The 126,449-nt window shown below is 43.5% G+C and overlaps 4 protein-coding genes across 5 annotated transcripts; 1 reads left to right on the forward strand and 3 right to left on the reverse strand.

Annotated features, from left to right (window-relative positions):
• The first annotated feature begins 10,588 nt into the window (after window positions 1–10,588).
• Col8a2 (collagen type VIII alpha 2 chain) lies at window positions 10,589–14,539 on the forward strand. The gene has a single exon (XM_090335234.1). It carries the CDS (start codon window positions 10,589–10,591, stop codon window positions 12,503–12,505), a length of 1,917 nt encoding a protein of 638 aa, XP_090191360.1. The 3' UTR covers window positions 12,506–14,539.
• A 2,457-nt stretch (window positions 14,540–16,996) lies between these two features.
• On the reverse strand, window positions 16,997–21,184 carry Adprs (ADP-ribosylserine hydrolase). The gene is made up of 6 exons (XM_090335235.1): window positions 20,935–21,184; window positions 19,438–19,534; window positions 18,961–19,168; window positions 18,700–18,884; window positions 18,352–18,452; window positions 16,997–17,827 (listed from the first exon to the last, which is right to left on the reverse strand). Exons 1-6 carry the CDS (start codon window positions 21,182–21,184, stop codon window positions 17,535–17,537), a joined length of 1,134 nt encoding a protein of 377 aa, XP_090191361.1. The 3' UTR covers window positions 16,997–17,534.
• Window positions 21,185–21,524: 340 nt separating this feature from the next.
• Tekt2 (tektin 2) lies at window positions 21,525–26,064 on the reverse strand. Its single transcript, XM_090335236.1, has 10 exons — window positions 25,968–26,064; window positions 25,205–25,395; window positions 24,974–25,099; window positions 24,578–24,783; window positions 23,088–23,231; window positions 22,893–23,007; window positions 22,610–22,717; window positions 22,341–22,484; window positions 22,144–22,223; window positions 21,525–21,989 (listed from the first exon to the last, which is right to left on the reverse strand). Exons 2-10 carry the CDS (start codon window positions 25,358–25,360, stop codon window positions 21,776–21,778), a joined length of 1,293 nt encoding a protein of 430 aa, XP_090191362.1. The 5' UTR covers window positions 25,361–25,395; window positions 25,968–26,064; the 3' UTR covers window positions 21,525–21,775.
• A 10,764-nt stretch (window positions 26,065–36,828) lies between these two features.
• Window positions 36,829–119,520, reverse strand: Ago3 (argonaute RISC catalytic component 3). Of its 2 annotated transcripts, XM_090335237.1 has the most exons (19): window positions 119,381–119,520; window positions 111,301–111,472; window positions 107,328–107,448; window positions 102,280–102,488; window positions 101,262–101,398; window positions 79,999–80,133; window positions 74,195–74,282; window positions 73,931–74,078; window positions 72,266–72,385; window positions 69,364–69,486; window positions 68,359–68,492; window positions 64,993–65,177; window positions 59,806–59,965; window positions 56,038–56,128; window positions 53,971–54,165; window positions 53,555–53,689; window positions 49,917–50,018; window positions 45,788–45,987; window positions 36,829–43,970 (listed from the first exon to the last, which is right to left on the reverse strand). In XM_090335237.1, the coding sequence occupies exons 1-19, from the start codon at window positions 119,397–119,399 to the stop codon at window positions 43,862–43,864; spliced, it is 2,583 nt and encodes an 860-aa protein (XP_090191363.1). In that variant the 5' UTR covers window positions 119,400–119,520; the 3' UTR covers window positions 36,829–43,861. The 2 variants fall into 2 exon arrangements, with proteins under 2 accessions (XP_090191363.1, XP_090191364.1); XM_090335238.1 differs by lacking the exons at window positions 102,280–102,488; window positions 107,328–107,448; window positions 111,301–111,472; window positions 119,381–119,520 and adding an exon at window positions 93,444–93,536 and having other exon boundaries at window positions 101,262–101,334.
• Between the last annotated feature and the right edge of the window lie 6,929 nt (window positions 119,521–126,449).

Genomic DNA, 126,449 nt, shown 5'->3' on the forward strand with positions numbered 1-126,449 from the left:
ATAGATGTGTGCCTCCCCCATCCCAGAGATCTTAGTCACAGTGTGGCTGTTACTTGTCTAATGCCTCCAGCATGATGTGGGATAGAGATGCTTTTGTGCTTAGAGGCCCATCCCAACACATGGAAGGTGTTTCTTCCAACCTAGGGGCCACTGCTAACCAGGGCTGACATAGAGAGGGGACTCCCCTGTATAGATCTGAAGGGGCTTTAACCCAGCATATAGAAGGGACCTCCCCAGTGCTCTGTCCTCCCCGAGGAGGACATGTTCACCTCAGTTCAGGTACTCTAGTACCAAGTGTACATGGAACTGAGGGAGAGGGGGAGTATGATATAGCAAAAAGCTGTGGCCAGTGTGGGAGGCTGAGGGTCAGGCATGGGGCATCCCGGGCCCCTGGTGACTTCTTATTCCTCTCCATCCCCAGGCCTTGCCTCCACTGAGATCTGAAGATAAGCTAGGTTGATATTCAGGCTAGATGCCATCTGTGCTGGCTGCTGTGGAACCTTGCATTCACCTGCTGTAGCAGAAGCCCCTCCCAGGCCTGGGGTGCCCTTGAGGGCAGCCTCTCTTACAGGTGACCTCAGCTCCCTGTGCATTGTAAAACTCCAGCCGAGTCGGAAGCAGCTTTTTCTCATTTGTGAACTATTTTGCCCAGCTCCTTGGCGCAGCAGTGTTTGCTTGGCCCAGCCTGGGGGCAGTGGCCTGGCTGCACTCCCACCGGGCCTGTCCCTGCCCACCCAAGCCCCTCCTGCTGCTGCCGCCCTACCATGCAGGGAAGCTTTGAGGCCCAGGAATTTTGGCAGGCTGGGACAGCAGCAGTGCCGGTGGTGTTCCGTATTCCGGAAAAGGCTGCAAATGCAAACCAGAAGGGGACGGGGAAGGACTGGAGTCTGAAGAAGCTCTGCTTGCCTGGCTTGAGGCTGAGGTAGCTGGATCTGGGGGCCTTCGAAATAGAATCAGCTAAAGGGGCTCAAGGCCTCTGCTGGGGTGAGTGTGGCACTAGCCGAGGTCCAAGACATTGGTAGAGAGTAGTCAGCTACTTCTGGTCTCCTGCCTGAGAGGCCGATCCATGATGGCTGTGCGTGCTGTCTGCTATTCGCTTTCCTGGTTTGTCTGCCCTGCCTGATTGTTCTCACCTCCCTGCATGCTTTAGTGGTTTAGATGTTCCTCTCCAAGCACAGTGGGGACCAGACTCCGAGATGGGAAGAGCCCAGAGGCCTGGAATGTAAGTGCAATCAACTCAAGAATATCTGGGGTGGGCCAGGAGTTTGTACTAGTGGTACAATGCTTGCTTGGCATAAAGTCCTGGGTTCGATTCCTTGTACACAGAAAAAGCTGGAAGTGGTGCTATGGCTCACATTGTAGAGTGCTAGCCTTGAGAAAGTCCAAGGACTGTGCTCAGGCCCTGAGTTCAAGCTTCAGGACTGGCAAAAAAAAAAAAAAAAAAAAAAAGCCCTCTGTGGCTCAGATCTGAGGCGGATTTGAGAAGAGCCACAGAGAAAGGGGCCCTCTGCTAAGTCACCCTGGGGCTGGGCTGAAGATGGGAAGGGGCAGCCAGTATAGTCCTGAAGTCACACTTCCCTGAGCATGTGCTGAATGCCACCCATAGTCAGTGGTGAGGTGGATGGTAGGAGGGTCTGGTGGGCACCCAGAGAAGCTGCTCTGAGGGAAGCAGGGAAGGCTACATGGAGAAGGAGGCTCCAAGGCTGGGCCTTAAGTGAGGAAGGAGAGTGATCAAGGTAGCTAAGGTACCCAGGTACAGGTGGTTCTAAGGAAGCCATGGGAAGTCAGGGTGTCTGGGTTGAGGGCTTATGGCTACTTCACTATCACTTGGACCACAGCGCCACTTCCAGTTTTCTGGTGGTTAATTGGAGCTAAGTCTCGCAGACTTTCCTGCCCAGGCTGGCTTTGGATGGAGATCCTCAGATCTCAGCCTCCTGAGTAGCGAGGGTTCCAGGCATGAGCCACCCTGCCTGGCTCTTAGACATTTTTTGCTCAAGGTTAGTGTTCTGCCACATGAGTCACGGCGCCACGTGTAGCTTCTTTCTGTGTATGTGAGGAATCAAACCAAGGGCAAGTGCTCTACCACTAGACCACGCTTCTGCCCTGAGCTCAGCTTCCTGAGTACCTAGGATTACAGGCTTGAGCCACTAGCTTCCGGCTCCAGGAACCTTTTAATCTGTAGCCCTAATTTTATTTATTTATTTGTTTATTTGTTTGTTTGTTTTTTGCCAGTCCTGTGGTTTTAACTCAGGGCCTAGGCACTGTCCTTGAGGTTTCTCAAGGCTAGGGCTCTACCATTTGAGTTACAGCACCACTTGTGGCGTTTGTTTCTGTGGATGTGGTACCAAGGAATTGAACCCAGGGCTTTGTGCATGCTAGGCAAGCACCCTAACTTTATTTATGTGACAGCTTCAGACCCATAGGGTCACAGTCTGTGGGTGCCCCTCCCCCTTCAGACACTTGTTCTGCCCTCAGCCTGGACTATTCACTGTTCCTGTGGCCTGGTGACCTCTAACGTGTCCTTTAAGACTTGGTCTATTGCTGCTTCCCAAACCAGGGTCCCCTGTGGCCTGGATGCCTCATTTGCCTGGTGAGAGATGTGGGATGTGAATGGAACTAAAGCCTGGTAGGGCAGACATGAAGGACAGAGGCATCCCCACTGGCTGCCCCTGACTTCAAGTTCCAGGTCTCTTTGGCTCAGGGGTGGCCTCACTTGCACAGTGGTGTCAACAGAGACATCAGCTCCCCCAGGTCCCCACCAGACCTCAGGGAGGCAGGACACGGGGCTGTGGTGGCAGGAGCAAGTGTAGACCCTGAGGGCTGTCCTCTGGGTGTTGTCAGGAATGTTAGGGGAGAGATGCTGAGACTCACAGGCAGATGACAACACAGCCATGGCCAAGGGGCACAGATGGCACAGATATGACTGCTGTACTGAGCTGGCTTCCAGTCTCCCCACCCCACACACAGCCCTTAGGCCACTGTGTGTTCCTCCATTGAGGTCTCCGCTTTGCTATGCTCACAACCAGTCTCTGCTCTGCCTGCCCTTCTCCTCCAGGAAGCCACATGAATGGCAGAGTAACGTGGACTTTATCCTGTAAGGCATGGAGCCATGGCAAGAGCTGTGTTTGCTGTGATCCTCAGGCAGGCCCCATCAGCATAGCCCAGGAGCTGGGCATTAACCTTGAGGTCAGGCCTGCCTCACCCCTGGTGAGCTGGGACTGGGACTGGGAACCTGTGTTTCAACCACAGTCCTGAGGATTCTGGTGAAGGCTAAAGTTGAAATTTAGGGCCAAAAGTCTGGCCTAGTGGTAGAGTGCTCGCTTAGCATGCACAAAGCCCTGTGTTGGGTTCCTTGGTACCACATACACAGAAAAAGCCAGAAGTGGGCTGGGAGCTTGGCCTAATGGTAGAGTGCTTGCCTAGCATTTTCGAACACCAGGGTTTGATTCCTTCGTACCACATACATAGAAATAGCGGGAAGTGGTGCTGTGGCTCAAGTGGTAGAGCTCTAGCCTTGAGAAAGCCCAAGGACAGGGCTCAGGCCCTGAGCTCAAGCCCGGGACTGGCAAAAAAAAAAAAGCCACAAGTGGCTCAAGTGGCAGAGCACTAGCCTTGAGCAAAAAGTGGCCAAGGACAGTGCCCACGCAAGCCCCAGGACTGGCAAGAAAGAAAGAGAAAGTTGGATGGGCAAAGTTGAAAAAACAGAAGTGAAGGATGGGGTTGGGGGACTGGGTGAGAGACTGCTATGATAGCCCAAGTGACTATTTGACAATTAAACTGAACCTTTATGGAGTGGCTGGCATGTGTCAGGCATTGGGTCCCTTCCTTCCTTCCTTCCTTCCCTCCTTCCTTCCTTCCTTCCTTCCTTCCTTCCTTCCTTCCTTCCTTCCTTTCTCTTCCTTCCTTCCTTGGTGCTAGAACTGGCTTGAACTCAGGCCTGGATGTGGTCCCTTATCATCCAGACTGGTGTTCTACTCCTTGAGCCATATCTCTATTTTTGGCTTATTGGAGTTTCATAGACTTTCTTGCCTGGGTTGGCTTTGAATCATGATCCTCTCAGATCTCAGCTCCTGTAGATAGATCACAGGTAGGAGCCAGCAGCTGGCTCCCAACTAAGCTGCATTTTGGAGGCATACAGGTCTCTGAAGAGCAGAGGTGGTGGGGAAGCAAGAGAAGTGGAAGAACAGGGGAGCCAGAGTCCACAGGTTTGGATCTGTGATTTGAGTGGTCAGGCGCAGAAACGTCGTGTATAGTTATGCAGGCTGGGTGCCCAACAGGGCCCAGGAAAGCAATGGCTGGAGGTGAGGGCAGCCTTTCCCTAATTGTACCACAGCATTATGTGCTTGAGAGATTCTTTTCTTCCCTGGAAGGAAAGGAAGAAGCACCAAAAGTGATGTTCCGAGTTTTGGCCTGGGCACCTGGGGGTGGGGGAGGTGGAGGTAATAAGAGAGAAAGAAACAAGTTTGGGTGGAGGCAGTGAGGGAAAGCCAGGCAAAAGTGCTTGGCTGCTAGTGCAGCAGAGTGGAAGGCTCGGGGGAGGTCAGAGCTAGAAGAGAGGTGTGAGTCCCTGGTGATGAGCCAGAGCTGCAGAAAGGGAAAGCCGGGGACCATAGAGACTGTCCCAAGAGGACAGTAGCTCCAGTCTGCTGAGTGGGCTGAGAACGGGGCCTGCGTGGACATTCGGAAGAAGAGACTGGAAAGCAGCGCAGGGCAGGCATCCACAGCCCAGTAGGCCCCTGAGAAGCAGGACCTGGGTCTTGAGTAAGGAGTAGGACCCCTATTTCAGGTATTAAGGACAGGACGGGTGGAGAGAAGGGCTGGGAGGTGTGGGGAAGGCTTGGGAGCCCTTCAGAAGTGTGAGCATCTTAGCTGGGAGGAAAAGCTCTTCTGCTCCCATCCCCCTCCATTCCTCCTCCATCCCAGATCCATAACTCAGTCCTAACCTTGAGTAAGTAGGCTCTGTGGTGCCCGGACAATTTCTCCGAGTGGCTAGGGAAAAATCAGGAAATGGACTTCAGGTGGTCATTTCACAGGATATAGGTTTGGGTAGCAAGCCACCTGAGTGTTTTGAGGGCTGGAGGGCAGACGTTACTTTGTAACAGGATGATTTATGATTGGACCGAAGTGAGGACTTCCTGTTCATCAGGAACAAGACAAGGTAGCACACTTGAAGGGCCTGGTGGGCCAGGGGGCACTGAAGCTCAGAGAGGCCAGGTCACTTACCCAAGATCACTCAGCTGGGAAGGAGCTGTGCTGAGGGACCAGGGGCCCTTGGTCCTCAGCGGTTCGCAGGGCTGGCCCTGAGAGGGAGCACCTGAGCCAGGCCATTTAACTGAGTAGGGCCAGAGACAGAGCCCAGGAGAGTGGAGTCAGGCAGAGACCAGGCAGAGACCAGGCAGAGGCAAGGAGTCTGGGGAGTGGGGCTGAGGATCCGCAGAAATGTCTCCACAACAGGAAGCGTCTCATAACATACCTGTGGTTTGGCTGGCCAGCCGAGCGCCTCTCTACCACTCCGCTCAGCCGCCGGCCCGTCTGGGGTGGTGGGGGGCCTGGGGGCCTGGTTTCCCCCCCACCCAAGGGGCTGAGTGCTGCCTTGTTTAGGGTCACCCCAGCTTCACCCTGCCAGTCCATTGGAGCCTGGGTAATGGCCTGGGGTCCAGAGTGTCCTTCTGGTCCTCTTCTGGCCTGGACCTGTGCTGTGATGGGGACAGGATGGGGAGCTGCAGGACCTCTTTGGTGGGGTCTTCTAAGTGTACTCTGCCGGTTGCCCCTGGCATGGGTTCCTCTGTCAAGGGCTGGTGGGTGGGCTGCTCCTTGGCTGTTTCCAGGGTAGAGGTCTTCCTGCTGGGGCCCATCCCGTCTAGGCTGAAGGACCCTGCAGCCCTCCCCGCTCCCAGCCTGTCTCCTTGGCCTTCCCAGGAGGAGGCCAGGCTGCCACAAAATGCTGACTTGGATGAAATGCTGTTTTACGGGGATTTGTTGAAAAACGGGGGAAATCCCTGTTAAGGACTTGCAGCTGTCCAAACACTGCGTCTACCCCGCCGCCGCCATGGCTCAATCCCTGAATCAGCGTCTCCTGGACCTGTCCCTCCTCAGGCAGGCTCCATATCTCTGCAGCCCTGGCTTCCCAAGAGGTCACTAGAGAGGGTGACAGCTTGTCCAAGGTCACACAGCTAGTCACAGCAGAGCTGGCTTAAGCCCCACCCAGGACCGTCCCCCTGCCCCACCCCCACCCCCTGCCCACCTACCAACCCCTGCCTGGGGAACTAAGAACAGAGGAATTGTTCTGCCCTTGGCTCATCTGTTCTCAGTGCTGTCATTCTTAGCTGAAGCTCTTTGGTGAAGGCTGTCTGGATATCCCCACCATTTCCCATTCTAGCCCCAGGAGCCCTCTCATCTGGAGAAGGGACTTCCTAACTGGTGTGACACAGGTTTGTGGGAAGTGTGAGGGAGTTACTGGTATGCTGTTTAAATCTGTTAGTAGTAGATGCAGTGGCTCACACCTATAATTCCAGCTACTCAGGAGGTCCAGATGTGAGGACTGTGGTTCATAGCCAATCCTGGGCAGGAAAGTTTGAGACCTTTATCATCAATAAATTTTTGTTTTCCAGTCCTGGGCTTGAGCTCAGGGCCTGAGCACTGTCCTTGGACTTTCTCAAGGCTAGAGCTCTACCACTTGAGCCTCAGCACCACTTCCGGCTTTTTTCTATGTATGTGGTACTGGGGAATCGAACCCAGGTCTTCATGCAAGCTAGGCAAGCACTTTAAACACTAGGCCAAACCCCCGGCCCCTCATCAATAAATTTTTATCACCAAAAAAATCCAGAAGTGGAGCTGTAACTCTAGTAGCAGAGTACTAGCCTGGAACCAAAGAAGGTCAGGAACAGTGCCCAGGCCCTGAGTTCAAACGCCAGGCCTGGCACGCATGCATGCACGCACGCACGCACGCACACACAATCTGTGGTAAATTGAACTCTGCCAGTATTTTGGAGAATCCAGATGTACCACCTAGGCCCTGTTTCTGGGCATAGAGTTGCGATGGGGACATGGGGACAGTAAGAGCAGAGGAGCCAGGCAAAGGCTTACAGGCATCAGCAGGGGCCGCCCATGGGCTTCCCCAAGGTGCAGGCAAGCATAAGTGAGGATTATGGTCATAGAGCTGGAGAAGCTCCAAGGGACAGAGTGGGCAGAGGCCTGGCATGGAGTCTGTATGGTAGGGCACGGGGCAGGAGCAGGAGGCAGTGGCAGCGCTGTGTAGGTGCTGGGCCTGGGTGGGATGCCCTATGTCACAGGCACAGTCCTGCACCTCCAGGGCCATACACTCCTCCCGCAGCCCCTTGAACAGGCTCAGCACCCTTTCCCCTGCCACCGGCTCTTTCCACTTCCCAGCTTCATGCCCAGACTGGCACACGCCAGCTCTTCCTCAAACCAAGAGCCACAGCGACCCTCCCTCCAAACCCACAGGCGCCCCAAGTTGGAAGAGAGCCTTTCAGCTTGCCCACCCTCCTGGCAGCTTTTGCTCCTTGGTGTGCTCTCTACCCCACCCCACGGCTTCCAGCTTTTGTGCCAGTAGACAGAGGCCTCTGCCCCATTCCTTCCTCTCCTGTAGAACAGGGACCCTGAATAGCATCTTTTCCTGCATGAGGTAGGAATTAAGACACTTTTGTGCATAAGACTTGGAGGCAGGGCCTCATGCCTCCCAGCTGCCATCTTCCACTCTTCACTCAGGAAACATTTGCTCCAGGGTCTGGCTTGAGATCTGGTTCCTGATCTCAGCAAGGGTCTCTGTCTCTGCCTCTGTCTCTCTGGTCTGTCTCTGTCTCTATTTCCCATGTGGTGCTGGAGTTGGGACCCTAGGCCTTGCACATACCAAGGAAGTGCTCCATCCTTGAGCCATGTGCATCCCTAAGCCAGAGTTTCTTCTTGGATAGGGTGGGGTGAGGCAGATGGGCTCTTTGCTTGTGATGATGAAAGTACTGATGAGGTGTGGGAGCTCAGAGCTTGAACTGGGCACAGGGGTACCATGTGTGGTAGGTGTTACTATCAGGCTGAGGTTGCAAAGTGGATTGGGCTTCACAGTCATACCCAGACCTGCATTCATGGCTGCAGTGCCCATGCCAGGAAGAGTTTTGCTCCTTGCCCACTGCCAGGCGCAGGTGCAGAGAGCGCCCTGGGTGAGGTGAAAGGTGTCTGGAGAAAGGGTGTTAAGAGAAGAGGGACTTTCCTTGGATGTGGAAAATGCTACAGTCAGTGCCTCATTCAAATGATGGATGCTGGCTGAATAATGTGCAAATGATAGTGCTTGCACATTATCTGTCATCACAGCTCTGAGAAGCAGGCTGCTGATTTGCCTTTAAAAAATGGCAGTTTGGGGGCCGGGAGTTTGGCCTACTGGTAGAGTGCTTGCCTTGCATGCATGAAGACCCGGGTTCGATGCCTTGGTACCCCACATACATAGCAAAAAGCTGGAAGTGGTGCTGAGGCTCAAGTGGTAGAGCGCTAGCCTTGAGAAAGTCCGAGGACAGTGCTCAACCCCTGAGCTCAAGCCCAGAACTGGCAAAATAAAAAAATAAAAAATAAATGGCAGTGTGGGGCCGGGAATGAGGCTTAGTGGCAGAGTGCTTGTCTGCAGGCATGAAACCCTGGGTTCAATTTCTCAGTACCACATAAACAGGCAAAGCTGGAAGTGGCATCATGGCTCAAGTGGTAGAACAAAAGAAGCTCAGGTATAATGCCCAGGTCCTGAGTTCAAGCCCCAGGACTGGCAAAAAATAATAAAAATAAAAATAGCAGTTTTGGCTGCGGTGGCTCATGCTTGTAATCCTGGCTGGTCAGGAAGCTGAGATCTGAGGATTGAGGTTGGAAGCCAGCCTGGGTAGGAAATTCTGTGAGACTTTCATTTCCATTTAATCACAGAGAAAGCTGGAAGTGGCACTGTAGCTCAAGTGGTAAAAGAAGCCCAGGGACAGTATCCAGGCTCAGAGTTTAAGCCCCAGGTCCAGCAAAAATAAATACAGAAATAATTAAAAAATAAAATAAATGAAAAAAGCTTTATTAAGATATAACTCGCACATCTTACAACTGGTCTATTTAAATGTACAATGCAATTTAAAAATATATTTTATATTCAGAGTTGAGTAAATATCCGCACACTCAGTTTTATAGTTTATCACCCCTAACTGAAATCCTATACCACTTGGCTCAGTGCTCATGCCTGTAATTCCAGCCTCTGGTACGTAGAGATTCTGAGGATCATGGTTTGAAGCCACCCTGGGCAAAAAGTTAGCAGGAATCCCTGCCTCCTATCTCAGCCTATTAATCAGTATGGTGGCATGGACCCGTCACCTCTGTTATGCAGGATCATTGTCTGAGGCCAACCAAGACACAAAACATAGCCTTATCTAAAAAAACCAAAACAGCCTAAAAGCAAAAAGTGCTGGGGGTGTGATCCAAGCAGTAGAGTACCTATCTAGCAAGTGCAAGGGTCCCAGTAAACAGAAGCGGGAATGTCAGTAACAACACCTTATTCAAGGGTAGTGATGACTGAGTTCTGGTCTCTAAAGAGCTCAGAGCCTGGCAGAGGCCTCGCCCCATATGTGCTAGTAGGCAGTATTTTGAAAGCAATTTGTAGCAGGCGACACACTGAGGTTAGGACCGGTGCTCTGAAAGGCACATCTGACTGGACTCCAAAAGGCTGGTCTGGAAGCTCTAGAGGGTTTAAGAAGGGGCTCCCACAGGCCCCTGGGACTTTGGGAATTGCTCATAACTATCGAAATTCTGGTCTTCTTGTGAGCTCGAGGACTGGCTGACCCTCCTCTCTTTCTCCCTGCAGCACGCCCACAGACAGACGCCATGCCGGGGGCTCTAATGCCCTTGTCTTCCATGCTGCTGCTGCTGTTGCTGCTGCTGCTGGGGTGTGGACCACAGGTGTCCTCTGGTGGCGGGGCTGGCGGGGCAGCAGGCTATGCCCCAGTGAAGTACGCGCAACCCATGCAGAAGGGGCCTGTGGGACCACCCTTCCGTGAGGGCAAGGGCCAGTACCTGGGTGAGAGCCCTCCCTTCCCTACAGTGCCTCCAACAGTTCCCGACTCCCCTGACCTCCATCAGACCCTCCCAGGCCCCCACCAGAACTCCTCTCATCTCCGCTTTGCTTCCTGAGGCTGCTCTGGGTCTTCTCAGCCTCAGAGGGCTAGAAGTGGGCTGTGGCTAGCCAGCACAAGTGCTCCTCAGATGGCAGCAGGCAGGAAGAAAAAATGGGGCAGCTGGAGAGCTTCAGCTTCAGCTGGCCCTAAGGCAGACTGATAGTGCCCCCTGGTGGCCATTCCACCCTCAGGTTGTACGGGGACCAGTCCGGTACCGGCTCATGCTCTGCCATCCCTGGCTGAGGTTAACCCTCCACCACGACAGCTGTGACATCTCCCGAGCTCCCCCTTCCATGAGGGCAGAAAGGGACAGCAGGGATGGTTTTCCTGAGCAACTACAGAGACAGCTCCTCCCCAGTGTAGCCCACACTGCTATGGGGATGGGCAGATAGGGGTTCCCACTGTTCAGGCCTTTGATCCTCCCTTCTTCTCTTTGTCTCTCAGAAATGCCTCTACCATTGCTGCCGATGGACCTGAAAGGAGAGCCCGGCCCCCCTGGGAAGCCTGGGCCCCGGGGCCCCCCTGGTCCTCCTGGCTTCCCAGGAAAGCCAGGCACTGGAAAACCCGGGCTCCATGGGCAGCCTGGCCCTGCCGGCCCCCCTGGCTTCTCCCGGATGGGCAAGTCTGGTCCACCAGGGCTCCCAGGCAAGGTCGGACCACCAGGGCAGCCAGGGCTTCGGGGGGAGCCAGGGATAAGAGGAGACCAGGGCCTCCGGGGACCCCCAGGGCCTCCTGGTCTGCCTGGCCCTTCAGGCATGACTGTCCCAGGAAAACCAGGTGCCCAAGGAGTGCCAGGTCCCCCAGGATTCCAGGGAGAGCCAGGACCCCAGGGGGAGCCTGGACCCCCAGGAGATCGAGGCCTTAAAGGAGATAATGGAGTAGGTCAGCCAGGGCTGCCCGGAGCCCCTGGGCAAGGGGGAGCCCCTGGGCTTCCGGGCCTCCCTGGTCCAGCTGGGTTGGGCAAACCAGGCTTAGATGGACTTCCTGGGGCCCCTGGAGATAAGGGTGAGTCTGGGATTCCTGGGGTTCCAGGCCCTAGAGGGGAGCCAGGAGCTGTGGGTCCAAAAGGACCCCCTGGGGTAGATGGTGTGGGGGTGCCAGGGGCAGCAGGGGTGCCAGGATCACAGGGCCCAACCGGGGCCAAAGGGGAGCCAGGGATTCGGGGTCCTCCTGGCCTGATAGGTCCTACTGGTTATGGTATGCCAGGGTTACCAGGTCCCAAGGGGGACAGAGGCCCCACGGGAGTTCCAGGGCTCTTAGGGGACAGGGGTGAGCCAGGAGAAGATGGAGAGCCAGGGGAGCAGGGTCCACAGGGCCTCGGGGGGCCCCCTGGACTTCCTGGGTCTGCAGGGCTCCCTGGTAGACGTGGGCCTGCAGGGCCTAAGGGTGATGCAGGGCCTGGAGGCCCCCCAGGAGTGCCTGGTATTCGGGGTGACCAAGGGCCCAGTGGTCTGGCTGGGAAACCTGGGCTTCCAGGTGAGAGGGGGCTTCCTGGAACCCATGGGCCTCCGGGACCAACTGGGCCCAAAGGTGAGCCAGGGTTCACAGGCCGCCCTGGAGGACCAGGGGTGGCAGGAGCCCTAGGGCAGAAAGGCGACCTGGGGCTCCCTGGGCAGCCTGGCCTGAGGGGCCCCGCAGGAATCCCAGGACTCCAGGGCCCAGCGGGTCCTATTGGGCCCCAGGGTCTTCCAGGCCTGAAGGGTGAGCCAGGCCTGCCAGGGCCCCCTGGAGAGGGGCAAGTGGGGGAACCTGGCACTGCTGGGCCCACAGGCCCCCCTGGAGTCCCAGGTTCCCCAGGACTCACAGGCCCGCCTGGTCCTCCTGGGCCTCCTGGCCCCCCTGGAGCCCCCGGAGCCTTTGATGAGACTGGCATCGCAGGCTTGCATCTGCCCAGTGGCGGGGTAGAGGGTGCTGTGCTGGGCCAGGGGAATAAGCCACAGTTCGGCCTGGGTGAGCTGTCGGCCCACAGCACCCCGGCCTTCACCGCGGTGCTCACCTCCCCCTTCCCCGCTTCCGGCATGCCAGTGAAGTTTGACCGGACTCTCTACAATGGCCACAGCGGCTACAACCCAGCCACTGGCATCTTCACTTGCCCGGTGGGCGGCGTCTACTACTTTGCTTACCATGTACACGTCAAGGGCACCAATGTGTGGGTGGCTCTGTACAAGAACAACGTGCCAGCCACCTACACCTACGACGAATACAAGAAGGGCTACCTGGACCAGGCGTCTGGAGGGGCCGTTCTCCAGCTGCAGCCGAACGACCAAGTCTGGGTGCAGATGCCCTCTGACCAGGCCAATGGCCTCTACTCCACCAAGTACATCCACTCTTCCTTTTCAGGATTCTTGCTGTGCCCCACATAACCCATGGGGGCCCTGCAGTCCTGGCCTCCTCCTCTTTGGTGGTAGAGCAACCTTTTACTTACAAAGACCGCCATTTAAAGAGAACAGCCAAAGGCTGAACAGAGGTGGCCGTGGCCCTGGCTTGAGGAGACTGACTTGCTTCCCATGTGCAGGCCGAGAGCTTTACTGGAAGGGGCTGGCCTGAGTGCTTCTTCCCCAGATGTCAGTGCATTAAGGGGGTTGTACCCCTATTTCTGCCTGGCCTGCAGGCAGGGCCCCAGGCACTCAGTCCCGTCCCTATATACGACCTGGTGCTGCTGGGCCCCGATGAAGCCAGAGGGGGCTGAGCTCCCCATCCATCTCAAGGGAAACAGCCCTTCCTGCTGGGTCCTGGATGGCATCTACTCAAGGAATGGGGATACTTGTTCAATGAATGGGGTACAGGCCCCTGACAGCAGTCTTGGGAGGTTGGGGGCTCCTCTGGCTCCCTACAAAACCCCAAGTATGGCTGTTGGGGAAAGGCGGCAGTGGAAGGGGTGTGGACACCCTGCTACAAATGCATCCCGCAGGGGGTGCTGGGACATCATTGTAGAGCCTGTCCTGGCTGGGACTATTTTATGACCCTCTGCAGGATCCTGGGAAGGCTATGGCCACAGACATGGGGGAAAGTGGTCTGGGAGAGGTAGCGGTGTCAATCTAGGGGCAAGACCATAATGTTCCCTCCATCTCCCTGGTGTCTCCCCATCCCTGTGCTGGCCCCGTTTAGTATGAGGGCAGTGCCCGGGCCCCGAAGGCTTGCCATGCGCTAGAAAGATCTTACTGAAGTATCTGCACAGATCATGGCACAAGGCAGGACTGATGATCAGCAGACACTAATACTCTTCTCTCTTACCTATTGGACTGTCCTGGTTTTCTCCTATCAAATTATTAAGGGATCCCTGCCACCTGCAACCAGTGTCCGTCCTTAAGGCACAGCCTCTTATTTGGCTCTTCTGAACAGGGGACATATGAGCTCAAGGATAAAGGCTGAACAAGAACCACAGGGTGGGTTGTGTCTACCAAAGGGATAATTTGTAGGAGACTCCTCTCCCTCCACCCTCGGCTTCTAATTTCCTGTTGTAAGCAGGTTAGGGTCCAGGAAGCAAAGACCCTGAAAGGCAGCCAGCAGCGGAACTGGGATGTTTCTGCCATCCTCCCCCATCACCGCATTCTGCAGGAGGCTGGCTGGCGAAGGTGATGGAATGGTGATGTTTCTGCCCATGCATAGGTGGCCTTTGCTTGGTGCTCACGGCCTCCTCTAAGCCTGCCCACACCATGTGTGAGCCTGGGTCACTACTAAGTGATCTTGTTGCACTGTTCCAATTCAGGCCCACTTAACTGTCCATGAAGGCAGAGGAAGGCTGACTTCTGACTCCCTAAGCTGTGGTTCCTTAGGTTGTGTGACAACCCCCCTTAATTCCCCCAACATCTCCTTAAAGAGACAGAAGCAATACTAGATCTGCCCGAGTGACTTTTTTGGGGGAAAGCTTTTGGCTGGGGGTTGTGGCATATTTCTTCCTAACACCTAGAGAACCAACTTTTGAACTTAAATCTTCCCTGGATCAAAAACACTGATCTGTTGTGTCAGGGAGCAGTTCTGATGGGTAGAAATCAATCAGCTTGCAGTGGGCTTCCCAAGGAGCAAGTAGGGCATTAGGAGAGGCAAATAAAGAAGGGCTATGGAGCTAGCTCCTGTAGGGTTCCTCAAGCCTTTAGGGAAGGTGGCAGGCATTTCTGAAATGCTTATGGGATTTGAGCTGCAGGTGTCCTAACTAGCTTTGATAAACAATGTCAGTTTTAACTATGAAAACTACGTTACCTGTGCATTTTTAATATTGATTCTTTTTTTTTTTAAGATTAAGGTTTAAGTGTTTTCCACTAGTTATTTCATTTCCAATCTGGTATAGGAATTTCATTCTCTATTTATCCTGTACCCTGTGTCAGTGATTCAGAAAATTACACGAGGGAGCCAAAGACACAACTTTTTGAAAAGAAAAAAATTGACTGTGTTGACATGACCTCAATAAAATCTGTTGTATAGAACAGTGCTGACACTGGCATTATGCAAAAGAAGCAAAGAAGGTCAAGGGATTTCTCTGGGCTCTTGTTACTAAGTGCATTCCTCCCCAGCTCCCCACCCTGGCTTGTCATCATATCAGAAACCTGAGATACTCCCATGTAGCTGAGACCCTGTACACAAGGCAAGTGCCAAGAGGCATTATAAGAAATGAATGGGTAGCTGGGCACCAGTAGCTCACCACTGTAAGCCTAGCTACTCAAGAGAGTGAGGATCATGGTTCAAAGACAGTCCAGGCAGAAAAAGTCAGTGGGACTCATTTATCTTCACTGAACTACCAAAAAGGGCTGGGAATGTGACTTAGTAGTAGAGTGCTTGCCCAGGTGCATGAAACTCTGGGTCTGATTCCTCAGTATCATATACAGAAAAAGCTGGAAGTGGTGCTTTGGCTCAAGTGGTAGATGCTAACCTTGAGCAAAAGAAGCTCAGGGACAGTGTCCAGGCCCTGAGTTCAAGCTCCAGAACTGGAAAAAAAAATCTAGAAGTGGTAGATTGCTAGCCTTGAGCAAAAGAAGCTCAGAGGGCTTGGAGTATAGACTAGTGGTAGAATGCTTGCCTAGCGTGCACAAAGTCCTGGATTCAATTGCTCAGTACTACATACACAGAAAAGTCAGAAATGGTGCTGTGGCTCAAGTGGTAGAGTGCTAGCCTTGGGAAAGCCCAAGGACAGTACCCAGAACCTGAGTTTAAGCCCAAGGACTGGCATCAAAAAGAGAAAAATCCCATGGGGCTGGGAGTCTGGCCTAATGGTAGAGTGCTTGCCTAGCATGCACAAAGACCCGGTTCAATTCCTTGGTACCACATATATGGAAAAAGCTGAAAATGGTGTTGTGGCTGAAGTGGTAGAGGCTCTAGCCTTGAAAAAGCCCAAGGATAGTGCTCAGGCCCTGAGTTCAAGCCCCAGGATGAAAAAACAAACAACAACAACAATAAAATCCCAAACAAACAAAAAACCCAAAAGGGCAAGGGCCGGGAGTCTGGCCTAGTGGTAGAGTGCTCCCTAGCATTCATGAAGACCTGGGTTTAATTCCTCGGTCCCACATACATAGGAAAAGCCAGAAGCGGTGCTGTGGCTCAAGTGGTAGAGCTCTATCCTTAAGAAAGCCCAAGGACAGTGCTCAGGCCCTGATTTCAAGCTCTAGGACTGGCAAGAAACAATAGAAAAAACTAAAGGGCAGTAGCTGGAGCTGGGTGAGACAGACTAAACTTCACCAGAACATTCCTGTAATCTCTCAGGGGTAGTAGAGCATGACAGCTGGCTCAGAATCCCAAGGGCAAAGCTTCAACATCTGATACAAATTATAAAATTGTGAATTTCTGCTCTTGAGGGCAAGGCCAGTGCCAGGCTCACTGCTGAGGATGGGGTTGAGGTGCTGTCGGGTAGAAAAGGTTCATTCACAGCCAGCTGTGCTTGGCAGTTGGCATACTGATGTCCTGACTAGGCAATTATGGAGCAACTTACATGAAACACTGAAGGCCCTGTAGTCCACCCTCACGTTTCCTTCACGAAGCCTGGAGGGTTCTTCTTGTTGCTGTTGGTCGTGGGGCTTGAACTCTGGGCCTGGACACTGTCCCTGAGCTCTTCAACTCAAGACTAGAACTCTACCACTTAAGCCACAGTGCCACTCCCAGTTTTCTGGTGATTAACTGGAGGTAAGTCTCACAGTCTTTCATGCCTGGGCTGGCTTTGAACCTCAATCTTCAGATCTTAGCCTCCTGAGTAGCTAAGATTACAGGCATGAGCCACAGGCACCCGGCTGGAAAGTTATTAGGAGAACACCCCAATTTTTCTTTTTGAGTTAGGGTCTCCCTTCATAGCTACCCTTATACTGGCAGTCCTGCCTCAGTACCCCACCCAATTTAAAACATTCTCATAGCCAGGCACTGGTGGCTCATGCCTTAATCCTAGCTAGGGACAGCACTCAGGCCCAGAGTTCAAACCTCACGACCAACCAACAGCAACAACAACGAAAATCCCCATGGTGTGAGAAAGTATCATCTTTTCAACTCTCCATTCTTCAAAATGGATGCTGTGGAAAATCTCCTGGCAGAGCAAGGATTTCAGTTAGGTATCAGAACACAAGGCAAATAGCATTCAGGCCAGCAGGGCACCTAGGACACCACACCTCTCTCTTGATGTGTGACAGGTGCTTCCACATCTTCCAGAGTCCCCAGGCCTGAGGAAGGTGGGATAATGGGACTTGTTCCTGCCCAGAGCCTGTGGGATGCAGTTGCTGGGGCCTCTACCACATGCTGCCTTTTGTCCTTAAGGCTGGCAGGGGGAATGGAAAGAGTTTTCCTGACAACAAAGTAGCTCTCTCCTTGGGGTCCTAGCACTGAAGAGAATGAAGCCCAAATAGAAGCACTACATTAGCTTGAGAAAGAAAGAGTCAGGATTTACCAAAAAAAAAAAAAAACATTTATTGCTGGGAATTCCACTGGAAGCTGTCAAAACCATCCTTACAGACAAGGGCTACGTATGTACCTAGATAGGCTGGATGCAAATGTCTGTCCCTTGTTCAAACAACCTGCTGCCAGGGACCGTGTCAGTCAAGGACAGGCTGTCTGGCCTGTTGGCTAAAACCCAACAGGGAGAAACGATGCCATAGCAGGCCATTTCTCCCCAGATCCCATGTCCCATACCAAAAAAAAAAAAAAAAAAAGAGGGGGGGCGGGGAATGCCATAAGTATCCTTCCAAATAAAGCCTGCCCTGGTTCCCTTCACTGATGACTCGTGGGGCCAATGGCTCTGCAGAAAGCCAGAACCCCAGCAGAAAGGAGGCACCAGTCCCTCCTTAGTGTTCTAATGACCTTTCCATCCTAACCTTACGAGTGCCCCCAGCCTCTGCTTCAGAAAGTTCATGGCAGGGGAAACAGCTCATGGAACCTCCAGGTTCCTACTGGAACCTGGCAGAAGCTCAACAGCTGTGGCCGTCACAGACTCTTCTGGAAGACTCGGTGCAGGCTCTGGGCCAGGACGTCGGTCTCCTCATAGCCCTCACAGCTCTGCTGCCAGCTCTCTGGCACCTGACCCATCCCGTAGTAAGCACCAGCAATGGCCCCGGCCATGGTAGCGATGGTGTCTGTGTCCCCACCAAGCGAGATGGAATAGATGAGAGTCCTCTGGAGGCTATTGAAGGCGGTGGGGATCTCAGGGTCGGGCTCCATGCAGCGCAGGAAGCAGTAGATAGCGGTAGGCACAGACTCAAAGGCAGCAATGCCATTCCCTGTGGGGAGTTGGACCACAGGAAATGATTTGCCCCCTTTCCCCCTGGGACCAGGCTTCTTGCCATTTGCTAAGAGCCAACCCAAGAACCCAGGCTGTACACCACTCTCCCTAGAGTGACTCTGCCCTCACCAGGTCGGCTGCAGGCTGGAAAAAGGACCCACTCACTCACTTGGCTTCCACTCCTCCGTGGAATAAAGTGAATGAAGTTACTTCCTCTCCCAGGGCTGTGGAGAGGATGAAGGTCATATCTGTGAGGCAATCTGAACATGCCCAGGACACTGAGAAGTGGTAGGTGAACTAACACTGGTTATCACACTGGCTGTAGAAACTGGCAGTCAGCAGCCACTCTGGGCCACTAATCTACAAGGCTGAGGTTCCATGTTCACAACCCTGCCAGAGGCCCTACAAGGCAGGCTCTGGTTGTTTCACAAGCCCCAGGCTAAAATGGGACAGCAAGCACACACTCTAGCTTCCCTTCCTGTCCTACACCCGAGGAACGAGTCACGATTAACGTCCACTCACCTAGTTCAGACACCACTTCTTCTCGGCTCACAGAGTCCTGATCCAGCAGCTCTCCAATCTTCTTCAGGCGGCTAGAGTATGGACGCTCCTCCATTCCCAACCTGGGGTTGGAGAGAAGTTTTAGGAAACTCAGAGCCAGCAGGCTGACAAACAAGTAGGGAAAGAGCTTCATGTTCATGTGAAAGCAAGCAGTAGTAGATCAGGGTCCCACAGGTGCCCTAACAATCCAGCTGACACAAAAAGGAGCCTCTTCCTATCCTCCTTAAGGTCCACAGTGAAAGAAGGCAGGTTTTGCTTTGGACAATGCTAGATGACCCCACTCCTGCCCCGCCTCCAGTCCATACTTACTCTCTAGCAGCCAGGACTGACTGGGCATCCCCTTCTAGCTCTTCCATGTGGCCCAGGAGCTGCTCCAGGAAGCGCCTGCTGGAGGACTCACCCTGCAGAGCCAGGTGCACAGCCAGAGCCTGCAGGATGGCACCGTTGTAACCCAGGGAGGAAGAATGGGTCAGCTGGGCTGAGAGCCGGGCAAACTGGGGAGAGAAGGGAGCTGTTACCAGAATGTCACTGCAGATGAGGCAGGGAATCCTGGGAGCAGTTGACCAATACCTTCTGAACATCTTTGATGCTGCTATAGGCCAGGGGGATGCCTGCCACCCGCATGGCGCCCCCATTGCCGTAGGACCCCTTTCCATTGAACTGGGCCCGAGCAGGCTCATAGACATCATGGCACTTGTGACTCAGGAGTTTCTTGAAGACAGTGATGACTCCAGCTCCATAACCTCTATCAGGGTCGTTCTTGTATTCTTGGGCAAATCTATCAGGGAGAAGGGAGGCAAAATGTGATTTCAAAAGTATTCCTTGGGGCTGGAAGGAATGGATGGGCTGGGTTGGAGGAGGCGGCCTGGGAGACCTAAGGTACCTGTACCAGCAGTGCTGCCATTTTAGCCTGTGAATCTGCATCAGCTGGAGAAAGGGTCCTGCTGAGGGTGAGGGTCCCAGACATGTACAGACATCATCCCTCTGTGCAGCAGCTCAGCGGCTCTGCCCACCGGGCTTGACTCACCCCAGGGCTATCCCCCTCACCTGTGGGCCATGTCCACTTCATCAAAGGCCTCCTTGGCCAGCAGGGACTGCACCAGGGCTCTGGTCATGGCTGTGTCATCTGTGTAGTACAGTGCCTCTGTAGGGAGAGGGCAGGGAGGGAGAGCAGGCTGTGAACCAGAAAGATCGGCTCCAGGTCATCCCTCCAAGGTACCCTGTCTACAGTTACCCCTCAATGTGCATCTACTTGGGCTCTAAGAAGCCTCCATAGTTAAGTCTTAGGATTCCCAGCAAGTTTTCTTTGTGGCCAGTCCTTGGGCTTTCTCTACCACTTGAGCTACAGCACCACTTCTCTTTTCTGTGTATGTGTTGCTGAGGAATTGAACCCAGGGCTTTGTGCATGCTAGGCAATCACTCTACCACTAGGCCACACTCCTGGCCTCTCTAAAACTTCTAACATAGAATAGTCAAATGAACTAGTACTTGGGACAGACAGAGGCATAGCTTTGAGAAGAGAGGGTTACAGAGAATGAAGAGTAAGTCCTTCTCATTCTTTACACAGTTACTTTGTAAAGCCAGCCCTTTCTCCTTCCCCTTTGACTCAAGTGGCCCTTACTTCTATTTCCCAGGAAGAGCAGCTAACAGGCTTCTTATTCAAGCCTGTACTTTCCAGGCTTGCTCCAGAGGAAGTGAGTCTCTCCAGGGTAATGTGAAGGTCATCCTAACCCACTTTCCCACCAGCCTCACTCTTCTATTTTCTCTTCTTTACCCTCAGCCTCAACCTCTTCGAAGCAACAGTATTTTTGAGCATGGATCCAGGCTCTTCCCCAGCAGGGGAGAAGATCTTCTCTCTTCCCACCGCTCCCTGGTGAGCCTCCAGTTGGGAGAGCTCATCTCTGACCTTCCCTGCACGTTCTGCTATATGATCTTTCCATTTCCTCCTCAAACCACCGCCCACACTTTACTAACTCAGACTTTCCCCTACCCGCGTCTCCATCTTGCAATACTTTTCTCAGCTTCGGTTGCTGCCCACTAGCTTCTCTTGGTTTCCTTCCTTCCTCCTACACACAGGTAGGGGTGTGTGTGTTTTGACAACGCGCGCACGCGCGTGTGTTTTGACAACGCCCCTCGCTTTTTACTTTGCCGCGTGCACCCTAAGAATAATGAGCTCAACCCGACCTGCCGCTGTGCGCGCGGAGGCCGGAGCGCCAGGCCTGGGAGAACAGAGGAGGCGGGAGGGGGGGTCAGGCAGGCCGGGTGTGGGGGAGGGGAGGCGGGAGCCCGGCCTGCTGCGTGCCGGAGGCGGAGCGGACGGAAGAACCGGCCAAGTGGGCAAGGGAGTTTCACCGCGGAGGCCTCACGCCAGGCCGGGCTTGCACCGAGAGCCGGGAAAATTGTGGGAGGGCGGCACGGGCCTAGGCTCGCAGGCAGCCGGGCCGCCGCCGTCGGGGCCTAGGCCCGGCGCACCCCCGGACTCGCTCGCTCGCGCCCCGGCGCCTCAGCTCCCTCCGGCGGAGCCGCGGAGCGGGCCCGGCGCACCTGTCCGCGCGCTGCCCGGCGTCCCGGGGTCCGGCTCCAGGCTCTGGACGTGACTCAGGACGGACGTCAGGCTGACGGTGTCGTGAGCCTCGTAGACGGCGCCCACGCAGTCCCCGAGCAGCGCTCCGGCCAGGCAGCCTCGGAAGCGCGAGAGGGAGCGGGCCGCGCCAGCACCTCCACCGCCCGTGGCCGTCATCGCCGCTGCCGCCGCCGCCGCCGCCGCCGCCGCCGCCGCCGCTGCCGCCGCCATCCGCGCACAAGTCAGTCGTCACTTCCGGCGCCTCCGCTCCGACCCCTTCCTCCCACTACCACACACCGCCCCCTGGCGGCCCGGAGCCTCCTCGCCGCTCCCCGGGTCGCAGCGCCGCCCAGCGGCCGGAAGTGGTAGATCCCCACCAGGTGCACTTCCGACTTCCCATCCCCAGTGGTAACGGACGACTGCGCGGCCCTGAATGGCTGTGGAGAGGTGAACGCTGAGCGGACCGTCAGGTCACTCCAGGATACTGTTACCCAGGGAAGTACCTCAGCCCTCCTGGGGCCGCTCCAGCTCTTAGCCCCGCAGGCCAGGACTACCCCAGTGCCAGATCCTCGCTGCGTGATCCCAGCCTCTGGGCATCAGAAGGGCAAGCGAGCCCAACACAGAGGGGGACTTCCCTAAGGGAGCTGACTTTGGAAGGTGGGGTGTGAGAGGATGACATGTGAGACTCGAGAGCCTTCTCCCTCCCTGTGGCGGAGAAAGGCCGAGCGGAGAGCCTCCACGTTTATTAGGCTCGCCCTCCCCTCACCCACCTGCCCATTTCACACCCAACCTTCCTTTGTTCCCTCGGACCCGCCCCCAAAGCTAGATCAGCTTCAGGTGGCCAATTTTGAGTGGACTCAGGATGCGGTTTGTGGTGCGGGTGAAGGTGTCCACCTGGGGCACAAACTTCTCAGCAGGCACAACCAGCTTCCGTCGGATATCCAAGCACTTTTTGTCCAGCAGCATGGAATTGGCCTTGCAGGCAATGGCAGCCTGCAGTCGGGCCAGGTGCTTGTACAGCGTGTCCAGCGCATCCCTAGGGGAAGAGGCAGTAGTAACCTCCCCTCAGCGCAGGAGGACAGAACGGCTGTACTGAGCCCACCAGTTTCTAGTCGAAGGGAACCAACAGGCAGAAAGAGGCCCTATTGGTAAGGCTATGTCCCACCCTCCTATTCACTTCCCAAACCTACTGTGTCTGGGCCAGCTTCTGCTTCATTATGGTGATGGTTGAGTCTAGCTGGCGGACCTCATCAATGAGGCCGTACTGTGGCTGGAGGCAAAAGAGCAGGGTGAGGCTTCCAAGGTCAGTGAGCCCAAGGTGTGCAGCCGGGCTTGCCTGAGAAAACCTGAACAAGAGGACCTATATCCCACTGGGAGACCTTCATACCTCATCCCGGCAGAGCTCCAAATTGGGGCGAAAGGTTCTGGATTCCAGCCGGGTATGGACCAGCTTCAAGCTTAACATTTTTCTGTGCAGATCATCCTCCAGGTGCCGAACATCTTTTTTCATCTCTTCAATCTCCTCCAAGGTCTGCAATGGATAAAGAGACTATTCTCTACCAATTGGACTTACGCTGGGGGGTCCAGTCTAGAGCTTTTGGGCACCTGACACCTCCCCTAAACACATCAGGAAATGGGTCCTAGGGTCAGGCTCACATTGTTCTCTTGCCACTTGAGATCACTGTAAAGTCTCTCCATCTCCTGAAGCCGCTTCCTGAAGGCAAATTCTGTGGCTACTCTCTGGGCTTCGATTTCATTGTTGGTCTGCAGAACAGGAGGAGAGCAGGAAGGGGGAGGGTGTAAGCGCCTGGTTTGGGGGAGAATCTGTTTACTAGGAGGGAGAGGTGCTGCAGGATCAACAGAGAAGCAAAGGCAAATGCTGAATGCACATGCAGGCCATTCACTGGCCATGAAGAGCAGACTGAGGGGCTTCAATCACCTGAACAATAGTTAGGCTGATGGCCTCCCTCAGCTCTGTAGCGGCTCTCATCTCAGCCTCTGCTTGGCTCTTGTTGAACCGACTGGTGTCATCCCACTGCTCGAGTGTTAGGGCGCTGCAGCGGCAAGAAATCATCAGTAGAGTCCTGAGGTGCGGCCCCTGAGAGGTGAAGAGTGTGACAAACACTCCTCCTACCTATTGGAGATGCGTGTGGGATTGACCTTCAGGGAGATGTTTGGGGATGTGAGGTTGAGAGAGAGACAACCTCTGTCAATCTCCAAGGTCTCCATTTTGCCCCGATGATCAGAGTTGAGCTGCTGCCGGACTTCTTGCAGGAGACTGGGGGAAAGAGCAGACTGAATCAGAAGGTCATCTGTCCGGCCTTGCCAGGCCCTGGCCCTGCCTGCTGCGAATGCAGTCCTCATTGTACTATGGGAATTCTGGCTGAGTGCGCAGGAGGGGGGCTGGGAAATTTTCCCAGTACAAGAGAAAGCAGTTCCTGCTGCAGCTGAACTGGAGACCTGTCTGGAGATGGATGAGCTTCCTGGGGGCACAATTATGCTTCTTGAGTGCTTTCACACATCTGTGAGGGTACACGTATATGGTCTCACAAAGGCTCACATGCACACTCATGATGAGCTAGTCAGCGTAGTGGCAAGTGGACTTCTTCAGGTTCCATGCTTCTAATCAAGTTAGGAGGGCTACCTAAAGCAGGGTCCAGATAAGAATTCTGAGACTAGATCCAGTCAGTGACAAAGTGCTAGAGGTTTAGTGGTTTCTGTCAGGGGCACTTGGAGGGACAAAAAGTAATATGGATGTAACAAGACACAACCAAAAGAGGAGAGTTTCAGGAGAAAAATACCTGAGCTCCCCTTCATATGTACATAAAATAATATATAGAGTGAAAGGAACCTCAAAGATAAGGCAACAAAGGACCTCTTCTTAATTTGTCCTATCGTTTTTTAGATGACTCTGTATCCTCTACCTCATACATGGTGCAAACATATCCACATCTGCAGGAAGGAGAGAGGAGGGCACAGAATCAGCAGAAAGCAGGTGAAAAGGTGCAGCAAGGGGGCCCCTCCGATGTACTAGACATCAATGAAAGTGAACTAAGCATCTCAAGGGCAGTAGGGGGTGGGGAGGGAATGGAAGAGAAAGAGAAAACAGCTGAAACTAAGTCACAGGAAAGAAATGTACATATCACTGGATCAGGAAGAAGTAACTCTAATGTTCCAAGAGTTAAACTCTTTTCCTGTGTAAAATGTGAGGTCTTTGTATTTTTTGTTACTCAGACATAAGCTTTGTAAATCAGAATGGTGATCCTTATCATTGTGAATGTAAAATGATTATGTAATTACTCAATCTCAATTAAAAAAAATAAAAAGGGCTAGGAGCATAGCCTAGTGGTAGCCTTGTCACCTAGCATGCATGAAGCCCTGGGTTCGATTCCTCAGTACCACATACTCAGAAAAAGCCAGAAGTAGAGCTGTGGCTCAAGTGGTAGAGCATTAGACTTGAGCAACAAAGTGTCCTAGGCCCTGAGTTCAAGCCCCATGACTGGCAAAAAAAACCAACAACAAAAAAGCAACGCAGGAGCCAGTCCCTTGTTACCCACAAAGCTTTACTGCACATGGGAGACCTCAAGTCTCAAGTGCACATGAGCTGGTCCACCTCAGTCTCACCAGAGCTGCTCGAAGGCACTGTTGACCTTCTGTTGCAAGGACTTCCTGGCGGCCTCTATAATCTCAACCTCTTTAAGGAGCTCGTCTTCCACAGGGTCTGTCACCAAGTCAATGTCTCGACGACTCTCCCGGAGGGTGAGGCACTCAATGGCCACATCCAGAGGCAGGTTTTTGGCCTGCAGGTGTTGATCTGCGGATTCCTTCATCTAGAGAAGAGGACATGGGGCGGGTGGGGCCATGCCCTAGAAGGTGGCTCTCATCCTCACGTTTGCAGAGGGGCTGAGTGAGTCAGAGGACTGTGCCCCCCCCAATCCCTGCAAAGGCCTCCCAGGCCAGGAAGTGGGCAGGATGGTCCATCTTTGCAGCAGTGTCTTGGCATTCAGCCAGGGTTCCTACCTGTATCAGGGTGTCAATCTCAGCATCCAAGTCCATAAGACATTTGTCCAGCATCTCCTTCCATCTGTTGACAGTCTCGATCCTCTCAGTCAGTCTCGTCCTGTTGTCATGTTCATCCCAAACAGTCTGGAAGAAGCAGAGTCAGAGAAAGTGTGTGTGTGTGTGTGTGTGTGTGTGTGTGTGTGTGTCCCTGGCTCCTTGGACCTATGTAACTGCACTCTGGTCCCCAACCTGGTTGTTGGTGTTGCTGCGGAGGACTCTGGCCTCTTGACGGATCTGGTGGCAAGCTTCCCGCTGCTGCTGTGCGTTGGTGCACAGCAGATAGGTGTTGGTGTTCCACTCAGGCAGCTGGAAGCGCTGACTTGGCTTGAGACTCAGCGTAGCCATAGTCTCAAACTCCTAGGCCTGTTCCAAGATACAACCTGCAGAGGGAAAGGTGCAGTAGACTGTTTTCTGGTTCAAAAGCCCCCTTCAGGGGTCAAGAGCCCGGCCCATTGGGCTTCTCCCTGCAGGCACTGGGCTGGATTGAGCTGTATGAGACAGCTTGGTGTGAAGCTGGATTTCCACGGGATGAGTCCGTCCTCCTGAAGGCACAAAGCCCTGGGGCCTGCAGGGCCTTGGAGCAGGTAAAGGAAAGAATGGGGTCCTTTCTTGTTCGTATGTGCATGCACAAGCGTGCCTTCCCACCAAGATTGGTAGAAAAAAAGGAATCAATCTGGCACCCTCTTTCCAATAACCACTCTAGTTGAGCTTGCTTTCTTACACCTCCTCCAGGCTGTGGGCTAGGCCGGGGGGGGGGGGGGGGGGGAGGTTGCAGAGAAGGAGCCCCCTTCCTCTCCAGCACCCAGGGGCTGGCACCAGGCAGCAGGGTGGGGAGGTGGGGAAATGGGGAAAGTGCAGCCCCCCCACCCCGCCCCCGGCCCTGGGCTGGAGGAAGAGCGCGATCAAGTTGGTCAACATTTCTGAGGAGCCTGGGTGCGGGTTCAAACCATACCTGGCACGGAATTAGGAGAAGGGTGGCTCCAGGGTGCGCCTCTCCTGGCCGCCTGCGCACTCCTCCTACTCCCTCTTCTCCCTTCTCCAAGCTTCTGTTGTCTGGCACTCCAGTTGCTGAGCAACCGCCCCGCCCCGCCATGTCACCTGCCCTGCTTTGTCACCTGCGGGTGGGGGGCTTGGCAACCCCTGTGTGAGGACTGGAAAGAGGCGGCCGCTAGCTAGCGGGGGTGGGGTTACCCAGAGGCTCTCAGGACCTCCAGGCCTGCCGCCTCTGGCTCAGACCCTTCCCTTTCTAGGTCTCCTTCCAGCAATGTCTGATACCCCGAACATCATGGCGTGGGACGCACAGATGGCACAGAACACCGTCCCTCCACCCTGTCTTGCCTTACCGTCTTTTCCCCTCCGCTTTGAGGGCATCCTAGGACTCAGGTTGATGGGGAGGGCACATCCCTGGGAGGGAGGGCAGGTATTAGAAACAGTACTCAGCATTGTCATTTCTCAGAGAAGGAAGCTAAGCATCAGTGGCTCACACCTAGCTACCCGGGAGGCTGAGGTAGGAGGACTGCAGCTCAAAGTCAGCCTGCCCGCAGCAAAGTTTCTGAGACTCACCTCCGGTTAACCAACGAGAAGCCTTCTGTGGGGCTGTGGCTCCAGTGGGAGAGCAAAGCAGCTCAGAGACAGCGCCCAGGCCCGAGTTCAGGCCCCAGGCCTGGCGCACACGTGGAAAGAGTGTGCTAGTTGTACAAAATGTTTTCATAGTGGTTATTCCTCTTCCTATAATGTGCTTGGCTACTCTCCCTTACCAATCCTCCCCACTTTGTTTTTTGGCACTGAGGTTTGAACTTGGGGTCTTAATCCTTGTTAGGCTGGCACTCTCACCACCAACCTATGCATCAAGCCCCTTTTCTCCTGGTAATTTTGAGAGAGGGTCTCACTTTCTACATGGACCACGATCCTTCCACTTTTCACTTCCTACAGCTGTAGCACATCTAATAGCCTGCTATAGTATCCAGCTTCTTCAGGTGAGATGAAGGTCTTGAGAACTTCCTTTGCCTTCTGGCCTGGAACTACAATCTCTTAATCTCAACAATGACAGGTTGTGTACCACTGTATCTAGATTTTTTTTAAAGCAAGGTGGTTTTATTTTCATATCTGCAATATAAACATTATTTTGAAGCCAGGTGTGGTGGCTCACGCCTGTAATCCTAGCTACTCAGGAGGCTGAGATCTGAAGATCACGATTCAAAGCTAGCCCAGGCACAAAAGAACCTGCAACTTTTATCTCCAATTAACCACTATAAAATGGGAAGTGGAGCTTGGCTCAAGGGTAGGGTGCTAGCTTTGAGCTGAAGAACTCAGGGACAGCACCCAGGCCAAGTTCAAGCCCCATGACACATCGAAAAAAACAATATATATATATATAAATGTATTTATCGTAACTACCTCCCCTTCCCATCTATTTTCTCCCCCAGTTTCTTTTAAAAATTTATGTATTCCCCCCATTTTTAGGTCTAGATTCTGCATGAGGAAATAAGCCCCATTTACCTTTTTGAGTCTGGCTTATTAATATGTTGATCTCCAGTTCCATCTGTTTTTCTTCAAAGGACCTATTTTCATTCTTCTAAGACTGGACCCATGCTCTTAATTTCTCTCACCTGACAAAATTTCTTTCTTTTTCTTTTTGCCAGTCCTGGGCTTGAATTCAGGGCCTGGGTACTGTCCTTAGGCTTTCTCAAGGCTAGCGCTATACCACTTGAGCCACAGCACCACTTCTGGTTCTGCGTACCAAGGAATCGAACCCTGGTCTTTGTACATGCTAGGGAAGCACTCTATCACTAGGCCATGCTCCCAGGCCCCTCACCTGACAATGTTTCTAAGCCTTTATTTATTTTAGTGGTACTAGGAATTTAGTGGTACTAGATTCATATCTAGGTCCCAGAAGTACTCTACGACTTCAGTGCTTTTGTTTTTGAGATAGGGTCTCTCTCTAACTTTGCTTGGGGTGGCCTTGAACTCTAGATCCTTCTACTTCTGCCTGTCCCCAGAGTATTTGTGCATTATAGCCTTGTGTTGCTACCCTTTGGTCCTAATGTCTTTTAATTAAGAAAAAATTAAATTTAGGGCCTGGTGCTTGCCCAGATTGCTGGCTTACCTGGTACTCTACTCCTTGAGCCACACATCCAGCCTAGCTGTTTGCTGGTTATTTTGGAGGTAGAGTGTCTTGGACTTTTCTGCTCAGCACTCTACTACTTGAACCACAGCTCCACATCTAGGCTTGCCCTGTCTAGGCTGGCTTTGAACTGGCAATCCTCAGACCAGTCTCCCCAGTCTCTCGAATTTACAGGGGTGATCCAGCAGCCCCGGGCTCCATGTCTTTTTTTAAGAAGGGAAAATGAGTGTGTGGGTGGGGGTGAGGTAGAGGGCTTCTTTGAACACAGCACCACTCACATGCCCAAGCACTTCCATGTGGTACCTCACTGAGTGCCAACAGCTCTAGTACATTCTTTCATATTAGTGGTAACAGATTCAGAAGCATCTAGGAATTTGTCCAGTATCACACAGCCAAGGTTTAACCCCAGGACTTTATGACTTTCAAGTCTGATTCTATCAGATGGGTTCCCCTAAGCTAGGTCTGAGGTTATTAATGATGACCACACAGCAAAGTTTGGAGCAAAGCTTTTCTTTTTATTGCAGTTATTAGTGAAAGTTACACTTCAAATTGAAGCTTAAGCAACACTAAAACCATTTTTTTTTTTAAATCAAGGATAACAAAGACAACACAGAACTCTTCCAGTATACGGACTGATGGAGGAGGCGCAGTCCTTTACCAGTTTGTGCCACTTTGGCTCACAAAGAATTGTGACTGCTTTCTTTACCATAAAGTGTTAGAAGTGACTCCATTATTTACAACCCAGCTTCCTCCAGCTTTTTAATCTCATCCATAAGAGTTTTGTAGTCATTTTTAGGGGAAAGACAGTTTCACTGAAAATAGAAAATTTACTACCAAATTGTAGATAGTGAAAACAAGCACTTTGTTTAAAAACTTTATTTGCCTTTTGCTTATTATGATTACTACACAGTATCTGAGTTAAAATAACAGCCAAATCCAAAGCCCAGCTCCCAAGTACACAGTGGCGGAAGTCAGCATTTGGTGCATTAATTACACAGTGATTATCTATCCATGTTATAGACTTGCACTCCTGTTCACCTCCCACCATTTCCAGCCCTTCTTTTTTTTTTTTTTTGCTAGTCCTGGGCTTTGGCTCAGGGCCTGAGCACTGTCCTTGGACTTTCTCAAGGCTAGAGCTCTACCACTTGAGCCTCAGCACCACTTCCGGCTTTTTTGTATGTATGTGGTACCAAGGAATCGAACCCGGGTCTTTGTGCATGCTAGGCAAGCATTTTAACCACTAGGCCAAACTCCCAGCCCCTCCAGCCCTTCTTAATAAAATGCAACATTCACGTTTAGATCACTCCATATCTTAATCTTGTCCCCTTAGAAAAAGTACAGACTCACTCCACTGTCTTAACCAAACATATAAAAGAGATTTATAAACATTTCAAAATTCTGCAGCTTTTAAATCCTACAGTTTTTTGTTTGTTTTTTTGGTCAGGCCTGGGGCTTGAACTCAGGGCCTATGCACTGTCTTTGAGCTTTCTGGCCTTTTCTGTGTATGTGGTACCAAGGAATTGAACCCCGGGCTTTGTGCATGCTCCTGGCTCACCGCTCCCCCCCCCCACTTTTTTTTTTAATGCCAGCCCTGGGGCTTGAATTCAGGCTGCCGTCCCCAAGCTTTTTTGCTCAAGGCTAACACTCTACTACTTGAGCCACAGCTCTACTTCTAGTTTTTTGGTAGTTTCGTGGAGATAAGTCTCACAGACCTTCCTGCCCTGCCTGGCATTGAATAGCATAGATCTCAGCTCCTGAACAGCTAAGATTACAGTCATGAACCACTGGTGCCTAGCTTACAGTAAATTCTTCTTTCTTAGGAAAAGCCAACAGAAGATAAGGCAAGGCCAGGCCTAAGACAGAGCAAGGATGATGAGGAGGAAGGGGAGGGGCTGGAGAGCCCCCATCATTATCCTTGGGAAGTATTTGGCAAGAATAGTGATGGTGGGAAAGGAGGGCAGAGAAAAAGGTTACTGTGAATTTGTTAGGATTTCAGTTTCAAAACATACTGTGATTAGCTCCCCAATAGTTCATATCTGTAATACAAATAGGCACACATGGTCAAGATGATTAAAAAGTAAAATCTAAAAGGCTGTTTGTCCACCTACAGGACATTTTGCAGGCATTTCCCCCCATCCCCACATGTTAGGTATTTATTCTTCAAAGAGGTCTTTTAAAAAAGATTTCTTCATCCATTACTTAGATTAAAAAAAAAAAGCAGCAATTAACTAAAGTGGGAGCAGTTAGCAACATTAGAATGAGTGTGTGTGTGTGTGTGTGTGTGTGTGTGTGTGTGTGTGTGTATTGCATATAAGAACTTCTGCTAGAGTGAGTGGTCAGGTTACAATGAATTGGTTATTTTGCAGATGTTAGTTTCCTGAACACTGCAGAAAGAGCACATTATTTATAAGCTTAGTATGTACAGTATCATTATATTTATACAGTTACACACACACACACACCACTGCTTTCCACAGCCTACAAGTGATTCCACATTCTAGTCCACCACACAAATGGTCTCTATTCATAAAAAAAAAAATAAGTAATACTTTTATGGGCCCACAGCTGTCGAGACAATAATGCCACACTTTATGGCAGAAACTGTTGACCAGACTCCTGGTAGCAATTTTCGCTGCCCTGCCACACCAAGACTTGGTGTTCTTTCCAAGCATGAATCATGCCAACTTTTCACCTTCAGTAATTCTCTGAATGTTGAACATGTTATACCCTGTGTGCCTAACATGCATCCCTTCTAAAGGAATTGCTTATACCTGTGGTGATGCACTCTTTTGAATTCTTTTTCCCACATAAGCCTGGAGAAATGCAAGGCTTTGCCTATGACCCATAGGATAACACTGTAATCACCTGATGTCAGGTGTGAGTGCTCAGAATTCTATTAACTTAAAAGGTTTTAATTATATTTTAACTTTTACAGATGTAGAATGATTGGAATTAAACTTTTTTTTTTTTTTTGCCAGTCCTGGGCTTGAGCTCAGGGCCTGAGTCCTGTCCTTGGACTCTCTACCACTTGAGCCTCAGCACCACTTCCAGCTTTTTTTTTTTTTTCTATGCATGTGGTACCGAGGAATCTAACCCGGGTCTTTGTGCATGCTAGGCAAGCACTCTACCACTAGGCCAAACTCCCAGCCTGGAATTTAACTTTTTGTGCGCTGGTCCTGGGGTGGGGCTTGAACTCCAGACCTGCACACTGTCCTTGAGCTCAAGGCTAGCACTCTAACACTTGAAGCTAGTTCCAGCTTTTCTGATGGTTAACTGGAGATGACAGGCTCACAGACTTTCCTTCCCATGGTGGTTTTGAATAGTGTTCCTCAGATCTCAGCCTCCTGAGTAACTGGGATTACAAGTATGAGCCCCTGGTGCCTGGCTGTGATTGGTATTTTCAAAGTAAAGCCAGAGCAACAGGTTAGAAATAAACCTACTTTCCTTCTTAAAATCAACCTTCTACTCCAAAGAAATGTACCAAAAATCTGCCAAGAAACAAAAGAACTGCTGACACAGGAAAAAAGCATTTTACCAGGCCACATCCACATCTAAGTAGCTGATGGCTGTCACATTAACACAAAATATGGATGCAACTGCTTAGCACCACTCAAAAGAGTTTGGTTTCTGAGAAGTCATGTGTAAGGTCTGCCAAACAGAAACCTGGCAGTTAAAGAGAAGAGGGTTTATTGTGTGAGAAGAGAGAAGACCTACTGCCACCCAAGATGGAGTCGGGTGGAGCAAGAGGGCTTATGAAGAGAAGTGAGAGATTATATAGGGGAGAGGTGTGGCCATAGTGGAAGCGGATGTGATCTCAGAGGTTGGGGACATACCTTACACTGGGGGACCTCCTACTGCCCCCAGGCATGCCAGTTGTCAGGGTTACAAGTGCTGGATGGGGATTTCCAGGGTGCCAGGGGGAGAGAGCCAAGGGAAGAAGCCATTTCTTCCAGGCAGATCTAACATCATGCCTTTCTCAAGGCTTGTTACATACACCAAAACAAAGCAAGCGCACACACACACACACACACACACACACACGCGCGCGCACACACACAAACAGGGCCTATGTGCAGGGAAGAAATAGAACAGGATACACGAAACACCACATACGAAAAGCCCAGGTTTCTCTTAGAACTGGTTTATACAATGATCTACCACAATTTCAGACACCTTAAATGGGACAGCAAACTTTCATACCATATCCTGCTATTTAGAATTTCAGAACAGCTCAAAGCACTTTTGCAAATGTACCTTGTTTCCACAAGTTTAGTGAGGTAGGTGAGGGCAGCAAGATTGTCTATCAGGAGGAGAGACAGGCACACACAAGACACAGAATCAACCACAGGTTGGCAACTACAGTTGAGCCACAAGTACTTGCCTCAGGTTTCAGAGCCCTTCCTGCTTTCAAAGGCATGTTTAAGTTCTTAAATCTTTTTTTAGTTATGAGCCTTTAAATATCATATTTCAAAATACACATCTTCTAGCTCAGGCTTAACTAGAGAATGGGCTGAGAAACTGGCCTAGAACTTTCTGTAGTGCTCAGGTAGGCTTTAAACTTGCCATCTTTCTGCCTCAACTTCCCGAGTGCTGGGATTACAAATGTATACCACTATAGCTGGCTTAATTGTTTTTAATGTAGTAGAATTTTTACACAATAAACTATATGCAAGAAATTATATAACAGAAATCAGAATGTTTAAGAGGAATTAATTCATTTAATATACATTTTATATATGAAGCCATGTGGCAAAATAAATCACCAACTTTTTAAAGTTGAAATCAGAGTATGATTAAACCATAAGCTATGTTCCTTTTCCATAAGAATGTAGGGAATCTGTTGCAGAAAGTTGAAATACTACTTTCAAGATAGTTCCTTCACTTTGCCACAGTCCAGATGCATATGCTGTTCTCATAATCACTTGACAGCTAGTAGAACGTTCTCTGGCTGCAGCATCCACACTTTTCATCTTCCCCCCTGCAGTCCGTGGGACTGAGTCCAGGCTAGTTAGTTTCCATCTTTTTTTCTTATTTAACTGAGTTAGGCAATTTCCATCTAACTGTGAATGATTTTTTTCTTTTTCTCCATACCACACTAGTGATTTTTTCTTTTTTTTGGTCATAGGGCTTGACCCCTGGGCCTAGGCACTGTCACTGAGCTCTTCAGCTCAAGGTTAGTGTTCTACCACTTTGAGCCATAGCACCACTTCCAGTTTTCTGGTGGTTCATTGGAGATAAGAGTCTCATAGACTTTAGTGTCAGGACTGGCATTGAATTGTGATCCTCTGATCATAGCTTCCTGAGTAGCTAGGATGACAGGCGAGAGCCACCAGTGCCTGGCATGATTTTTAAAAAAAATGTCTGTCTCTCTCTTTTTATGGGCCATGGGGCTTGAACTCAGCTGGGTGATGTCCCTGAGCTCTACAGCTCTAGGCTTCCACCCTACCCTTGAGCCAAGCCCCACGATCCCCAGATTTCACTTCCTGAGAAGCTAGGATTACAGCTCAAATGCTTTTCTTTTTTTAGAGAGGAAGGTATTATCTGTACTCTAGGCTATGAAATAAGGAAACTGGAAATTTTTGAGATCTTATTGAGGCAAAGCATTAGAACATTCATTACTGGTTGCTATCCGTGTGTGTGTGTGTGTGTGTGTGTGTGTGTGTGTGTGTGTGTGTGTGTGTGTGTGTGTGTGTGTGTGTGTGTGTGTGTGTGTGTGTGTGTGCGCGCGCGCGCGCCCACGCATATAAGGGCAGTATAAGTGGCTGTCTCTGAGCATTTTTTTGCTTGAGGCTAGCTAGCATTCTACCATTCAAGCCACAGCTCCATTTCTGGCTTTTTGGTAGTTAGTTGGAGATAAGAGTCTCACAGAATTTCCTGCGAGGCTGGGTTGAGCCACAATCCCCAGATCTTGCTATCCTGAAGAGCTAGGATTACAGGTGTGGCCTGCTAGCACCCGGCTATTCCCAGTTTTCTAGAGAAGAAGAGGAAGCTGGCAGAGCTGTGTTGATAGCAGTGGCATGGCTCTAAGAACATATATTTCAAGTTTTATTATTGTAATTCCTAAGCAACTTGCACAGCTTTGCAACAACTCTGAAAATATTACACAACTCAACTTTTCTGTCCAAAGGTCCTAGCATGAAACCATACTCTCATTTTTCCCTCACTGTACATGCTCACATCCCACTCGCCCATTTCTTTTCAAAGACTTCTGTTTTCACAGATATTATAATAAAGATAGGATCCTATATGCAGAAATAACCTTTTCTTCCTTGAAAAAGACTATTAAAGGGCTTTAACTCAAAGATTATTTTTTTGTTTCTCCATCATGAAAATGATTTTTAGCCATAAAATACCAGAATAATGTTTTTTTTTTTTCTCTAGTCTCTGCTGTAGCCTCTTAATACTTTGTGGGCATCTTTGTGGGATGACCTACTACTTGCTGCATGGTTACTTCTAAGTAGGCAGCCACCCATCGGCAATGCTGAAGCCAACCACTAAAATAAGCTCTGCACCAGGTTCCCCAGGAGATTTCAGGCAGAAAAAGAAAACACAGGACTAGAAGTATTGTTAAAATAGTTGGACTACAAGAACTATATGCCTGTTAACCTAGGACACTGCTGAAATGTAATCCATAAAACTTAAGTTATAAGCACAACAAATACTCTAAAAGTAGGACATGCTAGCAGCAATACATATAAAAGCTATCTGAAACTTAGTTCTTAATAGTTAACAAAGTAACTCCTATCATCAGAGTACTAATCTTCAAAAAGTACTTGACGTGCAGGTAAAGAAGTAACTCAGAACAGTATATTATAAGGAAATTTGAGCTAGAAAAAATTTGGAAACAACATGCTGAATCATTTCAACTGTCACATTTTACATATATACCATTTTCCTACAATACTTATCGTGTACTATCTTCCTGGCTCTTGTAACCCCTTTATGATTTTTTTTTTGGCAGTCCTGGTGTTTGAACTCAGGGCCTGGACTTTGTCCTTGAGCACTTTCACTCAAGTGCTCTGCCACTAGAGCCACAGCACCACTTCTGGCTTTTCCTCTGCATGTGGTACCAAGGAATTGAACCTAGAGTTTCCTGCATGCACTAGGCCACTCCCTGCTCCTTGTAGCCTTCTTTTTCTTTTTCTTTGTTTTGGTTGGTCATGGGGCTGGAATGCTGGGCCTGTGTGCCATCCCTGAGCTCTTTAGCTCAAGGCTAGTGCTCTACCACTTGAGCCACAGAACCACTTCCAGTTTTCTGGTGGTTAACTGGAGAAAAGTCATGGACTTTAGTGTTCGGGCTGGGTTTTGAACTGTGATCCTCGTATCTCAGCCCTTCTGGGTAGCTAGCAGCTCCCAGCCCCTTTGAACTTTTTTTTTCTTTTCTTTTTCTTGCCAGTTCTGGGTGTTGATCTCAGAGCCTGAGCACTGTCCTTAGGCTTTCTTCAAGGCTAGTGCTCTACCACTTGAGGCACAGCACCACTTTCAGCCTTTTCTGTGTATGTGGTATCACTAGTTTCATGCATCCTAGGCAAGCACTTTACCAGTAGGCCATGTTCCCACCACCATGCCCCTTTGAACCGTTATCTCTTCACTGATACTCATAGAAAAGTTTAGAGTAGCACATTTTCCTTATAATTCCATATAGGAGGAGAAAATACCCATTTCAAAGTCAGTTATCAATGACATGAATCATTTGCCACTTGTTTCCCTGTTCTATAAAAGGATGCTGTAATCCTAATCCTGAATTCAGGACTAGAAAAAGACTTGCTTGACAACTTGCTCCCCAAACTACAATCCAGTAAAGTAAATCAAATCTGTTAGTATTAGTTGCTACTGAACTGGGGGTGGGGGGAGGAGATGTAATTTAAAATAAGCCTACTTTCCTCCATGTACAGAAAGAAATCTGCCTAAAAACTCTTCAGTATCCACTATATAAACAACATTGAATATTCTAAGTTAGAGAATGGTGTTAATGATTTATTGGTTAAAAAATGCAAACAGCTGAATGGTATATTAACACATAATCTTAATGTTTGCTAACATTACAAAGAAAGAGGAAAAATAGAAATATCCATAAAAATAAAATACCTTAAAAACCCACATCTAAGCAAAATATAAAAGTTGCACATAAACTGCCAATAAATATAAAAATCACAATTGAAAAATCTTAAAAAAACAAATGCATAACTGCTATTAATATATTATAAAAATGAAGTTTTAACGTGCATGAATATTTGCAAATAGACACAAAAGACACCAAACAATCAATATAATATTACTATCATTATTACACAATGCAGCATACAAGGTTTCTGAGGTGTGATGTTATTTGTTGATTTTTACTCTACTTATTTTCTGGAAGAATGCTCATCAAATGATCCTAAGTGATCCTAAGTAATTATTTGCTGTGCATTGTTTCTGAGTACAGGGAAACAACTGCTGAATTTCTTGTCATATGAATGGCCCTCCTATTTTCCTTGCTTTTTACGCATCTCTACTACTGAGTACTATGCCCAGCCGATGTTCTATTTTTGATTAACTGGTCATGTTCTAGAAATGTACTGTTGATGTTTATCACAATTCTCTTATTCTAGGGAGGAAAAAAAATCTTTGAAAGATATTAGCAAATGTTAGTACCTTAACGTTCTACACAAGAAGTATAATCAGTTTGCTTTCTTTCATGAATTGATTCTTTTTTTCTTTTTTGGACTATCCTGGGGCTTGAACTCTTGAACAGCTTGAACACTGTCCCTGAGCTCCTTTGGCTCAAGGCTACCACTCTACCACTTGAACCATAGCACCACTTCCAGCTTTTTTTTTTTCTTTCTGTGATTAAGTGGAGATCAAAGTCTCACGGACTTTCCCGTCCAGGCTTAGAACTGCAGTCCTCAGATCTCAGCCTCCTGAGTAGCTAGGATTACAGGCATGAGCCACCAGTGCCCACCTCTTAAACTGATTTCAGTGACAACACAGCTCTCACTTTGAGTATTTTTTTGGGACCAGTCCTGGGGCTTGAACTCAGGGCACAGGCACTGCTCCTGAACCTCTCTATGCTCAGCCACTAGAGCCACAGTGCCACTTCTGTCCTGGCATTTTCTGTTTATGTGATACTTAGGAATCAAACCCAGTGCTTTATGTATGCTAGGCAAGCATTCTTCTACTAAGCCACAATCCCAACCCCTATGAGCACTAAAAAAAAAAAAAGTTGATTAGAAAAGGTTAGGCTTGGGTCAATCTATTAAAAAAAAAAAGCGGGGGGGAGTAGCTTATACAAATTATGGAAAGGTACTTCAGGCACTTCCTACTATGCTCATTATGTCATTCATAAAGTTATGACTTGTTATTTTGTGTTCATTATAGTTCCTTAAACACAGCTAAGAAAAGGGTTAGAAAATTACTTGAAAATTTGGTGAGCATTCACCACTGAAATAAAAGTTTTCCTTGGTTTCCTTGATCAGCTTCAAGACAACAAGTAACATCATCTGTATGAGTCTGTCATATTCTTGGAGTTCTAAAACAATTCCTGCTGTTTGGAGGGGAGGGGGGCAGCACCATCTTCTGAAAAGGCACTTTCTAAGAACTATCTTGCTTTAAAATATTATTTAAAAATCAAATTCAGAGTCAACTTTGAAAACCTTTGTTTTTACAAAGACCCTAACATTGAATCCCAACACTCAAAGTTAACTATATCACTATTTTTAATTCCAACTAAAATCTTTAACTTCCATAAGAATAAAAGATTCTAAAAAATTGAATCCAGGGCTTCATGCATGTTAGGCAAGCACTCTACCGCTAAGCTACATTTCTGGCCCTAAAGCATTTTTTTTTTTTGATAATAAATTTCAACTTGCAGTAGACAGTATTAACAGGAAAAGCCTTCAGCATTAAATGTATTGACTTATAGTAAAAAAAAACTATAAGCATTTTTTAGATGCAGGAAAATGGTTAAAAAAAATTCTTTCTTCGGAGCCCGGGAGTTGGCCTAGGGGTAGAGTGCCTTCCTAGCATGCATGAAGACCTGGGTTCGTTTCCTCGATACCACATACATAGAAAAAAGCTGGAAGTGGTGCTGAGGCTCAAGTGGTAGAGCTCTAGCCTTGAGAAATCCCAAGGACAGGGCTCAGGCCCTGAGCTCAAGCCCAGGACTGGCAAAAAAAATTAAAAAAAATTTCTTCCTTCTCTTCCTTCTTCCTTGTTACTTGTGTTTGAACACGTGCTTGCTAAGCAGGGACTTTACCATTTTACGAATACCCTGTTTGACTTAATTAATTTCCCTGGGCTGACCTGGACCATGATCCTCTTACGTTCTCTGGGTAGCTGGGATAGGCATTCACCACCAGGGCCAGTTATTAGTTGAGATGGGGGCTTGTTAACTGTTTGCCCAGGTTGGCTCTGGAGTTGTGATACTCCCAATATTTGTCTTCTGAGTAGCTGGGATTACAGGAAGAAGCCACCACATCCAGCTTCTTTCTTAACATGGGTTTCTAGTTCAGGCTGGCTTTGAACTCCAGATGGTCTTGCCTCAGCCTCTCATGTGCTGGGATTATAGACTTTTACCACTATGTTCACTTCTCTTTGTTTCCTGCATTTTTACATATCTATTCTTGGCTTTTTTTTTTTTTTGGTCATTTGTGGGGGCTTGGACCCTGGCCTAAGCTCTTTAGCTCAAGGCTAATGTTCTACCACTTTGAATCATAGTGCCATTTCTGATTTTTGGTGGTTAACTGAGTTGAGTCTCACAGACTTCAGTGCCTAGGCTGGCTTTAACCTGTGATCCTCAGATCTCAGCCTCCTGCCTAGCTAAGATTACAGGTGTGAGCCACTGGGGCCTGCCTTGGCTTATTTTTTGATGCTTAGAATCACAAAAGTGATGGGCAATGGAAAGGAAATAGAAAAAGACATACCCTGAATCAAGGTCATATACCACTCAGGAAGGTTATCAGTTAATACACTATTCTCTAACTATTGGTATGAATGCTTTAGCTATAAACAAAAAAGAATGAAAAGGACTAATACTTCCAATGGATAAACAAGCTGGCATACAAATGATATAACAATACCTTTTTGCAACTTGACTAATTCATAAATGGTAATTAACTACAAGGCACTGGTAAGCAAGACCTTTCTCTGAAACAAAAGAACATCTAAGAGGATGAGTTAAGCAAACATTCAATCAAGCTTAATGATACTGAGTGAAAATTATGTGAGTCAGCAGTTACACTTCGTGGCAAAACATTATCATTGAGGTTTGAAATAGGAAGAATACAAATACTCTAACCGGGTCCAATGCTGCTCCTTAAATTTCATAAAAATCCCTGCCATAGTTAAAGTCATATGGGCCTCTGAAGAGACCCAACTCATTTGTTAAGTCTCTATTCTAGATTTAAGATGTATTGCTGGCATCTCAAGTGCTCACTCTTTCCTTCTACACTATAAATCCTTTGCTAGCCCTTTTTACTCAATAGCAGCTCAACTTTTATTTCTCTAGACAGGCTTTGCATCTGCAAAGGCTCTAAGATTCATTAGACTAGTCCAGGTTGGCTCTGAACTCAAGACTATGTATGTATGTACTTGTGCTTGCTAAGCAGGGACTATGTATATGTCAATGTTTGGCCATTGCAGGCCTACTAGAATCTCACTTGAAAAACTAGATGAATCTTTATCAAATGCCTTCCAAAATACCTAGCATATTCTCACAAGAAACTCTTTTAGACTCTTTTAGGAAGAAAAACAAATAGGTCATAAACAGGAATATTTCCATAAACTAGTTTTTCCCAGAAGCCTGTTAAAAGGTAACTAGTAAGATAATCAAAGTACTGAGGAGGCTGAGGTACACTTTTTTAAATTGGAGAAGACAAAACCTACATACCTAAAACAAAGGACATTTGGAAATTATATTGAAACTAAAATGACAGCACCCTTTGTTACCTTGACATTTCATGTTCTTGTTTATCTCCTTATTGTTTAGTGCAGTAGCTCTCAGATGCTACTTACATAAATATAGCAGCTACAAAATTCTACATGTATGGACCTCAGTGCCAGAAACTGGATAGTGTAGTACAGTCACACACATCAGACACATTCATCAGGAAGAAGATACATTCAGCTCCCAACTCTTCTTCATATGAAAACTCATTTATGCTAGTGCTCAGATTAACATTTTAAAATCGCTCTGTGAGACACACCATAAAAAATAGAAGGGCAGAGTTCAGCCTTCATCATTTAGCTAGTGAGCATGGGCAGGGGGTAGAAAAGACACTGACAGTTTCATGATATTTAAATTAAAACAATAACAACAAAACTTTTCATTAAAAAAAAAATAAAAAAGATTGGGAATTCTACACAGAAGTGCAAAAATGATTAGAACAAATTCTAAGAAGTATTTGCCACTTATTATCTTAAAAGTCCAAGCACAAGGTTCCTTGTAATTAAAGTTGGTATATCAATTAGTACACAAAATAGAAATATACTATGCTTATTCGTCCGATAATTAACCTGAAGCTAGCAATGCTGAATAGTATAGGAGTATTCTAAAAAGAAGCCACTCAAATGGTAAAGCTTTAGAAAAATATTTTTCTGTTAAAAAAGTCTTCCCAAGTAGAATCAGAGTAAGGTCTCTGCTTTACATGTGAGTGATGCAATGACCGAAAATGAAGCAGCAAAGTAAGTTAGAAAAAGGGAAACCGCAGTGGTTCCCCGAGGACGATGTCTAAGATTTTTTTTCTTGTGATATTTGGGGTTGAAATCAGGGCTTTGTACCACGCCCCAGTCTTTTTTGTTTTTTGTTTGTTTTCTAGACAGGGTCTTGTGCTTTTCCTAGGCAAGCCTTTGGCCAGAATCCTCAGAACTCTACACCTTCAATAGCTGGGTTTAAAGACATGCACCAACATGCTGAGTTTGTTTTTGAGACGAGTCTCCCTATATTTTGCTCGGGCTGGCTTCAACCCATGATCCTTCTAACTCAGCTTCTCAAGAAGCTGGAATTACAGGTGGTAACCACAACATCTAGTCTCTCAGTAACTATTTTACCATCTAAAATACATACTACTTTCTTTTTTTGCCTATGTTCCTGACCCAAACCAGTGAAATTTCAATGTAGGAAAAAAACAAACTGAGCCAGAAATGGTGATGTAGACCCAGCTGGGAAGGCTGAGGTAAGAGGAGTGCCTCAGCCTAGCAGTTTAAAGCCAGCCTCTTCACTAGAGTGAGACTGTCTCAAAAACAAACGAACAAACTAACAACCCCCAAACAGTTGACGCAGTCTTTTTTTTTTTTTTTTTTAGGAGATAGGAGAATATGAAAGAAAAAAAAGTATGTACTATACAAATATTATCCTTTGTAAAGTGCTTTGAGAACAGTGTTGTAAATTACATTTCTGATGCTTCAAAGTAACATGAAATACAGTACTTTCTTAGTTTTCTGACAGAGGAACAAAAGATTTTATGCCTGTTGGAGGACATGGGCTCAGATTTTAGGCTCAACATACAGTACGTTGGCAATAATAGTGAATTATAGGTAAGAGAGAAATGAAAGATCTAAGTCTTGTAGTTTTCATGTGCAGATGGAATTCTGAGAGGATAACAATGCCCTTTGGAAACAGTCTTAGTGTCTCTACTCCAAACCAGTGCTTAAAACAACAACAAAACCTCAGAAAACTTGACATGCAATTTTCTTGAGTTTCAAAGTGCAATGGCTCACCTGAATCCAATGGTACTGAGAAACCTGTTTTTGACAGCTTTATAGTACTTTTTAATATCTTGAAGTTGTTAACCAAAATTATGAGTTAACCAACTTAAAAGATCAAAGTCCTAGCTTCCTTTATCACTATCACTTTAATTTTAAAAAGAAAGCTAACACTGGTAATAAGTGAGCACAAAAACAAAACAAAACACCCCCTTAAAAGTACCACCCTGTATTTTTCTAATTCATGATTCCTTTTAGTAAATGAAAATAATCAGTACGGTTTGTCAATAAACATGATCTACTTTCACATAATTTGAAAATCTTTTAAACCTGAAGCTGTTTACTGTAATTTCTTAATTGAAATTTAACTTGTGACCTTCAAGGTCAGACTCATTTAGTCAGTTTTACTTTTTTTTTTTTAAAGACATGCATTAAAACTAAAAATTAAGAAATGTTCCTTTTACAATTAAGGCTGTATTACTTTGCCCCCCCCCCCCCTTTTTGGTCAGTCATGGGGCTTGAACTCTGGACCTGGGTGTTTGTCTCTAAGCTCTTCAGCTCAAGGCTACTGTCCTACCCCCTGAGCCACAGCACCACTTCTGTTTTTCTGGTGGTTAATTGGAGATGAGTCTTACAGACTTTAGTGCCAGGCTGGCTTTGAACCATGATCCTCAGATCTCAGCTTCCTGAGTAGCTAGGACTACAGGCATGAGCCACCTGGCTGGCTTACTTTGCCCTTTTAAAGTGACGGAGGTGGAGGTTCTGTCTACTACCTGCTAGGATATCAGACAAACCCAGTTTTCTTATAAGACTGCAGATGTAGCCAATACAGTTTTATATTTTTTAAAGCACTATTCTAACAAATATAAAAGAAAAGTTATACTTCAAAACGCATACATATATGTTTATATATACACACATATATAAAAATATATATATGAAAGTCACATTAAGATATGAGAGGCAGCAAGTAAACTAGCAAAAATAAAAGTTAGTACTCCTGTCCCCCCAAAAATCTCTTTCTCCACAAAATTTTGAAGTCCTCACCTTTATAGAGTTCTAATCTTTTAAAATGTCTACCCTTTATTAAAAAAAAAAAAAAAAAGCTTTAAGGGATTTCCCTATCTGAGTTACAACTTATGAAAAGGTTTTATATTTATAGCAGCTTTAACAAATTCATTGAAGAAAATAATAATTTAGGTTGCTACTGTTTCTGTACACATTGCACACATGGAAAATGTAAGCTGAGAGCAGGAAAGAAGACACACTCACATAAGAAACAGTGTCGAGGGCAGAGGACCAAAACTGTTGGAGACAGGAGACAGGTGTGCAGTCTCAAAGCACTAGTCTACTTTGCTGTGTGTCACATTCAAACAAACCATGTGTATAAACACTTGAATGTCACGATAGCATGAGGGAAAAAATGTAGATGACAAAGGCAACAGAGATAGAGAGACCCAAGTAGGTAGGAAAGGAAGAATAAAAGGTAAATGAAGTTCCCCCACTGGAATGAATCATAAAATATATACACAGACATACATGGAGGTCGTGAGTCTAGTTCCAGATACGTATGCATAGGAAGTGTGCATGTATATGTACACATTTAAAAATACAGACTCCTATTATATGAATGTACTTTTTGCACACACAATTACCAACAATTATTCTGACTTATCATGTGTGTTTTTAAACTACTCTTTCCTTTTTTTCTTTCTTTTGCAAAGACAGTTGTGCTGCCAAGCAACTTGAGGTAAAGGCATTAAAAGGGTTAGACTATCAGAAGTGATAACAAGACAATTACAGTCGCAATACTTCCTATGGGACACTGCACAAGAAAGCAGCTGGCTGGTTTCATATTGCATAATAAGTGCTGCATTCCTCAATGAAGTAAACAATCTTCCTTGGATCAACAGATCAGACCTTCTTCAATGTGGGCCACTGTATGGCTAGAGGCATCCCTACTGAACCAACCTCACTGGAAATGAAGGCTGTACGCTGATTCATCTTTCAGTGCTTCCTCCCAGACACACTTGGACTAGTTAAGCAAAGTACATTGTGCGTAAGGTATCTTGGTGAATCTGTACAGCCTTGGCAAGAGCTTGCGGATCTCGCCCATTGCTCTGTCCTGAAACGTGGCTTCCTTCAGCACTGTAAGAGAAATAGCGATGAACCTAAACTTACTCTGATATACAAATCTTGAATACTTCTGTATTGAAGAATTAAAAAAAAAATATTAGAAAGTACAAACTAGTATAATGAAGTATGTATCCATCACAAGCTTCAATAACTAACTCAAGATGGGGCACTGGTGGCTCACACCTGTAATCCTAGATATTCAGGAGTCTCTTGTCTCCAATTGCCCAGCAAAAAGAACTGGAGGAAGTATGTCACCTATTAGAGAAAAAGCTGAGCAAGAGCATGGGTCTTAAGTTCAAGTCTCAGGCACAGAAAAAACCTTTCAGACTTCAATACTCTTAATCTTCCTTTTCACCTTTTTTTTTTTTTTTGCCAGTCCTGGGTTGAGCTCAGGGCCTGAGCATTGTCTTTAGACTTTCTCAAGGCTAGAGTTCTACCACTTGAGTCTCACTTTCTGGCTTTTTTCTAAGTATGTGGTACTGAGGAATCGAACCAGGGTCTTCGTGCATGCTAGGAAAGCACTCTACCACTAGGCCAAACTCCCAGCCCCCTTGTTTTGTTTTTTTTGTGTGCCAGTCCTGGTGCTTGGGCTCAGGGCCTGAGTATTGTCCTTGGGCTTTCTCAAGGCTAGCACTCTACATTTGAGCCACAGCACCACTTCTGGTTTTTTCTATGTATGTGGTACAGAGGAATTGAACCGTCTCTTCATGCATGCTAGGCAAGCGCTCTACCACTAGGCCAAACTCCTGAGCTGCCCCCTCCATCCCCCACTTCCTCCTGCCCCCACCTTTCTTTCTTTCTTTTTTGTATCAGAATTGGGGCTTGAAGTAAGGCCTGGGGGGAGCACTATCCCTGAGCTTTTCTGTGCAAGGCTAGCCCTCTATCACTTGAACCCCACTCCCCCACTTCTGGATTTTTTTTTTTTGTTGTTGTTGTTGATTGTAGTGCTTGAACTATGGGCCTGGGTACTGTCCCTGAGCTCTTCAGCTCAAGGCTACCACTCTCCCATATTGAGCCACAGCGCCACTTTTGGTTTTCTGGTTTAATTAAGTCTCATGGACTTTTTGTGTGTATATGGGTCATGGGGCTTGAAATCTGGGCCTGGGTGCTGTTCCTGAGCTCTTTAGCTCAAAGCTACTTTCCATTTTCTAGTGATTAACTGGAGATAAGAGTCTCATGGACTTTAGTGCCCAGGCTGGCTTTGAACCTGATCTTCAGATCTCAACATCCTGAGTAGCTAAGATTACAGGCATGAGCCATTGCACTGGCTCTCATGGACTTTTGTGTGGACTTTCCTGCCCAGCTTTGAACCATGATCCTCAGATCTCAGCCTCCTGAGTAGGATTACAGGCATGAGCCACCAACCCAGCTCACTTATGGATTTTTAGATTTTTTAACTGGAGATTATAGTGTCTTGATCTTTTCTGTCAGATCTCAGCTGCCCAAGTAACTAGGATTATAGGTGTGAGCCACCAGCACCTGGCTTCAGGTCTTTAGTTTATTTCCTAGATTCATCATATAAAGGAAAACATGGTAGTATTTGTCTGAGTGTGGCTTACTTTACTTATAATGATGATTCCCAGTTCCATCTATTTTTCTGTAAATGATTATTATTTTGTTTTTGTTTTTTTAATGGCCAAATAAAATTTCATTGCTACCAAGCATATTTGAATAAAATACCATAACTTTGGCAGTCAGCTCTAATATTACTATACAATGCATTGAGTCCTCCAATAGTTTAATGTGGAGGTGCTTAAGGAAACTTCCTGAGAAAATCAGACCACATTTGGAGTTGGCTGAAAATCTGTATTATTATGGTTTTCTATTACCTGTCATGTTCTTTGTCCACAAGATGGTATCTGGCTCTGAAGGCCACCAGGTGAGCATAATATGCTGGTGCAGGTATGGAAACAGATCGTGTACAGCGAACATAGGTGTGACAGAGCTGGTAAGTGAGCAGCTGAAGTTCATCTGCAGTAAAGCAGTTATCATCCCATAAAACATGGTAGTGGGAAGGACGGCTGGTACCCTGCGGAGAAATGAAATATCTGTTGTTGTCTAAACTCTTAAGTAAAACAGGTTTCCACATGAATTAGAAAATAGTTTAATAATAACTTTAAATTTTAGTTAATCCTGGTATATACCACAAAAGGAGTAAAAGCAGATAAACCGAACATTACAATAACCAAGAGGAGGATGCATCCTAAGTACCTATTAATGGATAGATGAAATGTGGATGGAAGACACAATGGAATACTACTCAACCTTGAAGGCATTATGTTAAATGGAATAAACCAATTATAAAAGGGCAAATATTTTATGGGACTCCTTTTTTCCTGTGACAGACCTGGGGCTTGAACTCAGAGTTTGGGCACTGTCCCTGATCTAAAAGCTCAAGATTAGTGCTATACTAGTTGAACCATAGCTTCACTTCTGGTTTGTTTTTTTTCTTGGTGATTAATTGGAAATAAGAGTCTCATGTACTTTTCTACAGCAGGCTGGCTTTGAACCACAATCATCAGATCTAAGCCTCCTGAGTAGCTAGGATTACAGGCATGAGTATGGCACCCACTTTTTTTTTTTTTTTTGGTGGGTCATGAGGCTTGAACTCGGCCTGGGCACTGTCCCTGAGCTCTTCAGCCTCAAGGCTACCACCCTACCCTTGAGCCAAGCCCTGCTTCCTGTTTTCTAGAGGTTAATAGAAGGGTCTCTTTTTGTGTCCAGGCTGGCTTTGAACCTTGATCTTCATACCTCAGCCTCCCTAGTAGCTAGGATTACAAGCATGAGTCACTACCACCATGCCTGGCTTATGGTACCCTTTTACAGTAGCAGAAAGTAACATGGTGTCTGCCAGGGGCTAGGGGGTAGGAGGGAGCAGGGAGGTGGTAGGCTTAACAATGTTAAAATGATAAATTCCAGGTTTGGTGGTACACATCTGTAAATTTCAGCAGATGGGAGGCAGAGGCAGGGGAGTCTGAGTTGGAAGCTGACCTATGGTACATGCAATGAACTCAAGGTCTGAGATATACAGAAAGACTTTATCTTAAAAACCCAAGAGCTGGGCTGGGAGTTTGGCCTAGTGGTAGAGTGCTTTCCTAGCATATGTGAAGACCCAGGTTTGCTTCCTTGGAACCACATACATAGAAAAAGCTGGAAGTGGTACTGTGGTTCAAGTAGAGTTCTAGCCTTGAGAAAGCCCAAGGACAGTGCTCAGACCCTGAGCTGAAGCCCAGGACTGGCAAAAAATAAAATAAATTCCCCAAGAGCTGGACAGTTGCAATTTTCCTTCCAAGCCTGCCTAGATGGCCAACTGAAATTTGACCTAGTTTCTCTTGACGGAACCAAGCTGAGTAGCAGAAGCCATCCAGCGCCCTGTGGGCAAGAAGCTAAAGCTGGAGCACTTGACGTTCATGATGTCTAGTTGCAAAGGATTTTTTTTTTTTTTTTTGGCTAGTCCTGGGCTTGAGCTCAGGGCCTAAGCACTGACCTTGGACTTTCTCAAGGCTAGAGCTCTACCACTTGAGCCTCAACACCACTTCCAGATTTTTTCTGTGTATGTGGTACTGAGGAACCGAACCCAGATCTTTGTGCATGCTAGGTAAGCACTACCACTAGGCCAAAGTCCCGGCCCCAAATTTTCTTTTTTTCTTGGTTGTGGGACTTGAACTCTGGGCCTGGGCATTGTCCCTGAACTCTTCAGCTCAAGGCCACAGCCCTACCCCTTGAGCCACAGCACCACTCCAGTTTTCTGGTGGTTAATTGGAGATAAGTCTCATGGACTTTTTAATGGCTGGGATGGCTTTGAATCGTGATCCTCAGATCTTGGCCTCCTGAGTAGCTAAGATTACAGATGTGAGCCACTGCACCCAGCTACAAAGGAATTTTTCCTACACGGAACCAGATAACCTTTTCCAATGTGTAGGGAGCAGCAGTAAATGAAGGCCTCAGGTATAAGCTCTCCCTGGTGTTCTCCAATGGCTACCCTTATGATGTTCCCACAGTGAAGCTCCTCACACTTTGCTACTACTCCTATGCGAACAATACCCAGGTACCCTTAAGGACAATTGGTCAGCCCAACCCCACAGAAGACCTCTCTATTTTCTGCTTAGAGCCCGCCAGAGCAATCCTTTGAAGATCACGCTGTTTGAGCTCTGGAAAAACCCCTATAGCAGCTGAGGCACTGGAGGTTCATAACTATAACTTCCATCATTTGAGAAGGAGGGGAACAAGTTCCAGGACAGTACAAGCAGAAATGTCTGCAATACTTCATCTCAATGGAAAGAAACTGGGCATGGTAGTATTCATCTGTCATCCCAACTAAAACAGAGGTTTAGGTATGTGCTTGCACAGGCAGCATAACCAGCTCAAAAAAGGGTTAGAGCATGGGTCATAGGTAGATGCCATCCTAGCAAGAGCAAAACCCCAGTATCATACAAACATAGATGTCATGGGTAAATGAGCATGGCAATATTTTAAGCTGTGAGTCTAAAAGAGGTCAGTGCATATATGATATACAAGCTGCAAGACACAGGGACCCAGGAGGGTTTATCTTTTTGAAATTTCTATTTTAATAAGTGACAAGTAATCTAAAATAGTTTGGGGCTATACCTGTATGGCTGTCCTGGGAACATGGGTTTGTTCTCTGCTGCTGCTGCTGGAACTATTATTGGAGGCATGGCTCAAGTAGTAGAGTCCCTGACTAGCAAGCATGAGTCCCTGAGCTAAAGCCCAGATCCCCCAAATAAAAATAAATTTAAAATTCAATTTCCTAACAATAGGTAGTAATTGGCTACTTTATATTTTTCAAAAAAAAAAAAAAAGTTTTGACAAGGGCTGAGAGTTTGGCCTAGTGGTTAAAGTGCTTGCCTAGCATGCATGAAGACCCAGGTTCGATTCCTTGGTACCACATACATAGAAAAAAGCCAGAAGTGGTGCTGTGGATCAAGTGGTAGAGCTCTAGCCTTGAGAAAGTCCAAGGACAGTGCTCAGGCCCTGAGCTCAAGCCCTGGGATTAGCAGCAAAAACAAAACAAAACGTTTTGGCCAGGCACTGCTGTCTCACACTTGTAATCCTACTCAGGAGCCTGAGATGAGAACCATGGTTTGAAGCCAGCCCAGGCAGGAAAGTGTGTCTGTGAGAGACTTTTTTTATTTTTTGTCAGTCCTAGGGTTTGAACTCAGAGACTGGGAACTGTCCTTTGGCTTTCTCAAGGCTAGAGTTCTATCACTTGAGCTACAGCACTACTTTTGGCTTTTTCTGTGTATGTGGTACTAAGGAATCAAACGCAGGGCTTCGTGCATGCTAGGCAAGCACTCTAACATGACCACACCCCCAGCACTGTGAGATTTTTTTTTTTTTTTTTTTTTTTTTTTTGGCCAGTCCTGGGCTTGAGCTCAGGGCCTGAGCACTGTCCTTGGACTTTCTCAAGGCTAGAGCTCTACCACTTGAGCCTCAGCACCACTTCCGGCTTTTTTCTATGTATGTGGTAGCGAGGAATTGAACCTGGTCTTCATGCATGCTAGGCAAGCACTCTACCACTAGGCCAAACTCCCGGCCTCCCCTGTGAGATTCTTATCTCCAAAAAATTATCAAAAAAGCTGAAAGTGGAGCTATGGCTCAAGGAGAAGGGTGCTAGCCTTGAGCAAACAAAGCTCAGTGACAGTGCTTAGGGCCCGAGTTCAAATCCCAGGAACAGCATAAAACAAAAACAAAACCAAAAAACTTCTGGGTTAACTGAAGAGCCTATTTTAGGGAAATTTAGTCTCTGGACCTAATTGTAGTCCAGTATTTTCATAAAATGAAAAGGGAAAAGTAAGTGTAAGGAAGAAATTTATTAAAAGTTTCATATAGAAATAATTTGGGAGGCAGAAAAGAGTATTTCTTGGCCATTGAGTAAGATTTTAAGTATATGTCCTATAAAAATTTAATTAAAACATTTCAACTACAGTATAGACTTACCTGTATTCCCGCATGGCTACAGAGGTAAAAATCAAACTCATATGGGTGTGTAATGTCTGTGTCAACTGTTGTTCCAGCTGGGATATTGCCACTTCTTCCAACCTAGATTTTTTTTTTTGGTCAAAGTTTAAACAAACAAGACAAAGATAAATAACGCATCTCAAGGCACATTAAAATGTATAAAAGCTAGGTGCTGGTGGCTCACATGTATAAGCCTAGCTACTCAGGAGGCTGATTGTTATTAGAAGCCAGCCTGGGGAGGGAGTCTGTGATACACTCATTGCCAATTACCCACCAGAAAATAGGAAGTGGTACTATGGCTTAAAGTGGCAGAGGGTTAGCCTTGAGCAAAAAAGCTCAGAGACAACAGCCCTGAGTTCAAGCCCTACATCTGACATACATAAATACATACATACATACATACATACATACATACATACATACATACATACATAAAATACAGGCTGATTCTATGTTTCATTACTTTCAGCTTGAACTAATTGTTGCTTAAGCAGTCATTGAAAGCAGACTCTAGGGTTGGGTGCTAGTGGCTCATGCTTGTAATCCTAGCTATTCAGGAGGCTGGAATTTGAGGATCGCAGTTCAAAGATAGCCTGGTAGGAAAATCTGGGACTCCTTATCTCTTAATTAACCACACACACCCATAAGTGAAGGTTTGCCTCAAGTGGTTATGTGCTAGCTTTGAGCACAAACACTCAGGTACAGTGCCCAGGCTCTGAGTTCAAGCCCTAGGATTAGCATGAGAAAGAGAGAAAAGAGAGAGGAGAGAGAGGAGAGAAACGAGAGAGAGGAGAGAAACGAGAGAGAGGAGAGAGGAGAGAAAGAGAGAGAGAGAGAGAGAGATAGAGAGATAGAGAGATAGAGAGAGAGCGAGGAGAGAGGAAAGAGAGAATAAATTCCATACAGATCCTGGCTTCCTTTTTTTTTTTTTTTGCCAGTCCTGGGCTTGAGTTCAGGGCCTGAGCACTGTCCTTGGACTTTCTCAAGGCTAGAGCTCTACCACTTGAGCCTCAGCACCACTTCTGACTTTTTTTCTATGTATGTGGTACCAAGGAATCGAACCCAGGTCTTCATGCATGCTAGGCAAGCACTTTAACCACTAGGCTAAACTCCCGGCCCCCTGGCTTCCTTTTTTGTTTGTTTGTTTTTGAGACAAAGTTGCTGTATAGCACAGGCTGATCCTCCTCAATTCCTGAACTATAGGAGTGAAGTAGAGTGTCAGCCCTTAGTTCCTATTCTTCAATGTTACTGAAAGCAAATGCTAAAAAGTAACACAGAGTTACACCAGTACTTTTTCTTTCTTTTAAGTACTTGGATTGAACTCAGGGTTTTCTACTTTCTGGTCAGGCATTCTATTATAGCTCTGAAGGGGCCTTCACAGCCTCCTCCTATAGTTTTGAGGTAGGATGTTGATTTATGCCCCAACTTATCTGGGCTAATTCTCCATGTTGCGGGGCATGACAGACCCACACCACTGTGTCCAATCATAATGTTGCTTCTGCAGTAGAGATAAATAACACGTGCATGGCACCATAACCAGCCACTGGTTGAGACAGACTCTTGTGAACTTCTTTCCCAGGCCGGCCTTGAATTGTGTCTCCCAAGTAGCTAGGACTACAGGTTTGTGCCCACTGCATTCAGCTACAATGGAGGAGGAGCTTCAGAAGGAGGCTGAGGATTAGAGTATCATGGTTTGATGCCAGCCAGGGAAGATATATCTGTGAGACCCTTTATCTCCAATTACCCAGCAAAATGCCAAGTTGGAGATATGTATAATGTCACTTCCCCCTCCCTCCAAAGATCAGTAACTCTTTTTTTTTTTTTGCCAGTCCTGGGCTTGGGCTCAGGGCCTGAGCACTGTCCTTGGACTTTCTCAAGGCTAGAGCTCTACCACTTGAGCCTCAGCACCACTTCCAGCTTTTTTCTATGTATGTGGTACCGAGGAATCGAACCCGAGTCTTCATGCATGCTAGGCAAGCACTTTAACCACTAGGCCAAACTCCCGGTCCAGATCAGTAACTCTTAAAACTATTATTACCAATTACTAATACAAAACATATAAAAAGTTATAATCTATTTGGCAGCAGGATGCCTGATTTCATACCATAGTTTCTACTTATATGATTAGGGCATAATGCTTCTCTTTCATTTCCTAGACTGTAATCATTTCCTATCTATTAGTAGTAGTACTGGAGCAAGGGTGAAAAAAGTAAGCAAATGATGAATGCCCTTATTAAATTTCAGATATCCATAATCATTTGATCTAATTTAGGTTTCCTAGGTTTAGAAATGTATCTACTATTTTGGAGTCAAAAGTTGTTAGTGGGGGGCCAGGAGTTTGGCCTAGTGGTAGAGTGCTTGCCTAGCATGCACAAAGACCCGGGTTCGATTCCTCGGTACCACATATATAGAAAAAGCTGGAAGTGGTGCTGAGGCTCAAGTGGTAGAGCTCTAGCCTTGAGAAAGTCCAAGGACAGTGCTCAGGCCCTGAGCTCAAGCCCAGGACTGGCAAAAAAAAAAAAAAATTCACGAAGACCAAGGTTCGATTCCTCGGTACCACATACATAGAAAAAAAGCCAGAAATGGTGCTGTGGCTCAAGTGGCAGAGCCCTAGCCTTGAGGAAGCTCAAGGACAGTGCTCAGGCCCTGAGTTCAAGCCGCGGGACTGGCAAAAAACAAAAACAAAAGTTGCTAATGGGAAGCTGGATGTGGTGGCTCATGCCTGTAATCCTAGGAACTCAGGAGGCAGAGATCTGAGGATCAAAGTTCAAAGCCAGCCCAGGCACAAAAGGACCTGAGACTCTTAGCTTCAATTAACCTCTAGAAAATGGGAAGTGAGGCTTGGTTCAAAGGTGGGATGGTAGGTAGCCTTGAACTCAGGGACAGAGCCCAGGCCGAGTCCAAGCCACATGACCCCCACACATACACACAAAAAAAGTTGTTAATGGGACCGGGAATTTGGCCAACTGGTAGAATGCCTAGTATGCATGAAAACCTGGGTTCAATTCCTCAGTACCACATACATAGAAAAGCCTCAAGTGGGGCTGGGAGTTTGGTCTCATGGTAGAGTGCTTGCCTAGTATGCACAAAGACCTGGGTTTGATTCCTTGGTACCACATACATAGAAAAAAGCTGGAAGTGACTGCTGAGGCTCAAGTGGTAGAGCTCTAGCCTTGAGAAAGTCCAAGGACAGTGGCTCAGACCCTGAGCTCAAGCCCAAGACTGGCAAAAAACAAGACAAAAACCCCAGAGTTCGATTCCTTAGTACCACATACATAGAAAAAAGCCAGAAGTGGTGCTGAAGCTCAAGTGGTAGAGCTCTAGCCTTGAGAAAGTCTAAGGACAGTGGTCAAGGCTCTCAGCTCAAGACCAGGACTGGCAAAAAAAAAAAAAAAAGAAAGAAAGAGAGAAAGAAAGAAAAGCCGCCAAGTGGTGCTATGGTTCAAGTGGTAGAGTGCTAGCCCTTCAGGACATGTGAAACCACCTTCAATGTTTAATCACTTTTTTCTTGACAGTTCTGGAGTTTGGATGGTGGCAAAGGACACCTGTTCAGTGTTCTATGAACTACATTGGATAAGTGTGGAGCACAGTAGGGTTACAACAGATTATGAGCTTACCCTTTCTGTCCTATCAGCACAAAATAATCGAGTGTGATGTCTCTTCTGAACTACAATGTAGGTTATCCCAGGTTGATAATCTTTTTCCAAACTGATGCAGGCTTCTCGAATTGCTAGTAGTTCATAATATAATACCTAGAGAAGAGGCAATGTAAAGATTTAACATTTGTTCTCTTTTACATACTTCAAAAATAATAAAGTGATTTAAATCTGATTTCTTAACCTTAGCTCTATATGCTTTTCATTTTACCTCTTAGCAGAGGTTTACATACCAACAGCAAATATGTTACAAAGGAAGATCTACTTATGGGAGTTCATGACTTTAAATTCATGATTTGAAACTTCAGAATAAATATATTTATTATAAGCACAATACTTGATTTGAGCACAGTCTAAGGACATATTAGGTAACCAACCTGTCTAAACTGTCCCTCTGAGACACCATCCCGATAAAAGATGATACGAGTAGGTTTGAACCGAGTTGACTTATAAAACTGGATGAGAAGTTCCCGGACCATGGAGGCCAAGTCCTGGATGATCTCCTGTCGGGGCCTCTGAACCCTTACTGTGGCACAGTATCTGCTGGGGTGGGCATCCATACTACCCACAACCTAGGTTGGGAAACAAAGAAAAACAGACAATAATTAAAACTATACAAATTTCATTTATAGTTTCATTTTACTATAACCCTCCTGTTTACCACTGTTTACTTTCAGAATAATCACGATAATTCCAGTGAAGAACAGAATAAAGACCCAGAATCATGTCAAAAACAATTTTCTGTAAATAGTCTGGTACTTTACATTTAACAATTAAATTCTACTTCTTTAGGTAGAATTAAAGATTACTTAGATAAGGAAAAGACATACACAGGAGAGTAAGAGTTAAGAACAATGGGGACAACAAATTCAAACCATTTCTTTATTACTTCAATAACTCATCCCATAAACCATTAAGATCTCAGCACCATCACAGAATTATGTTATATACATTTTATTTTTGATGTGCTAGGATTCACCCAGAGCCTTACACATGTTTAGGAAGATGCTCTACCACTGAGCTGTATTCCTACTTCATAAACTTCAAAAACATGAATTTTTCTCCCTTATACAAAGTTCTAAAAAAGACATCCTGAATCTTAGTGGGATGTAGTGTTGTTCTAAATCTGATCTTTGGTCATTTCTTTTTGTCTCTGTCTGAGATCAGGACTTGAAGTCGGTATCTTGACGATTTTGCTCAATGGCTGGTGTTCTACCTCCTGGGCCATGCCTCCAAATCCCTTAAATCTGATTTGTGGAAAAGTCAGTCTTGAAAAATTAGTAGAGTAGCTCAAGTGGCAGAGTACCTGCTTAGTAAGTGCGAGCTTATAACTTCAAACCCTAATACCATAAAATAAACAAATTTAAAAGTCAATTTTGGATTTGAGACTGGCTGGCTTAGTTTGCTAGTCTGTGCCTTATTTAATACTGTTTTGTGCCTAGATCAAAGGAGATTTAACAGTATTATTCTGATCACAGCCTCAGCTTACCATTCTGCTCTGTACTCTCTTCCAGGGTAACCTATATTCAAGACCATGCTACAAAGGGAAACCTGACTTCGATTTCAGTAAGGAAATCAACAATAATCACTCTTTGCAAAATTCATTAAAGTTGCTTACATGGTGGGCATGATAACTCACACCTCTATAATCCTAGCTACTTGGGAGACTGAGACCGTGATCAATCTGGTTTGAGTCCAGCCAGGATAAAAAGTTCTTGAGATCAGTGGTTCATAGTTGCCATCCAGCTATGCAGGAAGCTGAAACTGTGAAGATTACAATTCTGGGCCAGCTGGGACAAAGAAGTTCCTAAAAGACCCTCCCCCCATCTCAACTAAAGAAGCTGGGTATGGTGGTGTGTACCTGTCACCCAGCTTTGGTAAGAAGAATAAAATAGGAGGATGGTAACTCAGGTGTGGGCCTCCATGTGAGAACCCATTTCAAAATAACTAGTACAAAAAGGGTCAGTTGTAACCAGGTGCAATGACTCATGCCTGTAAACCTAGCTACTCAGAAGGCTGAGATCTGATGATGGTGATTTAAAGCCAACTCAGATACTAACCACTATGAGACTCTTATCTCCAATTAACCCCTACAAAAAGAGAAACGGTGCTGTGGCTCAATGGGTAGGGTGGTAGTCTTGAGCTCAAGAGCTCAGGGACAGTGCCCAGGCCTAGAGTATAAGCCTCACAACCAACAAAAAAACAAACAAAATGGTTAGTTGTATGTGACTAGCAAGCATAAGGCCCTGAATTCAAACTCTAGTGCTGCTAAGTTTCTTATAAGCAATTACTGAAACTTAAGAAGTTAAAACCAAAATACAGCTATTTAGTTAACCTTTTTTTTTTTGGAGGGGGAAGGAGGTGACACCAGGGCCTATTGTTTGCTAGGCAGGTATTCTGCCACCTGAACCTTAGCTAACATAAATCTGCCTAAGGATACTCACAGCAGCAATAGAAGGCTTCTTTCCATCACCAGCGGGTGGGTGAGTGACATCTGCTCCCAAAAAGATCACTGGTTGCTGGAACACAGAAGGTCTTAAATACAATTTTAAAAAGGTTAGATAATGCATTCTTTTCATCATTCATTTATGTTTTAGACAACTGCAACATAACTGTGGGCTATTGACAGCATAGAGAAAAATCATTTTTTTTCTTTTAAATTGTATTTTATTGTTGGGGTAATGTATAGAGGGGTATAGTTACATTCTTCAGTAATGGGTACAGAGAAAATCTTAATTAGATACCTGTAACATGACCGAACTACTGATTTATTCTTTTTAAAAATTAATTCACTTTATTGCTATTAGGGAGGTGATGTACAAAGGGATTACCATTACATGTGTCTGGTAATGAGTATGTATCCCTTCTTTTCATAGAATATCTTCTGTTCCCTCTCTCTCTCCTTGTCCCTCCCTCCCATCTCCACCCACAAGTTGTCTAGTTCACTTTCATCAGTGTCCAGTGAGCTCCACGGCTGTACCTTTTCACCCTTTTTGATTTATTCTTTTAATTTATGAGTGCTGGGTCAATGAAGTAAACACTGTCATAACAACCTCTGACATTTTATGGAGAGCTAGTTATTGTCTTAAGCAGTGGTGCTAGGGTTTCAAAGAAAAACTGATACTTGTATTCTCTGTAATAGGAATAATATGTTTAACTTATTCAGATTAATCCACCATTTTTGTCAACTTTAATGAAAACTTAATCTCTCATGAGAAGAGAATCATTAACTTTAGATCCAAAGTAATTATGGAAAGCCTACACTATATCCCTTTCCCCAGCCAGAATACATTTGAGCCAGGTGCCGGTGGCTACTGTATTCCTAGCTACTCAGGAGGCTGAGATCTGAGGATCTCAGTTCAAAGCCAGACTGGCTTTGAAAAAAGTCCATGAGATTCATCTCCAGGTAGTTCAAGTAGTAGAGGGCTAGCCATGAGCTGAAGAGCTCAAGGACAACACCCAGGCCCAGCCAAAACAAAAACAAAAACAAATTTGAGTAACATTCACTTAAAATAGTATTTCCTTTTATCTTGAAACTACATCCTCAAGCTGGACCCTAGTGGCTGATACCTGATCCTAACTATTAAGAAGGCTGAGATCTGAAGTTTGTGATTTGAAGCCCACAAGATAAGTCCTTGAGATTCTTATCTCTAGTTAACCATCAAAAAAACTAGAAGTGAAAATGTGGCTCAAGTGACAGAGAATCAACTTGAAGTAAAAAAGTTCAAGGAAAGAGCTCAGGCCCTGACTTTGAGCCCCAGTGTCAGCACACAAAAAGCAAAACAAAATAAAACAATCAACCAAACAACCCCCCCCACCCCAACATCCCTTAAAGTCTGGAGACTGTTTCTTTCTTTCTTTCCTTTCCTTTTCTTTTTTTTTTTTTTTGCTAGCCCTGGGCTTGGGCTCAGGGCTTAAAGCACTGTCCTTGGACTTTCTCAAGGCTAGCACTCTACCACTTGAGCCTCAGCACCACTTCCAGCTTTTTGCTATGTATGTGGGGTACTTCGTGCATGCTAGGCAAGCACTCCACCACTAGGCCAAACTCCCGGCCCCTGGAGACTGTTTAATTCTTGAGTCTACTGATAAAGCTCTGTATTCATGTTTCGGCCCCTGGAGACTGTTTAATTCTTGAGTCTACTGATAAAGCTCTGTATTCATGTTTCATGAGTCTCATTAGGTAAAGGAGAGGCTGTAAGAATGGGACCAAGGCTGGGTATGGTGGCTCACGCCTGTAATCCTAGCTACTTAGGAGGCTAAGATCTGAGGATCAAGGTTCAAAGCCAGCCTGGGCACAAAAGGACCAGAGACTCTTATCTCCAATTAACCTCTAGAAAAGGGAAGTGGGGCTTGACTCAAGGGTAGGGTGGTAGCCTTGAGCTGAAGAGCTCAGAGACAGCACCCAGGCCAAGTTCAAGCCCCATAACCCACAAGAAAAAAAAAGAAAAAAGAATGGGACCAAAAGACCATACATGGGTCAAACATTGTTTTAATGCTTATTTGTGGTGAATGCTAGTCAAAGTACTTAATTTGGCTAGGTGCTGGTGACTTACCCCTATAATCCTAGCTACTCAGGAGTCTGAGATCGGAGGATCGTGTTGGAAGCCAGCCCAGGCAGGAAAGTCCAAGAGGCTCTTATTTCTAATCACCAAAAAAGCTGTAAGTGGGGCTGTGACTCAAATAGTAGAGCACTAGTCAAAGCTCAAGGATAGCACCTACACTTGAGTTCAAGCCCCAGGATGAGCACTAAAAATCAGTCAACTTTTGAGCCCTAGTTGTTTCAGCTATGAAAAGGGAACCTACTGTTTAACCTTTAGATAACAGTCTTCTCTCCTCAGTGATCTGCAGAATAAATGAATCCTCTTTCTAGGTTATGATGTTGAATTATTTCCTAAGAGTGCTAAAGAAAGGTGCTTAAGCTGATGATGGTGGCTCATAGCTACTTGGGAAGTAGAGACCAGGAGATCATGACTTGAGGCCAAACTGGGCAAAAAAAGTTGAGGAGGCCCCATTTCAATAGAGAAAGGTGGGCAAGGTAGAAAATGTCTGCTACCAAGATATGGAACCAACCCAGATGCCCCTAAGTGGATGATTGGATCATGAAGATGTGGTATTATACACAATGGAATTCTATGCTGCCATCAGAAAGAATGACATCACCCCATTTGTAAGGAAATGGAAAGACTTGGAAAAAATCATATTATGTGAAGTAAGCCAGACCCAAAGGAACATAGGTTTCCCTTATTTGTAATAATGAGTACAAACCTAGGACTCTCGTAGCAGAGGACTACAATAGCTCAATGGCCACATAGGATGAGGCTAAATGAAAGGATCTTCAGGATGTGGAAACAAGAGCTTTGTATTATGTGACTGTTGTTCTTAATGAACTATGTTATTTCTCTTCTTTTTTGTTGCCCTTTGGTTAATCTCATATTGTTACAGTATTTGACCTTGTTACCTGGTATATTGTACATTCATTTGTTTATTTGAAATAGGAAAAGGAAGGGGGAAAACAAGATGATTGGGAGGGGTGTGGGGAAAGAAATGGGGACCAAAACATGAGAAGGGTTATCAATGTGTGAGAAGTGATGTACCCTCTGTCTGGCAAATGTAACTGTGACCGCTCTATAATTATAATAAAAATAAATAAAGTGAGATAAAAAAAAAAGAAAAAAATGCCTGCTACAGCAGAAATTATAAGTAGGAGGTTTGTAGTCCAGGAAAACTTAGGCAAGAATCAAGACACTATACTATTTCAAAACTCTAAGTGAAAAGCTAAGGGTGTGGCTCAAGTGGTATAGCAACTAAAGAGCAAGTGTAAAACTCTGAGTTCAAACCTCACTATTGCCAAAAAGAAAAAAAAGTTGATTGATTAGCCACATTGCCTTATAGCCAGTCTCTACTTTCCACGTTAATTCCCAGTAGGTATGTAGCCTCATGAAACAGCTTAATGACTACCAAATAAAAGAAGCATAAAGAATGAGGCTTTCTGGCTAGGTAAGAGGAATGAAAATTGGTAGAGTGAGAGGATTTACAGGAGAATAACTTAACCTTGCCATTTCAAATTTTAGTTTTTGTGGGCCCAGGTGTCCACACATCTTATGGCAAGAGCCACTGAGGTTGCCTCTAACACAGAGCTCATGACAGCAACATACTGCCATATGTGGAAAAATAAAGATGAAAGTAGTAAGTCCCTAAGTGATTAAGCTTACCTTTGATGAGGCACAAGAATATTATTGATTCCTCCAAGTTTAACATTTATCTTTAGGCACAAATTTGAGAGAGTTTGAGGCGATGTCTTTATCACATTCTTGACTTGCACACACTGTGTAGCCATACCCAAAAGGGTATCTCCTACACGTTTTACTTCCGCTATGGAACAAACACAAGTACCCCTAGTCAGGAAACAATCAAACTTACAGGACATAAAATCAATATGCATCCCACTTGAAATACACTGTAACACAGGATGCCGCAAGTGACACCAATACTAAAACAAAGCTATAAAAACTTAAAAGGTATTGGCTTGAAAATTAGATTAATTACTTAGTGATAATTTTTTAATCTCTGTATTAAAAGTTATGTTTTTACCATGGAAGAAAACAAGTACATGCACAAGATGGATTCTTGAAATAAAGACAAATGAGACACAGAGGAACTGCTTTCTTTCTCATATAAAAGACACAGATTTATAAAGATAAATTATCATTCTATCCTGCCTCACTTTTCTAGCCTAGAGACAGGCTGTAAATTTTCCTTTATAATACATATCAGCTCAGAAAAGGCTCCAAAGGTATCTGAGCAAACATTAATATTTATCATATTCTTACCTTCCCAGTTTCTCACCCTGAATCCTGGGACTGCTTTCCCCATTGTTTTTGGCTTGGTCACTTCTCTAAAACTTTTTGTTCAGGGCCAGGAGTTTGGCCTAGTGGTAGAGTGCTTGCCTAGCATGCATGAAGACCCAGGTTCGATTCCTTGGTACCACATATGTAGAAAAAGCTGGAAGTGGTGTTATGGCTCACGTGGTAGAACTCTAGCCTTGAAAAAGCCCAAGAACAGTGCTCAGGCCCCGAGTTTAAGTCCCAGGACTGGCAAAAAAACCCCTCCAAAACTGTTTAATGTTATATATACTATATAAGCAGACTCCTAAGCTCCTGCCTTGACTCCTTTGCTGTGTGATGTGCACTGCATGAATTAGCATCCTGCTCTTCTGCTCATAATCTGTCTTGTTTACGGTAATCTGTCATAATTATGACTTAAGCAGCTGTTTCTTCCTTCATCATAAAAAAAATATAATTAGGGACTGGGAATTTAGCCTAGTGGTAGAGTGCTTGCCTAGCATGGATGAAGACCCGGTTCAATTCCTCGGTACCACATACACAGAAAAAAGCCGGAAGTGGTGCTGAGGCTCAAGTGGTAGAAAGTCCAGGGACAGTGCTTAGGCCCTGAGCTCAAGCCCAGTATTGGCAAAAACAACAACAACAAATTTATGTGTGTGTGTGTGTGTGTGTGTGTGTGTGTGTGTGTGTATAAAATTAGGCACGATCACATCTGTAATCCTAGCTACTAAGAAGGCTGAGATCTGAGGGTTGTGGTTTGAAGCCAGCACAGGCAGAAAACTCCTTGTGAGAATCTTACCTCCAATTAATCACCAGAAAAGCAGAAATGGAGTTGTACTCAGGTGGTAGAGTGCTAGTGTTAAGCAAAAAAGCTCAGCAACAGTGCCCAGTCATGAGCTGAAGCCCCATGACTGGCAAAAGTATTATCACAATAATAACTTGACAAAGGGGTTTCATTTTGACATGTTCACATATGCGTACAGTGTATTTTGATCAGACTTATCCATTCCTTCACTTTGGCCTTTCTGTTTATGTGCCATTGAGGGATCAAACCAAGGGTTTCATACATGCTAGGCAAACACTCTACCTCAACCATTCTCAACCATTTTAGCAGTTTTCTTTTTCTTTATTTTTTGTTGGTCTCTGGGCCTGGGCACTGTCCCTGAGGTCTTTAGCTCAAGGTCACCACTCTACTACTTTGAGCTACAGGGCCACTTTCAGTTTTCTGGTGGTCAATTGGCGATAAGAGTGTCATAGACTTTTGTGCCCGGGTTGGCTCTGTACTGCAGTCCTCAGATCTCAGTCTTCTAAGAGGCTAGGATAACAGGTGTGAGCCACTGTGCCAGCTCAAGAATATTTTTTTCTTTTTTTCTCTTTTTGCCAGTCCTGGGGCTTGAGCCAGGGCCTGAGCACTGTCGTTGGGCTTTTTGTCCTCAAGGCTAGTGTGCTTTGCCTCTTGAGCTACAGCACCAATTCTGGCTTTTTCTTTTTTATGTATGTAGTACTGAGGAATCAAACCCGGGTCTTCTTGCATGCTAGGCAAGCACTCTACCAATAGGTCAAACTCCTGGCCTGCTCAAGAATATTTTTAACTTTAATTTTATTTTGCATTTCAAACAGTTGTATAAGGTGGTGATAATTTTTTTTTGGCAGTCCTGGGACTTGAACTCAGGGCCTGAACACTGTCATTAAGCTTTCGCAAGGCTAGTGCTCTACCACTTGAGCCGCAGCTCCACTTCCACAGCTTTTTCTATGTGGCACTAAGGAATTGTACCCAGGGTTTTATGCATGCTAGGCCAGCACTCTGCACTCCTCAGCACCATATAAACAAAAGAAGCTGGAAGTGGTGCTGTGGCTCAAATGGTAGAATGCTAGTCTTGAGCACAGAGAGGCTCAGGGACAGTTCCCAGGCCCTGAGTTAACGCTTCATGACCGGCAGAAAAAGAAAAAAAGTATGTGTTTTCAGTGGAATGGATATTATCAATTTGAATTCTATCAGCAAAGTACTTAATGATATACTCAGCATTAAAAAAATTGTAATTAAATATTTACTACCTTAGTAACTAATTTTTATTTATTTTACTGATGAAAACAAAATTCTCATATATTCAATTGCCTTTCTTCATATTCTTTCATTATTGTAAAAGCGTAGAATTTTTTGTTATTGAAATAATCTGAGTATTTTAAATGATAGTCTAGTATTTATTGGTCTCATGTGCCAGAAGTATTTTGATATGCTATTGTTTTACCTTTAATACATTTGCTTGCTTGTTCTTGTCAGTTGTGGGGCTTGAACTTAGGACCTAGACACTATCTGTGAGCCTCTTTGTGTTCAAGGCTAGCACTCTACCACCTGAACCACAGTGCCACTTTTGGGTTTTTGAGTGGTTAATTGAAGATAAGAGACTCACAGGGACTTTCCTGCCCAGCTGGCTTCTAACTGAGATCCTCAGATCCTTAAACCCTTAGATCCTGAGTAGCTAGGATTACAGGTATAAGCCACCGGTTTCTGGTCCTTTAGTACATTTGTAACATACAAAAAATTTAAGATTACGCTATGGTATAAGTTATAGAGCACTTAGCAAATGGGAGGGGTGAGGTCATGGGTTTAATTTCAAGTATTGCACGCATGCACCCATGCGCGTGCATGCGTACACGTACACACACACACACACACACACACACACACACACACACACACACACACACACACACACACACACACACACACACACACACACACACACCTCCAACCAAAAAGGAATCCTAGCTACTGGGAAGGTAATAAGGGGATTATGGTTCATGGACAGCTTGGGCAAAAAGAAGTTTGAAAGACTCCATCTCAACCAAGAGCTCAGAATAGTGGCACATACCTGTTGTTACCCATGTGCCGGGGAAGCACAATGATTAGGCTTAATGGCACATGCATGCCTGTTATCCATAGTGACATGGAGGAGCTTAGATAAGCTCACAACCCAGGCTAGTCTAGGCATAAATTGAATTCTCACCTTGAAAATAATCAAAACAAACTAGGTGCCAGTGACTCATGCCTGTACTTCTACTTACTCAGGAGGCTGAAATTTGAGGATCATAGTTCAAAGCCAGCTCAGATAGGAAAATGCAGAAGACTTATCTCTAATTAACCACACACAAAAAGAAGGAGCTTGGACTCAAGTGGTAGAGCACTAGCTTTGAGCAAAAAATCACAAGTACAGCCCCAGGCCCTGAGTTTAAGCCAGGTCCAGTATTAAAGCAGAGAGGGGCTAGAGGCATCACTCAATTTCCCTAGCAAGCAAGGGCCCGTGTTCAATCCCCAATACAGGGGGGAAAAAAATCACAGGTCAAATCTAACAATTTTCTTTGTGATTTTTTTTAATCATGTGTGTATGTATGTGTGAGTATGCATATATGACGTTGGAAACTGGCCTGTGGTCTTGTGCATGCAAGGCAAGTGATCTAAGTTAAATTCTCAGACCCTTTCTACCACTGTAGAAAATTTTATTTTATTCCATACAGCTTTTTGAAAGTTATATTTTCTTTATGTTTTCCCAACATTCAATGATTTATATTTAATTTACTATCTCAAAATATTTTTGTTTCCAATCATTATATAGGTTAGAAATTATTAGTTCCATAGAAAAGTATAGCTTAGTATGGTTAGTTTATTCAGATGCACCACACACTGCGCACACTGGGCTATACCTGATACTGAGCCACACAGGTTAACTCCAGCTCTGTGCTTTTAACCTGCTACATTATATGGATACTCAAGTTAACACCATTTTTATTAATAACTTTTAACCACTGTCTTCTGATATCTGTTTTAGCTACTAAAACTCTCCTCTTTTTTGAATTTTGAAAGGTCCTTTTTTGAACTATTTATCTTATAAGTTTATCTAAAATTAACAATACACAGTTTGAAATAACAGCATAAAATGTTTTAGTACTTGAAAACTTTAGAATGTGAAATCCAAAATTCAATACCTATACATACATGTGTATATATGCACATATCTATCTATCTATCTGTATAATTTTTTTGTGATCCCTTGTGGGACTTGGACTCTGGGCCTGGATGCTGTCCCAGAGCTCTTCAGCTTAAGGCTACAAACCTAACCCTGAGTCTGGGCATTGGCCCTGAACTCTTCAGCTGAAGGCTACTGCCCTACCCCTGAACCAGACCGATTTCCCATTTTCTAGTTGGAGATAAGAGTCTCGTGTTCTTTAGTGCCCAGGTTGGCTTTAAACCAGGATCCTCAGATCTCAGCCTCCTAAGCAGCTGGGATTACAGGTGTGAGCCACCATGCCTAGCTCCTTGGACATTTTTTGCTTAAGGCTAGTGCTCTGCCACTTGAGCCACAGTTGAACTGGTTTTTTTCTGTGCATGTGGTAACAGGGAATTGAACCCAGGGCTTTATGTATGCTAGGTGACTCCCGGCCCTATATATATTTATAGTGCTGGAGATTGAATCCAGGGCTCTTGAACATGCTAGGCAAATACCCTAACACTAAGTTGTATATTCATCTCTGAAAAATGCTGTTTGAAGACATGCTTACCATACACTGGCGTCTTCCCTGGCAGAATGACAATAATGAGCTGTAGCCCTGAGTAGGTATTCTTGAGATGCCGGAACATGGGCTCCACGCTGTCTGCTCCCTGCGCATATTTGCAGAAACAAGGCTGACCCTGGATGGGCATCCCTGCATCCTTGGAAATTTTACGTAGTTGGTCCGTGAAGCCCCTACAAGGAAAAACCACTAAAACTACTACATGAAAACATAGAGATAACACTGGAAGAAAGGGGGATAGGTAATTATTTTCTGAATATATAAGGTTCAATTGCTCAGGAAATAAAGACAAGAACTGACTAATGGGCGGAAACAATGATCAGAATCAAGGGACAACCCACACAGCAGGAGAAAATGCTATCCACCTATTCAACAGTTTAATACAATCTGCAAGGTGGCTCACGCCTGTAATCCTAGCTACTCAGGAGGCTGAGATCTGAGGATCAAGGTTCAATGCCAAGACCTGTCAGAAAAGGACTTGAGACTTTTATCTCCAATTAACCTCTATAAAATGGGAAGTAGGGCTTGGCTCAAGGGTAGGGTGGTAGCCTTGAGCTGAAGAGCTCAGAGACAGCGCCTGCCCAGGCCGAGTTCAACCCCATGACCCACAAAAAACAAACCAAACCAAAACCAAAACAAAAACAAGTTTAATACCCCAAATACTCAAAGAACTGAAAAATAAAATACCAATAGAACAAATAATCCAATTAATAGGCAAACAAACTAGATAGTTCTCAAATTATAGCTAATGAAAACATTCATCAATGAAATTCTAATCTAATTTCAGTCAAGAATGGCAATCAGAAAAACATATCAACTGCTAGTAAGGACGGAGAGAAAAGAAATTCGTTTTTCCTGGTTGCAGAGCTTGACCTCTGAGTCAGGGCGCTGTCCCTGAGCTCTACAGCTCAAGGATACCACTTTTCCACTTGAGCCACAGCATCATTTCCAGTTTTCTGGTGGTTAATTGGAGATAAGAGTCGCAGACTTTCGTGCCAGAATGGCTTTGAACCTCGACCTTAGCTCTCAGTCTCCTCAGTAGCTAGGCTTATAGGCATGAGCCCCTAGAGTCCAGCAAGAAAAGGAATTTTTTTTTTTTTTTTGGTCAGTCCTGGGCTTCAGCTTAGGGCCTGAGCACTGACCTTGGACTTTTCTCAAGGCTAGAGCTCTATCACTTGAGCCTCAGCACCACTTCCAGCTTTTTTCTAGGTATGTGGTACCGAGGAATCGAACCCGGGTCTTTGGGCATGCAAGGCAAGTACTCTACCACTAGGCCAAACTCCCAGCGCCAAGAAAAGGAATTCTTATACTACATAAACTAGTATAACTACTATGGAAATCAGTATGGAGGTTTCAAAAATACTCTAAAGACAGACCTACCAAATGATCCTGTAATGCCACGTTCAGGTATATGTCCTAAAGTAGAGTAAAGTCAACCTACAAGAGGGAGACCCTCATACTCATTGAAGCACTGTTTACAATAGTCAAGATGGGAAATCAGAATCAGTGCCCATCAGCTGGTGAATGGATGAAGAAAACTAATGAATCTAGGCCCTGGCATTCCAGTTGTGAGAAGCATAAATAAGAGTATCATAGTCCAGTCTGGTCTAGAAAAAAAATTATGAGTCTATTTGAAAATGAAAATTGGGGTCAGGAGTTTGGCCTAGTGGTTAAACTGCTTGCCTAGCATGCACGAAGACCTGGGTTTGATTCCTTGGCACCACATATATAGAGAAAGCTGGAAGTAGTTCTGTGGCTCAAGTGGTAGAGCTCTAGCCTTGAGAAAGTCCAAGGACAGTGCTCAGGCCCTGAGTTCATGCTCCTGGACTGACAAAAAAAAAGAAGAAAATTAACTAAAGCAAAAAGTGTTGGGGTAGAGTCTTGCTCAAGAGGTAGTTAGTTAAATCTCTACTACCTGAGTTAAATCTCTAGTACCATTGGGGGAAAAAAGACAATGTTGCTGTATACTATAAAGCTAGTCATTAGTGTCTAGAAAGATGAATCAATGGTTCTGCTAAGACAAAAGTTTCTCTTAAAAGTACAGGGGACTGGGCTGGGAGCATAGCCTAGTAGTAGAGTGCTTGCCTAGTATGCACCAAGCTCTGGGTTTGATTCCTCAGTACTACATACACAGAAAAAGCAGGAAGTGGCGCTGTCACTCAAGTGGCAGAGCACTAGCCTTAAGCAAAAAATGTCCAAGGATAGTGCCCAGGCCCTGAGTTCAAACCCCAAGACTGGCAAAAAAAAAGGGGGGGGGTAATTAACCAGAATCATTCAGCTAGAATACTGAGCATTTCTTAAAGTATTTTAATTTAATTTTTATTTTTTTGTCAATTGTGGGAATTTAACTGAGGGCCTGGGCACTGTCCCTGAGCAATTCTGCTGAAGGCTAGAACTCTACAACTTTGAATTACAGTTCCATTTCCTGTTTTTAGTGGCTAATTGGAGATAAGAGTCTCACCTGGACCTTTCTGCCTGGGCTGGCTTTGAACCATGATCCTCAGATCTCAGCCTCCTAAGTAGCTAGGATTATACACAAGCGCCGGTGGTGCCTAGCTAGTATTTTTACAATTTATTTATTTTGGCCAGTCCTGGGGCTTGAATTCAGGGCTTGGGTACTGTCCCTGATCTTCTTCAGCTCAAGGTTAGCACTCTACCATTTGAGCCACAATACCACTTCTGGCTTTTTCTGATTATGTAGTACTGAGGAATGGAACCCAGGGTTTCATGCATTCTAGGCAAGTACTCTACCACTAAGACACATTCCCAGCCTGTATTTTTATTTTTCAGACAGGGTCTTGCTAAGTTGTCTGGGTGGCCCTGAACTTTGATATCTTCCTGCTTCAGCCTTACAAGTAGCTGGGATTATAGGTGCCCACAAATTCGTCCAGTTGGATGAAAAAACTTATTATTATTATTTTTTGGTGGTTCATGGGGCTTGAACTCTGGGGCCTACAATGCTGTCCCTGAGCTCTTCAGTTCAAGGTTACTGCCTTACCCCTTGAGCCACATCCCCACTTCCTGTTTTCTAGTGATTAATTGGAAATAAGAGTTTCATGTTCTTTAGTGCCTGGGCTGGCTTTGAACCTGATTCTCAGATCTCAGCCTCCTGAGTAGCTATGATTACAGGCATGAGCCACTCTGCCTGGCTTGGAGAAACATTTTTAAAGATTCAATGATTAAATATATTCCATGTTAAAATATGGCAGATAATTTAAGATCTGAACACAGAGCTAGGATAGATCTCAATGACAGAGTGCTTGTTCAAGGCCCTGGATTCATCTTCACTGCCACTAAAGAACAAAAATCTAAACATAAAAAATGTCCACAAACCAAAGGAATGGCGTGTCTTACTTCAATATTTCTTCTCTGCACTGCCTCTGAGTGGCAAAACAAGCTATTGCCCACATCTTGATTTCTACTCCTGTATGGAATTGTTTTCCTCGCATGTCCCATACTCCATGGCTTGGTGTTGCTACTGTTCGATTCTGTGGGAGAAAGAAGAATAACATGGAAAAAAAGAGGAAAAGTTTAACAGTTTATTTCAATGAGCTGAAAATAAGTATTTCAAATTGCTAAATGTATATTTCTCATATTGTATATGGAACCGGCTGAATCAATTTTATATTCTTTTGTCGGTTGAGGGACTCGAACTCAGGGCCTGGGCACTGTCCCTTGGCTCTTCAGATCAAGGCTAGTGCTCTACAACAGAGTCACAGTGCCATTTTCAGTTTTCTAGTGGCTAATTGGATACAAGACTTTCATGGACTTTCATGGCCAGGCTAGCTTTGAACTGAGATCCTAAGATCAGGTGTGAGCCATGGTGCCTGGCTGGATTTTAACTTTTATCATTAAACCCCCAAATTCACAGGGCCCAGGAGTGTGGCCTAGTGGTAAATGCTGGCCTAGCATTCATGAAGCACTGGGTTTGATTCCAGTGCCCAGGCCCTGAGCTCAAGGCCCAGGACTGGCAAAAACCAAAAACAAAACACCCCAAAATTCTATTAACGTAAAAGCAAAGATGCCTTGTTAAAAACTAAAGTATATTGTTAGAACAAATAGCCAGGTACCAGTGGCTAATGCTTATAATTCTAGTACTCAAGAGCCTGAGATCTGAGGACTGCAGATCCAACTTAGGCAGCGAGATCTGTAAGACTCTTATCTCCAATAAATTACCAAAAAAAAAACCTGGAAGTAGAGCTGTGGCTCAAGTGAGAGAGCTTAGGAAGAGTACTAGGCCCTGAGTTCAAGCCCCAGTAATGGCACACAAAAAAAAAAGGTCTAAATTCAGACTTACTTAGGATGCCCTTCCATAATCAGTGAACTACAGGTGCAGGAGTAAACATCAAAAGGCTTTACCCGTCCTCCATACTGGAGCATAGGAGCTGGAAGTACGCGTCCAGTTACATGCGCCATTTCATCCCGAACTTTAAATTGGAACTCCTGAACAAATGGGTCTGTTTCATAATTTGCACTCCGTACCTAACAACAGAAAAGTTTACAGTTACTCTAAAAAATTCTCCTAGATCTTCTGCTTTACTTTAGAACCTATTTGTTCGACCATGTCAACCGTATGTTTTATAATAGTTCTATTCAATGGTGCTCAAATAATAGAGCAGAGAATATTAGCCTGAGAAATTATGCGTCATGAATGGACTGGAGGAGGTGAACACCCTGCTATTTTATGCAAAATTTAAATATGCTGGGTTGAAAAAAATAAATTATTTTTGGTCGATGAAAATGATATTTTAAAATGATTAAACATATGTTTTGAGAGAGAAAGAGAGAGAGAGAAATACCTCACCTAAAAAAGGTTAAGACCCTCTGACTGGGCGGGATGTAGATCAATGGTAGAGTGCTTGTCTAGTATTCACAAGGCCCTGGGTTCAATCCCCAGTTCCACAGGGCGGGGGGAGGGGAAAAAAAAGAACCTTTGATTATGGAGAATCCAGACATTTACTACCAATTTTATGCAAGCTTGATAGAAAACATTACAAGGCATTTACTTACAATTTATATAAAATTTACTCCAGTATTTTCAGATAAATAGTATCACATTGTAAATAAAATGATTATATTTTAGTGTTGGATCTTCCATGTTAGTGTACTATGATAGCTGTTTTCAAAATACATTTACCTGCTCTCGGGGTGAAGGTCAAATGAGACTACAAAGAGTAGGGTATCAAGGCTGTGTACAGCCCATTAGAAACTACATAATTTAAATTTGTAAATAGGACTTTCCTCATAATAAGCAGGAAAAATTTTCTAGAGATATTGTTCTTTTATAGTCTAGCCTTTCATTCATCTGTTAGATGTCTTAGTGTATCTCTGTGGTAAGATTATAATATATAACAACTACCAAGACATGTTTGGTTTAAATGTTTAACTATTTTCACATTGTCATATACCACAAAAGTAGGACTTGAGCTGGGTGCTGGTAGATCATATATGTAATACCAGCTACTCAGGGGAAAAAGAGATCAGGAGGTTTGTGGTTTGAGGCCATTCCAGGAAAAAAGTTTATGAAACTTCATCTTAACAAATAAACATTGGGAGGCACAAGATTCTAGGGCCAGCAAGGGAAAATTTTGTGAAACTACCATCTCAAAATAAAAAGCTGAATGAAGTGGTATATGACTATCATTGCAGCTATGGTAAGATGATATTAAATAGGATGATTTTTGTCCAGGCCAGCTAGGGCAAAAAAACAAGAACCAGTCTCAAAAATAAGAGCAAAAGAGCTGGCTCAAACAGTAAAGCTCTGGCTTAGTAAGCACAAGCCTTGGAGTTCAAACCCAGTACTACTGAAACAAAAGAAAAATAGGCCTTATATAATCTGTAAAGCTCAGTAAAATTAAATGACTTAGTAAAGCAAATGACTAGATGCTATACACGTAACAAGGTATAAGTAACAATAAGTAGAAAGTATTCAAACCTAGGGATCACACCTACACTCCAAAATCTGTTTTTGTTTTTTGAAACAGGGTCACCCTATGTAGCTCAGGTTTGTGTTCAAGTTGAAATCCTCCTTCCTCAGCCCTCTAAGTGCTGGGATTTACAGTATGCACCAGCATGCTTGGCTCAAAGCTTACAATTTTTTACTTTTTCCCCCATGAGCATAGAAACATTTTTATTCTGTAAATGCACAGTGTACTTTGAATAGGTCCATCTTATTATATCCCCTTATCTCCTCTCTCACTTCTCCAATTATTTTAGCTACTATAAAAATATTGCTTTTCTAAACAGTTTAGCCGTGAGTTAGAACTTCTAGTTAAGCATTATGGAGTTATCTTTATCTATTAAAGGTTTTGGGACAGCTGTAACAACATTATAGTAGAATCAGAGAAACATCAAGAATGAGAACCAGCTGTATTTTCCTAATTATGTAATAACCTCCCTTCCTTTCCAAAATGATAAGAAAAAGAAAAAAGCCTTTTTTTTTGTAATTGGCTTACAAAATGAAGTCAGTTCTGTAACCCTTTTCCAATAATCTTTAAAATTGCTTCTCAAAGATTTCGGGTTGTGCAATACTCATATTTCCATATATTTTTTCTTTTCATGAGGTTGTTTCGTTTTTAAATCTATTAGTTTTATGTCTTTATTTTTTAAATGGACAGATAACATTGCATAATTTTATTTGGCACAACATAATGTTATGAGATATACACTGTGAAATGTTAACTTTCTTAACTTTCATTTTATTAAGTGTAATACTGGTAATTTCTCTCTTCTCTTCCCTTAGTGAAGTTGCCCTTCATTTCATTATTTAGACTGCATAGCTGTCAATCTAACCAAGAGTTAAGGAATCCTAGACTGATTGCTAAGATTTCCAGTAATTCTAGTTACAATATCATAACATCTTTTCTGTCTTCTTTTAGGTGGATTTTCTAATTAACTAAATTAAAACATCAGTTATAACAGAGTCAGTTTCCTGGATCTAATGAAAGAGTCAGGGGCTAAATTAGAAGGACTACTTTCTTTTCTTATTTTTTGTTGGTCGTGGTACTTGAACTCTGGGCTTGGGTGCTGTCCCTAAGCTCTTCAACTCAAGGCCAGCGTTCTACCACTTTGAGCCACAGTGCCACTTCCCAGAAGGACATTTCATGACTAACTATAGTTTACCTATACCCTAAACATCACAAGATTATTCCAATATCTCTTTTCATTTTAACAGTCCATGAAATGCTAAAAGGTATTAGATGGTAAAGATAGTAGCTCACCCAAATATGTTTAAATTCAATTTCTAGGGTTAAGTACTAACCAATCTGCTAATTTCTTCTTGCCTATCTGGTGCAGATCTTGCTGTTGCCTTGATCATAGTAGATGTCTGATTGTCAGTCAGCTTCTTGATACACCTTTGCCCAGCAACAATGTTACAGACCTACACAATAAAAGAAAGTTTTAAGATATATATATATATATATATATATATATATATATATATATCTTTTTGTTAGCTCCTACTTTGTGAGAACTATGTTTCAAATAAAAAGATTAGGGGCCAGGAGTTTGGCCTAGTGGTAGAGTGCTTGTCTAGCACGCACGCAGACCCAGGTTCGATTCCTTGATACCACATGCATAGAAAAAAGCCAGAAGTGGTGCTGAGGCTCAAGTGGTAGAGCTCTAGCCTTGAGAAAGTCCAAGGACAGGGCTCAGGCCCTGAGCTCAAGCCCAGGATTGGCAAAAAAAAAACCCCAAAAAACCCCATCTATTTCACTTAACTTCTTTTTTTTTTTTTTTTTTTTTTTTGCCAGTCCTGGGCTTGAGCTCAGGGCTTGAGCACTGTCCTTGGACTTTCTCAAGGCTAGAGCTCTACCACCTGAACCTCAGCACCACTTCTGGCTTTTTGCTATGTATGTGGGGTACCGAGGAATCGAACCCAGGTCTTCGTGCATGCTAGGCAAGCACTCTGCCACTTGGCCAAACTCCCAGCCCTTCACTTAACTTCTTTTTATGTCATGTCATACTCTACAGTATGATTATAATTAGATAAAATGTACATAGAGTGAAAAGATTCAAAGAAGTATATCAGAACGCTAACAGTACTAGGATGATAGATGAACTTGTTTTGCATTGCTTCATTTAATGGAAATTTAAAATGACAAATTGTAGATCATTTTAAAAATAGTTCAAGCCTGGTGTCATAGCTCACACCTGTAATCCTAGCTACTCAGGAAGCTGAAATATGAGGATCATGGTTTGAAGCCAGCATGGGCAGGAAAGTCTGTGACACCCTCATCTCCAATTAACCCCCAGAAAACAGAAGTGGTATGGTGGTTCAAGTGGAAGATTACTAGCCCTGAGTGATAATGCTCAGGGGCCAGTGCCCAGGCCTTGAGTTCAAGCCCCATGACAAAAAAAAAAAAAAAAAAAAAGACTGTTCAGGCCCAAGATAAATGTGACACTGTGATTTAAATTATTGGCCACTGGGGCTGGGAGTTTGGCCTAGTGGTTAAAGTGCTTGCCTAGCATGCATGAAGACCCGGGTTCGATTCCTCGGTACCACATATAGAAAAAAAAAAAAAAAAAAAAAGCCAGAAGTGGTGCTGAGGCTCAAGTGGTAGAGCTCTAGCCTTGAGAAAGTCCAAGGACAGTGCTCAGGCCCTGAGCGCAAGCCCAGGACTGGCAAAAAAAAAATTTATTGGCCACAAAAAATCTTCAAAGTAGCGGGCCAGGAGTTTGGTCTAGTGGTAGAGTGCTTGTCTACCATGTACGAAGGTCCGGGTTTGATTTCTCGGTACCACATACATAGAAAAAAGATGGAAGTGGTGCTCTGGCTCAAGTGGCAGATCACTGGCCTTGAGAAAAAAAAAAAGCCCAAGTACAGTACTCAGACCCTGAGTTCAAGCCCCAGGACTGGCAAAAAACAAAAAAATCCTTAAAGTGGTGATGACCAGAGAGAGATCCATAAGCATAAATACATTACTTCTAGTGGTAGGTAGGTATGCTTCTGCTCCTGACCCACTTGTAGACAGGGAAGGTGTGGGTACTTCAGCTGAAGAGTATACTTTTCTCTGAAATACTGTGCTACTGTTCTCTCCACAGTTTGGCCATTTTCTAACTGTAATGGAAAGCTGGGAAGAAAGAAAAGCAGACATGAACAACTCTCACATCACTATCAGCCAGCAAGACACACCCAACTCACAAGCTGCTTCACACCATTGCTCGGACAAACACCAGCTTTTCTTACGTTTGATGACTGGCAGGCCTTCTTGTTACATTACAAACCCGGTATTTCCGCCTCATTGTTCCACAATGAGTCACTTCAACTTTCAGACCTGTTGTCAACAAGAAAAATGGAGATTATGAGTTACATTTACAAAGTCTGGTCGATAATATAAAAATTGAATTCTGGGGGGTGGGGGGGAGGGTAATGGGTACCAAGACATGTGAAAGGGTATCAATGTATGTGAATTAATGCACCTTCTATCTGGCAAATATCATGTAACCCTTTTACTAATTACAATAAAAAATTTAAAAAAAAAATTGAATTCTGAATAAAAAGAAAAATCCATGACTTTGGCAATACATTAACAAAGAATTTTGTTATAACATTGCCCATAATGCTTACAATCGTGTTAGATCTTATTTCAAACCTTTATTTACCTTATCAAACTCCTCTTATTAAAAATGAAAAAAATGAAATCATAAAATTAGCAATGCCCTCTATGGCCTAGTGGTAGAGGGCTTGCCTAGCACACATGAAGACCCAGGTTTGATTCCTTGGTACCACATACATAGAAAAAAGAAAGCTGGAAGTGGTGCTGTGTCTCAAGTGGTAGAGCTCTAAAGAACAGTGTTCAGGCCCTGAGTTCAAGCCACAGGACTGGCAAATAAAATAAAATAAACTCATGTGTTTGTGTTAAGAGGGGAAAGGACAAATAAAAGAAGAGTTTCAGAAGTTCTCAAGATAGTTTATTCAAAGTATTTGCTCAGCCATCTCCTAATTAGTAACAATGAGAATTTCATAAAAATCAACAAGCCCTTCAAAGATTTATAAAGCTGAAAGAAAAAAAATGGCGGGCGGGGAGTTTGGTCTAATGGTAGAGTGCTTGCCTAGCATGCATGAAGACCCAGGTTCAATTCCTCGGTACCATATACATAGAAAAAAAGCCAGAAGTGGTGCTGAGGCTCAAGTGGTAGAGCTCTAGCCTTGAGAAAGTACAAGGACAGTGCTCAGGCCCTGAGTCCAAGTCCCAACTGGCCAAAAAAAAAAAAAGAAAGAAAAAAAAAATGGCCCTTCTAACTAAAGTGGAAGGAACTATTTTTAGGAGGTATAATATAGTGACACAGCCTTTAAAAAAAAGTATTAAAAAACAAATAATCCAAAATAATTTTTTTTTGGTGGGTCATGGGGCTTGGGTGCCCTTGAGCCAAGTTCCACTTCCCCTTTTCTAGAGGTTAACGGGAGTTAAGAGTCTCAGGTCCTTTTGTGCCCGGGCTGGCTTTGAACCTTGATCCTCAGATCTCAGCCTCCTGAGTAGCTAAGATTACAGGTGTTAGCAACCATGCTGGCCAGATCCTTTTTTAAATTAGGAAACTTTGAGCTTTGTGTTTTCCTAGGTACTATCAAAGATAAGATTCTGAGGTATTCTCCATCTGTACATAAATGTGGCTAGTAGACCTGAGTAACTAAAATTTTTATTATTTTTTTAATTATTTTTTTTTCAGGTTCTGGCTAATTTTACCTAATTTAAATATGAATAGTTAACACCTGGCTAGTGGCTACCTTATTGATAGTATAGCTTTGGAGCTGTGGCCTACTGGCCACAAAAATCATCTCTATTCCTAAAATATGACCTAGAGTCCAAAAGGTGAAAGTCTAAGAAGGAATAAATGGAGGCTGAGTTTTAGTTCCCAGATAGGAATTGCGGTTATTACTCTTTAAATATATATATAATTTCTCTCTCACACACATATATATATTTTATTGTTATTATTAAGGTATTGTTTCACTTCAGAAGGTAGGCAATAAGTATAATTCTTTTTGGACAATAGCAACCTTTTCTTCAGTTTCTCCCCAGTAGTGGGGCTTGAATTCTGTGCCTGAGTGCTGTTTCTGAGCTCTTCAGCTCAAGGATAGCACTCTACCAGTTGAGCCACAGCACTACTTCTGGCTTTTCCAGTACATGTGGTACTAAGGAATCCAATTTAGGGCTTTGTGCATGCTAGGCAAGCACTCTATCAGTAGGCCAAACTCCTCCCCCTACAGGGGGTTTTATTCCTACAATGGATGGTTCTCGAATAGGAAACAACTTTGCCCTTCTGGAAATCATTTGGTAATGTCTGAGGACATTTTTTTTCAGGTGGAGCTGGGACACAAACCTAAGGCTTTGCAAACATTAGCTGCAATGAAGACAGTTTTTTTTTTTTTTTTGCCAGCCCTGTCTATGTATGTGGTACTGAGGAATCGAACCCGGGTCTTTGTGCATGCTAGGCAGGCACTCTACCACTAGGCCAAACTCCCAGCCCCCAATGAAGACATTTTAAGTGGCGCTGTTGGCAACGTGTTTGTAGAGGCCAGGGATACTTTTAAATATCCTAAAATACACAGAACAGCACCTCCTTCCAACACAACAAAAGAATTATCCAGCCCACAATCTCAACAGAGCCAAGGCTCATAAGCCCTATCACAACTTAATTTTTGTTATAATTAATTTTTTCTCTTTCTCTTCTCCCCCCCCCTTTTTTTTTTCCCCCAGTTCTGGGGCTTGAACTCAGGGCATGGGCACTGTCCCTGAACCTCGCTGTGCCCAAGGCTTAGTGCTCTACCACTTGAGCCACAGCATCACTTTCAGCTTTTTCTGTGTATGTGGTACTGAGGAATTGTACCCAGGGCTTAATGCATGCTAGGTAAGCATTCTAGCACTAGGCCACACGCCCAGCTCCAATTTTCTTATCTAATTATAGTACAAAATACAAACTCCACTCATGGTAACTGAAATCTTCTTGATGTATCAGTACAAATTAAGATAGTAAGTGAACACAATGTTCCTGTACAAAATTAGTATGGATTTTTGTTAAAAATTGATTTCTACTTGGTATCAGTAAGAAATGTCTTTTTTTTAAAGATTATAACTACCTTTATAAAACTAAAATTTTAGTTAGAGAATCTAATATGCCTTTATATTGTAAAGAAGACTAGAAAATACACAAGAAGACTTTACAAGAAATAGTTATGAAATGAAATAAGAAATGTGTAAAAATACTACGTTTTGGGCATAAACAGTAAAATACATGTCTGTATTTTCAGCCATTAAGCAACTGTTTTCAAGTGTAAATTTAAAAACAAAAAACAAAAAACAAAAAACAAAAACCCACTAATAAGGCCAGGCACTCACCAGTGCTCACACCTGTAATCCTAGCTACTCAGGAGGCTGAGATCTGGGGATCACTGCTCAAAGACAGCCAGGGCAATGAATGTCTGTAAGACTCCTCTTATCAACCCCCCTCCCCTACCCCCAGAAAACTGGAAGTGGCCCTGCGGCTCAAATGGTTGAGCACTAGCCTTGAGCTGAAGAGCTCAGAGACAGTGCCCAGAGCTCAGAATTCAACTCCCAACCAAAAGAAGGAAACAAAAACAAACCCAAAAACATTAATAAGGCTCTACATGCCTACAAAATATGCTTTCACTAAAAGTAAATTGGTATTTCAATATAGAACTTTTACTTTTCCCTAGTATTTCTAAGAATACTTTCCTAATATTTCTAACTATCAAATTATTGGACAAAGAAGTTACACCAAAAGTTATTATCAAACATTTGGGTAAAAGTCCAACTGGAATAAAATATACATACTAAAAATACATATTTTATAGTAATTTATATCACTATCAATTATAATTCCACATGCAAGCTAAAAATTAAATCCAAATAGCAGAGAACACAAAATTTTATTCTTTTGAGTTACTGTGACCAGAATATATATGATATACTTTAAAAAGTTTTTTCTTCCTTTTATTTTTTTAACATTCTTGACTTCAAGTGGAGAAAAAAAATTTGTTTTGTCAATTAGATCCAATCCAAATTTTCAATGCCAAATCTAAGATCACAGGGTCCTCACAATTAGCCCCAAATCCAGAGGTTTGCAAAAAGGCAAAATTATTTTAGAAGTGAACTAGGTAATTTTCTGCCCAGGTCCCTCCCCAAACCCTCCATCCAACCAAAAATGTTTTGGTTTTAATAAACATTTAACCTATAAACTTGGTTTTACCTTCACTATAACATCAACTTTATAATGCTTTCTAGTCATTTTTTCAGTCATTTCTTTGGGCCCCTGAGCAGCTGAAGTTAGGATCGAGTCCATGCACTTCGGGCAGCAGGAGAATCCTTGTTCTGTACATCTTGTATTTTCTGTGACAGAGTGGTGATATGAGTTGATTGCAGAGTTACCGCAAAATAATGTAAGTGACTTCATGATATCAGAGGTGGTAACTAAGCAGCAACTCCACTATAAACCATGGCACTTAGATGATCACATAATGATGACAGGAAATGCACTAAGCTCCTGACAATGCTAACTGTACAGTTAATACAGACTATGAAAGGACTTGGTAAGACTGCAAAACAGTATTGCTAAGTTTCTTATTTTGGCATTTAAATAACTTGATATGATGGATATTTAATCTCAAAGTAAGAAGGATTTTTCTTTCAATGTTTTATGACTATGTCTGCCTCTTTCCTGGTTACTAAATGGCAAAGAGTGAATGATTCCTGGAGCAAACAAGATATATTCTGCTATTCTAATTGATTCAAGGGACTGAAAGATATTTAATGAACAAAATGAATGCTTCATTCAAATCACAAGCTGGAAATTTACCTCTAAGGAATGGGTAAAATCTTAAAAGCAAAAGTATCTCTGATTTTTAAGAGCTAACATTTAATAAAAGCAGAATTTATGTTACTTATTCTGATTAGAGAATATTTAATTCATCTCTAAATAATGTAATAGTGCAGTGGAGTCTTTTTTTTTTTTTTTTTGTCATGAGGCTTGAACTCTGGGCCTGGCCTGGGCACTGTCCCTGAGCTCTTTAGCTCAAGGCTACTACCCTACCACTGGAGCCACGGGCACCACTTCTGGTTTTCTAGTGGTTAGTTAGAGATAAGAATCTCATGGTCTTTAGGGTCTTTATTACCTAGGCTGGCTTTGAACCTCATCCTCAGATCTCAGCCTCCTGAGTAGCTAGGATTACAGGCGTGAACCATCACGCCCAGTTGGAGTCACATCATGCATGAGGATTAGGTATAAAAATCATGAATAGAGCAAGAATTACATAAATAAAAGTTACAATACTCCTTTAAACTGCTGGTAAAGTACAGCATATATAGGCTTAGATATAAAACTGTATGTTAAGTGTGTTTAAAATATAAAAGAGGAATGCACATAAAATATAAATTTTAGAACACTATTAAATTATTTCATTTTTCCTTCCTTTAAAGAGGTCCTACAGAGATGGAGTTAAAAATACATCCAATGCAACACCACTGTACAAATTTAGCTACTAAATAAGTAAGATCACTAGATACCTCTATAAAGTACATTAAATGATAGCTGTTGCAACTCCAGAATAACACATGGGATATACCAACCTCATATTCATAAATTTTCAAAGGAATATAATTTAAAAACTTACTATCATTTCAGAAAATTAATAAAGTCATTATATTAGAATATATTTAAAGAATGACACCAGTTTTAAAACAACAGAATTTTTGAGATAAGCTTCCCACTTTTTAATAGCATTAAAGAAGCCTTTTCTCATGAGACTTTCTTATCCCTTCTGTTAGTATTGATATTAATTCTATTACTTAGTATATCATTCAAACATTACTCATGATATTATAATGATGGATTTATTGTCACATTTTACAACTGATTGATATTTTTCCTGGTGATTTTACACGAACACATTTTAATTCTGAAAATTTCCCCAATAACAGGCTGTTATATCCATGCACTTTATAGTTATAGTCTTCTTAATGCTAATGGATTCACCTTTTATCTCTTTGGTGAATTTTACCCGATGAGAATCAGTCAGAGGTCTTGGTTGCTCATCAATATTATGAATATCAAGAACTTCACACATGAACTGAATTACAGGTTGTGCTTTGTAGAAGGCAGTGGCAGAAACTAAGTGGGGGGAACATAAAATAGTACAAATGTTAATGTTTCACTTCAAAATTGACTATAAACTTAAAATTAATTAACTATAAACTTAAACTGATACCTTAAGTATACTTGCATATACACATATATTAATTTCTCCAAAATTAAGCAGCTTTGTTTACCTCTAAGGCAAAAGAATAGAAAGACAAAATACTAGCTGTTATAACCCTTAAACCATCTATTCTTTACCACAGCTACAGACAAAAGGTTCAAAGTATGACAAGATTTAGAGGGGACAAAGGAGGTCAAGAGTCCTATAGAAAACAAGTTGAGGTGGGGGGGAAGGGAACTTTTTTTTTTATTTGCCAGTCCTGGGGCTTTAACTTGGGGCCTGGGTACTGTCTTTGAGCTTTCTCAAAGCAAGCACTCTATCACTTGAGCCACGGCACCAGTTACAGCTTTTCTGTGTATGTGGAACCTCCAACCCAGAGCTTCATGCAAACTAGGAAAGCATTCTACCACTAGGTCACACTCCAGGCCCTTGGGAATTCAACTGAGAGTCTTCCCTATCTTCTAATGATCTAAAATGATAGCGGTATTAAGTCTAATTTGAGGAAGTAATATTAAGGGTGTATCTTCTTGACAGTTACTGAGCAATAGTTATTAGTCCAACAATCAACATGATGAAATTCTCCTTTTCTTCTGACACTCAGGGCTTGGATACTGACTTTAGCTTTTCACTGGCATTAACCACTTGAGTCACATCTCCACTTCACATTATTTTTTTGTCCGTAGTGGGTCTTGAACTCTGGGCCTGGGGGCTGTCCCTGAGCTCCTCAGCTCAAGGCACTACCAGTTGAGCCACAGCAGCCACATTTTGTTTTCTGCTGGTAAATCGGAGATAAAGAATTTCACAGATTTTTTGTGCCCAGGCTGGCTTTGAACGATGATCCTCAGATCTCAGCCTCCCGAGTAGCTAGGATTACAGGTGTGAGTCACACCGGTGGCTGGCTCACTTTCTGATGGTTATTTAGAGAAAAGAGTCTCGTGGACTTTCTTCCCAGGGCTGGCTCTGAATTGTAGTTCTCAGATCTCAGCCTCCTGAGTAGCTAGGACTACAGGTAAGAGCCACCAGAACCTACTTCTTTTCCCCTTTTATTTTCTGCTTTGTTCTCTCTCTGTCTCTCATCCCTCACTCTGCCCCTCATACTGGAACCCCTCATATTGGAATTCAGGGCCTCTCACTTGGTAGGCAGGCAGTCTATCGCCTGAGCCATGCATCCACCCCTTTTTAGGCTTTAGGTTTTTTGCTTTCTTTCTTTTTTTTTTTTTGTGGGTCATGGGCTTGAACTCGGCCTGGGCCTGAGCTCTTCAGCTCAAGACACCGCTCTACCCTTGAGCCAAGCCCTACTTCCTGTTTTCTTGGGGTTAATTGGAGATAAGAGTCTCAGGTTCTTTTGTGCCCCGGCTGACTTTGAACCTTGATCCTCAGATCTCCTCCCACCTCCTGAGTAGCTAGGATTACAGGTATGAGCCACTGCGCCCAGCAGCTTTAGTTTTTTTTTTTTCCCCCTTCAGATAAAATCTGTGGTTTTGTTTTTGCTAGCTTTATTTGGACTTCAATCCTACCAAGTCTAGTTTATTTGTTGATATGGATCCAAACAATGATCCTCACAAGTAGTTGGATTGCCAGTGTGAGTTGCCATGCTTGGGCCCAAATTTTCTTTGTTTTTATTTTCTGATGAAATTAAGGACTGAATTCAGGCTTTGAGCTTGCTTGAAACACTACCACTTCAGCCATGGCCTTAGTTCTCTATTTCTCATTATGGAGCTGGGCTAGAAATCACTATGTAGCCCATGCTGGCTTTGAATTCATGATCTTTCTTCCTAAGTTTCCCTAGTACAACAACACATCGGTCCTACTTTTTCCTTTCTTTACTGCAGAAATAGCATATGAGTGAAGTTTTATCATAAAACCTCCAACAAAGTAAAGGCCCTCTCAAGTCTGAACCTTCCTCTCTCTCCAAGCATTTCTAAGAAGTAAGAAGTAGTAATCACCAGTAGACATATCAAAATATTTATCCTCTTAATATGCACCTGGATTAAAATTCAGATACAATTCATAGATGAGGCCAAATGATAAATGCTCTATGACTTATTTTAATTAACAGTGTCTTGAGAAATCTTTCCATTTCACTACATTTCTTCTTCTTTTTTTTTTTGCCAGTCCTGGGCTTGAGCTCAGGGCCTGAGCACTGTTCTTGGACTTTCTCAAGATTAGAGCTCTACCACTTGAGCCTCAGCACCACTTCTGGCTTTTTGTATGAATGTGGTACCAAGGAATCAAACCCGGGTCTTCATGCATGCTAGGCAAGCACTTTAACCACTAGGCCAAACTCCCGGCCCTTCACTACATTTCTTTTTTTCCCCCAGTCCTAGAGCTTGGAATCTGGCCTGAGCAATGTCTACGAGCTTCTTTTGCTAAAGACTAGCACTACCAAGTTGAGCCATAGCACAGCTTCTGGCTCTTTCTCAGTAGTTTATTGGAAATAAGAGTCTCATGGACTTCATGAGCCACTGGTGCCTGGTGTCTTTTCTTTATACAAGTACTTCTGAGAAGATCTTGTATGTACCGACACGGGACTATATCATTCTTTTTTATATTGAGTTGAAAAGGGGAAAACAAAATGCTTACACTTCAAAATAAAACTATATGTAAAAAAACAAACAATAAAATCTAGACAAATTTCAAAATCACTTAATAGTTCATGAACGTCTAAATTTAAAGCCAATGTACAAAAAATAAATTCTGTTACCCTAGCAAGCAACTTAAAATATTATTTTATTTTTTATTTTTATTTTATATTTTTTGCCAGTCCTGGGCTTAAGCTCAGGGCCTGAGCACTGTCCTTGGATTTTCCTCAAGGCTAGAGCTCTATCACTTGAGCCTCAGCACCACTTCCGGCTTTTTCCAAGTACGTGGTACCAAGGAATTGAACCTGGGTCTTCATGCATGCTAGGCAAGCACTCTACCACTAGATCAAACTCCCGGCCCTTAAAATATTATTTTAAAAGATAACAATCGGCCAGGAGTTTGGTCTAGTGGTAGAGTGCTTGCCTAGCATGCACAAAAACCTGGGTTCAATTCTCTGGTACCACGTACATAGAAAAAAAACTGTAAGCAGTGTTGTGACTCAAGTGGTATGCACTAGCCTTGAGAAAAGCCCAAGGACAGTGTGCAGGCCCTGAGTTCAAGCCCCAGGACTGGCACACACACAAAAAGATAACAATAATAATAAAGCAATTTATGGCAACTGGAATGCAGTCTAAACAAAAGATATGAAAGACCTAAAGAAAGCATAGATACATTACTGAAAAGTCTCAGTGGTAATTAAAATAATAGAGTAAATGTGATAATTTACACAAACAGACCAGCAGACTTATTCCAAGAGAGCTGAACAACATGATATAGCCACTTTAACCTCCCAAATTTAAGCAACTGATACTAAAAATAATATAAAAGAGCATAAAAATAGCCAAGACAACTTTTTTTTGTCAGTTATGGGACTTGAACTCTGGGCCTGGGTGTTGTCCCTGAGCTCTTCAGCTCAAGAGCCACAGTGCCACTTCTGGTTTTCCACTGGTTAACAGGAAATAACAGTCTCATGGACTTTAGTGCCTGGGTTGGCTTTGAACTTTGATCCCTAGATCTCACACTGTCTCTGAGCTCTACAGATCAAGGCTACTGCCCTACCCTTGAGCCAAGCCCCACTTCATGTTTTCTTTAAGTTAATTGGAGTCCTTTTGTGCCCCACGCTGGCTTTGAACCTTGATCCTCAGATCTCACCCACCTGAGTAGCTAGGATTACAGGTGAGAGCCACCGGGCCTGGCTAAGACAATTCTTAAGAAAAAGGTCTGGGCTGGGAGTCTAGCCTAATGGTAAGAATTCTTGCCTAGCATGCATGAAGAGCTAGGTTCAATTCCTTGGAATCACGTATGTAGAAAAAAGCCAGAAATGGTGTTGTGGCTCAACTTTATAGCTCTAGCCTAGAGAAAGCCAAAGGACAGTGCTCAGGCCCTGAGTTCAAGGCCTAGAACTAGAAAAAAAAATAAGGTCTGCCCTATCATTCACGAAGATCTGATATAAGGAATAAAGATAAGACACAGAAATCAGGTGCCAGTGGCTCACACCTATAATGCTACTCAGAGGCTGAGATCTGAGGATCAAAGTCAAGGCCAACCTGGCATGAAAGTCCATGAGACACTTCTCTCCAATTAACCACCAGAAAACTGGAAGTGGCGCAGGGGTAGGATAGTAGCCTTGAGTTGAAGAACTCAGGGACAACGTCCAGGCCCAGAGTTCAAGTCCCATGATGAACAACAACAACAAAAAAGACAGATCCACAGAAAAGCTTACCTCATATCATAGACAAAATAAAATTGCTATTAAAGAATTTAAATATGAAAGGAAAACAAAACTTTCAAGAAAAACACAGAATATTGCTATGTCCTTAGAAGAAAGATTGTTTAGACATGATATAAAAGCAAAACATAAAACTGCAAGAAAAAGAGCCAATAAAACTTTTTTTCTTTTTTCCTGTGCGAGTCTGAGGCTTGAACTCAGGGTTCAGACACTGCCCCTACTTTTTTTTTTTTGCCAGTTGTGGGCTTGGGCTCAGGGCCTGAGCACTGTCCTTGGACTTTCTCAAGGCTAGAGCTCTACCACTTGAGCCACAGCAGCACTTCTGGCTTTTTGCTATGTATGTGGTACCGAGGAATCGAACCCAGGTCTTAGTGCATGCTAGGCAAGCACTCTACCACTAGGCCCAAATCCTGGCCCCTGTCCCTAACTTTCTTGCTAAAGGTTAGCTCTCTACCACTTGAAACACAGGTTCTCTTGTGGTTTTGGTGGATTTTTTGAAGAGTCTCACAAACTTTGCTGACAGGCTTACTTGGAACTGTGATCATCAGTATTGCAGGCATAAACCACTAGTACCTGGCAGCATAAAACTTTTTAAAATACAGTGGACTGCTTGAAAACATGTAAAATACATATAACAAATAATTATTATCATTTAGACTAAGTAGAGTTGTACAAACCACAGTAAGATAATCCAAGTGGTAAACTGATACATGCAGATATTTCACAGCAAAGAAAATCTATGGCAAATATAATTTCACTGATTTTCTTAATATATGTAAAACATGATCAAGCAACTAGTCAAAATTACCCTAAAATTTCAAGACTAGTAAAACAAAATGATAATTCAACAGAAGAATAAAAGCCTTTAGGGTGTAGAATATAAACTTGAACAATCACCTGTGAGAGTAAATGGTAAAAATAAATAAGTAGAATATAAGAATATTCAATTCAGTTATTTCATCATATTGGAATATATACTTTTAAGAATTTCTTGGGAGACTCAAAAGTGGATATGAATATGAATAATTATCATAGCATGATTTGTTAACCTAAAAGTTAACAAAATAGGTAAATTATGATATAAATTAAAACCAATGGAAAGGCACCAGAATTCAAATACATAATATTGAAATAAAGTAGCTTAGGAATTTTAGGAAAATGAAATATTATTAACTTCTTGTATTAGCAGTATCTAGATAAATTCAACATGAGAAAAAGCAATTTGCCAAGATAGACTAGTGCACCAGAATCAGCGGGATACAATTTGTGAAAATAGCATATGTTTGTTATTAAAGTTAATAAATTACTGAGGTTATTTTATTTTCATTTAGGTTTTATAGTACATCTTAAAATCCATGTATCTTGATTTTTTTATTCATTAACAATTCATAAAATGCTTTTTAGAAATTTATTCTTTAATTTTTTTTCTACTTATAATTTATTTCTTGTAGTGCAAATCGACTGAACCGAGAGCCTCATTCATACTAGGCAAGTGCTCTATCCCTGAATTACACTCGGCCTCACTGAGATGTTAAGCAACTATAAATGCCACAAAGGTAAATAGAAGTAATTTGGAAATTATCCCAAGAAAGGTCCTAGAATCCTATTGTCCTGGTGTTATGGGTATCCTCCAATCCCATGTCTGCCCACTTTAGCCACCAGAACTACTGCCTAAGGACTGGGGAGATGAGAGATGACAGGACAATGTGTATTATTCAATTCACAAAGTATAAGGAAACTACCATTTTGGGTCTCTGTGCAGGGAAAAAAAATGTCTCCTCCTTCCTGCTGATTTCTGCCTGCTTTATCCAGATATACTGAAATAAGACCTTGATGATACATTCACTTTGTGAGACTCTTCTTTCTGAAAAATATTTTTAAAATTGTTTTTTTATTGTCGGTCATGGGGCTTGAACTCTGGCCTTGGGCACTGTCCCTGAGCAATTCAGCTCAAGGCTTGTGTTCTACAACCTGAGCCATAGCACCACTTCTGTTATCTAGAGGTTAACTGTGGATAAGAGTCTCATGATTTTTGTGCCCAGGGCTGGCTTTGAGCAGTGATCCTAAGATATCAGCCTCCTGAGTAGCTAGGATTACAGGTGTGAGCCACCAGCACTTGGCTCAAATTCTTTTTACATATGACTCTCAAGGATCTATGATACCGTATGATCTGGGAAGCTGTGAAAACTCTTTATCTCTCACATCTGGTGACATAAACAGCAGAATATAACTTTCAATGCTAGGTCTAAAAGATACTACAGTTTTGTCTTGTTCCTTAATGGATTTCTTACTCTGGAAGAAGCCATCCACAAAACCCTGTGGAAAGATCCATGTGCAGGAATTGACACCTTCATAATTAGAAGTTTTTTCCAGCCTGTGGCTCAGGCCTGTAATCCTAGCTACTCAAGAGGCTGAGATCTAAGGATAACAGTTCAAAATCACTCTGGGCAAAAAGTCTGTAAGACTTACCTTCAATTAAATCACAGAAAAAGAGAAGTGGGGCTGTGGCTCAGGTGGTAGAGCAATAGGCTTAAGCCAAAGAAGCTCAGGGATAACACCTAGGCCTTGAATTCAAGCCCTAAGATGTGTGTGTGCGCACGCACACATGCACACGTGCACACGCACACACGCACACACACACATACACACAAAGACAATTTCAGTTTTTTTTTCCCCAAACCCCACTAAAAATATAAGGAATTAAAAGAATGTATTAACTTGTGAAGAGGGAACAACACGTTAAGAAACATTTTGAAAATGGGTAAGTTCTAACTGACAGTTATTATAACTGACTGATATGTTGAGAAAAATAAGACCCAATCCAATTTACATAAGTCCTCAATGCAGTTTGAACAGGTGCCTCTGGAACTAGTGATAAAACGGATGGGAGCCAGGTGCTAGTGGCTCACACCCGTAATCCTAGCCACTCAGGAGGCTAAGATCTGACAATTGCGGTTCAAAGCCAGCCTGGGAACTAAAGTCCTGTGAGACTCTTATCTCCAATTAACAACCAAAAAACCAGAAGTGGCACTGGGATTCAGTGTGGTAGAGTGCTAGCCTTGAGCTAAGGAGCTCAGGGTCAGTGCTGGGGCCTAAAGTTCAAGCCCCACAATGGACCACAAAAAACAAAACAACAACAAAAAGCCAGGTATGCTCCTGTAATCCTAGCTCTCAGGAGGCTGACATCTGAGGATCAAGGTTTAAAGCCAATGAGGCCACTGAAGTCCGTGAGACTCTTATTTCCAATTAACTACTAGAAAACTGGATGTTGCACTGTAGCTCAAAGAGTAGGGCAGTAGCGCTGAGCTGAAGAGCTCAGGGACAGCACCCAGACCCAGAGTTCAAGGCCCATGACTGGGAGGGGGGGGAGGGAGAAGGATGAGGATAGTGCAGAAAAAGAAATGAGCACTCTGAGAAACTTATGGAGTCCTAAAATGCTGACCCTCTTCCTTGCATAAATCTGGAGATTTAGTTTTTGTAAAAGGTAGGCAAAGGCTCTCTGGAAGTATGCCAGGCATAGTCAAGGGCTAGGGACTATACATAAATAGGAGATTAAAGTTGGATGCAGTGGCTCACGCCTGTAATCCTAGCTACTCAGGAGGCTGAGATCTGAGGATCAAGATTCAAAGCCAGCCAGGGCACAAAAGGACCAGAGACTCTTATCTCCAATTAACCTCTAAAAAATGGGAAGTGGGGCTTGGCTCACGGGTAGGGTAGTAGCCAAGAGCTAAAGAGCTCAGGGACAACGCCCAGGCCCAGTGGCAGGGGCAGGGCAGTAACTTTGAGCTGAAGAGCTCAGGGACAGCTGTGTTCAAACCCCATGACCCACAAAAAAATAAGTAAATAAAATGAAATACAAATTAAAAAAAAAAAACAGATTAAATGGCGAAAACATACTGTTTGACACTGAAATTTCCCTGGATAGAAACCCTACCTAGAAAAAAAAAAAAAAAAAGAAACCCTACCTAGACTGTTAATCATTTGTATAGGAGTTTGGGAGACACATCTTTGGGTAAATCTTGACCTGACAAGAGACCTAAGGATCCAAACATAAATTCTCTAATTTCAACCCACTGAGCTCACATTTTTTTTTTTAAAGATGGAGTCTCGATGACCTCAAATTTAAGATCCTCTTGCCTGATCTACCTAACTTCTGGGATGTAAAGTGTTTAAGAGAGCTCAGGGGACCCAGAAATAGAACCACATACCTATGGGCAACTTGTATTTGACAAAGGAGCCAAAGATATACAGTGGAACAAATACAGTTTATTCAATTATTGGTGCTGGCAAAACTGGGCAGCCACATGCAGAAAACTAAAAATTGACCCTAGCCTTTCACCATGCACAAGCATTAACTGAAAGTGGATCAAAGACCTCAATGTCAGACCGGAAACTGTGAAACTGCTACATGGTAAAGTAGGAGAGACACTGGAACTCATAGGCACAGGCAACAGATTCCTGAACTGAATCCCAGGGTCACAACAGATTGAAGAGAGATTCGATAAATGGGACTACCTAAAAATAAAAAGTTTCTGTACAGATAAAAACATAGTTGCAAAAGTAGAGAGACAGCCAACCAGTTGGGAAAAGATATTCACCAACAATATATCTGACAAATGCTTAATATCCAGTATCTACAGGGAACTCAAGAAACTAATCCCCCGAAAACCCAATAAACCATTCACTAAATGGGCAAAGGAACTAAAGAGAGACTTATCAGAAGAGATAAAAATGGCAGAAAAGCATATGAGAAAATGTTCATCATCTATGGTCATAAAGGAAATGCAAATAAAAACAACCCTAAGATACCACCTTAACCCAACAAGAATGGCCAAGATTTTGAACTCAGACAATGACAGTTGCTGGCGGGGTTGTGGAGAAAAAGGAACCCTACTACACTGCTGGTGGGAATGTAGACTAGTCCAGCCACTCTGGAAAGCAGTGTGGAGGTTCCTTAAAGAACTGAAAATAGACCTTCCCTATGATCCCGCCATACCACTTCTGGGCATCTATCCTGAACATCATGACCCAAGATATTATAAGGACACCTGCTCAATTATGTTTATCTCTGCACTATTCACAATAGCCAGGGGATGGAAACAATCCAGATGCCCTACTGCAGATGAATGGATACAGAAAATGTGGTATATATACACAATGGAATTCTACATAGCCAACAGACAAGATAAAATAATGGCATTCGCAAGGAAGTGGATGAATCTAGAGCAAATCATGTTGAGTGAGACAAATCAAGACCTAAGGAACAAAAGGCGCATGGTATCCTTAATATGTGGCTATTAAATCCAAAGAGTACAAGAGTGAGGACTCAATAACTGCATACCCAAAGCTATGGACATGGTAATGGAAATATAAACATAACTATATAGACATAAAAACCTATGACTCCATAGATAATGTTTTATTTCATAAATTAATATGTTTCTATGACATACAAACCCGTAGCCTAATTTTGATTAAGTTCTAAATACTAAGTCCCAGTGATTGTAAATAGAGATTTCATCCTTGAACACTTGTTTGTTAAACCTTTCATTTAAAATATGATGTAAAAATCAACGTTAATAAATTCTCTAATAAAAAAAATCAAGAGTAAATTTCATTTGAACTCTAAAAAAAAAAGAGAGAGAGAGAGAGCTCAGGGACAGTGCCCAGGCCCAGAGTTCAAGCCCCACAACTGACAAAAAAAAAAAAATCATTATAAATTACAAGTGGGATAAATTCTATGAGAGACGTGTGCAGAAGGGTGGACAGTGTTTTTGATCTTTCCTGTTATATATGTTGAAAATGAGTTGAGAAGTCAGTTGTGACCTGAGAATAGGCTTTGGGTGATTGGATGGATGGTGGTACCAATTAGCAGAATGAGGCCAGGGAGGAGAAGGGGAGACTGAGAATTCTGCTTTGATCCATGTTAAACTTGAGATCAGTAGGCCAAGAGGTTTATTCAAAGGCCAGAGGTTTTACACTGGGAGTATGGTATAAAGTGGTGTTTAAACCACGCCTGGACTAGGAGTTTGGCCTAGTGGTAGAGTGCTTGCCTAGCATTCATGAAGACACAGGTTCGACTACTTGGTACCACATACTGAAAAAGCTGGAAGTGGTGTTGTGGTGTCGAGTGCTAGCCTTAAAAAGCACAAGGACAGAGCTCAGGCCTAGAATTCAAGCCCCAGGACTGGCAAAAAAAAAAAAAAAAAGTCATGAATCTGGGGGCTGAGAATGCAGCCTAGTGGTAGAGTGCTTGCCTAACATGCACAAAGCCCTGGTTGGATTCCTCAGTACCACATACACAGAAAAAGCTGGAAGTGGTGCTGTGGATCAAGTGGTAGAGTGCTAGCATTGAGAAAGCTCAAGCATAGTGCCCAGACTCTAAGTTCAAGCCCCAGACTGGGGAAAAAAAAAAAGGGGTGGGCTGGGAGTTTGGCCTAGAGATAGAGTGCATGCACAAAAACCCAGGTTTGATTCCTCGGTCAAATGGTAGATTTCTAGCCTTAAGAAAATCCACGGACAGTGCTCAGGCCCTGAGCTCAAGCCCAGAACTGTCAAAAAAAAAAAAAAAAAAAAGAAAGGTTAAAAAAAGTGCTTAACACCACGGTTTAGAAGATGATTTGGATTTGGGAGCTAGTGCTGTGACTCATAGCACTGTAATCCTAGCTACTCAGAAGGTTGAGATCTGAGGATCAAGGGTCAAAGCCAGCTGGGCACAAAAGCCAGTCCGACCAGAGACTCTTATCTCTAATTAACCTCAGGGTAGGGTGGTAGTCTTGAGCTGAAGAGCTCAGGGACTGTGCCTAGGCCGAATTCAAGCCCTATGACCCACAAAAAAGAAAAAGAAAGGAAAAGAAAATGACTTGAGATGTTGGAGTGTGGCACAGGAATAGGGCACCTCAGTGGGGCACTCTGCAGAAGAGAATGCCATCACCAAAAATTTGACAAACAAGCACAAAGAGCAGGCAGCGTGCATCCTATTTATCCTACAGACCTGCCCCTCTGCTCAAATTGGTTGAATTCAGGTTCACAATCTGTTTAGCATTGGCTAGTGTGAATAGGGTAAGATGCATTTACATAAGGTGACCATTAAAAGACTTAAAATGAACGGTATACAAAAGCAATCTCAGAACATAGTCACACTCTCTGCCAGGTCTTAAACAATCTTAACTATGTCTCCTAATGTATATCTTAATTCTACCTTGAAACAATCGCAAAGCAGTTCCTCTTTTGCATTTTTTTTTTTCCCTTTGGAGTGGTTGGTAATGGGGCTTAAACTCAGGGCCTGCCCTGGGTTGCACTGTCCCTAAGCTTTTTCTCTCAAAGCTAGTGCTCTACCACTTTGAGTCACAGCACGACTTCTAGTTTGCTGGTGGTGAACAGGAGATAAAGGGTCTCACTGATTGGACTGACTTCAACCATGACCCTCAGTTCTCAACCTACTGTAACTAGGATTATAGGTGTGAGCCATCAGTGCCAAACTGTTTTCCTTTCTTTACTTGCCAGTATTGTCTTAGCGGAACAATCAAGAAGAGCTAAGCTACCAGGCCAAAGCAGGAATTTTTAAACAATACACTTAGATAGAAAAGAAGGCCTTTGCTATGTAGATGGCTCACACCTGTAATCCTAGCTACTCAGGAGGCTGAGATCTGATTATCCTAGTTTGAAGCCAGCCTAGACAGTCTCCATGAGGTGCTTATCTTCAGTTAACCATCAGAAAACTAGAAATGGAGCCGTGACTCAACGTGGTAGAGTGCTAGCTTTGCACGAAAGAGCTCAGGGACAAGCCCCACGCTCTGAGTTCAAGCCCCACGACTGACAAAAAGAAAAAGAAGGCATTTTGCACAATGCCCAACTCATATTTTTAGCTCCCACCACTAGTTTCTTAGACTTAACTACATAGCAAATGTTTCTATCCATATATTATCTATGGAATCCTCAAACTTTAGACATGTTAACACAAGACCTTTCTATATGTGGTATATACTGCCAACCAGCCAGCCACAGTAATCAATCTACTGCCCATAATCAGTTGGCAGAAATCTGAGTTACCAGTGTGAATTACACTGGAGGGGATGCCCTTCTTGGAAGCCAGTTTACCACAGAGCACAGTAATGCAATTGAAGATTGTTTCAAGAATTAAGTCTTCATGGAAGAACTTCAAGGCAAGTTGTTAATGTTTTTGCCTTATTGTGGCAGCTTGGTTAGAGTACTAGTTGTCATTTATTAAACCAAACATTACTCTAGATGTTGCTATGAAGCTATTTGTAGTTAAAATTTGTAATTAAAAACAGTTGATTTTATGTAAAGAAGATTTACCTGAGTAGTCCATTCATTTAATTGAAAGGCCTAAAAGTAAGGCTGAGGCTTGAGGGGCAAAAGAGAATCTAGTGGTAGACAAGAACTTCAGATTTGTAGTCCATCCCTCTAGGCAGATAAGGGATTTAAAATACTTCTATGTATTTCCTACTGGTTCTATTTCCCTTGTTGAGTCCTGACTTGATATCCTTGTAGTTTATTTGCAAAGATAATTCTCAGACATCTAGTAAAGCTTCTGGTTTATTTCTTTCCAATCAGTTCCATATACAAGTCACTACACCTCTGATTTTTGTTCTTCTTTGCTGTGGCTTTGTCTAAATTTTCCCTTAAGCTTTATTTCCACTAAAGGTTAGTGCTCTATCACTTGAGCCACAGCTTCACTTCTAGCTTTTTGGTGGTTAATTGGAGATAAGAGTCTCCTGAACTTTACAACCTGGGCTGACTTTGAAACATGCATGATCCTCAGGTGCCAATCAATTAATCTTAATTAATCTGCAGTTAATAGTTCTTAACCTTAGTATTTCACCTTATTTAATCCTTGGAATATGTTCCTTTCTCTCCATCCCACATTAGATTGTTACCATCTCTTACCTGAACTAGTGATTGAAAAGCCTCCTAACTGGCTTCTTAGATTAGTTTTTTTGTCCTCTATCTATTCTCCACACTGCTGTCAGAAGTCTCTTTCTGGAAAACAAATACGATCATGTCACTACCCTTCTTAAAAACCTATGAAATCTCCCAACCTAAAGGACAGAAATAACTTTTTACTTCATCAATTTTTAAAAAATCTTTTATTTCCTTCTACTCTCTTTGCATTAACTTTTTTGCTATTTTCTAACTCACTGAGATGAATGTTTAGGCCACCAGCACTTTTATTCTTGGAAGTTTTAAATTCTCCCTAAGCATGCTAGATCACACCAGTTCTGATATGCATTAATTTTTTTCTTTTGGTCGGTCGTGGGATTTGAACCCTGGGCCTGGGCGCTGTCTTTGAGCTCTTCATCTGAAGGCTACCACCCTACCCCTTGAGCCACAGCCCCATTTCCTTGACATGCATTACTATTAATCAGTTCAATGTATGTATATACATATGTTTATATATGCGTATACATGCACATCTGTTTATATATGCATTACATGTATATATGTTTATATATGTGTATGTGTATATGTGTGTGTGTATATATATATGTATATGTATATATATATATATATTTTTTTTTTTGTAAGTCACAGTGCCTGGACACTGTCCCTGAGCTCTTCAGCTCAAGGCTACCACCCTACTCCTGGGCCTGGGCATTGTCCCTGAGTTGTTCAGCTCAAGGCTACTGCCCTACCCCTTGAGCACCACTTCTAATTTTCTAGTGGTTAATTGGAGGTAAGAGTTTCATGAACTTTAGTGCCCCAGCTGGCTTTGAACTATAATCCTCAGATCTCAGCCTCCTAAGTAGCTAGGATTATAGGCGTGAGCCACCACACCCAGCTTCTTTTTGATTTTTGATAGTTATTAACTCTTTCTTAAAAATTCCCAGTGCTAGACTATGATAAGTTCCAGTATAATTATATGGTAATTTAGTTCCAAGATTTCCTACCTTTTTCCCTAGGACCTGTATAGAATGACAGAGAGATTGTTAAGGAAAAAATTTAGTAAAATTAAGATAATTAAAACAAGAAAATGCCAAATTATGAGTAAATATGACCCAAAGTACTTGAGACTAGCAAAACCTATGTCAGAAGCCCCATCTGAGCAATGGAGAATAACAAGAAGTATATAGAAGCCTAGCAGGAGAATACAAAATCTTCACTCCAAAAAGAGAAAAGTCCCATTTGAGAATGGGACAAGCTGGAAGCGAAGCCTAGTGGTAGAGTGCTTGCCTTGCATGCATGAAGCCCTAGGTTCAATTTCTCACCACCATACACACAGAAAAAGCCAGAAGTAGTGCTGTAGCTCAAGTGGCAGAGCACTAGCCTTGAGCAAAACATGTTCAAGGACAGTGCCCAGGCCCTGAATTCAAGCCCCAGGACTGGCAAAAAAAAAAAAAAAAAAAAAAAAAGAATGGGACAATGACAATGTTTAGAACTGAGACTACATGGTGAATCTCAGAAGGAAGTAGAGAAAGAGGTACACAAAATATCATAGGGTAAGTGTAAAGTAATTTAGAAGTAACAATTTCAAAAAAATTTACCATTTTAAAAGTGAAACTTTTCTTTTTTTAATTGTAATTAACAGAAGGATTTCATTATATTCACCAAATAGAAGGTGCATTAGTGAAACCTACTTTTCTTTTGCAATTTTTATTTTCAAATAATTTAAAACTTAAAAAAAGTTATAAAACAGTACCAAAAAACGCTTACATGCCGTTTACAAACTCTCTAATTGTTAAAATCTAGGGCTGGGAGTATGGCCTAGGGGTAGAGTGCTTGCCTAGCATGCATGAAGCTAGGGAGTTTGATTCCTCAATACCACATACACGGAAAAAGTGGGAAGTAGAACTGTGGTTCAAGTGGTAAAGCACTACTAGCCTTGAGAAACCTCAAGGACAGTGCTCAGGCACAGAGTTCAAGCACCAGGACTGGTGCAAAAAAAAAAAAAAAAAGAGGTCAAAGATGTATCCTTTAGAAGTAAGAACTTGGAGGAACCTACAAAAATTGCACTAGTTAAAATACTTAAGTTATGGAGAGGCACAAGGGTTATGGTGGCATTTGGAAGAATGAATCCATCCATCAACATAAGGGAGGACAGAGGACTGGAGAAGAGAAAATTGGAGAAACAACTGTGCTAAGTTGCAACTAATGTTCCTCCTACCATCTTCTAATAGGTAGTTAGAAAGAATCACATTTCATTCAAATTTGAACAACAAAATAAAGCATCCATCCAAAGTCACCAGAGGAAAAAAATGTAATAAAAGCAGTGAATTATCATTAATGGAAACTCACTACACAAAATCATCATAAAGTAAATGGGTAATAAAATAATTCAGGGACTGGGAATGTGGCTCAGCAGTGGAGCGCTTGCATAGCATGCTTAAAGCTCTGAGTTCAATTCCTCAATACCACATAAACAGAAAAAAGACAAAAGTGGCAATTGGCTCAAGTGGTAGAGTGGTAGCCTTGAGTAAAAGAAGCTCAGGGATAGTGCCCAGGCCCTGAGTTCAAGGCCCAGGACCTGGGGTGGGGGGGGGGGGAATTCACTGCTAGCAATAACTAGTTATTAAAGGGGAGGAAGGAAGAAGAGGAGAATAAAATTCCTTAGGGGACCTACTGGACAAGGCATTAACAAAGAGAAGCACATGAATGTAGAAAAGGTAAAAACTGGGAGGAAAAATGTTCTAATATTAGATGTATCATATAGACATAGAAAATGTACAACTTAAAAGTTTGATACACACAAAAAAAAAACAGGAAAAAGATATGAAGTAATTTGACAAAACAAAGACTAAGACTTTCCTATTCATTAAAAAGAAAACAAAAAACTTTTGTTGCTTTGGTTAGTTGTGAGGCTTGAAGTCAGGGTCTAGGCACTGTTCCTGAGCTCTTCAGTTCACAGATAGCACCCTACCATGTTGAACCACAGTGCCATTTCCAATTTTCTGGTGGTTTATTGGAGATAGAAGTCTCATGGACTGGGCTGGGAGTTTGGCCTAGTGGTAGAGTGCTTGCCTAGCATGCACAAAGACCCAGGTTTGATTCCTCGGTACCACGGTACCACATGCATAGAAAAAAAAAAAAAAAAGCTGGAAGTGGTGTTGAGGCTCAAGTGGTAGAGCCCTAGCCTTGAGAAAGTCCAAGGACAGGGCCAAGGCCCTGAGCTCAAGCTCAGGACTGGCAAAAAAAAAAAAAAAAAAAAAAAAAAAAAGTCTCATGGACTTTCGTGCCTGGGCTAGCTTTTAACTGAGATCCTTAGATCTCAGCCTCCTGAGTATCTAGGGTTTACAGGCATGAATCATCAGCGCCCAGCAACAAAAACACTTTTAACTAACCTGACTAATAACAAAACAATTCTATGCCATATCAAGATATATCTGTAATTAAGAAAGTATAGTTGAGTGCTAGTAGCTTACGCCTGTAATACTAACTACTGAGGAGGCTGAGATCTAAGGACTGTGGTTCAAAGCCAGCCTGAGCACAAAAGTCCATGGAATTCTCATCTCCAATTAAACACAGAAAACTGGAAGTGTGGCTCAGTGGCAGAGCGCTAGGCTTGAGCTGAAAGAGTTTAGGGACAGTGCTCAGGCCCAGAGTTCAACTACAATGACTGACCAAAAACAAAAACACAACAAATTGTAGGACAATACAAGTGTGCTGTAGTGGCATGTACCAGCTAATTGGGAGTCCAAGGTAGGTGGCTTATTTGAGCCCAAGAGTTCAATAACAGCATGGACCATGTGGGAAACCTAGAAGATTCAAGGTGAGTTTTTCTTTCCTACCTCTCTTCAAAATGAAATTTTAAACAGGGCTAATGTAATGTTTATTTCGTTATTTCATATGTATTTGGCCTTGAGTTCAATCTTCAGTGGGGGATAAGGAGGTTAAAAAAAAAAAAAAAGGAAAAAACCCAAAAGAAAACAGCAGAAAGAAATATGGACCAGGACCACATTCTTTGATTAACAAAATAATGTAACTAGAAATACATTTTCAAAAAGTGAGAAAACAAACTGGGCACGTTGGCTTGCGCCTAGAATCCTAGCTACTCAGGAGGCTGAGATCTGACAATCCCGGTTCAAAGGCAGACCTAGCACTAACGTCTGAGAGACTCTTATCTCCAATTAACCACTAGAAAACAAGAAGTGGTTTATGTGGCTCAAGGGGTAGGGCAGTAGCCTTGAGCTGAAGAGCTCAGGGACAACACCTAGACCCAGGCTCAAGCACCAAGACCTACAAAAAAAAAAGTGAAAAACAAAAAGACCTCCAACTAAAAATTTTAAGTTTCTTAAACAATATGTGGATCATAAGAGGAATACATACAAAATTTTGCAGTTCCTAGAAAATTATATAATAAAAACACTACAACATATTAGTAAATAAGAGCCTTCCATTAACAGGGATTAAAGTTCATTGTTTTCAACAATTTTTTCAACAATTTTACTACTAAAAAAAGATGATTCAAGAAATGGTAAGAAACTACACTATAAATTCTATATATTGGGCCAGAATTTGGTCTAGTGGTAAGAGTGCTTGCCTAGCATGCATGAAGACCCAGATTCGATTCCTCCGTACCACATATAAAGAAAAAAGCTGGAAGTGGTACTGTGGCTCAAGTGGTAGAGTTCTAGCCTTAGCAAAAATAAATAAATAAAAATAAATTCTATATGTTTAATCAGACAATTCTAGTAGAAAAGGTATAAGGAAATAGGTACTTCCATTCGTCGACATAAATATTTACAACCTTGCTGGGTATTGATGGTTCACATGTGTAATCCTAGCTACTCAAGAGGCTGAGATCCGAGGACTGTGGTTCAAAGTCAGCTCAAGGCAGAAGAATCTATGAGACTCCTATCTCCAACTCACCACCAGAAAACTAAAAGTATAGCTAAGGCTTAAGTAGCAGAGCACCAGACTTGAGTTAAAAGCTGAGGGACAACTTCCTAGCACAGAGTACTGGCACAAAAACTAAATTAATTTTAAAAATGTACAACCTTTATGAAAGGCAATATGGCAACAATTATCACAATGATAATATATTTACTCTTAACTCCTCAGTCTCACTTTCAGGAATTCATCTTGCAGACACATCTCAATAAATTTGAAATTATATTTAGAAATTGCAAGGGGTCTGATTGGTTAAATAAACCATCTCTCAATTTTACAAAAGAGGAGGAAATTGTATACTGATTTGGGAAGATCTAAGGCTCTTGGAACAATAATTCTAGATTCTGGGTAGAAATGGTAGACTAAGGCCAAAATAACCTGCAGTGTCAGAAAGCAAGTATGCTATCAATGAACAGTAATTAAGACATTGTGCTGTGCCACATAACTATGCCATCTAACAAGAAAAGAATAACAGAATTGGAAAAATAAATTATTTGATTATAAGTAATCAATTATTAGAATAGCAATTGGACTGTTTAGAAAACTCACAAAAAAAAGAGACCTATAAGGTAGTTGCTGGTGGCTCATGCCTATAACCCTAGCTACTCAGGAGGCTAAGGTCTGAGGATCACAGTTCATAGCCAGCCTAGGTAGGAAAGGCTGTGGAACACTTATCTCCAATTAATCACCAGAAAACTGGAGACAGAGGTATGGCTCAAAGTGGTAGAGCACTAGCCTTGAGCATAAAGACATTCAAAGGACAACATCCAAGGCTCTAAGTTATAAATCTACAAATGACAAAAAAAAAAAGACCTCTAAAAATACTAACTAATCTCTAGTTAACCTAATTAATTTTGGTGGCACTAGTATTGTACAACTCTAAGAATGACAAATGGGGGCTGGGAGTTTTGCCTAGAGGTAGAGTGTTTGGCTAGCATGCATAAAGATCTGGGTTTAATTCCTCAGTATCACATACACAGAAAAAGCCAGAAGTAATATGGTGGCTCAAATGGTGGCTTTAGCCTTGAGAAAAAAAAAAAAGAATGAGATAATGAAAAATGCATATAAAATATATTTTAAGCCAGGCAGTGGTGGCTCACACCTGTAATACTACCTACTTAGGAGGCTGAGATCTGAGAATCAGGGATCAAAGCCAGCCCAGGCAGGAAAGTCCGTGAAACTCATCTCCAGTTAACTACAGAAAACTAGAAAGTGGCGCTGTGGCTCAAGTGATAAAACAGATCAAGTGGTAGAGCGCTAGCCTTGAACATATACACATGCATTTGTTTTTTTTTGCCCTCCTGGGCCTTGAACTCAGGGCCTGAGCCACAGCACCACTTCTGGCTTTTTTCTATGTAACATAGTACCTAGGAATCGAACCCAGGTCTTCGTGCATGCTAGGTAAGCACTCTACTAGGCCAAACTCCCGTCCTATTTTTTTTTTAAACCAGAAGTAAGTCCAACTTCTGAAAGTGCTAGCTTTTATCTTAAAAAAATACAGGAGAAACAAGGTAACAACACAAAAGAATGAAAAGACAAACTCAGATTTGGGAATATTCTACAAGTTATATAATTAAGGCTCTTCAACAAGGCAATGTCATAAAAGAGAAATGAAGGGAGGGAGAGAAAGAATACTCTAATGAAAAAGATGTAACAACCAATGTGTAGATCTTGTTTGGATTCTAATTTGAGTCAACTAAGAAGAAAAACACATATTTGAGATAACAGAGAAACTTGGTTTTGGACAAGGTATTAGAAAATACTAAAAAAAAAAAAAAAAAAAGACTTAGGGGCTGAGAGTTTGGCCTAGTGATAGAGTGCTTGCCTAGCATGCATGAAGACCCGGGTTCGATTCCTCGGTACCCCACATACATAGCAAAAAGCCGGAAGTGGTGCTGAGGCTCAAGTGGTAGAGCTCTAGCCTTGAGAAAGTCCACGGACAGTGCTCAAGCCGAGCCCAAGCCCAGGACTGGCAAAAATAAATAAATAAATAAAAGACTTAAATTTCCTTGCATATAAAATATTATTATTGTATAAGAAAGCATCCATATTTTCAAAGATATGTGTAGGGACTAAATAGTAGGGACTAGTAGTAGGGACTAAATATGCTGCCCAGAATCTGATTTAAAAACTTAACTATATAGGAAAAAAAGTCGATAGATTAAAGGTAGAAAAATCCTGGCAACCTGAATAATGGTAACATACATGGCAGTTCATACTATTCTATTTACATAAGCCCAAAAGTGTTAGTTAAGAGAGCAGCTAAAAAATGAGAATTCCATGAGCAATACATTAGGCACCAGCAGTAGTCACAAATGCCTGGGGTCTCTTTCTTAATAAATGTATTTTATATTGAAATGTTGATCTTTAGTTAAAAGACAAAAGTAAATTGGTCTATAAAATAATTTTTCTCAGGGCTGGAAGTGTGGCTTAGCAGTAGAGTACTTGCCTAGCATGCACGAAGCCCTGAGTTTCGATTCTCCCAGTACCACATACAGAGAAAAAGCCAGAAGTGGTGCTATGACTCAAGTGGTAGAGCACTAGCCTTGAGAAAGCCCACGGACAGTGCTCAGGCTCTGAGTTCAAACCCCAAGATTAGCAAAAATAATAATAATAATAATTTTTCTCAGATGACTGCATCATAGCTTTTGTATTTCCTTCCATGTGTTTGCTTCATGTTTGGTAGTATTCCAAGTAAAGTTCTACATAGAGCTTTTTCAAATGAAACATAATAAAAATACAAAGATTTTTCCAGTTTGTCATAATATACATCTAAACATTCTTTAAGACACTAGTACACAATTAAATGTATAAAATTCACATGCATATGCCATATAGAAATCACCTACCCAATTCAGAATATAGTTTTAGTTTCCTTACCATCAATATTAAGCATCATTTTCCACATGGCTGGCCGAACAGATTGATGGAATCCAAACCATACTTCCCTGCCCCCTCCCAGAGGATGGTCATATCCTTCTGGAGCTGAGAAAAAGGAACGTCCCACGGGAGTGTATCTACAAATATTAAAATGGCATGCTTACTCTTTTCCTTCCTACAAACATTTTTTTCCCCATACAAGTGTGTAAATCTGGAGAACTAGGGAGCTTAGGGGAAACTAAATAACAACTTATCAAAATGATGTTAATAACTATAACCATATGAAACTAAAATAAATCCCCAACTTGTAAAAATAAAAAGTAGCCTTTCTCAATGAAAAAGTCTATCAACACCCTTCTCTGAAATTTTCCATTTTCAGTATCATTAGTTCATGAAAGACTAAATAGTATTTAAAATACTTTCTAAAAATCAATTAAGCGCCTATAATCCTAGCTAATCAGGAAGCTGAGATCTGAGGATTGAGGTTCAAAGCCAGCCTGGGCATTAAAAAGTCCATGAGACTCTTATCTCCAATTAAATCACCAGAAAACCAGAAGTGGGGAAGTGGTGCTATGGCCCAAGGGGTAGGGATAGCCTTGAGGTCAAGAGCTCAGGGACAACACCCAGGCCCAGGTATAGGGTGGTAGCCCTACCCCTTGAGCCATAGTGCCACTTCTGGTTTTCTGGTGGTTAATTGGAGGTAAGAGTCTCACTGACTTTCATGCCCAATCTGGCTTTGAACTGTGAACCTCAGATCTCAACTTCCTGAGCACCTAGGATTACAGGTGTGAACCACCATACCCGACACTTTTTTTTTAAATAACACAATTCATTAGAACAAATAAGACAATGATGAGTATTTATTCACAAAGGTCAGACCATTTCCTGTAACTTTATCAGTCAATTCTTGATAAAGTAAAATAGCAAAAAAAAATATATAGCAAATGAAGGTTAACCAAGGAAGGCCAAGGAAAACCTTCATGTTTAACATCTAAAGACAAAAGCCAGAAATACTCACTTCATGGAAGGCAGATGTCGGAGCACGACGTCAACGGCATGGACAGGGTTAGTGCTGATCGGCTTGTCTAACTCCAGTGGTTCAGGCAAGCTTCGTCCCGTCAGTACTTCATGTAGTAGGTGCCAGCTCACTCGAGAGATAAATTTGATGGACACCTTGAAAGGACGATCTTTCCCACCTTCTCCTGGTAATGTAACATCTAAGTCTACCTGTTGATAGGATAAAAGTAGCAAAGGATAAGAGATAATACAAATTATTTCAAATTTAAATTATACAAACATCTGAGAAAAAAAGGCAAAATAAAATCAGTCCCAATATTAATAGTATAGATTAACAGAAATACTGTGTGTGTGTGTGTGTGTCTCTGGCGTGGCTTCAAACCATGATCCCCAGATCTCAGCCTCCTACAGGTAGGATTACAGTTGTAATTCACAAACACCTGGTTTTATTTTTATTTTATTTTTTGGTCATCTGTCGTGGGACTTGGAACTCTGGGCCTGGGCACTGTCCCTGAGCTCTTCAGCTCAAAGCCCTACCCCTTGAACCACAGCAGCACTTCAGGTTTTCTGGTGGTTAATTGGAGATTAGAGTCTCACAGACTTGCCTAAACTGGCTTTGAACCGAAATCTTTATATCTCAGCCTCCTGAGTAGCTAGGATGACAGGCATGAGCACCAACACCCAACTATTTTGAATTTTTAATGTGTGTCTGTGTTTGTATGGGCACTGTGGCTCAAAGTGGCAGAAGGATAACCTTGAGCTGAAGAGCTTAGGGACAGCACCTATGTCCAGAGTCCAAGCCCCACAATGACGGACATAAAAAAAAAAAAAATAGAAAAAAAAATACGTGTATCAAAAAAAACGCTCATCTACAGGATAAAATGAACAGCCAGATTAATAAACAAAGTAGAAGAAAATGTTCTGTCTTGCAGGATAGTATCAGTAAGTGCTGAAGGAATGACAGCATCATATAGTGATAATCCTTTTAAGCAAGCATCACCAATTGCTAAAAAGTATGAGAACTAAAATCTTTAAAACTAATCATTGCTCAGGCCGGGAGTTTGGCCTAGTGGTTAAAGTGCTTGTCTAGCATGCATGAAGACCCGGGTTCGATTCCTCGGTACCACATACATAGAAAAAAGCCGGAAGTGGTGCTGAGGCTCAAGTGGTAGAGCTCTGGCCTTGAGAAAGTCCAAGGACAATGCTCAGGCCCTGAGCTCAAGCCCAGGACTGGCAAAAAAAAACAAAACAAAACAAAAACTAATCATTGTTGGGGCCAGAAGTTTGGCCTAGTGGTAGAGTGCTTGCTTAATATGCACTCAACTCCTTGATACCACATACAAAGAAAAAGCCAGAAGTGGTGCTATGGTTCACATGGTAAAGCTGTAGCCTTGAGAAAGCCCAAGGACAGTACTCAGGCTCTGAGTTCAAGCCCCAGGATTGGCAAAATAATATACAAACAAACAACAACAACAACAACAAAAAACCCTAACAACTGTTGTCCTGGGAGTTTGGCCTAGTGATAAGTGTTTGCCTGGCATGCATGAAGCCCTGCATTAGAAAAAGCTGGATGTGGTGCTGTGACTTAAGTGGTAGAACATTAGCCTTGAGAAAGCCCAAGGACAGTGCTCTGGCCCTGAGTTCAAGTCCCAGGACTTGCAAAAAAACAAATAATTGTATATCAAAAGATTTAACTGACAGGATGAGAAGACAGCCTATACAAGAAAATCTTTGTAAACTGTGTGATAAAGGCTTAATATCCAGGCCATAAAAGAAACATCTAAGGAGCTGAGAATGCAGCTTAGTGATAGAGTGCTCAAGCACTGGGTTGACTTCTCAGTACCACATGAACAGGAAAAGCCAGAAGTGGACTGTGGCTCAAGTGGTAGAGTACTAGCCTTGAGCACAGAGAGGCTCAGGGACAGAGCCCAAGCCCTGAGTTCATGCTCCAGGCCCAGCAAAACAAAACAAAACAAAATCCCCAAAACAAAAAACTGAACACTTCTATAGTTTATTAATAAAAACAGCCTAGTGGGGTGCTGGTGGCTCATGCATGTAGTCCTAGCAACTCAGGAGGCTGAGATCTGAGGATGGCAGCTTGAAGCCAGCCTTTGCTGAAAAGCACGTGAGATTCTTATCTCTAATAAACTATGCAAAACAAAAACATAAACCTGGAAGTGGTGCTGTGGCTCATTGACAGAGTGCTAACCTTGCGCTCCAGTCCTTGAGTTCAAGCCCCAAGTCCAGCACAAAAACAAAACAAAAAATCAAGGCCAATTTAAAAAAGTGAACAAATAACTTGAAAGGATTATTTTTCAAAGAAGACACACAAATGGCCAAGAAATATATGAAAAAATATTATATATCACTAATTATTAAAAGAAACTCTAGTAAAAATCACAATGAAATATGATTCCACGTCCATTAGCCTAGCTACTGAGAAGCTAAATATGTCTGTAATCCCTGTACTCTGAAAGTTTAGGCAGGAGACTTGAGAGTTGAGGACAACCTTGGGATACATAGTAAGACCTGTCTAGAGGGAAAAAAAAACCCCAAATGACTAATATTAAAACAAACAAAGGCAAAATAAGAGCTGGCATGGATACAAAGCAAAACAAACAAACAAACAAAACAATGTTTAGAACCCTTTGCATCACTGTTGGGAAAATACAAAATAGCATAGCTGCTCTGGAAAATAGTATGGTAGATTTCTTATAAATTTAAAGTTGTAATTACCACATTATCTCTAGCAGTATCATTCCTAGTTATATACCCAAAAGAACTGAAGGAAACATACCAAAGATATTGTACATCCATGTTCATAAAAGGATTCTTTTTTACAATAGCTGAATGGTGTCTACTAAAAGGAAATGAATATAATATGCTGTGCACATATCCAATGGAATATCATTTAGACTTCAAAAGGAAGGAAATTCAAGCATACATTACAACATGGAAAACCCTTGAAAACTTTATGCTAAGCCAGTCACAAAATGACAAGCAGGGGCCAGGAGTTTGGCCTAGTGGTAGAGTGCTTGCCTAGCATGCACGAAGACCCAGGTTCGATTTCTCGGTACCACATACGCAGCAAAAAGCCAGAAGTGGTGCTGTGGCTCAAGTGGTAGAGCCCTAGCCTTGAGAAAATCCAGGGACAGTGCTCAGGCCCTGAGCCCAATCCCAGGACTGGCAAAAAAAAAAAAAAAAATGACAAGTAATGAATGATTCCACTTAAATGAGGTACATAGAGAAGTCAAATCCAAAGACAGAAAGAAGAACAGTGATTGACAGAGGCTGAGAAGAGGAAGCTACATGAGAAAGGGTATCAAAGTTTGAGAAATAATGCACCTACTATTTGACAAATGTAACTATAACCCCTCTATATATTACCTCAACAATAAAATACAAGAAAAAAAATTATTTAAGGGCCAGGAGTGTAGCCTAATGGTAGAATGCTCACCTAGCATGCATGAAGCCATGGGTTTGACTCTGGGTACCACATATTCAGAAAAAGCCAGAAGAGGTGCTGTGGCTAAAGTGGCAGAGCTCTACCTTTGATCAAAAAGTGTCCACGGGCAGTGCCCAGGCCCTGAAAAAGGTTGGGGAGCTGTTCTTTAATGATAGCTAAAGAGATATATTAGCCGAGTTAGTGATGGTGGCTCATGCCTGTAATCCTAGCTACTTAGGAGCCTAGATCTGAGGTTCAGGGTTCAAAGCCAGCCCAGGCATAAAAGTGTGAAAGTCTGAGAGACTCATCCACCAGAAAACTGGAAATGTCACTTTGGCTCAAAGTGGTAGAGTGCTAGCCTTGAGCTGAAGAGCCCAGGGACAGTGAACACACAGGCCCAAAGAGCAAGCCCCAAGACCAACAAAAACAGAGAGACAGAGAAATGATGTTTATGTCTTGCCTGAACCAGATACTTTCCCAAAGTATGGGGAGATATGATACTAAACAACATCACTGAAACAACTGAGGATTTGGGGATATGGGTTATTGATCATACATAAGTACCAAGTCAATGTGAAATTTAATGAAGCTGGAAACTATACTATGCCTTTTTTTTTTTTTTTTTTGCCAGTCCTGGGCTTGAGCTCAGGGCCTGAGCCCTGTCCTTGGACTTTCTCAAGGCTAGAGCTCTACCACTTGAGCCTCAGCACCACTTCCGGCTTTTTCTATATATGTGGCACCAAGGAATCGAACCTGGGTCTTTGTGCATGCTAGGCAAGCACTTTAACCACTAGGCCAAACTCCTGGCCAAATGTATTATTATTTTTTTTTTTTTTGCCAGTCCTGGGCTTGAGCTCAGGGCCTGAGCACTGTCCTTGGACTTTCTCAAGGCTAGAGCTCTACCACTTGGGCCTCAGCACCACTTCCGGCTTTTTCTATATATGTGGCACCAAGGAATCGAACCTGGGTCTTTGTGCATGCTAGGCAAGCACTTTAACCATTAGGCCAAACTCCCGGCCCTATATTATGCTTTTTTAATCCTTATTCTTAGAAAATACACATTAAAATACTGAACATTACAATGTATAATGTATACAGCTTAATCCTGGAAAAAAATATGTATATGTGTCTCTCTATATAGCTCTCTTTCTCTCTCTTTATATATATATATATATAATATAAACTAAAGGCAAAGAATGTGGTTCAAGTGGTATAGCATTTGCCTAGCATACATGAGGCCCTGGGTTCAAGCCCTAGTACCCCTTTTACACACACACAGGGTATATACAAAAGAGAAAGGGAGGAAGGTAGAAATAAGCAAATATGATCGAGAGCAAAAGAGAATAAGAAAATGATAAAACTGAAGAGGTTAGTGATCTAAGGGATGTATGTGTATGTGTATACACACGTGTATATGTATGTATATATATACATATTCAGAGTTCCTATATGCATAATTTTTACTTTGCTAGAAATCTAAAAATATTTTAACATAAAGAGATAAGTGATATATATATATTTACAGTCACATTGATTACATTTCAAAAATTTAATAGGAGACATGGTAAAAGTAGAGCTTTACAACAACAAAAGATACATCTTACCCCACTAGTTGCCACAGGAAGTGGATTGGCTGTGTAAAGGCTTCTTTTTCCATCATAAACTGGTCTTCGGTCTCCAAATATCGTGACTTTAAAATGCTGAACCATTGAGTCAACTACCTCCCTAAAGAAAGGAAAAATTACAATCACATAATTCTCTGTAAAATGAAATGGAAAACTATTAACTGAAATAATTTATGGCACAGTTTAAAAAATGCCAAAGAAGTGACATGAGTTTGCTTTTAGAACCAATGCTTAGGATAACAAAAGGACTAATTGGTGGCAGAGTACAATGTGATATTAGAGATGGAGAAGAATGAATCCAGTAAATTATTAAATCATCCTGGGACATAGAAGCTACTCAAAGACCTTAATCTAGCCAGTGCCTAGCTCATGCCTGTAGTCCTAGCTACTCAGGAGGCTGAGACCTGAGGATCAAGGGTCAAAGCCAGCCCAGGCACTAAAGGACCTGAGACTCTTATCTCCAATTAACCCCTAGAAAATGGCAAGTGGGGCTTGGCTCAAGAGTAGGGCAGTAGTCTTGAGCTGAAGAGCTCAGGAACAGCGCCCAAGCTGAGTTCAAGCTCCATGACCCACCAAAAAAAAAGTCTCTTTAATCTTCATTATGCCCTTCTTGACATGTTCACTTCTTTCTCAAAGAGTAAGATTTGCCCTATGCACTATGCTGAAATAGCAACTATTAGAATCCCAGCCTATTACTTTAATGATTTTTCATACAATGAGCCTTCTTTTTTTCCTTTTGCTGGTTCTGGAGTGTGAACTCAGGGCCTATGCACTGTCCTTGGGCTTTCCTCAAGGCCAGTGCTCTAACACTTGAGCCACAGCACCGCTTCCAGCTTTTCTATGGAGGTGGTACTGAGGAATCCAATCTGGGTCTTTGTGCATGCTAGGCAAGCACTCTACTACTAGGCCAAACTCCTGGCCCTGAGTATTTTTTATTGGAGATGTAGGGGATGATCAATGCTGGGTGTTGAACTCAAGGCCTTTTGCTTTTGAGGCAAGTGCTTTACCACTTGAGTCACTCGGCACGGTTTTTGTTGTTGTTGCTATGGGGCCTAGGTGCTATTTCTGGGTTCTTTTCATCACGGCCAGCACTCTATCCCTAGGCCATAGCACCACTTACAGTTCATTGGAGATAAGAGTCTTATGGGTTTCCCTCGCCAGGCTGGCTTTGAACCTCAATTCTCAGATATTAGCCTCTTGAGTAGCTAGGATTATACGCATAAGCCACCAGCTTCTGGCATGTTTTGGTTATATTTGACATCTTATTTTATTCATTTTTATGCTGGTTTTAATGCTTAAACCTACAGTCTCAAGAGAAAGCTTAGGCCTTTTCACTCATGGGTGACACTCTACCACATGAATCATATGCCCACTCCTGTGTTGGTTATTTATTTATGTTGTTATTTTTGGGTCAGTCCTGGGGCTTGAACTCAGGGTATGAGTACTGTCCTTGGGCTTTATCAAGGCTAGAGCTCTACCACTTTAGCCACAATACCACTTCCGGCTTTTTCTATGTATATGGTACAGAGGAATTGAACCCGGGTCTTCGTGCATGCTAGGCAAGCACTCTACCACTAGGCCAAACTAACAGCCCCTGTATTGGTTATTTTTAAGATAGGGTCTGACTTTTACATCATCATCAAACTGGACTGAGATGTTCTCATTTCTGCAAGCACGCTACCTCTAGGCCACACTCCAGGTCCCTGCATTGAGAATGACTTATGAACAACAAGCATCCTTGTATTCCTCCCAACCTCATAAAACCACCTAATTAGTAAGGATACGATGATACCTCCATTTTCAGCCAGTAAGCATTTTGATTTAAGGTACAGACAAGAAAAGATGTTTGATACACAATTGTTTAAAAAAGTTACAATCTACTCAGGAGGCTGAGATCTAAGGATCATGGCTCAAAGCCACAATGGGCAGGAAAGTTTGTGAGATTCTTTGTTTTTTGTGGGTCATGGGGCTTGAACTCTGGGCATGGGCAATGTCCCTGAGCTCTTCAGCTCAAAGGTACCAACTTACCCCTTGAGCCACAGCCCCTTCCCCTTTTTTTAGTGATTAACTGAAGATAAGTCTCACGTTGTTTTAGGTTCTTTCAGTGCTTGGGCTGACTTTGAACCTTGATCCTCAGATCTCAGCCTCCAGAGTAGCCAGGATTATAGGCATGAGCCAACACAACTGGCTAAGTTTGTGAGTTTCTAATTAGTCATTAGAAACTGGCAGTGGAGCTATGGCTCAAAGTGGTAGAGTTAGCCTAGAGTGAAAAAGCTCAGGGGCAAGTAGAGCAGGGACATGGGCACAGTAGCTCACGCCTCTAATCCTAGTTACTCAAGAAGCTAAGATGTGAAGATCAAGGTTCAAAGCCAGCCCAGGCACAAAAGAACCAGAGATTCTTATCTTCAATTAACCTCTAGACAACAAGAAGTGGGGCTTGGCTCAAGGGTAGGCAGTAGCCTTGAGCTGAAGAGCTCAGGGACAATTCCCAGGCCATGTTCAAGCCCCATGACACAACAAAAAAAATAAAAAATAAAAAAAAGCTCAGGGACAACACCCAGAACTTGAGTTCAAGACCCACAACTGACAAAAAAAAGGAGGGTGGGGGGCTGGGAATTTGGCCGAGTGGTAGAGTGCTTGCCTAGCATGCACAAAGACCCAGGTTTGAGTCCTCGGCACCACATATAAAGAAAAAAAGCAGGAAGTGGTACTGTGGCTCAAAGGTAGAGCTCTAGCCTTGAGAAAAGTCCAAGGACAGTGCTCAGGCCCTGAGTTCAAGCCCTACAAGTGGCAAAAAAAAAAAAATTACAGACTACAGGAAATGAATTATTATTTTTGTATACTCATAATCACAAAAACAGTGAAAATGTATCTGAAAGGACATATACAAAGAGATACACATAAAAAGGGGAGCAACATGATCACGGCGTGATTTATTATATTGTATTTTTTTGCCAGTCCTGGGGCACAAACTCAGGGCCTGGACACTGCCCTTCAGCTTTTTCAAGGCTAGCTCTCTATCACAGCACTACTTCCAGCTTTTCCTGTGTATGTGGCACTAAGGAATCAAACCGAGGGCTTCATGCATGCTAAGCAAGCACTCTACCAGTAGGCTCTCTCACACCACTGATTCTCATTTTCTTCTTTCTTTTTCTTTTCTTTTCTTTTTTGGTATAGAGCTTGAACTCTGGGCCTGGGTGCTGTCCCAGAGCTCTTCAGCTCAGGGCTACTAACCTACCCCTTGAGCAACAGCACCACTTTTAGTTTTTTAGTAGTTAATTGGAGATAAGAGTCTCATGGTCTTTAGTGCCAGGGATGGCTTTGAACTGTGATCCTCAGATCTCAGCCTCCTGAGTAGCTAGTATTAAATATGTGGTCTACCTTGCCTGGCCTGATTCTCATTTTTGTTTACACAATCTGTATTAGAGTGGGGCATACTCACATTCTATTTGTATAATTTAACATAAAATTAAATTTAGCCTAAGCAAGTAGTAATTACAGACAAAACAACAAGGGCTGCCTAGAATGACAAAATCAAGCTGACCTGATTCCTAGAAAGATATTCTACGCACTACAAAATTTGTCCCCACCCCTACCTTTTCAATTTTGTTTTACTAAAAAGTATTCAAGGAAATAGCCAGTCTTTCAAGAATAAACTTGACAGCAAAGATTTGATTTTCAAACCATCACATTCATGAAGTATAATCACTATCAAAACAAATTATCAACTAGACTGGTATGGCTAAAGTGGCAGAAAGCTAGTTGTGAGAAAGGAAGACAAGGGAGAGTGTGAGACCTTGAGTTCAAGCCTTGGTACCAGTACATATACAAAAATTATCATGATTTTTAGGTCAAGCTATTAGATATTATCATTGTTATTTAGACATATACAATAAGCAGAAATAGTTACTAAAGCAAATACAAATAGCAAATGAACACCATGACTTCATACCTATTCACTCTCCTAGGACACTTGTCTGGTTTAATATCTACCTCATAGAGGTAGACATCAATCTTTGGGATTTCAACTTGAAAACAGTTAGCAAGTAGTTTGATGGGTTTGCCCATGGTGCCATAGCCAGGTCTTCTGGGCACCATGAGTAGGGGCTGGGCCCCAACAGGTCCTGAAAGAGACAGAAAAAAATGTTACACAGTTACAAATTGCATTGGACATAATTTTGAAAAGCAGAGTATGTGAGCATTGCAAGGATAACCTATAATGTTAATGTTAAAGCCAAGTGTTGAAAAGTAAGACTGTTCTTAGAAGAACTTCAACTTTAAAAAACCTGTGAACAGGGGCCAGAAGTTTGGTAGAGTGCTTGCCTAGCATGCACAAAGACCCAGGTTCGATTCCTCAGTACCACATACATAGAAAAAAGCCAGAAGTGGTGCTGTGGCTCAAATGGTAGAGCTCTAGTCTTGAGATAATCCAGGGACAGTGCTCAGGCCTTGAGCTCATGCCCAGGATTGGCAAAAAACCAAAAAAACCCTGTGAACAGGTATTTTCTTGTCATTGTACAGCAAAGATTATTGTACAGCTAGGCAAGAGTGGAAATTCTAGAGTAGGTCATATTTCTGTCTCAATTTTTTTTTTTTATCTATAAACCCAAGTGCTTTCTCAAAGCTAGAGATGTATCACTTGAGCCACAGCACCATTTCTAGCTTTTTTCTATGTATGTGGTAGCAAGGAATTGAACTTGGGCTTTCATGCATGCTAGGTGAGCACTCTACCACTAGGCCGGAACTCCCAATCACCTCTGATTCTGTACATCTGTTTTTTTGTGCTACCTCTGATTGTTTTGTACATCTGTTTTTTGTGCCACCTCTGATTTTTGTGTACATCTGTTTTTTGTGTGTGCATGCTGGTCCTGGGGCTTGAACTTGGGCTCTTTTTTTGTGTGTCAGTTCTGGGGCTTGAACTCAGTGCCTGAGCCCTGTCCTTGGGTTTTCTCAAGGCTAGACCTCTATCACTTGAGCCACAGCACCAGTTTTTTCTATGTATGTGATACTGAGGGATTGAGCCTGGGTCTTCATGCATGCCAGACAAGCACTTTACCACTAGGCCAAACTCTCGGCCCTGTCTTTGTGCTTGAGATACAGCCCAATGTCTGACTTTTTAGGTGCTTAACCGGAGCTAAGAGTGTCTAGGATATTTCCACCTAGGCTGGCTTGGAACCATAATCACATCTCAGCCTCCAAGTAGCTAGGATTACAAGTGTAAGCCACAGGCACCTGGCTGATTTTTGTATATTTTAAGCCTACCAAGCTAAGTAGCAAATATTAGTGTATGACTTTTAGTAAGTTTCTACTTGCAAATTCCACTTATTTATTTGGTAAATCTGTCTAAACCTACTTCACTATGATGCTTATATTTATCATCTAAAACATACTATACTTAAAATCCCTTATAGAATACCAGGCCTCAGTTGGGTGTGGTGGCTCATGCCTGTAATCCTAACTACTCAGGAGACTGAGATTTGAGGATCAAGGTTCAAAGCTAGACCAGGCACCAAAGACCATGAGACTCTTATCTCCAATTAACCACTAGAAAAGCAGAAGTGGCACTGTGGCTCAAGGGCTAGAGCACAAGCCATGAGCTGAAGAGCTCAGGGACAGTAGCAAGGCCCAGGGTACAAACCCCATGACTGACAAAAATAAATAAATAAATAAGAGTATCAGGCCTGTTGATGCTCAATTTCTTAACACAATAGGGAATACTTTTTTTCCCCCTTTTGGGCAGTATTGAGAGTCTGCACTTGGGGCCTCAAGCTTGCTAGACTGGTGAGGTACCACTGAGCCATATCATGGATTTTTTTGTTGGTGGTAGGTTTTCTTGTTGTTTTGCCAGTCCTGAGGACTGAACTCAGGGCCTGACACTGTCCCTGAGTTTCTTTTGCTCAAGGCTAACCCTCTACCACTTGAGCTACAATACAACTTCTTGCCTTCTCTGTTTATGTGATACTGAAGAATTGAACCCAGCACTTCATGCAAGCAAGGTAAGCACTCTACCACTAGGCCACATTCCCAGCCCATACCATGTTTCTGTCTGCTTAATATTAGGATAGTTTCTCCCTTACCATGAGAGCCCACACCTGATCCTGAGCTTGGACCCATGCCTGATCCTAGGATTCTTTTTTTTTTTTTTTTGGTGGGTCACGGGCTTGAACGCTGAGCCTGGGTGCTGCCCCTGAGCTCTTCAGCTCAAGGCTACCACTCTACCACTTGAGCCACAGCACCACTTCCAGTTTTCTGGTTGTTACTTGGAGATGAGTCTCTAGGACTTTGATGCCTGGGCTGGCTTTTAACCAAGATCCTCAGATCTCAGCCTCCTGAGTAACTAGAGTTACAGGCATGAGTCACTTACACAGGTCCCACCACTGTGTCCATCCTTCCCCAGAGGAAATGAAGAGTTTTGAGGAAAGGAGCTCAGTGGTTCCTCCTGTAATCCTAGTTACTTAGGAAGCTGAGATCAGAGGATCACATTAAAAGCAATTCAGTGCCAGCTGGGAACTAAAGAACCTGAGACTCGGGGCCAGGAGTTTGGCCTAGTGGTTAAAGTGCTTGCCTAGCATGCATGAAGACCCGGGTTCAATTCCTCGGTACCACATACATAGAAAAAAGCCAGAAGTGCTGCTGAGGCTCAAGTGGTAGAGCTCTAGCCTTGAGAAAGTCCAAGGACAGTGCTCAGGCCCTGAGCTTAAGTCCAGGACTGGCAATAAATAAATAAATAAAACATAAAAAAAAAAAAAGAACCTGAGACTCTTATCTCCAATCAATCTTTAGAAAAGGAGAAGTGGGGCTATGGCTCCAGGGTAGGGTGGTAGCCTTGAGCTGAAGAGCTCAGGGACAGCATCCAGGCACAGGAGTTAGGGTGGTAGCCTTAAGCTGAAGAGCTCAAGGACAGTGCCCTAGCTTAGAGTACAAGCTCCATGACTAAAAAAACAAACAACCCTTTTTTTTTTTTGAGGACTTTTCTACCTGGGCTGGCTTGACATGGCAATCCTCCCAATTTCAGCCTCTTAGGTAACTCAGCATGGCAGGTATGCCACTGTACACCCAGCTAAGGCTTGAGAAGGTTTGTTTGTTTTGCCAGTCCTGGGTCTTGAACTCAGGGCCTGAACACTGTCCTTGGGCTTTCTCTCTCTCCCTCTCTCCCTCCCTCCCCCCTCTCCTCGCCTCTTCCTCCCTTCTTTCTTTCTTTCTTTCCTTCCTTCTTTCTCTTTCCTTCCTTCCTTCCTTCCTTTCTGTGCCAGTCTAGGCACTAAAGCACTAAAGACCAGGAGACTGACTCTTATCTCCAATTAACCACTAGAAAACTGGAAGTGGTGCTGTGGCTCAAGGGGTAGCCTTGAGCTGAAGAAGAGCTCAGGGACAGCGCCTAGGCCTAGAGTTCAAGCCCCACAACCCATAAAAAAAAAAAAAAGTAAACCTGCAATTGAAAACTTTCATCTAAATATTAAAAAACCTAAAAATATCTGATTCTACAAATATGATTTCTCAATAATGTGACAATTTGGAAATACTAATCACTAGCTAAATAAACAAAGACTTATTTTTATTACAACAATTATTTAATTAAATATCTCAGACAAATATAATATTTTGTTATAACTAAGCCACAAAATATTTACATTTAGAAGAGAAAGCATTAGTTATATGATCATGTTTTGCTGAATCTCAACAGTCTCTTTTTTGTTTTTAAAAGTCAGAGAAACTGGCCGGGAGTTTGGCCTAGTGGTAGAGTGCTTGCCTAGCAGGCATGAAGAGCTGGGTTCGATTCCTTGATACCACATACATAGAAAAAAGCCAGAAAAAAAAAAAAGAAAAAGAAAAAAGCCAGAAGTGGTGCTGTGGCTCAAGTGGTAGAGCCCTAGCCTTGAGAAAATCCAGGGACAGTGCTCAGGCCCTGAGCTCAAGCCCAAGACTGGAAAAAAAAAAAAAATCAGAGAAAGTCATTAATATTTACACAGATAATGGCAGAAAAACCACAGAAATTCCAAATACATACAGAAAGGCTGTTATATATACTAATAGCATAACCATTATGGTTGAAAACCACACAATATTCTTTCTCACATCTGTTTACTTTGTGAGCCAAGAATGAGAGTCTATTTGGGTATCCTAGACAACTGAATTACAAAGTAGGAATGTCTGGTAAATGCTGCTACTCCCAGCATCCAGAGATTAAACCCGTCTTGAAAAGATACCAGCTGTAATAAAAAAGTATCTTTTAAATTTTACCTTCCTAAACACAGAATTGCTGTACACTTCTCTCCTGTACATTAATTTAAAAAGAAAATAAGCTACTTTTTAAAAGTTTAGTTTTATGTATATAGAATGTGTTTACCAAGATAGTTTGTCTTTCAGTTTGTCTTTTAGTAGACTTTCAAGTACTTTAAGAATATAGAAACAAATGGGAAAGTGGATGATTATATTATAAAGTACAATAGTTTTCAACTAGAATCTAACGGTTAAAGACAATTTGGCAAGAATTTTTCTCAGAGCTAAAGTTTTTCCATACACAACAGACTACTTCAGGAAATAACCCCTTTACAGTGCCCCAAGATTCTCTGCATACTGTGAGGGCAGTATGTTCCAGTAAAAACAGATAAATAAATAAATAAATATAAATATAAACTATAAACTATTCTAAATTATCTACATACCTAAAATTCCCTCAAATAACAAAAGTATATCTAGATTTCTTTTCATTCATTTTAACTGCTTTGGAAAATAACTTTGTTACATAAAACTTTTAAAAATGAATGATCTAGGTTAGAATTTGATTTAAAAATATAAAAGAAGGGCCGAGAGTTTGGTCTACTTCTTGCCTAGCATGCATGAAGACCTGGGTTCAATTCCTTGGTACCACATACATAGAAAAAGCTGGAAGTGGTGTTATGGCTCAAGTGATAGAGAACTAGCCATGAGAAAGCCCAAGGACAGTGCTCAGGCTCTGAGTTCAAGCCCCAGGACTGATAAAAAAAAAATTGGTAAAAAAATGTATTAGGAGGGGCCGGGAGTTTGGCCTAGTGGTAGAGTGCTTGCCTAGCATGCATGAAGACCCGGGTTCAATTCCTCAGTACCACATAGAAAAAAGCCGGAAGTGGTGCTGAGGCTCAAGTGGTAGAGTGCTAGCCTTGAGAAAGTCCAAAGACAGGGTTCATGCCCTGAGCTTAAGCCCATCAGTGGCAAAAAAAAAAAAAAAATGTATTAGGATTAACATCAAGAATATATATATATAAAAGAACATATGAAGAATATATAAAAAGTAGGATGTCAGTGGTTCATGCTCATAATCCTAGCTACTCAGGAAGCTGAGATTAGAGTACTTCAGTTTGAAGCTAGCCTGAGTAGTAGGTTTGTGAGACTTCAAGTAACTTATCAGAAAAGCTCGAAGTAGAGCTTAAGTAATGGAGTGCTAGCCTCAAGGCAAAAGCTCAGGGGACAGTGCCCAGACCCTCAGTTCAGGCCCCAGGACTAGCACATGCACACGTACATACATGTACACTATACTGATGTTTGCTAGGTAGCCTGATGGGCTTAAAATGTACAAAAATCAGCCAGGTGCCAGTGGCTCACATTTGTAATCCTAGCTACTTGGGAGCTGAAATCTGAAGATCATAGTTCCAAGCCAGTCGAGGCAGAAAAGTCCTAGACACTCAGCTCTAATTAAGCACCCAAAAAGCCAGAATATGGGCTGTGGTTCAAGTGATAGAGCACTAGCCTAGTGAAAAAGCTGTGGGACAAGAGTACAAGCCTTGAGTTCAAGCCCCATGACTACCACACCACTGCCAATAACAACAAGGATAACAAAAAAGATAAGATAGGAAGCAATAGATCACTAGACAGAGGGGGTGGGGGGAGGAGGTGAAATTCAGGGACTTGTGATTCCAAAGAAACAAGCTCTTCCTTAATATTTTTTCCTGTTTTGTTTCTTTGTTTTTGTTTTATTTCCCTGTGGTCTTGGGCTCAGGGCCTGAGCATTTGTCCTTGGCTTTTCTCAAGGCTACAGCTCTACCACTTGAGCCACAACACTGCTTCTGGCTTTTCCCATGTATGTGGTACTGAGGAATAGAACCCAAGTCTTAGTGCATGCTAGGCAAGCACTCTACAACTAGGCCAAACTCCTGTCCCTCCCTTAACATTTTGAAAATTATAAATCAGTATGTTCAGTGATGAAGAGCACTTTCATATTTAACATATAAGCAAATTCTGACCTGACAGCTACTTTATGACCCTCAATAAATTAGTATATAATCAGAGTTTTTCGTTTTCAAAAGCAAAAGTATTGTCCATTTTTTACTTTGTTTTCTCAAGATTGTGACTTTTCCCCCAAAAGAAAAAAGCAGTTTTCCCAGGCCAGGAATTTGGCCTAGTGGTAGAGTGCTTGCCTAGCATGCACGAAGACCCAGGTTTGATTCCTCAATACCACATACATAGAAAAAAGCTGGAAGTGGTGCTGTGGCTCAAGTGGTAGAGGTTTAGCCTTGAGAAAAGTCCAAGGACAGTGCACAGGTCCTGAGTTCAAGCTCCACAACTGGCACACAAAAAAAAATTTTTTTTCCTAAGTCCTAAAACTTGCAGAAACAAGAGGACTGCTTTGTCTAGGGAACATAGAATGAAAAACAAAAGTGCTGTCATCACTGTTAAGATCCACCTCTTCATATGAGCAGATCTGGGCTAATGACATCTCCAGGCTCCTCAGAAACTACCTTACTATGCTTCCTCAGCCCAGACAGAGAAGTAGCGGGGAGGGTAAACATTAGAAGCAAGGATGTTTTTGCAAACTTAATCCCAGCAGTGATGTCAGTGTGTCTTTACTGTGTGCTTTGGAGGGCAGTTGTGTACCTGGGGGCACACAACTCCAGGTAAAAGACACCCTTCTCATCTCTGACTGGAATGAGAATGCAAGCAAGTCCCTCCACACTGTGCTTTAAAGACAACCCAGGCTCGGCGCTGCTAGTTCACAGCTGTAATTCTAGCTTCTCAGGAGGCTGAGATCTGAGGATCACGCTCGAAGCCAGCCCAGACAGAAGTCATACTTTATTTTATTTATTTTTTATTTATTGTAATTAATAGAAGGGTTACAGTTATATTCGCCAGATGGAAGGTGCATTACTTCACACACGATACTCCTCATGTTTTTGTCCCCATTTCCCTCCCCCCAGTCCCTCCCCTCATCTTGTTTTCCTCCCTTCCCTTTCCTATTTCAAATAAATTACTTCCCCCCCCCCCCCCCCCCCCCCCGCCAGTCCTGGGCTTGAGCTCAGGGCCTGAGCACTGTCCTTGGATTTTTCTCAAGGCTAGAGCTCTACCACTTGAGCCTCAGCACCACTTCTGGCTTTTTCTATGTATGTGGTACCAAGGAATTGAACCCGGGTCTTCGTGCATGCTAGGCAAGCACTCTACCACTAGGCCAAACTCCCGGCCCTAAATTATTTACTTTTTTGCACCAGTCCTGACGCCTGAACTCAGGGCCTGGGCACTGTCCTCAAACACTTTTTGCTCATGGCTGCCGCTCTGCCACTTGAGCCACAGCGCCACTTCTGGATTTTTCAGAGTATCTGGTACCAAGGAATGGACCCCAGGGCTCATGCAAGCTAGGCGAGCACTCTACCACTAAGGCTATGTTCCCAGCCCCATCGCGGAGACTCTTCACCCCAATTAACCACCAGAAAAAGCCGGAAGCGGTTCAAATGATCACGCAAAAAGGAGCTTAGGGACAATGCCTAAATCAGAGTTCGAGCCCCAGGATCGGCACAAAAAGAGAAGAAGGCGCAAAATTGGACACCCCTAAACTTCAAACCTTACAGCGGTTTCGACAACTCACTGGCGATGGTTACTGTAGCGGGGCCGGGGTTGGGGGGGGGAGCCTGGGGCGCCTGCTAGGTGCACAGCTCCATGTACTTGGGCGCGAGGCGAAAGGCGTGCGGGGACCACAGCGAGGTGACCCGCTGCGGCGGTGATCCTTTGGCGACAGTGTCATCCCCGCCAGCGCGGTGACCCCCGCCCCCGCGGCCTAGACTCACCTGCTGAGCCGATTTCCATTCATGGAAGCTGAGGGACGCGCTCCGAGGGAGATGCGCGCCCGCCACGGGAGCGCGGAGGCGCGAGGAACGGGGGCGCCCTGGGGCCGCCACGCACTGCCAGCTCCGGCCAGGAGGGTGGCTCGATGGAGACCGGTCCGGGACTTGCGCCGCGCGCGGCAGCCGAGGTTCGCTGGAGGACGCCCCCCACGGCCGCGGGCCGCCACCGCCGTCCCCGCCGTCCCCGCGCCGCCCCCGGAAGCCCGCCGGCGTCAGTTCCGCTGGGCCGGAGCGCGACGTCGGCGCAAGACGCCAACGCGGGCGGGGCCGTGGGGTGCGCGACGTGGCCCGGAGCGCCACCTCGGCCGTGCGGGCCGGCGACAGCCCCGGGGGCTTGAGCCGCCGCCTCTTGAGGAGAGTTCGAAACACTTTGCATGTCACAGCTCTTCCACGCTTAAAGCAGCGCCTCGTCACATCCCACCACCTCTCTCCGGACCCGGGGCAGCTGCAGTCGGTCCCCGCGTCCACCCCCGCGCTGACTGCGGAGCCTCTCTCCAGGCCATGGCGCACCTTCTCTCGCTCCCACGTAAGCCATCTCGGGCATTTCCAGCCCCTCTGGCCTCATGCGGGAAACCTTGCTGACCTGCGTGTCCTGGGGAACCTCCTCCCGGGCTGGCCTTGTTCTCAGAACGTACTACCCATGTGAGCTTGCGAGGACGCCAGGTTCTGCACGTGGTGAGACACAAATAGCATTTAAAACTACTGTAGGCCGGGCTCGGTGACTCACGCAGGAGGCTGAGATCTGAGGATCACAGTTCAAAGCCAGCCCCGGCACTGAAGTCCAGGAGACTCCTATCTCCAATTAACCAGTAGAAAAGGGTAAGTGGCGCTGTCGCTCAGGGGTAGGGCGGTAGCCTTGAGCTGATAGAGCTCAGGGACAGCACCCAGGCCTAGAGTTCAAGCCCCATGACTGACAAAAAAAACAATACAACAACAAAAAAGAGCTGTAGTATACCGTTTTATACTAAATAATACTAATCCATCATGTTCCCCCATGCCTCAAAGCATTAATGATATTTAAGGCTTCTTTTAGGCCTTGCACTGGGGACTCACGCCTGTAATCCTAGTTACTCAGGAGACTGGAGATCTGAGAGTCATGGTCCAAAGCCAGCCCAGGCAAGAACTTGAAGAGACTCTTACCTCCATTTAACCACCAAAAAACCAGAAATGATGCTGAGGCCTTGAGCTGAAGAGCTCACAGCACCCGGGACAGGAGTTGAAACCCCATTAAAAAATCTAACTATCTTACAGGAAAAGGAATACATACACACACACACACACACTTCAGTCCACACTCCACTCCCACTAACTGTGAGACTTTGAAATAGTCACTTAGGGCTTCAGTTTCCTAATCTATTGTTGAGGCTAGGCAACTTACATAAAGCCCAGAGAAAAATATCCCATAAATGTTCATGAATAACCAAAGTATTTATTATGGTTACAATTTCAAAGCACTTAACAGTCACCTACCACATTACATACACTTAATGAAGAGAGGGAGCTCCAAACTACATCCACCTCAAAATTTTGCCTCACTCTTCTTCCTTCACACATCTGCAGCTGAAAACCTCAAATTTTAAAATATCAAAGATAAAATGCTGCATATAACATGTCCTTTCATTTTTTTATTATTTGCTGGTCTTGGGGCTTAAACTCAGGACCTAGGTGTTGTCCCTGAGTGCTGTTTGAGCCACAGTACCACATCTAGATTTTTCTGAGTATTTGCTGGAGATTAGTCTCATGGACTTTACTTCCCAGTCTGGCTTCAAACCAGTATCCTCAGATCTCAGCCTCTGAGTAGCTAGAATTATAGGCATGGACCACCGGTGCCAGACCGAAATGTTTTAATTCCATAACTATACCTAATCCCTGTCCTGCTAGCAGGATCTAGTAGAGCAAAAAGCAACTCTTGCCAAGGGACTATCACATTTTCAACTCCCTTGATCCCAGAACGAATTCCCAAATGAATTTGTGCTTACTTGGCTTCTCCTGGAAGACAAGATGGTGATGAAGTCACAAAATAGGCTGTCTTCTTCTTGGACATGGATAGATCAAAACTTGGATACTCTGGTTCAACCAAATCCAATAAATATCTCCAACCTTCCTACCTACTGCTATCCAGAAGCACCTCTCTACAGAAAACTCATGTGAAAGGGCCATAAACTGTAGTATCCAGACAGGGGAAGCCAGAAAGGCCTCTTCCAAAGGCAAAGTTGTCTCATGCTCTCAACTTGCTTATGGCTGGTGCTCTACCACATGAGCCATACCTCCAGTGCAGCATTTTGCTGGCTAACTGGAGATGGAGTAGCGTGGATCTTTTGAACTGGACTAGCTTCAAAGAGATCTACTTATGTAATTCCTATGCTGGATAAATATTATCACCATTGGATAATCACCACCAGCAATCACTAGCAGCTTTTACAAAGAAACCATTTTATACTGCAGCAAACACAAAATAAAAAATACTGGTTCAGTTGAGTGCCAGTGGATCACATCTGTAATCCTAGATACTTGAGGTGAGATCTGAGGACTAAGATTTGTTTTTGTTTTTGACAGCCCTGGGGAATTCAAGGACTGAGCACTGTTCTTGGGCTTTCCTTAAGGCTAGAACTCTACCACTTGAGCCACCGTACCAGTTCTGGTTTTTCTATATATGTGGTACCGAGGAATCGAACCTGGATCTTTGTGCATGCTAGGCAAGCACTCTACCACTAGGCCAAACTCCAGGCACTCTAAGGACTAAGATTTGAAGCCAACATGTACAGAAATCTTTGAGTTTTTTGCTCAAGGCTCTACCATTTCTGTTTATGTGATACTGGGGAATCAAATCCACTGCTGCATGCATGGTAGGAAAACTCTCTACCACTAAGCCACATTCCAAGCCCCTTGTCCTTTTTTTTTAGTTTGAGACTTGAACTCTAGGCCTGGGTGTTGTCCCTGAGCTCTTCAGCTCAAGGACGCCACTCTACCCCTTGGGCCACATCGCCACTTCTGGTTTTCTGGTGGTTAACTGGAGATGAGCCTCAGACTTTTTAGTGCTGGGCTAGCTTTGAACCATGATCCTCAGATCTCAGCCTCCTGAATAGCTAAGATTACAGACGTGAGCCACTGCACCCAGCTCTTATTCACTTTTAAGGGGGTAAAAAGCTTCCTTTTTTGGAAGAAAAGGAAAATTTGTAAGCCTCCCTAAAAAGATCACACAATATTGCTAACTTGGTAGTAATTCAAAATAGAACTTGGTGGCTATAGATTATATTCAAAGGCCTGAATTTTTTGTGTCTGTGTGTTGGCCCTGGGGGCTTGAACTCAGAGCCTGGGCACTATCAGTCTGTTTTTATTGTTAGGATAATGTATAGAGGGGTTACAGTTATATTTGTTAGGTCATAGGTGCATTACTTCTCGCACAACTGATACCCTCTCTCATGTTTTTTTTATCCTTGAGTTTTTTGTACTCAAGGCTAGTACTCTACCACTTGAGACAGTTCTACTTCTATAGCTTGTTGGTAGTTAATTAGAGATAAGAGAGTCTCATAGGACTTTGCCGCCAGGGCTTGGTTCAAACTGGTGTCCTCAGCCTCCTGAGTAGCTAGGATTACAAGCATGAGCCACCAGCACCTAACCTGAAAAGTTTTTTTCTTGTTGTTTTTTTTTTGTGTGTGTGGGGGGGGGAGGTCATGGGCTTGAACTTGGCCTGAGCACTGTCCCTGAGCGCTTCAGCTCAAGGCTTCCACCCTACCTCTTGAGCCAAGCCCCACTTCCCATTTTCTAGGGGTTAGCTAGACTCAGGTCCCTTTGTGTCGGGGCTGGCTTTAATCCTTGATCCTCAGATCTCAGCCTCCTAAGTAGCTAGGACTGCAGGCTAAGCCACCACACCCCCCCCCCCGAAAAACCTTTATATGGTGCTAGCAAAGGCGGCTGAGTATAAGTGGAACTCCAAAATGCACCTCATTCCCCAGCAACTCTCGTTTTCCAGCTCCTCCCTTGACATGACTGCCTTGAAGGATTGCTTCTGTCATGCTTTGTATACATGGCATGGGCTTACCTGCCAACTTTCCTCAACCTATAGCCAGAGGAATAAATGTCTGGAAACTGCTAACTTTCCAAATTAGAGTTACTTTTCATTTAAGCACTGCAGACAGCAGCTTGGGAATGGTCAGGCTCAGAACTCTTCTTGCAGTATAACCCTTTCCTTTAGCCACCAGGCTCTAAATGGATTACTTTCTGTGGTCTAAACCAACATCCAACAATAAATACCCAGCCACACTCTACTCCAATGAGACTGCTAGACAAGAATATGCTATGGCATATTTTGCCAATTAATAGAACATGAGGAAGGCTGTTCAATCAATTCTGAAAAGACTCAGGGGTGCAACGAAACTCAGTTCAAGGACCAGACAGTGCAGGCACTGGATTCCAAGTCTTTTTGAGAGCAATCATCAGCCAAATGACTCCATTCTAAAACTAGCTTAAAGTAAAATTTGCTTTAATGGACATCTTCTATTACCTTGATTAGATTCCTGATTTCTGATTCACTGGAGGTTGCAAATCTTGTCATATTTGAACTGGCTGTCAGTGGCAATTTCTCCCTTGGTCTTGAACCATTTTCTCCTAGTGTACAGAAATAATGCTCCACTACTGTAGAGCATGTATCAGCTTGCATGCTTCAGAACTTTACTATAGCTTAAGGTACACAGACAAAATAACTTTCAAAGTTAAGGTGAAAATGGGAAAAGATGATAACCTGGTTAAGCTTCTGTTTACCTGGAAATTCAGGAATGCAGAGTCCATATTGTGCGCCTAGTATTGCTTCTTGATTTCCTCCTCCTCACGAATCAGTTTTCTAACTCATTTTAGTCCTATTTTCTATTAGTCTCTTGATATATACTACTACTTTGATGACAAAAAATGAATAGAACGTACTTTCTGCTCTCACAGGTTCACATTCTCTGGAGAACACAAATCACAAAAATATAGCAAGCAGGGGCTAGGAGTTTGGCCTAGTGGCAGATGCTTGCCTAGCATGCACAAAGACCCCAGGTTCGATACCCCCAGTACAACATACATAGAAAAAGCCGAAAGTGGTGCTGTGGCTCAAGTGGTAGAGCTCTAGCCTTTGCAAAGTCCAAAGATAGTACTTAGGCCTTGAGTTCAGTCTCCAGGACTGGCAAAAAAAAAAAAAAAAACAGCAAGCAGCTGGGTGAGGTGGCTCACACCTATAATCCTAGCTACTCAGGAGACTGAAATCTGAGTATAGTGGTTCAAAGACAGACCAAGCAGTAAAGTCCCTGTGAGCCCTGTGAGACTTGTATCTCTAATTAACCACTCAAAAGCCAGAAGTGGCAGTGTGGCTCAAGAAGTAGAGTGCTAGCCTTGAGCACAAAGAGGCTCAGAGTCAGTGCCCAGGTCATGAGTTCAAGCCTCATGACCAACAAAAACAAAACAACAAAAACCAGCAAGCTAAGAGTTATCTCTAATGACCAACAAAAACAAAACTAAAAACAAGCCAAGAGATATCTCTAATGCATTACAACATTAGCTATAAAGCTGGTTAGGTAAATAGTTAGGTTTTGTTTATTTTATTCTTTTACAATATCTCCTAAGAAGTAGAGGATGGTATTAGTGGTTGAGATGAAAAATTTGGAAGTCTTAGTCTTAGCTTATTTAAGTTGCTTTCCTCACTGTTTTTGAGATGACTTCAGTTTCATTGTTCAATCCCAGACAAAAGCAAAACCAACCAATCAACTAATAAGAAAAACCCACCTCCCTGTAGTAGTTAATGTTGTTCAACTGCTTTCTGGTTCATCTTTTTCTTTTGGTTTCCCTCCACTCATTAAAATAGCCCAGAATAACATTGAGTACTTGATATTCTTTTGACAGTCACCATGAATTTGAATTCGCTAGGTATATACTGTATTCATGCCTATGGCATTGTTCATATCAATGAGTACAACTCAGTATAACTGCAGTTGTATAGTTTTTCCTATGTTTACTGAAAAATTTAACCTCATTTTCCACAGGACCTTCATCTATGTCCAAGCAAGGTAAGGGGGCACACATCTATAATCCCAGATCTCAGGGGAAGAGGCAGAAGGATTTTAAGTTCAAGGCCAGCCTGAGATAATACACAGTGAGACTCTTAAATAATGAAAAAAGAGCCTGGCCTGGTAGCTCATGCCTGTAATCTAGAGACCGAGATCTGAGGATTGAGGATTGCTGGTTCAAAGCCAGCCCAGGCACTGAAGTTTTAACCACTAGAAAACCTGAAAGTGAGGCTGTGGCTCCAGGGGAAAGGTAGTAGTAACCTTGAGCTTCTGAAGAGCTCAGGGACAACAGCCAGGCCCAGAGGTAGGGCGGTAGCCTTGAGCTAAAGAGCTCAAGGACAGTGCCTAGGCAGAGTTCAAGCCCCATGACCGACAAAAATAAGAAAAAAAGTAAAAAAGGCCAGGCATGATTTTAAACATTGATAATCCCAGCTATTGGGGAGGTAAAGATTGAAAGAGCAGCTGGCCACGGTGGCTCACCCCTATAATCCTAGCTAATCAGGAAGCTGAGATCTGAGGATCAAGGTTCAAAGCCAGCCTGAGCACAAAAGGACCTGAGACTCTTATCTCCAATTAACTTCTAGAAAATGGGAAGTGGGGCTTGGCTCAAGGGTAGGGCAGTAGCCTTGAGCTGAAGAGCTCAGGGACAGCACCTAGGCTGAGTTTAAGCCACATGATCCACAAAAAAAGATTGAAAGACACTGGCATAAAAATTGGGGATAAACAAAAAGTACCACCTAATCTATATAAAGATAATTATCTTTCAACACAGAATTTACCATCTTTCTCCAATAGTTACTCTCTATCCCATCTTGATGACAATCTTACAATATACTCATATATTCAAGTAGTTGACCTGATAGTAGCCTCTACTAGCCTCCCATCAGCCATAGAGTCCTATCTCATCTTTCCAATATGCTATTTTTTTTAAACTTTTTTTCAGTGCCAATGTTAGGGCTTGAACTTAGGGT

This window comes from Megascapheus bottae, chromosome 6 (genome assembly GCF_031878675.1).
Source record: "Megascapheus bottae isolate mThoBot1 chromosome 6, mThoBot2.hap1, whole genome shotgun sequence".
In the NCBI taxonomy this organism is placed as follows: Eukaryota; Metazoa; Chordata; class Mammalia; order Rodentia; family Geomyidae; genus Megascapheus; species Megascapheus bottae.

What these genes read in the sequence shown, in the direction of transcription:
- Col8a2 (XM_090335234.1), top strand. Translation starts at nt 10,589, where the DNA reads ATGCCTCTACCATTGCTGCCGATGGACCTGAAAGGAGAGCCCGGCCCC.
- Adprs (XM_090335235.1), bottom strand. Translation starts at nt 21,184, where the DNA reads ATGGCGGCGGCAGCGGCGGCGGCGGCGGCGGCGGCGGCGGCGGCGGCA. An exon ending in GCCGGGCAGCGCGCGGACAG is followed by an intron (nt 19,535 to 20,934) that starts GTGCGCCGGGCC and finishes CTCTCCCTACAG; the next exon opens with AGGCACTGTACTACACAGAT. An exon ending in GAAGTGGACATGGCCCACAG is followed by an intron (nt 19,169 to 19,437) that starts GTGAGGGGGATA and finishes TCTCCCTGATAG; the next exon opens with ATTTGCCCAAGAATACAAGA.
- Tekt2 (XM_090335236.1), bottom strand. Translation starts at nt 25,360, where the DNA reads ATGGCTACGCTGAGTCTCAAGCCAAGTCAGCGCTTCCAGCTGCCTGAG. An exon ending in AGTGCCTTCGAGCAGCTCTG is followed by an intron (nt 23,232 to 24,577) that starts GTGAGACTGAGG and finishes TCTTTCCCCCAG; the next exon opens with TCTCCTGCAAGAAGTCCGGC. An exon ending in TGGAGCTCTGCCGGGATGAG is followed by an intron (nt 22,224 to 22,340) that starts GTATGAAGGTCT and finishes TTTTGCCTCCAG; the next exon opens with CCACAGTACGGCCTCATTGA.
- Ago3 (XM_090335237.1), bottom strand. An exon ending in AGGCCTGCCAGTCATCAAAC is followed by an intron (nt 74,079 to 74,194) that starts GTAAGAAAAGCT and finishes CTTTCTTCCCAG; the next exon opens with CTTTCCATTACAGTTAGAAA. An exon ending in ATACCTACCTACCACTAGAA is followed by an intron (nt 72,386 to 73,930) that starts GTAATGTATTTA and finishes TTTATTGTGTAG; the next exon opens with GTCTGTAACATTGTTGCTGG.